The sequence below is a fragment of the Podarcis melisellensis genome (assembly GCF_964234715.1).
Source record: "Podarcis melisellensis genome assembly, chromosome: 2".
Classification (NCBI taxonomy): Eukaryota; Metazoa; Chordata; class Lepidosauria; order Squamata; family Lacertidae; genus Podarcis; species Podarcis melisellensis.
Window position 1 is genome coordinate 40955686 of NC_138529.1, and position 121896 is coordinate 41077581.

Here is a 121896-nt window from a genome sequence, read left to right on the forward strand (position 1 = left end):
ATCTATGGTTCACTTTATTAACCCACATTATTTCTGTTCCTGATGTGCCACACATTTCCACACTTCTTTCTATTATAGTAACTACACAGTGTGAAAACCTTTACATAAAGCACCTCAGTACAATTGATTCACATTATTACCAGCAATAACTATCAAAGCCTTAATATGGAATGGTGGAGATATATACTACAGTGCTTTGAACAAAAGATCAAGCAAAAATGACAGATACAGTGGTACCTCGGGTTAAGTACTTAATTTGTTCCGGAGGTCCATTCTTAACCTGAAACTCTTCTTAACCTGAAGCACCACTTTAGCTAATGGGGCCTCCTGCTGCTGCTGTGCCGCCGGAGCACGATTTCTGTTCTCATCCTGAAGCAAAGTTCTTAACCTGAGGTACTATTTCTGGGTTAGCGGAGTCTGTAACCTGAAGCGTATGTAACCCAAGGTACCACTGTACTAAAGTTTTAGTAAGAGACTAGCTGGCACCTGGTATACTGGCAACGAAAACACACAATCATAATGTCCAAAATTGCACTGAAGACAAACATCGTTTACCAAAAAAGAAGTTGATTCTAACTAGTAAAAACAACTACCCAACACGAAGCAAAACCACACTGTGGTTTAAATTGGGGGTGGAGGGGGAGGCTATGCTAAGTTACAGCAAAAAGACCAGCTGTTAATGAAAACTCAGCTTTTGCTTTATAACACCATGCCTAGAATAAAAGCAATACTGCAGTCACTGAGTACATTAAAAATGACCATTCATGTCAATAACTAGAATATTGCTACTTACGTTTTCTCATTGTCAGAATCTATATATGGGTCTCTTTCAGGGTCAGCAGGGAGCGGCAGCAAAGTCTTGCCTTTAATTTGTCCAACAACTACAAAAACACTACTTTTCAGATTGCAGATGTGGTGGACGATATCCTGTGACACCACATGGGGCCAGTTGGGATGGTTTTTCTGGTTCCCCAAGAGTGGCACCACTACCTAGAAGACAGATTAGGTTGAGAAAGAGAAAATTTCAGAGCCCCTGGTTTGCCAGGTTACATCAATCACAACAGGACTTAAAAGTTTTACTTGTAAGTTTTACAAGTCCCATATTAATTCCTGAATCCTTGAGAGACGGTTGCTCTGATGTTCCCTGAACTAAAGAAAAAGGGTCAATTTGGAGAGCCTAGAAATCACTTCAAACCTCTGAAGCTCAGATCATCACTGTGAGTCATTGTAAGGAAAGAGGTCTGGTGAACAAATAAGGCACTTATCCATAAAGAACAGGAAGCTAGGAGTCCATGTACTTTCATTTAATTTGTTTCCAGCATCTCTCACCTCTTTCCTTTATTCAAGGTCAATTTCTTTAAGGTAACAGGAGCTGTAACTATGTTTTTACAAATAACCTAACAAAACACACACAAAACGATGTTGAGAAGCAAGTATGTCATTCCTACAAAGGACTCCCAAGGCATGCTACCAACCTGTTGCAAATATAAAGGGATCAATTTTTTTATTTTAAAAATGGCTGAATTTTTCAGACTGCCATTTGTTTCTATCGTTCCAGTGGCAGAGCAACAAGCTCTTTGTACACTTACAAACATGAGAATCTGTCTTGCACCAAGTCAGACCACACTGGCACATCTATGCCCAGTTACTCAGACTAGTAGTAGTTCTCCAGGCCCAGGGAGAAGCTGTTCCCATTACCTGGTAGCAGAGATCATTTAACTGGAGGTTCTAGGGATCCATGCCTAGTTACGGCCTCTCCCTTTCACAAACAAATCTGGATGGGTGCCATGTCTTCATTTTGCATTTCCTCATTTTGTGGGTTTGGTTTTTACATTCTTGTTCCTCAGCAACTTTCTGAGTAAAAGTGGATCACCTCCTCTTAAGTGTAGGCTAGGTTTATTATTATTATTTCATTACTATTGTACTGTCAGTCGCCACATTGCTGCCATCAATAAAGGCAGCTCTTTCCAAAGGTAAACACACCATGTTTATCGATGGTGACCTGCGGTCTCCAGTTTTTCAATGCTGCACTGTTGTAATGTGATTGTTCTATTTTTATTTTTATTATGTTTATATTTTAATGTTTGCATAACTGGTTGGTATACTGTGTAAACTCCTAATTTAGTTACGTTGGTACTAAACAGTAGATAAATTTATAAATAATAATGAGGGGACTCCTCCCCTGAGTCCCCTCACAGGGCTAATATACAGAAACTAATTCAGATTCTTTTTACCTTCAACTCTTTATGTTTATATGCTTGCTTCTCTCTCTTCCCCACACAAGTAATGGTATAGTTCTCTCTATGAAGAATTTGTGAAGATGAACCCTATATTGCATGAGTTTCAAACATCTGTCCAAGCCCAGGAGCTGAAGTGCTTGGAGAACAGATGGCCAATGAGCTAACCTGGGAGCAGGAAGCTCAAATTATACTGGACCTGACAGCAAGGGACACTCCAATACTCACCAGGACTGGGATAGAAAAGGAACCAGGCGCTTTTTGGCTAGCTGCTCACCCACCTGGCACTCCCCCCTCCCTTTGCAAACCAATAATAAAAAGAGACTGATGAATGTTCATCACTCTGTTGAAAATTTTGATGAAAACGCTTATTACAAAAAGTTGAAGGCACCAGTAGCATAAACAAACAAAGCTACCTTAATAGCAAACCTGACCCCAGTCATCCAGGTAGCTCCAAAATGTCCACTTCCACAGGCAACAGCTCTCCATAGATTGTAGAATTGTACATTTGGACGGGATCTCAAGGGTCATCCAGTCCAATGCAAGGGTACAGGCTTGTTTCCCAGACAGGTTCTCTAAAACCCTGTTAACAGAGGGTGCTGGGGACCAAACCGGGGACCCTCCTGAGGGCCCTGAGTTATATAACCCGCTCCTGTTCAGAGGACCGCCCCTCTTCTTACTACATGCTGCTACCCTGTACTTTTTTCTGGGGGGGACGCATACCCCTAAACATTTTGTGAATCTCTGTACTTTTGTCCATTTACTCTATTTATTTTTTTCCCGATTTGAACTATAAAGCGTGTTCTCATTAAAAAGAGAGCATGTGTTGCGGTTGGGGCCAGCAAAAACATCCCTAGTTGCCAGCCAGGCTGTGGCAAGGGAATTGAATGGATTGGTGGCTGCCGTTACTAGGGTAAATTGCATGTTGCCAATTAAGGGGTGGGATCAGAGGTTATTTATACTGGGCCCACTGAGTGTTCCTTTCTCTTTCGCTGTGGACACCGGATCACCTGCCCGCCCTCCCTTGAAAGGGCTTCTGCTTGACCTTGCTATGCCTGTCATGGGGTCGTTCGCCTTGGTGCGGGGGCCTGGTAGGAATTTACCTTTTGGCTGATTAGTGTGTGCCAATTGGGTTTTGCCTACTACGTAGCAAATCGTCACAACTTGTAAGGTTGGTGGTTAGGCATTGGTTAAATTGGTTGGTGGAGGGGTATGGATTGGCTGTGCCTACCCCTCCAATGCTGCTGCGGAATGGGAATTCCGTTAAAGGAATTCTGGGGCTTACCATCCCCTTGTCCAAACCCCTGGAATCGGGTGCGGGCCGTGTAAGACCCCAAGGCGCAGGCAGGGAGGAACTGAAGGGTCTGTTTCGCAGCCCCAGTTGCCCTGCTTGTTCCTCCACACTGACTTACGCTGGAATCCGGGAGTCAGTGCTATCCCCCAAGGCGGGGGGGGGGGGGATAGCTAGTCATAACCAATGCCTAAGCAACCATTCACAATCTTGTATGATAATAAAGTTGTGGCCAAAATTATGCCAAAAACCTTAAACAAAAATTATGTGTGATGTGTAAGTTATTGGGGAAGGGATGTTTTGGGGACCTCAGCACGCAAAATGGTGGTTTTCTTGAATCAAAATGAGAGTACCCCTATTTTTAATTTCCCCCCCTAAGTTTAGCAGCTTCTTGGCAGGCCAAAAAAGCGGGGGGGGGGTCAGCAAGGGAAACTACTCACCTGCTGGACATACAACTAGTATGCAGCTGCTGCTACAGCTACCAGGTGGGGGGGGGAATGCCCACCCCCTTATGCCAGACCTCTGACCCGAATTCAGCCCTCCCCAGAGCGCCCGGCCCCTTCAAGCAGCCCTACCTCCTCCACGAGGGCTGCGAGGTGCTCCAGGGGCGCGGAGGACAGGTCCCCATAGAGGAGGTGCCCGGGAGCCGGCGGGGAGCGCAGCGGCCCGGGGGCGAGGCGCAGCAGGAAGACCCCCTTGGCAGAGCGACCGGTGCCGGGCGCCAGAGCCAGCCGGTCGGCCAGCGCCAACTGGCCCCCTGCGCCCGGGGTGACGAGCAGCAGCCGCTTGGCCGGGTCGCCGTCGAGGAAAGCGCGCAGGAGTGGGCGCGCTTCGGGGCTCCCCGCGCAACGCTCCCAGCGCTCGGGCTCCACGCGCAGGCTGCTGGCCACGCGCGCCCCCAGCAGCCGAGCCCGGGGGTCCGTCTCGGGGGCGCTCTCGAAGTCCGGCTCGGGCTCCTCGCCCCCCATGCTGGTCGCCGGCACTTCCACCCGCCACTGTTTGCGGGGCGGAGCCGCTGTTGCTTTGGGGACGGAGGACGCCGCTCCGCCGCCTCCTGAGAGGAGGAGCGAGGGGACTTGGCGCGCCGCCTCCTTGCGCTCCGCCCCCCTCTTCCACTTCTGATAAAAACACGGCGACGCGAGGGAAAGCGCGAATGGGTTACACCTGGCGACGGATTTAGTCTTTTGAGCCCCCTGGACTCGGTTCCGAAGCGTCCGCAGCCCAATGCGTGGTTGCGTTTTAGCCGTTTAATTTTGAGTGCATTTTAAGAACAGGCACCAAAGGCTTGCTCCGCCTTCTCGCTTCCTTTCCAAAGGGCTGCTATTAAGTAATATACACCACTCGCAAGCGATAATTTTGAGAATTAAAACCATGAAGTCTACTGAAAGCAACAAGTCTTTCTCTTTTTTAGAAAGGGAACTGCGTGTATGTGTGTTATGGACCCTATTTCACCTTCCTTCCTTCCTTCCTTCCTTCCTTCCTTCCTCTCTCTCAAAAAAAAGTAATTATAACACCCAACTGACATTTGAACAGCCTAAAGGACATCAGCTATAACCCACTGTTATGGCTACAGGAAGATATGGACCAGTGGGGAAAACTTAGCGTCACATACTTCTTCAAGTTCTACCAGCTTGGCTTGATGGAAATATCCTTGTTAAATGGCAAAAGATGTTGGATGATTTCATCAATGAGGGCAAAAGGTATACAGGTTCAATGGGTTGGAGGTTTAGGGTTTCCTAACTTCCAGTGCTATTACCATGCCTGCCAGTTTAACAAAATGATTCACATGATGAGAGGGGACCATGAAATTTACTGGCGCTCCATGGAAATTGGAACAGATTGGGAGTATTACAGAGCTCTCCCTTTCTTGAAAATAGCACCAGTGAAACGGAAAACTCTTCCCAATCCATTTTATGCAACCATCAAAAACAGGGGGGAAATGGTCTTCACACTGGATATCTTCTCAATCACTGCTACTGCCACTTTTGTTACTCTTCCTTTCAAGACAATAATGGTATATTTTAAAACTTGGGCAGCAAAAGTTCTTTATCAGCTGAAAAGACCTTTTAAATGATGGGAGTCCTGTTGACAAAGGAGCAAATAAAAGCCCAGCTTGGTGATGATCCTCTCATATAGTTTCATGAATTTCAAATTTGTTCTTTAGCTCAATTTGGCCTGAGACATTGAGCAATCTTGTTCATAAATTTTTGATTTTATTCTCTTAGCAGGCAGACTAGAAGTAGCAAGAACATTTCCTTCTCTGCTGGGTTGGTAGTGCAAAGTGTGGGATACTGCTCAAATAGAAATTCTGACTGATATGAGCAGGATCGGTAGAGTAACAAATAACTACACAACCTTTAGAAGGTGTCTGAAGGCAGCCCTGTATGTTTTAAATGTTTTATTATGTTTATATATATATGATGTTGGAAGTCACCCAGAGTGGCTGGGGAAAGCCAGTCAGGGTACAAATAATAAAATTATTATTATTATTATTATTATTATTATTATTATTAAGTTAAGGATGCTACCTGCTAACAAATGCATCCACTTACTGTGTATGCTCTTTGTGCCGGTATCTCAATTCATGTTTTCCTTTTATTGCTTTTGCTATGTCACCCATGTATTGTACCCATTAGGACAGACCCCCCCAAACTTTGCCCTCCAGATGTTTTTAGGACTACAACTCCCATCATCCCTAGCTAACAGAACCAGTGATCAGGGATGATGGGAATTGTAGTCCCAAAACATCTGGAGGGCCAAGTTTGGGGGGTGCCTGCATTATGATGTGGGTAGCATGTTGTAGCTTGTTACTGTATTTTGCTCAAGCACCTTTAGTAACAATTTAATGCTTAAAAAAAGGAGGAATATTGTTCAGATTGGAAAAATACAGTAAGGGAAGGTTGAGGGGCTGGGGAGGTAAAGTAAGGGAGGACATGGTAAAGGGTACAAAATTATGCACAGTGTGGAAGAGTGGACAGAAATAAGTTTCTCCCTAATAATCCTAGAACCAGGAATCATCCACTGAAGCTGCACGGTGGGAGATTCAGGACAGACAGAAGGAAGCAATTCTTCACACAATGCAGTTAAACTGAGGCCGTTGCACCTGCAAGATGTGGTGCTGACCACAAACAGATTTGTAAAGGGAATTAGACAAATTCATGGCAGATAAGCCTACAAATAGTTGCTATTTCCAGAATCAGAACCAGCATGTCTCTACATACCAGTTACAGGTGAACGTTGAGATTGCTATTGCTCTTATGTCATACTGTATGTGGATTTGGATGCTGGGCAATATGGGCTTTTGGTCTAACCCACCAGAGCTTTTCCTCTGACATGTTTACTCCAAAATGAATCAAAAAGGCAAGTTTGTAAGTTACAATAATTCTGCTTCCAAAACCTTGTCATCCAGTACAACATGCACACACACACAAACAAACACGGGTAATTAGTAAATATGATTTACTGGTTCCCTTAATTTAAAAAAATACAAGGAAGAATGACCTACAGCATCAATGCTGCAAATACCAAAGTGGTGGTGAGTTGTGCAAGATGTAACCTAGGTATCTTGTATTAATGCTGCAAGCATGCATAGCTACAACACATCACATCCTCTTCCACAGTAAGGTATTTCCCCACTAAAAATGATAAATATTTAGGAAGTCGCAAAATAAAGAGAATCACCCCTTATTCCAGAGGTCCTATCCCCATTTGTTAAAATATTCTGATTTCCCTTTGTCTAAATCAGTGGTTGCCAAACTCCCCTGCTTCCACAGACAACCTGAAAATTGCTGAGGGTCTTGGTGGACTACTTAGTGATTTTTCTGCCTGTTGTAGCAATTGTAACGTACTGTGCTAGACGATGCATGTTTTTTACTGCATTTTTAGAGACGCACCACAGATTACCTGAATGAAGCTCCATGGACCACAAGTTAGGAGCCCCGTCATTTGCTGCTATCTGCCTCAACGTTTATAGAAAAGGAAAAATAAAATATTTCTAGCAAACAATCAGACAAGCCATTAGATTAGATCTGCACACTGTAGCCAGGAAGCACATTTTGCCAGCTGTGCTAGTCATGTGTCCAGCAGGAATTGCACCTGTAGAAGCAGCACTGGTAATTTACCAGAGGTCAACCAAGTTTGGCTAAGCTCAAGTGTTCAGCTGCCTTCCAGAATCTTCTGTGCTGTGCATACCACATGTCATGCATAGGTCACTCTCCCTGTCAGAAAGGCACAAAGGCAGCTGTCTGCTGCTGTGCTCAGCTGAGAGTTTTTAGCTTTTTGTTTGGCGCTCCGTGAGAATCCTCAGTGTGTTCCAATTTCATTTTGGCTGGTGCCTTGTTCTCAACAACAGTCCGGGCCTCGGAAGCTTTAATTGCCTCTTGGAGAAGACGCAGCTCCCGCTTCTCCCTCCGCTCTTCCATCTCCCCAATCTCATCTGCGAACAAGGCTTTCAGCGGCAGGATCAGTTTTGGAATAGCAGCAAAATCGCCAAAACGCACCTGGTGGTGAAGGCAAATATTACAGCAGCAGGAATTATGCAGTACTATATCTCCCAGCCAATAATAAACCAGGAATAGCTAACCTGCGGCCCTCCAGCTGTTGTTGGACTACAACTCCCATCATCCTGGATTATTGGCCATGCTGGCTGGGGCAGATGGGAACTGGGAGTCCAACAAACATCTGGTGGGCTACAGATTTTCTGTCGCTGCTATAAACTACTGTACTAGAGGAGGTATGTGCATAGCATTCTCTTGGTTGTGGACAAAAATGAGTTCCTTTTCCCAACCTTCAACTCCCCTTGACCTGTGTAAAGGTAAAGGTGACCCCTGACTAGTCGTTACCGACTCTGGGGTTGCGGCGCTCATCTCGCTTTATTGGCTGAGGGAGCCGGCGTACAGCTTCCGGGTCATGTGGCCAGCATGACTAAGCCGCTTCTGGCGAACCAGAGCTGTGCACGGAAATGCCGTTTACCTTCCCGCTGGAGCGGTACCTATTTATCTACTTGCACTTTGACGTGCTTTCGAACTGCTAGGTTGGCAGGAGCTGGGACCGAGCAACGGGAGCTCACCCCGTCGCGGGGTTTCGAACCGCCAACCTTCTGATCGGCAAGTCCTAGGCTCTGTGGTCTAACCCACAACGCCACCTGCGGCCCGTTTGACCTGTGTAGGGCACACAAAAAGAAGGTTCAATGCAATCCAGCACTGCCACAGTGCTGGACTACTGCAGTCTCTGGAGCCCCAACATACTTTTCTAATATAAGTAAGTTGGGATCCCCAGCAAAAACCACCCAACAAAAGCTGACATATGACTGGGGAATGCTAGGAGCCAGCCCAATGTGGGTTTGATAAAGGAAGGTGAAACAATCATCTCTGATCCCACTTGCTCTTGTTCTGTATGGTCTGCCCTCTTTGCAGATGCTAAAAGCCTGATTTAGTAAACATTTTCAAGGGAGAGAAGAACTTCTCTCAAATTACCTGAAAACGTGGAGCTATCTTATACAGTGGTACCTCGGGTACTTAATTCGTTCCGGAGGTCCGTACTTAACCTGAAACTGTTCTTAATCTGAAGCACTACTTTAGCTAATGGGGCCTCCTGCTGCTGCCGCGCCGCTGGAGCACGATTTCTGTTCTCATCCTGAAGCAAAGTTCTTAACCTGAAGCACTATTTCTGGGTTAGTGGAGTCTGTAACCTGAAGCGTATGTAACCTGAAGCGTATGTAAATCGGGGTACCACTGTACCTCAAAGCTCAAGTTCTTCACTCACCTGCATGTGATCAAATGCAATTCCAACTTTCTCACTGAAATCCTCACTGAAGAGAGGGATTTTGGCATAGCGCTGGCTGAAGTGATTGAGCATGATGAAGTCTGCATTCATCTTCATCCCAACTCCAATTGCTTGGGAGGTAGTGCTATGGAAAGGAAGAACAGTAAAACAAAGGACTGTACAATATGAATTGCAAAAGGCTCCCCTCAGGTATCATAATAGCCAATACCCAGCATAAAATAAAATACTAGGAGGAGTGGAAAACATAACACTGCAGGAACAATATTTTATGAACCAAAGCTTCCTATGCAGTTTAATTATTTCAGTTGCTATTATATATAACAAGCAAGCAGAAACACCCATGTCAACATGAAATGAAATGAGTTTGGGTCTTAGTAGTCCATAGCTTCCCTCCTGAATTATGCTCTGGAACAGACTGTCATTTCATATTGTTTGGCTTCAATCTTTGGACATCCTGCCAAAATGCCAAAGCTAACTCAGCTAGAAATTGGGAAAGGCTGTAACTTTTCACTGCAATTGTTTACTTTCCCAGTAGAAAGCTATATTATTTCAAAGCACATAACCCTATCATTCACCCTTTTTAAAACATTTAAGATAAAAACAAGATAGGTCCAGACCTAAATAAAGCCTGATCCACAGAAGTGCTGAAGGCAGAAACAGCCAATTGGTATCTGCACCAATCTACACATTTCCCATTACTACTTCGATTCAAGAAAGTACTGCCTTTTCATTTCATTTATGCCACTCTAAGAAAATGCCAATACCACTCCCCCTTCCATCATTTACCTGTGCGTCTTTTCTATAGCTTCCTCTTCTAACCCATCTTCCAGTGTAGCTTCATGTATCAACAGAGAAGCATTTTTCCCTGTAAAAATGATTTGTCACATTTTAGGGGGAAGGGGGAGAAGGAAAATAGTTAAACAAAGAGAAATTTGGCTTTCCACACAGCATTCCCAACAATTATCAGATAATCTAGGACCACTGACAAAAAAACAAAACAAAAACCACTTACCCATTTCGACTAAAGCATCACATGGCATAGTGTCACCAGAATATACTATTTTCCACCCAGATTTGTGAACCATGGAACAAGCAAAGGCATTCTTACAGTGCCGGACCTCACATGTCTGAAACTGAAAAGCACAACATCCTGGTCACTGGGATTCTCCTGTAGGGGAAAGAGCTTGGTTCCCTCACTGGAGGTCAAGGTAAAGTAATCAATCACATTTACTTGTATGTACAAAGTAGCAGCCCCAATGCGGAAGTCACTACAAGGATTCAAATGCAATACAAGCATAGATACAACGATGTAAAAATCATCAAACCCACCCCTTCATTATGTTAGTTTAACACAGCTGTAAAGCATCATTTAGCAACACAAACCAATTAGCAGCTGACACCTTTTGACACGTGCAATTTGTCCACTTTGTTGCTACCCTAATTTTACAGCATCAGCTATTCAGTAGTGCTTAATCTGCAATTCTCTTTGAAGCTTCTACAGCATTATTTGTTGCATTCCCCATGCTGTCTTATCTTTAGTCCCTATTCAATCACGTAACTTGTGGCCTTGTTTCTTTCAAGCTGGCTGTTTCTAAGCGAAGACAATTTAGCTAAACAATTTAACTCTTGCGGTCTCTACACTCCCACAGGGGCTTCCTTTCTACCCCCATCCCACCTCAAACCTGCCTTACCTTTGCAAAGTCGTATATCTCCATAAGCAAGCTAATGAAAGCCTTTGCTTTAGGTTTAAATACATCACAATCTTCTATTAAGAACCGTGCAGGAATCAAGCTGCAAGGGGGGTGAAAGACGCAATATGATTATGGCCAAGATTTTTCCATCCACCCCACAATTATCAAAAGAATAAGAACAGCAGTACCACCTAGTGCGGTCAAGGGGCAGCAATTAACCTCAAGGGGCAGCAATTAACCTCCCCATCTGCCTTCATAATCCCCTATTTGCCACTTGCTCCCAGATTTTGTGAAGGTGGTGATGACTGAAATCAGATGATGGTCAGGGACAGGGGGGGTTCAATCTGGCTTTCTTCAGGGATCAACAGTGTGCACAATTATCTGATTGACAGATAGGCATTACTTTAGGCCTTCTCCACTCCTGTGCTACAGACAAAAATCACCCTGTGATGCACTGCAAACTCTGTGATCTCTGGAATATGTAATATATAGTTCTTATTGGCCAATACAAGAGAGAAACAGAGCAAGTGATAAGACTAAAAAAAAAAATCCAAGCTTTAAGGCCACTTGATAGTGGGGCAGAAATACCAAGGAAATCCCATCTCAATAAGCCTGCAAAGAGTTCATCATTTTCACCTTCATGGGTAAGAAAAGATGGGAAGCATGCATTAACATGGATTGAAGTAAATACATCTTAGCCTATAAGTGAGCATGAATTGCTAGACAATCTGGACCAGCAATAGATCCTTCAAAATGGACACAAGCATTTGCTATTAAAATAGCAACTACGACGGTCTTGAAGGTTTGGATGAAATTAGATACTTCAACCCAAACCTGACCGCTATCTAAAAACATTTCCCACTTTAAGAAAGCTTAAAAACAGACTCCTTTAGAGGCAGGACAGTGAGACATAGCAGAGGACAGCAAAAAAAGCAAAACAAAAAACACATTTCTGCAGCTGCACACCATGCATTGGGGTAAAGCATGGCAGCAGCTGCATCTGAGAATAGATGCAGTGCATCTGAGGGCCCTGCAGTGTTCTGTAGCAAAGCAAGACACCTGGTGTATCTACTCACTTGATGTGCCCCAAGATTTTTTGGCAATGGTCATGGTACTGGTGCAGCCATGTCATGATCAATGTGGGTGCAATCAGCAACAGCGGGCTGGAGGGCTGACCCAGGGTCATCTAAGGTAAGAGAGAAGCAAAGGTCGGAGATGTTGCAAGGCTAAGTAAATAGGAAGCATGCATCAGATCAGATACAAGGCAAGAACTGACTCTGTTATGTGTCAGTGCTGCCATCCTCACAAAGTTGAGCTCTAGCTTTAAGGCTGACATACTTACAAATGCCCGGTGTCTCTGCAACAATATATTCAATAAGCCCTAGGAGAGAGGAGAGAGGCCCATTGTAAGTAAGACATCTGGCTGTAACTTGTCCATAAGCAACCCTTAAAAAAACCTGGATTGAAGTACAGTGGTAACTCTACTTATGGACACAATGCATTACGGGGTGCTATTTGCACCCCAAAAAGGCCGTAAGTAGAGCGTCGCTTCTGCGTGTGACGCAATAGAGCGCTCCTGTGCATGCGGGAAGAGCGGTTATGCACGTGCAGTGAAACCAAGAAGTATACACTTCAGGGTTTGCTGCGTTCACAACCCGAAAATACGCAACATGGACCTAACGCAACTAGAGGTATGACTGTACTACACCAATCTATTTGCTTGGGGGGGGCTACTGCTTGAAAAATAAAAGGAATGTTGCTGTGTAATGTACTTCCAAATATGTGGAGACTGTGCACAGGAAAGACAAAGTAGCTTTGCCCAATGTTAAATATCAGGTAAGTTTTTTTAAAAATATAAATTAATAATAATAATAATAATAATAATAATAATAGATGTGCACTTACTACTGTAAATTGTTCTAACTTACTACACCTCAAGACAAGGATTTGCTTTAAAACATTTATTTTATGGAAAGAAAAAAGGTCCCTGTAGCATTTCAAAGATGCCAACAAACTGGGTTAGCTCTCAGCCACACAGTATCATCGTAACTTCATAATGGCTTGTCACCAAGAAAGAATTAGCTACACCAAGCCACCTTTTTTAAAGGTTGATAGAAAAAATGAAGGCACAGAGGAGGACATAGGGTAAAAACTACACACTTCCCCTGAGGACATTAACATATAGTGGGGAAAAAGAATGCTATAGTGCCCATCCCTATACAATACTCACTGTATGATGGTCAGCATGTATATGAGACACAAACACAGCTGCAATGTTACACAGGATTCGGTCAATTTCATCTCCATAATGACGGCAAAGCTGGCCAAATGTTCCTTCACCACAATCCAGAAGCAGAGACTGGGTAGGGCTAGCAAGAGAGTGAGTGCAGGTTTGTACCACATCTACTAGCATCAGGATATTGAGATATCTGTCCAGCATCCAAGGAAACAAAGGCCAGCAAAAGCTTCTGATGCTGACAGGATACAGCATCCCATGATACAACTTCAGGGATAAGGGCAAAGACAGTGGTTCCCAATTAGCTAAGTACTGCATGCCCCCTGCTTTTCAGAAGCCAAGCCATGGACCCCCTACTTCTGAAAATTTTGATATCTCTATGGTAGTTCTTCTTATGTGAACAGTGCCACAGACCCCCTGGGTGGGTTACATGGACCACATGGGAACCACTGAGCTAAGGTATCAAGTGAGGAGGTGTTGCTGCATGTTCTGGCGCCATCCGATTAATAGAAAAGCACAAAAGGCCTTTCTCCATTGTTGTGCCTAGGCTGCCCTTGGGACATCCATCTGGCCCACTCCTTCCTCATGGCTTTTCCATCATCAACTCAAGACTTTGTTTCAGCAGGCCTTTGGCTTGGCCAGGCCTGGCTTTATGCCTATCTCATGCGTCTGTCTTTGTTCCGTTTTCCCAGCTTCTCCTTTTTTTAGGTTTGTGATGGAAGCTGCTTGAGCATTTCAATTTGACACAGAAAGGCAGGGTTCTAAATTTTACTATATTAAAATAATTATATTATATTAAAAAAAATTACTTATAATAATTAAGTTAATTTTATTATATTAATTAAGTTTCACACGTGCAGCTTGCTCAAAATGCAACAAGAAGCATGTGCCACAGCAGGAAGATAAAAGAGGAGACTTAGAATAAGCAATTGCTCGTCACATACTAAGGAGCCATCTGCAAAAAGCATCATCACTTGAGTGAAAAGTCTGAGGTTAACTTCAGAAATGGGATTTGGTGGTAAGCCTATAGGGGTGATTGCTGGATACTGCTTGATGGCTACAATAGCTGGGAACAAGGTTAAAAAGCTTCTCTTTTTTTTTTTTAGCCCTCACCACTTGGCACTGAATGTTATTTATCAATGATTCCTTATAAGAGAACCTGCCCCCACAGGACACTCTCGTGTTTGTACCTACCTAAGGTTTATCAGTGTAGAGCTAACGTTTCGGATTTTCATTGGGACTGCAGAGCCTGTTCCTAAGAAAACAACTTCTGGGTAGGAGCCAGTGGTTCCTAGAAAAAGATAGAAAAGAACATGAATCCTGCAGACTCCTGTACTGTGACGGCTTACAATAATTTTATTATTTATACCCCACCCATCTGGCTGGGTTTCTACCTCTACTTTACCTGGAAAACAAAGCACAGCCCTCCAGAAGGAACAAGAAGTTAAACCCCAACAGTGTTAGAAGGACTGGATTCTGGCCGTTTTCAGGTCAAGTGAAATAACTTTCTAGTGAATAAATGGTGTGATTTTTAATATGTTTTTAAACTTTCCCATTAAGCTTTCTCTTTCAACTGGAAAACACAGCCCTAAAAACATAATGGCAACTGATATGCTGCATAGCAAATAGTGAGAAGTGGAGGTGTCCACTCTGCACCCCACTAGCAGATGTTCTCAAGGGATGTAAACATTAAAGAAAATCAAGGATGTAGGAATATTATGTCTAACATCCCTTCAAAGACAACGGCCAACTTTTCAGACATTGTCTTTAAATAGTTCTTATTCGTTGCTGCCTTTAGCCTCCAAAACACATCAGGAAAAAGAAGGTTGTATCACCCTCCCCCAAGCTCTCTCATTAGCCCTTTCCAAGCACAGGCAACCTATGCACCTGAGGAGGCTGGCAAGCTCTCTTTGCACTTCTGCACACAGTCCTGGAAGTGAGGGAGTTCCAAGGCTTCAGCTACAAACTCAGCAGGATTACAAGAAAGAACAGCCTCCCTGAAAAAACAGAAAGTGGAGCAGGGGCGGGGGAAAGAGAAAAATAACAGCCATTAATTTCCCAATCAAAGTACCCAATTACTTCTCCCAAGCATCCCGATTGCAATTTCCGTTCAGTAAAATTTACCAGCACCAAGAAAGCATTTTCATCTTCCACCTGCAAACCCCAGGTGCTCTGGACCAAATCCCTTGGAAGTCCACTCACCAGATGAGCATCAGCTTAAACCAAAGGAGCCTTTTGCAATCTGCCTACCCTTCAATGCTCCATGTATCCTTTGTCTCAACCAGCCTACCTCACAAAGCTTTATTCCCCATTGCTACTGAAACCACTGTCTGAGTTAACAAGTAGCACTGGGGGCAGAAATAGACATTAGACAACAGGGGGCTGCCACTTGTCTCTAACCTCCTTCCTCACACCAGGATTGTGTACTACAACTCCCATCAGCTTCTGTTGGTCATGCTGGCTGGGGCTGATGGGAATTGGAGACCACAACATCTGGCACCACATTGGCTACTCCCACTCTGGTTTAATATGTGACATTAGAGTATTAGACCAACACACCGTTCCACCCCTAGAAGTCAATGATTTGGGAAGGACAGGGTAACTCCCTGCACAATAGTGTTATGTCATGCACTGTGTCAAAACTTTTTTTTTACTGACTTTAATATTAAAATTAACTAGGCCTTATTTGGAATAGGGCAGAAAATTAAATGGAAAGGCAGTAGCTCCATGGCTCTCATAGTATCTATTTCTACAAAAGCGAAGAAAGGCAGGATTGTTATTTTGGTATTTAAATATTTAGGGAAGGGGGGAAACCACAGGATTATTTAAAAAAAACAACTAAGCAGTGTACATAAAATAATTACAGTGAGATCTCGGTTTATGAACAGTCCTGTTTACGAACTATTCAGTTTACGAACTCTGCAAAATTGGAAGTAGTGTTCCGGTTTGTGAACTTTACCTCAGTCTATGAACAGAAGCTATGAACAGTGGAAGGACACTGGTGGTGGGAGGCCTCATTAGGGAAAGCATGCCTCAGTTTAAGAACAGATTTGGTTTAAGAACAGACTTCAGGAAAGGATTAAGTTTGTAAACTGAGGTACCACTGTATCTGAAAGTAATTTTGAAGGCCTTATGTCCCTATCCAAGGACAAGTTATAAGGGCTCACCAACCTCTGCCATTCTGGTTTGGGCCTCAGCTGGTACTTGAGGAGGCACTCTCCGCGTGTGACAAGTACATCGAACGTGGCCTCTTCTTCCTGCTGGGCAGACAGGAAAATATAAAAAACTGTGCTACCAAAACAGTTGTGCAAAAGAAAGGCACTCCCCTTGTTTTCACACTCTGAAATCAAGCAGAAACTTCACCTTGCTGTTGTAGCAGGTAAGCAGCGGGAAGATCTCTGGGTGGATAAGGTTGAGCTGGGTCTGAATCTTGTGGCTGCGGAGTTGGTGCACCGAACGGCAATTCTCGTTGAGTATCAGGTGCTGAGTACTGGCTCCAAATCTGGTGGGATAAGAAAAAAACAAACACACGGCTCTAGCAGGTTTAAACTTGAGGTTACTATTAGAATTTGTAAATGAGGAGGGCCGTTTTGACTAGAATTGTGCCTTCTTCGTAGAGTCCCTCAATGTTCTGCACACTAACACAGTTCACATTACTTACAATGTATTCACCTTGTCAGGTCTTGCTCCTTACTGGGTTCCCAGTCTGAACACAAGTTTCCCTATGTTTAGCCCTGCTGGGATACTTGGCCTGTCTCTCAGGCTACAAGGACAGGGTTTGTTTATCTTGCCTCCCAGATAATTTTTAAATTTTATTTCCCTACAAGTTGTGTTACTGAATACACACAGAAGAACAGCACAAATCACATCAGCAAGAAAAAAAGCAAACTGGGGAAAGGAGTGCCTAAGAATATGACAGGCTTTCCTTGCAGACAGGAGTTGCAGCTAATTCACAGAATTTTTATCCAGGTAAGATTTGCAAGAGGAGTAGATTTAAGCAGGGAACCTTGAAAACTGATATACTGTAGAGACTTTAAAACTACGAGCGAAGTGGTCCCTTGGACTTAGAAGGCAGCTTATCTTCCACAATTTAAACCCAGTCATGTGTCAGCTGAGAGGAATGCAGCTGGCATGTGCACCAGCATCTAGGAGGTGGGGCTGCCCTATATGTTCAGTACCCATGGGAACATCTGAACAGGGCCTACAGACAGTATATAATTCCAGCCAACACACATACCTTTCTAGCCACTGCTTATAGCGGCTGTCCTTCAGAATAGGTTCTGGAGTTATATGAACGACTAAAGCCACAGGATTCTCCTGTTTTCCTTCTTGATACCTGCAAACAAAATGAACAGTTAAAAGCAATAGTTCTAGCATGTGGGGACACAGTTCACATGGAGCTCACGGAGCAGGGTGCGGAGGTGAAGCTCCAGGGAGGGAGGGATGGGCTCCCAAGGTAGATGATAACTTCTTATAAAGAGCAGACCTGCTGGATCAGGTAAAAGGATCCTCTAGTTCAGCATCCTGTCCTCACAGTGGACAAGCAGGTGCATCATCAGGTAAACACCGCTGGCCGTAGGCTCTTATGACAGGGTTTCTGGGAATGGCTAATCTAATGCCAATATGAAATTACCATCCCACTCTACAGACAACAGTATGCACATGACTGCACGCAATCATCTCCAAACACATCGGTGGGCCAGATGGCTGCGTAGCAGCCCAGAAGGCAGAATAACTTTAAAGCGTGCACACACAAAACTGGAAATTCAAGTAATTAAAGAGGCACCAATAGAAAGCATCAGCTGCAACATTTCTGCAACATTTCCTCTAGGATCAGCAACCTGGAGAGCAAAGTGAATACTTGACACAAGCCCAGTGGAAGCCTTTGACAAGCTTCTTCAAAGTGCATCAACTACTTCTGGTCAGACAGTAGAATACTTTCATACCACTTCAAAGATGGCCAAACACAGAACACTGAAGGAGCCATGGAAGCCACAGGCATCTGTGCGAAGTGCAGTAAGCCCTTAGTTGAAGAGCTATTATCGGCAGCCACAGTGTCAGAGCAGAAGAGCGTTGCTCACAGGGAAATATCATTCAGACACCTCAGAACAGTGTGCCTAGGCTCTTCTACTGTCACAAGTCCATCTGGGCAGGACCACTGGCTATCTAGAACAGCATTAGTGATTTCCTAGCAGTTCCATATTGCCAGTTCCCACAGAGCATTGGTTTCTAGCCAGTTGCCCACTAATTTGTTCATGTGCACTGCATCTTTCCGTCCTACACACAAAAATTACTTCTTGCTAGATCTCTTGCAAGTCACACATCAGCTCCAATATGTTGTTGGCAGGAAATGCCAACTGCACAGGAAGGCACCCCACCCCACATACTGAATATGAAGGTAGACATGCACATTCTTAACCATACCTTCGCAGTGTGTCGTTTTCACAGACTGCATCTATAAAACCTTCATGAGGACACTCCACTATTATGAAAACTGCTCCTGGGTCTGTAGGTGTGCAAATTTCTTCAGCCAAGATCTGGAACAATCACACATCTCAGTATACACTATTTAACATGTACGAACAACACAAAATTCAAGGACTATGTATTTGGTGTCCCAAGCTGACAATTTGAAAGCTACACCTAAAGAGTCAAGAGACTGGCATGAAGCAATTCTTGTCATCTATGCAAATACTTCACAGGAAGTATTGACTTCAGAAAGTCAGTCACTTGAATCCACCATGGTGAAAAGATCCAATGCTTCCCTCCACCTCTAGCCATTTCATGACATTTCTGACGTTATAAGAACAAATCAATACACCCATAACCAGTGTAGCTTCATGTGCTAATCAGAGATCACCAGCGATAAAAGACAGAATGTTTTAGGCTGTGCTCCCTTCAGCCAAACAAGAAGTACACAAGTTCAGTTACATCCAAAAGGCAGCGACTCACAACAAGAAGCAGGGTCAGACCACGCGGGTGAAAGAATTTGTCCTAAGAGCCATACCTCTCTGCCTTCAAATGTGATGTTCTCTCCATCTTTCACGGCTGCTATGATGGGAGCAATTGCTGCAGTGCCCCTAAAAATACATTATAAAAAGTTAGTCAACTTAATCAGAGGGATTAATATGTGAGGGGAAACTCACTAGAAGCCTTTCTGTACTTACACAGGTAAGCCAAGCTCCTTTGCTTTCATCACCAAGAAGTTCCCTTTCTTTGGATGGAGCTGAAGTTAAACAAAGCACATTTAGTCACAAGTTGTTATATCAGAAAACTCCCTTCAAGACATCTACCTACAAATTGATATTAAAATACAAGGGAATGAGAAAAAGAGACTTGTCTGACATGCCCCCAGGCAGAAACTGGAGGGGTGGAAAGTCTCATTTGGAATAAGGTCAACATCTGGAGTGAGGTGTATCAAAAAATACTGAATCCTCCAACAGGCAGCCAGCTTCATAAGAAAGCAACCTAAAGCTGTAATCCTAAAAAAACTTACTAGGGAGTAACACCACTGACCACAGTGGGACTTGCTTCCAAGCAGGCAGGCATAGACTTGTGCTGCATGTGTTTTAATAACCACAACTTTGAGGAATTTCACAGTCAAAATTATCCCTAGTCAATGTGAAACATTTCCAAGGAAGCCAATCAAATATATGTTGTGGGGGGGGGGGGGAGGAGTGTGTCTCGCACATGTATAATAAATCCTGGTGCAATACAATCGTAAGAATATCTATTAAGAACTGTGCTGAAGCCTGCAATCTTAAACATTCCTCAATTTTCCATAAGCAGGAAAAGTGAGAAAAGCAAATGACCACTTACTCAGATAGGCCCCCTCGTGATAGCAAAGCACCAGGCTAGTATTCAGCCTCAACTGTTCTCCATTTCTGAGCTGTTAAAGCTGTGACACAAAGTCTTTACCCAGGAAGTCCCAAGTTCCTGGGAAGCATCATTCTGTACAAAGGTGATGAACCTGCAATGCCACTTATGGTGCCCCCTCCCTTAAATCTTCCCCCATTTGAAATAAGTTCCTAATGTTCAGGAAGTGGGAATAAGTGCTTCTTGTGATGGCACACTGCTAGAGGAAGAAAAAGCACCTTTGCGCGGTAAACAGAGGGCTTTCTATCCCAATCTGACACCGAAATCAGAGGAGAGATTCCTCTCTTTCTACCTAGCGCTGGCATAGGGAGTAAAGACAGTGTGTGTGCTTGCAGATATGTGCACAAGAGACTGAAGGCATTAGTGGCGAGAGTGTTCTGTACATGCAAGTGTGGGCTATATATGTGTTCTATGTGCAGCCAGGTTTGCATCTGAGTGTGTGTGCTTAAGATACTTTGACCACACTGCTGGCATGTGGCCTTCAAAGGGTTAGCCAAACGTCAGTACCATGAAAGGTTAGCTACCCTTGCTGTACATAGAAGCCGATGTAAAATAGCCATTGAGGCACATTATTATTCAGGGCAATTCTTACCTTACAAACGAATGCAACGACAAGTGATGGGTCCCTCTGACCGATACGCCAGCTACCATCTTAAATGCAAAAACAGAAACTCTGTTTAAGATTCAAGTAGTTTGCACAACTTTAAAATAATGCACGTAAATTCTCTGCCAAAATTAACAAGCTAGCATGCCTTGACAATGGGCCATAGCTCAGTGGTAGAGCAACTGCTTTGCTTGCAGAAGGTCCCACGTTCAGAAGGTCCCCTGCATCTCCAAATAGAACTGGGGGAGACTCCCTATCTAAAGACCTGGAAAGCTGCTACCAGTCACGTGTAGACAGTAGCAAGGTAGATGGACCATTGGTCTGACTCAGTACTAGGCAGCGTTCTATGTTCTTATGACCCCATGATATTCAGCTGACATGGTCCCCAATACTGAAAAGCCCAGCTATCTACCTGCCCTTGGAGAACCCAAGGCCCAGTTGCTGCCCCAGGCTTTCCCATTTCTGTTGGAGGGGGCAGACACAACATCAATGTTGTCCACTCTGCTCCAGTCTGGTGCCAGGTTATGGACTACAACTCCCATCATCCCAGCCATTACAGCCAATGGTCAGAGATAATAGGACTTGTAGCCCAAAACATCTGGAGGACTTCAGAATGAAAAAGGTTGTTGTAGTGTAAAGCTCCCCAAGGATCCTTCCGGCTCAAAACAGGAATAATAAAATCAAATAAATAATTAAACTCCAGAGAGAAACACCTTAACCTAATTTAATATTAGTTATACGAGAAACAATATTTTGCTTTACCCTCTGCTACCATGCAGCTTAAACTTAGTGCTGGACTTAGTGCTCCTAATTTCCAGGCAGCCCTCCTTCAATATATCTGTATCTAACTGGTGGGTCTTGACACATTCTTGGAACCAATGAGTAGCAAGGCTTCCTCACCCATTTTCTCAGGGGATTCTTTACTCCTGCCACCCTGCACAGACTGCTGCTCCACAGAGGGAGATCCCCGTCCTGCCAGGCGCTTTTGTTCAGCCTCACCAGCTGGTGACTCAGGCCTTGGGTGTAGCCTTTGCTCAACTTCTGGCTTTTTGCCTGTTCCAGAAAATAAAATGGGGAGAGGGGTTAAATAAGTGCACATGCGCGCGTGCGCACACACACCCTTCTACCCTGGGGACACTATTTAAACTGGAAATAAGAACATATTCAACTGTTTTCATGTATCACTTTGAATGAGGAAAATTGGTACTCAGCTTGTTAGCTGCTGCAAAATATCATCAGCCAAAGTTCCCTGCTACCATCCAGAAATAGTCCCATTGATGCTCCCAAAGTATCTGGATTCTCACAACTACCCATTTGACAAGACACCACTTCAATGGGGATATTATAGGGGAAAGACAAAAGTAGACTACAGGACAGGAAGGCAAAGAATTAACTGCTAGAGGACATTTTTGTGGGTCAGTCTTACAATTAGGGAGAAAATACTATCTGTTAAGACATAATGGTGCAGTTTCAACTGACTGGTCCTCTTAGCAGTGCCTGCACAAGAACTTCTGCTACTGCAAAGGGGCTTCCCCCACCTTCCTCCCTTCAAAAAAGAACTGGCTCAGGGGTGCTGGGAGAACCCCCAGAACAGCACATGGGTGGAGGAGATACCTGCATTAGGCAAAAAGAAATGTTTGTGCTGTCAGAGCAATCTCCTTAGTGCTACACTGAAATCTCCTCAGCATTCTGTGTGGCCTGGGTAGATCTGTCTCAGTCATGTCTACCCTTTGCAAGGAAGTGTGGAGATGAGTGAAATAAATCATACAAAACTCCATATGATATGGAAGCTGTTAAGCAGCAGGAAAGGAAAGTTATAGAATGAAATGAAAAGGGCAAAGTAAAATCCCACATAACCCAAACCAGAGCCCCAAGGCTGTTCTCAGCTCATGTTCATTCCTCCTTTACTGTTAAAATTACGGCACTGTACTCACCTACCAGAGGAACCTGATAGACTGTCATTGTCTCATCCTGATATTCTGGATCAGAATGGGGCCGTACAGCTAGTAACAAAACAGACAAAATACTATTCAGTGTGATGATACTGTTAGTGCACATTCTTTCTACGAATAAGAGAACATAAGTAAGATTATTTCAAAGTTGGATAAAATATGCCCAAATCAAAATGCTATGGAACACAAATGCTATCCTCAGACTTCAGCTGGCTCCTTGCTAGATGCCTCTGAAAAAGATGGTGAGGTCAACAACATGAAGGAAGTTGCTGCAGGGGAATTCAGGATCAAAGACAACGGCAAAGATGCGGAGCAGGCTTCTGCTCTAGCTAGACAAGCCTTCCATCCAATCAGACAGCAGCTATTATGCACACACCCAAACCTGCAGTACCTACCTATGTCAATTCCTTTTAATGGACCAGAAAATACTTTGATTGCCTCCAAGTAGTTTTGCTGGAATATATAGGGGGGCGGGGTAGAAGGGAGTGAAGGGGAGGGAGGGGAGAGGAAGAGGAAGAGGAAGAGAGAGAGAGGGAGAGAGAGAGAGAGAGAGAATGTCAAAATTACAGCATTGCACAGGTTTTTTCTAGCAGGACAATAGCATGGATTACTCTTATGTTTCCTATTTAACCATATGCACCCCACACTGCACACACAGCTTTTAGCAGTTCAAGGAATGTAACTTATACAAGTGGAGAAGGGCAGATGGCAACAACTCAGACTAGAATCAACTTAGATCAAGTTACAGATGTTAAGAAGGAAGCCATATTTCCTGAAAGGAATAAGTTTTAAGTTCTCAAGTTTGCCCTCCTGACAGTACACACAGTACCACAAAAGCTTAAAGCTGCAATCCTATACAGATATATTTGGGGAAAAGTCACACTGAACACAGTGGAACGTACTTCTGAGTCAACATATACAGAATTGCACTATTATACAAGCTCAGGGCTTTTACAAACCTTGTTGTTCCCTGTCACAGAGCACAGCTCTCAGGTGGGATGTGTTTGAGCCCACCATCACCCCTGACAACCAGGTGACCGCAGGGGTGCATTAGTTCAAACAGTTTATCCAATAATACTGTAATGGCAATAAGGGATGATGAAGGGTCTCACAGGCAAGCACTGTAGGAACAGCATCACTCACCAGCTGTGGCGGCCCAGAAAGCACACACTTTGGAACCCCTGTTTCTTTTAAGGTAAGAATCATTCCTGGAAGAGAGAGCAAGAGCTAGTTTTCATGAAGAAACTGCAAAAGACCCTTGAATGTTTTAAAACCCAAATAATTCTTCCTACATCTACTACAGCACTAGATTACTAATTTACTTTTCAGAACTACTTGCAACCTAACCATCTATAACATCAGCATTATCCTTCTACTGAAGAGCTCAAAACAGCCAAATTAAAACACAGAATCTTTTACCTAGTTGAACTCACCTGACAAGCCACCAACATTTGCCCAGTTCATTCTGGTGATGAAGATATTGTCTAAGCGAGCCACTTTTAACCTGTTGCGAAGACAAGAATTAGAATAATTTGCCTGCTAGGATTCTGACCACCTGTGCAACCAACCTCAATCCCAATTATTATACTTACTTGTGTTCTTGCATAAGGCGCTGTACTCCTTCCCCACAATTAAAAAGATACCTGGAATGTAATATTTTAGTTTAAGGAATTTTCAGATTTATGAAAGCAACAACAAATCTAAAACACCCAGGACTGGCCCAAGAGGTGAAGTATGAGACAGCTCTCCATCCCCAGTTCACATACAGATTGGCAGCTGAATCTAACCATGGTGATGAGGCAGCAGATCAGTTTAGAGCAGGGTAGGCAACCTACGGCCAGGGGCCAGATGCGGCCCAATCGCCTTCTCAATCTGGCCCGCGGATGGTCCAGGAATCAGTGTGTTTTTACATGAGTAGAATGTATGCTTTTATTTAACATGCATCTCTGGGTTATTTGTAGGACATAGGAATTCGTTCATTTTTTTCCTCCAAAATATAGTCCGGCCCACCACATGGTCTGAGGGATGGTGGACCGGCCCACGGCTATAAAAGGTTGCTGACCCCTGGTTTAGGGGACCCAGGACAGGCTGCATGGTAGCAGGGGGAGCTCAGAGCAAACAAAACGGGGACTACTGCTCCCCCACAGCATGAGCTGTCACTGAACTCAGGCTAATGAAAGGGCCAGCCGTCAAGATGACCTGATTGCACCTTGTATCCAGCAAAGCCTCGTGAACTGGGTGCGTCTACCTCTGACACGCATCATATGCGGCAGACTGGAGGGGCGCTCCTGGGGGAGGGCTGCATGTGCCCTGGCCGTCTTGCCTGCTCCACCGCTATGCAACTGGGCATGGCCATGCCTGCCAGTCCTAATGCAGAGGGCGATGGGGAGAGGGGCCAGGTGTGCTGCCTGCACTAACAAGGCCGAGATCGGCAGGAAAGGAAACGTCATTTAAGGAGGAAGCTGCGCTGGAAAGAACAAGCGCGTTGGGCGAAGAGAAGCGTCGCTCCTCTTCCATGAACTAAAAACCGGGACGAAAGGAAGGAGGCGCTTTATTTAGGGGAGGCTCAAGGCCTCGCGACACCACTAACCGGTTATACTCGGAGAACACATAGAGCGCGGCTCCGGCATCCCGCGTCCCGGCCGCCGCCACTTGCAAGAAGACGGTCCTGGGCCCCGAGGGCTGGAAGGGCCCCGTGGCTCCCTGGCGCTTCTCTCGCGAGCGCAGGTGCCGCAGCGAGTCCTTCGGCGGGCGCTGGCGACGGAAGGCGCCGCCCCCGGACATGGCTCTGGCCGTCACCCGCAGGAGACCCCGCCACATCCAGCCACCGCGCTCCGCCGCTGCTCGGGAGACGCAACCAACTAACTGCTGGCTCCACTCCACTCCGCCGCCCAGCGCACGCTGCCCAGACTCCCCGCCCACTTGGCCGCTCGCCGGCCAATCCCGTCCTCGGCCCCCGCTCGCGAGCGTCGTTCTAACTCCCAGCAGCCAATGGCCAGAAAGAGAACCGCGCACCATGTGAGGCAGCCCGGCCAGTAGGAAACTAACTGTAACCCGATTTCCTCGTTTCATGTGACGGAGGCTTGGCCATAGAGACTTCGTATATCTTGGCAGACAAGAAACCATCGAGATGATTGGATTTTGCTCCTAGTCGCTGGCGCAACACCGCGATCCATATTGCGTTTCCGGTCTGCATTGTAACTATTTCCGCTCTAACTTCCGGGGTGCACATTGCATCCTGCGCGCATTGAGAATTATGGCCAATGGGGTGCTTGGTATATAGCAGGAAACTGTACCAGTCTAATCATTTTCTCTCCGTATGAGTGGGACATGTTCCACTTCACATAAGCAAGTTTTTTCTCCCTATTTTGTCTTCCATTTTACGAAGGAAAAAAATTTCCTCACAACTGGGAAATATTGAAGCTCTATTTCCTAATGTAAAAACCTGCTTCGTAAATAGTTGCATTTTGTTAGGGAAAAGTTGTGAAAACAATACAACCCCAATATAGCTAAACCCCTTGCTGGCGGGTTTGCAATATGAAAGGTGGTTACCATCCCATGTGGAACAGTTTATGTAAACAAATTTCGTTATTTATTGATTTCCAAACTCAGCATCCTCACCAGTACAAAAGATCTCTTTACAAACCCTATTAATGGGGATAACTCCCAATTTACATAGCAAGATACTGATAACTCATTTGGGAACAGCTACCCATTTAGTCATAGCTCAAAGTGGGAAGGACACTTGGGGGTGGATGGCATCCATCTGTATCAGGAGACAACAGTTGTGCATTTGCAGGTTAAAGTCAAACTGTTGGAAGGTTTATAGGGCCTCCTGTACCTGTAGAGATAGATACTGGAGATACATGTTTTGTTGCAGCTGGAGCAGATGAAGGCTATGGTTGGGCTGCTGCAGATGCTCTAGCACTTTTAATAACAGCACAGAAGCCCTGTTCAATTTAACAGACACTTCAAAATTCAATGGCATCTGCTTGTGATATATTTCAGTGGTACAGTCTAGTCCAGGTATAACCAATGTCCTACCCTTCAAATGCTTCACTACCTTCCCATCATCCCTAACAATTTGCTAAGCTGTTTGGCACTGATGGAGCAGAGTCAAATAACATCCAGAACACACCACATTAAACTACCCTGGTCTAGTCCCTTGAAAGCAGTCAAAGCAACTTACAACTCACTGCACTAACAGGTATGGATAATAAGCTACTGTCACTCATCTCCCAAATCAGAAAAGGAAAAAGACAGGTGGTGTGGGAGGAAAAGCCAAATTTGTCAAGATTATCAAAGAGAAATTCAGTGTTATTGTGTCGCACCTCTGCTTGTGGTTAACGCTTAGCTGGAATGAAATATTCAACGCAGCAATAGAGAAATTAAAATATTAATTTATTTGTCAGACAAATAAATGAGAGGCACAGTGGTATATGGTTACCAAGCTCTGGCCTGGCCTCCTGCCATTCTGGCCAGCACTTATATTCCCTTAATCCAGCCCCCTTTGCTCCTCCTGTGGCTGCCTCTGTCCAATCAGCCTGGTTGGAATTCCTATTGGCTGTTTGGTAGAACCAATCACAAAAGATACACCCACAAAAGATACACCCATTTCCTTGCCCTTATAAGGGAGACAAAGAGCTATATATATGACATATAAGTAATAATATATCTTACATGGAATCTTAATTACCAGCTCACCTCTTGCCCTATTGCCTTCTAAAACAAATGTTTAATCTTACATTTTTATGTTCAACAGATGTCAAGGATCTTGAGTTCACATCAACATTGAAAGATTTCCTTCATTTAAGGTTTCTAAACAAATGCCTGACAACTATATATCAAGAGTGCTTGGATGGCGTCTTCTGTCTGGCAGGGGGGCTAGGCTGGTGGCTGACTTAATTTCAGGATAAATACAACTCTTACAACCATATCAAATAAGAATCTAGCATTCCTTAAATCCTTTGCATAATTACATTTAAGCCAATATATTTAAGCTAATATATTTCATACATTATCATAGGTAGCCTCTTAAAAGAATAAAGCTTCTCAAAGTAAAAAGGAAGGAACTCAGTAAAAAACAGCTTTTAAAAGAAGCCTCTTTAGTTTACACCCCTCCTTTCACCCCCCTTTCCAGCCTAAAAATAAAGTAGAAAGAAGCTTCTTCTCCAGCCAAGCCAGTTGCCTTTCCCCAACATTTTATTGCCCTTTTTAACTCTCTCAGTTTAAGAAAGAAACAGCTTTAGAAGATTTCCTAAAAATGTTCTCCTTTTTCTGTCAGCTAAATGTTTTTTTTTTCATTTGCTCCTGGCCTTAGAGAATTCAGCTCAAGGTTTAACGTGAGGCCCATTGGTATCATTTTACTTATTTACCCATTCTTAATAGTGTTTTTTCAGCCTTGGGGCAGCATATGTAATTCTCCCTTTTTATGACTTTGAGAATTGTTTTTCTTCTATAAATCAATGGGGCCCTCTTGTCTTAGGAGAAAACCTCTTGCCAAGGTTTTTTCTGCCTGGCATGAAACATTTTGAAAATCTAAGCCCATTTAATTTAGGAACCTGATCAAGATATAAGCCAATATAAGTCTTGATTAAAAATGCAGTCTATATTCAGATGCCACATTCCCCCCTTTCAAGCTCAAGGACCTTCATCCCAAGTGTCCTTGATAGCTTGACCTTCATCATATTCCTGAGGTAAAGCTCTGTATAGGGCCATGATATGAGGTAGAGTTTCATTTGAAACCATCTTGCTAATTGTACTTCTAAAACATGAAATGATACATGGCATCATACATAAAACCATTACCACTACTGTCAAGAAAAACAAGCAAGACAATAGTATCCCTTTGAGTCCTGTGACATTAGGTAACCAATTGGTGAGCCATCCCATATCCCATCCTTCCCATGTTTGTACTGGGACATGTGCTATATTCTCCATCTTTGTAGCCAACACACGGATTGCCTCACCATTATCTGAAATGTTAAAGCAACAGGCATTCCCTGTCAAGTTCAAGACTCCACATAAGCCTCCCTGCCTGGCAAGTACATAATCCATTCCCATTTTCAGCTGCAAAATGGCGGCTCTACTTTCATCCAACTGTTGTGCAATAAGTCTCAAACTCTGGGCCGTTGCATTGGTTACAAGTTCCACTACTGCTTGCAATCGAATTATTCTATTTAGATTATAAATAGGATCCCGTGCCCCTTGTATGAGCTCACCAGGATTCCAGGAGGCAGGATCATAATAGGCTATAATGCGCTCTGGCGGCCAATCATCAGTACCGCTCCAACTTTGGGTACTTCCTCCTGCTATATGAGAAATATCAGCGTTTCTTCGTGTACGCTTGGCCGAACTAGTGGGCATAATCCACATTGGTGGTAATACCCAACCCAAGAAACAAGTCCCACTCCATTTGGAAGGGAGTTTCTTGTATGCCCATTCTCCACATATCCACCACAACCATCGGGTCTGAGGTTTTTGGTACGTGGAGTGCATAAGGCGAAATATCAAAAGGGGTAGAGAGTTCACAGTGCAGTATGTTAGATTGCCTTTTTCTGTCACAGTTATGTTCCACACCACTTTCCATGCATGAATAAAAGGAGGTGCACAGGGCAAGGTATTCCGAGTTCGATACGTAGTACCGTTTGCCCAGGTTTGACTATTCTTAATATAATCCCAAGTATAGTGACAATGAGAAGAGCCTATCATGGTAGGATCAGCTGCATCTGATGATTTATGCACACAGATTTCCCCTTGCACAGGTATAACTCGTATTGGTTTAGTTGAGTTCCATCCGGGGAAATTCTGTACTTCTGTTTGGTGTGGCATTTCGCTTACCATACCAATGGCACTTAATGGTATTGGTAATAAGGGCATACCTCCCTCTGAATCATCTGGCCCAAGAGAGCAAACAAGGCAATTAGTCCTATTTGCAACATTGGCTACCATCTCAGCTAAGCCTACCCACATATTGTGGTCATGGCGGAATCCATATTTAGCAAATTTGGTCAGATTCATGGACCCTTCCCCTTCCCAAGGGATCAGGATTAATAATGAAATCATGTTGATGTCTAGCATATGCATTCCTTCCACAAAAGATTACCTTATTGTGATAGCAAATAATTATTAGCCCCAATATAATTCCCCCAATGACAGAAATGGGGAACCACCAAGACCAAAACATATATCCCGAGGATCCCCAATGAGTAATATCACTTATAATTGTTCCACAAGGGGGCAGTCAATCGATTGTATAAGAGAATCTTCCCGTTCACAATCGCTGGTTTAGACGCTCCTCAAGCTTCAGGCGTGCGCAGGTCAGCCAGCTTCCAGGTTGTGGCTGCAGCAGGCCGGTCGTCAAATGTTGCCCGTGACCTAGCCCGTTTCCGGTAGGGCTAGATACAGGGGTTTTTGGAGAGAGTTAGTTTTAAAGGATTAGAGGGGTCACCTTTGCATGTCCAACTGCCTTCGGACTTCTTCAAACGAGAGTGATGAATCCAGGGGGTCACCTCAGCTACCTTCACCGCTGTTGGAGTAGAGAGCAAGACGGTGTAAGGTCCACGCCATTTAGGTGCAAGTGGATCGCGTTTCCACTCTTTCACCCATACGCTATCGCCAGCCTGGAACTGATGAATCGGCTCAGCAATGCTGCACGGCGTGCGTTCGAGGGCCCACCTGTTAAGAGAAACAAAAACACGGGAGAGAGATTGCACTTGTCCCTGTGTCACATGGTCTCCTATTTGTTTAAGGTCAGCTGGAATATCCTGAACAAAGGAGGGCGGTCTCCCATACAGGAGCTCAAAAGGTGACAACTTAAGTCTTTTTGTGGGTGCACACCGAACACGAAACAGTGTTATGGGTAACACATCTACCCATCCCAATCCCGTTTCCTGGGTTAATTTTGCCAATTGGGTTTTCAGAGTCCGATTCATTCTTTCAGTTTTCCCTGAACTCTGAGGCCTATATGCTGCATGCAGTCTCCATTTTACTTGTAGGACTCGACATACTTCTTGTACTACTTGATCAATGAACGCTGGCCCATTATCACTTCCAATGCATCTAGGTAATCCAAACCTCGGGATCAATTCAGTGAGGAGTCTCTTAGTTACCTCTCGTGCCTTTTCAGTTCGGGTGGGAAAAGCTTCAACCCATCCGGTAAGAGTATCTACAAACACAAGGAGATACTTGAATCCCTTAGAAGGGACCAGCTCTGTGAAGTCCACAATTAGGCTTTCCATGGGGACGTATCCCACATGCTGAATTCCAGGAGGTTGTACCGGTCCCTGCCTGGGATTGTTTTTAGCACAAAGAACACATTTCTGTGAAATGCAAGTTGCTAATTGTGATAGGTTAATAATATACAACTTCCGACTGAGACTCTCTCTGGTTGCAGTACCGCCAAGGTGAGTAGATTCATGATAATTTCTTACAATTGTGCCTGCTAGATGATGAGGTACATAAATCCTATTGTCCGGCAGGATCATCCAACCGTCCTTCACAACCGCTCCTTCCTGTTCAGCCCACTTCCTCTCTTCTGGGGTATAGTGAGGTTTAACTTCTTCTGGAACTACCTCTGGTATGAGGGCTGCTATAAATCCTCCCACAGGCTTTTGGGCTGCCTCTCGGGCTGCTTTGTCAGCAGCATGATTTCCTCTGGTTATTGGATCCCTTCCTCGTCCATGACCTTTGCAGTGCATTACAGCAATCTGTTCTGGAGCCCATACTGCTTCTAACAGGATTTCTACTTCAGGTCCATATTTCAAGGCCTTCCCGTGGGCTCCGATTAGACCTCTTTCTTTCCATAGAGCTCCATGTGCATGCAGGGTTAAGAAGGCATATTTAGAATCAGTATAGATGTTTGCCTTACATCCAGCTGCCAACTGCAGAGCTCTAGTTAAGCCTATAAGTTCAGCTTTTTGTGCTGAGGTGCCAGCAGGCAAAGCTTCAGCTTCCACAACTTCCTCATTGGTGACCACAGCATATCCTGCTCGTCTGGCACCTTCATGCAGGTAACTGCTACCATCCGTATAATATACAACATCTGGATTTTTCAATGGCTCATCTTTCAGATCAGGTCTACTGGAATAAACTTCATCCATTATTTGGAGACAATCATGTGATTCTTCATCATCTACCTCTGGTAGGGGCAGCAGAGTCGCTGGATTGAGCATATTCACTACTCGTAGATGAATCCTGGGATTTTCACACAATAGGCCTTGGTATCTAGCCATCCTTGGGTTCGTTAGCCAATAACTACCCTTATATTCCATGAGTGTCAGAACAGCATGAGGTACATTCACATACATCGTCTGGCCAAAGGTAAATTTATCAGCTTCTTTGACAAGGCTTGCAGTGGCCGCTACTGCCCTTAGGCATGGAGGCCATCCTTTTGCTACTGAGTCCAATTGTTTAGACAAATAAGCTACTGGACGGTTCCAACTTCCTAGTCTCTGGGTCAGGACTGCCGCTGCAATCCCATTCTGTTCATGTACATACAGCTGAAAGGGTTTTTCCGAATTAGGCAATCCAAGGGCTGGTGCCTCCATAAGTCGTTGTTTGATAACTAAAAAGGCTTGTTTCTGCTCAGGTCCCCATACGAATGGGTCCTTTTCTGCACCTCGAGTGCTTTCATGTAAGGGCTTGGCCAGACTGCTGAAATCAGGTATCCATAGTCTACAAAACCCTGCTGTTCCCAGGAATCCTCTAAGTTGTTTTCTTGTGGTAGGTTCCTTGATAAGGCAAATAGCTTCTTTCCTCTCTGGTCTCAATGCTCGTTGTTGGTGTGAGATGTCAAAGCCCAAATATTTGACCTTTTCTAAACATAACTGTGCCTTTTTCTGGGAAACTCGGTAGCCAGCTTCCCAGAGCAAGTGGAGCAGTTCCTCTGTCCCTTCTTTACAGGTATCAAAATCCTTTGCCGCTAATATAAGGTCATCTACATATTGCAGAACTACCTTTTCTCCCGGTATTGAGGGGTAACTTGTTAGATCCCTCGCCAAGGCAGTGCCAAATAAAGTTGGGGAATTTTTGAATCCTTGGGGCAATCTTGTCCAGGTTAGCTGGCCTTTTGTTCCTGTTAAAGGGTCTTCCCACTGGAAGGCAAATATAGGTTGGCTCTGTGGTGCCAGCCGGCAACAGAAGAATGCATCTTTCAAGTCCAATACAGTAAAAAATGTTGCTTCTGGTGGGATCAAACTCAGCAAGGTATATGGGTTTGGTACATTTGGGTGCAAGGTCTCGATAGCCTGGTTTACGAGCCTCAAGTCCTGCACTGGCCTGTATTCATCTGTCCCAGGTTTTCGAACAGGCAAAAGGGGTGTGTTCCATTCTGATTGGCAAGGCTTAAGCAGACCATATTTTAATAGGCGGTCCAAATGTTTCTGGATGCCCTCTGCTGCTCGCCGGGGTAAGGGATATTGCTTTACAGATACAGGGGTAGCCATAGGTTTTAGGGTTACTACAATTGGAGCTATATTCTTAGCCATTCCTGGTGGGCTATTTTCGGCCCATACTCCTGGTGGCACCTGTAGAGTTCGGAGGAGCTTGTTTAATTCTGTATCCAATGTGGGTTGGACTTGCAAGGCTGACATTAGGCGCCATGATTGTTCCTTAGGTACTGAGAGGGTAATTATTCCTGCTGCTTTTGATGGCAGTTTCATTTCTGGACCTCGAGGAGTGAAGGTGATTTGGGCCTGCAATTTGGACAGCATATCTCTGCCTAAGAGAGGTATTGGACACTCAGGTATATACAAAAACTGATGGGTTAAACGATGTCCCGCAATCTGGCATTCCAAAGGTTGGAGGAAAGACCTCTTAGCTGACTGTCCAGTGGCACTTTTAATGATTACACTTTTGGATGCCTTTTTCTGCAATAGTTCTGGGAGTACTGAGTATTCAGCCCCAGTATCAATCATAAAGTCTATTAAATGGCTCCCTAATTGAATCGTGACCGTGGGCTCCTGGAAGCCTAACTTTATGGAGTCCGGTCGTTCCTAGTCTTGGGTAAAATCCTCTTCTGCCAGTCCAATGAAATTGTCTCTACTCCGTCCCTGTCCTGGTCTCTGATATCTTCCATCTCGGATCATTCCCCGTCCCCGTCCCTGGTTTCTTGGGCCGGAGCCTGGGCCTGGGCCTGGGCCTGGGCGTACTTCTTCCAACCTCAAGGGTTCAGGACACTCCCGCTTCCAGTGACCCTCCTTCTTGCAATTTGCACATTGATTCCTTCCCAATGGTGGATTCCTTCCTCGCCCTCTCCCTCCATTTAAGGGGCGGTGGTCTTGCTTCACTGCTGTGGCTAGCATCACCATCTTTTCCTTCTGCCACTTCTTCTTCTCTTGTTTCTCAGCCTCATCTCTATTCCGATAAACTCGGCGTGCAATGGCCATAATTTGGCTCATCAGCATCCCTTCCCATCCTTCTGATTTCTGAATTTTCTTACGAATATCAGAAGCGCACTGGGCCACAAATGTAGCAGTAATCATTCTACTGTTTTCAGGGGCTTCAGGGTCAAAAGGTGTCCATATACGATAGGCTTCCTGCAGCCTCTCTAAAAAGTCTCCCGGACTCTCATTTGGTTTCTGTTCTACTTCTGAAACTTTAGACATATTAGTGGGCTTCTGACATGCCCTGCGGATACCTTGCACAAGCGTCTGGCGGTAGGTGGTAAGTCTGGTCAGGTGAATTGCATTGTTTGGATCCCAATTAGGATCTTCCAAGGGAAAGTTGTCTTGGAGATGACGGTCAATATTAAAAATATTTCCCACTCTGGCCTGCTCACGCAAATATATCTGTGCCTTTTCAATTATGTCTCTCCTTTCCTCAGTGGTGAAAAGAGTATTTAGGAGCTGGCGACAATCTGTCCAAGTAGGGCTATGAGTATTTACTATTGAAGTCACCAAGTCCATCATAGCCTGAGGTTTTTCTGCAAAAGATGGGGTGTGTGTTTTCCAATTCATCAGATCTGTAGTTGTGAATGGAATGTACTGCAGGGTCGAAGTTCGAGGTGGCCGTGGTCCGGGTTGCCCGTTAACCAGCGCAGGCTCCTCAAGTGCATCAAATACTCTTCTAAGAGGGGCTACTACGTGACCTTTCTCTTCACTTTGCTCTAGGGGCCTCAAATCATAAGGGATGGTATCTGTTCCAAGGCGTTCTTTTAGCAGCTTTATACGCCTGGCTGTATTGCTTGCTGACCGATTAAGGTCTCCCTGTAACTTCTGTAATATTTCTCTGGGACTTGGATGTACAGGGGTTTGGGGTGGGCAATCAGTTGTTCCACTAAAGGAGACTTTAGATGCAGGTCTATTAGGAGTCACAGGTGGAATAACCACTTCTGCTTGGGCTTTATTATAGGACTCCAATGCCTCCTGAAGATATTTATCATAATCTATCAAGGAATCAAGCTCTGTGACTCCACCCCCATTATTCATTCCACTTTCTTGCCTCGGGGTTACAACTGGTGGAGTGTTTGGATTAGGCTCCCTTCGATGTGGAGCATAGGGGGGAGGTGGAAGCACCTCTTCCTCTGGTCCCTCAAAAATGGGTTTAAGTTTATTTGGCAAGATTCCTTTCCTAGCTTCAGCTTTTACAGCCAATAATTTGCATCGTTGGACTTTGCATTCCCTTATCCATGGAGGATTTTTATTTAATGTGCTCAGCCAGGAATCTATATATGGAAATTGTTCTGGGCACCCTCCAGTTTCTTTGGCGATATCAGTCCAAAGTTTGCTTACTAAATTTATATCAAAGGTTCCCTGGGATGGCCATCCAGTACTTTGTTTTGGCCATTCTAGTTCACATAACGTTCTCAAGCGCTCTGGCGTCATTTTGACTCCATATGCCCCTGAGAAGGCTTTCTTAAAATTATTTAACATACACTCAAGAGGTGTATTTTCCCCCTTTGAACCCCCAACTCCCATTGTATGGCCCTGTGAAGTATCCACTCAGTCACTCACAGACACGCTTTGTGGGTTTCCTTGCCTAGTGAAGTCGCCTTACTAGGAACCGAAGTACTGCCCACTCCACACTCAGGTCAGCTACAGATTGCTCTGTACTTTCTCACACATACAATGCGCTGGATACTTCACCACACTCTACCTCCCAATTTTCCCTTTTCCTCCACCAGACCACCATCTGATGTACCCAACCACCTAGCGTACTCAGTTTCCCCTTACTGAGACGCAGAAGTTTGATCAAGACTTCTCTTCCTCCTAATTAATTGGAGGGCCAAAAATCCCTTTGTGCACTTACCCTTGGTTGGTTCCCTGTTTCCCCCGGTCCGTCGCCGCCAGTGAGCAGGGTATCAGACAGACGAGTCTTCTGCGTTCCCCCTGGAAAAATTTACCAGTGCGCGCTTTGGGTAAGCAGTTGTCCTCTCTCTTGTACCCTGCCCAGTAGGGCGAAGGGGCTGCGTTCCAGCAGACCACTTATCCGAGTCACGGCACCATAAAATGTCGCACCTCTGCTTGTGGTTAACGCTTAGCTGGAATGAAATATTCAACGCAGCAATAGAGAAATTAAAATATTAATTTATTTGTCAGACAAATAAATGAGAGGCACAGTGGTATATGGTTACCAAGCTCTGGCCTGGCCTCCTGCCATTCTGGCCAGCACTTATATTCCCTTAATCCAGCCCCCTTTGCTCCTCCTGTGGCTGCCTCTGTCCAATCAGCCTGGTTGGAATTCCTATTGGCTGTTTGGTAGAACCAATCACAAAAGATACACCCACAAAAGATACACCCATTTCCTTGCCCTTATAAGGGAGACAAAGAGCTATATATATGACATATAAGTAATAATATATCTTACATGGAATCTTAATTACCAGCTCACCTCTTGCCCTATTGCCTTCTAAAACAAATGTTTAATCTTACATTTTTATGTTCAACAGATGTCAAGGATCTTGAGTTCACATCAACATTGAAAGATTTCCTTCATTTAAGGTTTCTAAACAAATGCCTGACAACTATATATCAAGAGTGCTTGGATGGCGTCTTCTGTCTGGCAGGGGGGCTAGGCTGGTGGCTGACTTAATTTCAGGATAAATACAACTCTTACAACCATATCAAATAAGAATCTAGCATTCCTTAAATCCTTTGCATAATTACATTTAAGCCAATATATTTAAGCTAATATATTTCATACATTATCATAGGTAGCCTCTTAAAAGAATAAAGCTTCTCAAAGTAAAAAGGAAGGAACTCAGTAAAAAACAGCTTTTAAAAGAAGCCTCTTTAGTTTACACCCCTCCTTTCACCCCCCTTTCCAGCCTAAAAATAAAGTAGAAAGAAGCTTCTTCTCCAGCCAAGCCAGTTGCCTTTCCCCAACATTTTATTGCCCTTTTTAACTCTCTCAGTTTAAGAAAGAAACAGCTTTAGAAGATTTCCTAAAAATGTTCTCCTTTTTCTGTCAGCTAAATGTTTTTTTTTTCATTTGCTCCTGGCCTTAGAGAATTCAGCTCAAGGTTTAACGTGAGGCCCATTGGTATCATTTTACTTATTTACCCATTCTTAATAGTGTTTTTTCAGCCTTGGGGCAGCATATGTAATTCTCCCTTTTTATGACTTTGAGAATTGTTTTTCTTCTATAAATCAATGGGGCCCTCTTGTCTTAGGAGAAAACCTCTTGCCAAGGTTTTTTCTGCCTGGCATGAAACATTTTGAAAATCTAAGCCCATTTAATTTAGGAACCTGATCAAGATATAAGCCAATATAAGTCTTGATTAAAAATGCAGTCTATATTCAGATGCCACAATTGTTTTACTGTTATGTGACTGTGCCATCTTGGTTAACACTGTACAAGCAGAAACTGTTTTTCAGAATTTGCAGAACTTTTATATTCAATTGGTTCTTAATTGTTTCACAATACTTACAAGCAGAGGTGCTTGAAAGGTTTTGAAGGGAAGGTATCATTGTTTGTAATCTAGGCCACATTTAAAGAATCTTGACAGGTACAGGAAGCTTCTTCCAAGAAGACTTGGGTACAGAAAGCAGCAACAAAGTCCAGCAAATGGGTCAGGGGAAACTGAGTTTTTAAAGGACATAGCAGAAAGGAGCAAGAAACCTACAATGTGGCAATGAATTACTTTGTGGCTTAACAAGCCAATTGCAGAAACACTTATTAACTTTATTGATGAAACAATATAGTATGCATTGCATATTTGTGAAGGTTGATTCACAATGTTTACACGATGCAAATATTTGGAGGTCATAATATTTTGTGTTTACCATTGCAGATAGAAAAACAATAAATAAAAATCCAAAGAAAACTAATCAGTCCGGAAAATATTTTATTCAACACAACCCAGAAAGATTATGAATTACAGTCACGAACAATGCTTTGCTTTAAACCCAGAACAGCCACTGATACTATTACTAAAAGTAAAAGTAGCGCGCGCACACACAGCTGAAATTAATAAGTTTATATCTGATTGTTTTTAGTGTAAAACCAATTGAAAAATATCTGGAAACACTGTAGAGGAATGTTAAGTAAAAGCCAACAGAAAGAATTCAGTGTTTGACACGAGCATGCATTCTAGGAATCATGCCTCTCTCACCTGGTAATATTAGGCATAGTGTTTGTTCATAAGTATAATTCCATCCTAATCCCATTATTATTATTAGACATATCCCAGGGGCTCTGGATCCATTTGCAGAATTCACAAAATGCTGTAACTGAATAATTATGTAATGAGAGCAGGAAACTGACATGCATAATGGCCACAAGAGGGAACCTATTTTCCAAATGCAATGTTAAGGAACTTCCAGTAAGAATCCAGGTACATGTATTCAGCATGAGTACCAGGAATGAAACAGAAAGGAACTGTGATAATACCTGCAGTGAACGTGTACCAGTCCAAACCACCAAACAAGAAAAATACTAGAATAAAATAAAGTAACTTATGCATGCTACTTTTACATATGCCTCTTCCTCCACTTCCAATTTAACCCTGCATCACACAACCAACATGTGGGCAGCTGCCACCTGGACAGAGAATTAATGCTAGAAGTAAACTCTTTAATATCAGTTAGGCGTGGTAAGTCACTGTCAGGTTGGTGAAAAAAATTGAATAACGTAATACAGAGTTTTACTGCAATATTACTTTAAGGAGGATGTGATGCAACAGCATTTTGGTTAGAATTAGGGTTGCCATGTTTTTTTCTGGCTAAGTTCTTGTGCCTTAACAACTGTAGGACACGTAAAAGATCAACAAGCAAACTTTTCCCAGCAGGAAGATGCTGCACTGAGGAAAGACGCACCATCTTTCTGCCTATCATTTTACACTTAAATTATGAGAGCCCTGTTGGAAAAGGAGTTGGCAATCCTACACGAAAATGTGGTCCTAAAATGGAGAACAGCCTAAGTGTTATGAAGCCTTCCTCAAAGTTTGTTTCACATTCCCAAACCATTGGGTAAGGGGAAACACTTTAATGAGAATGTATTTTCACTGCATTACTATCTGCCAGAAGGCATTTCACTTCATTTTACCAATTGTCAGGAGCAGCATAGGAAACTCTTAAGGAATGACTTAAAAGGCAGAGAGTCTAGCAAGCTGCCATAAGAAACTAAGTTTGAGACAGCCATATATGCCTATAAATGCACAGCTAGTTCACCAGAGCCTGGAAACACATTATAAGTCAGCAGACTATTTAGGGAGGCAAGATCATGCTGGCTAGCAACGGACTCTAGCTGGAGGCTGATAGATGAAAGTTAATGGCATGGAAGCAGGTTACCATAAACTGTGGTCCATACAAACTGTTCAGTCCAATTGCTACAGATGTACTAAGACAAAGTTGCAATGCTAACAGGGGGGGGGGGGCGCAGCACCTAGACTGCAACCCTCTATCTCCCCACGTGGAATGAAGTCCCGAGAGACTCAATATATGCTTCCAAATCTATTTCCAATTGCAGTTCTATTTAGAACACGGCTGCTATATTCCTTTGGTATCTGTCACCAAAATACTAGGTTGAAAGCTAAGTAGGAGGACAAGAAAAATCTTTCCACTCACAAAGACTGTAAATCTTGCTTTGAATGTATATGTATGAACATAGCTAGCAAGTTGTTACCTGTTCTAATGCCCTGCTTGGATTTGTCCCTCTCTTTGGCATTAAAAATTTATTCCAAACTATTTGCACATCAGGAATTTTTCCCTAGATCTATGGAACCACCTCAAAACAAAACCTCTTTCGTGCAAATCAAAGGTTTGTTACCTCCTTGGGCAGCTCTCTGATAAACTGCAAGAACAGGACACCAAACCTAGGGCACAGGATGACTTGGTCTTTAGCTGTGGAAAGAGGGTGCAAGCTCGGGTTCTATTACAGCATATACACATTAGCACAGTTGAAACCCCATGGTGTGTGTATATAGTTTCCAAAACAGGGAAATAAAACCTACAGGTAGGAATTCAGTTGACCAAATTCCTCATTATATTGATAGATGAACCTCTGTACCCTCCGCCAAAATGATTCCAATGGTTCATATAGTGAAATAGCTGGTACAGCTTGAGCCGTTTATCAAAACCTGGTGCTTTGGGGATTTTGCTGTGGTAGGCAGAATAAAATGAACCACTGAAGCCACCAAACATCCCAGCAATTGCTAACTCATACTCAGAGTGACCATAGAAAGCTGCAGGGTCAAAGATAACTGGCCCAGAGTCATCTTCAGCTACATTTCCTCCCCACAGATCCCCATGTAGAAGAGCAGGAACTATTTCCATATCGCCAAACAAACTGGGCACCTTCAGCTGAAAAAGAAAGCAGGATTTAATTGTAAAGTTAATTGTAAGGGGGTGGGGCTTTAAAAAGTAGAAACATCAAATCCTGATAGAGAAAAAGAGACAAACCTAGAGTGTGGACAACCTAGGTATATAGGATTTAAATTAAAGTAACATGAACAGTAGGGGGCACATCACATCCAAAAATTAAGTACAGTGGTACCTTGGGTTAAGTACTTAATTTGTTCCGGAGGTCCGTTCTTAACCTGAAACTGTTCTTAACCTGAAGCACCACTTTAGCTAATGGGGCCTCCTGCTGCTGCTGCACCACCAGAGCCCGATTTCTCTTCTCATCTTGAAGCAAAGTTCTTAACCTGAAGCACTATTTCTGGGTTAGCGGAGTCTGTAACCTGAAGCGTATGTAACCTGAAGCGTATGTAACCCGAGGTACCACTGTAACAAGATTTTCCAGTTTTGTTAGCATTTAAACCAGATATCTGAGGTACTACTTTATCAAAAGGCTTAAAGAAGATTTTTAAGCCTTTTGTATTTAAATTTTTAAAAATTCTCAGACATTCCTTCTCGCATTATATAGCCACATATCACTGTTTATTTCAATGAATAGAATGCTTATTTTAGTCTTTAATTGTTTTTAAAATGTACTATTGTATATTCAAATAGCTCCTCCTCTCCCTTCAAATATTATTTGGTCTTTTTCACATGAGGGTTCTTTAATGCTGCTACGGTATTGTTCTTCCACAATTAGTAGAGATCTCAGAGAGATGTGGGTGAAAAGACTCTTTCCCACTAGTTTATTAGGTTCTGGGGAGAAGAGGATCATGACATTTGCACAGACAGTGTAGGTATTACAGAAACTCTACACAATGAGAACAACCCCACATATACGAATGTGACAATTCCCTCTATGGTCCCCATGGGACATCGTTACCTGGAGTTTTGCCCAAAGTTCTCTTGCTTCCCTGTCTCCAGAGTTCTTCTCAATCATGTCCATCTGAGGTTGAATTCGTTGCCTGGCAAAGAAAGTCACCCAATCCTGTTGCCAGTCATTCACCTAAACAAGCAAGTAGTCAAAAATTCAGCCAGTTTGCCTCTATGAGAAGATGCCTTGAAAAAGGTCCTCTGATGAAAAATGGAAATAAGACAAGCAATTCATAAACCAATTAAGCCATACCATTTTTATGGGGACTCATCTAGACCTACCGTATTTTTCGCCCTATAGGACGCACTTTTTCCCCTCCAAAAATGAAGGGGAAATCTGTGTGCATCCTATGGAGCGAATACAGGCTTTCGCTGAAGCTTGGAGAGCGAGAGGGGTCGGTGCGCACTGACCCCTCTCGCTCTCCAGGCTTCAGGAAGCTATCAGCAAGCCTGGGGAGCCCGCAGGAGTTCCCGCAGGGCTCCCTAGGCTGTGGACAGCAGCCTGCCGCCCGGCGCGCGAGGTACCCTGAAGCAGAGCGCCCCGTGCGCCGGGCAAAGATCCGCAGCGTGGGGAGCCCTGCGGGAGTTCCCGCGGGAATCCCCACGCTACGGATAGCAGCCTGCCGCCCGGTGCGCAAGATGCCCTGAAGCAGAGCGCCCCGCACGCTGGGCAGACATCAGCCAGCCCCACAAGCTCGGGGGACAGTGGGGAGGCGCAGCGCGCCATCCCGCTGTTCCCCGACCTGGTTTTGGGGGGAAAATAAAGGGGGGAAATTCCTTTATTTCCCCCCCCCAAAAAAATTAGGTGTGTCCTATGGGACGGAGCGTCCTATGGTACGAAAAATACGGTATTTACTTCTCTGGTGCTGAAACCGATTTAAATGGTTTGTAGATGAGACTTTCAGACTTTTACACACTTTACAAAAATATGAAATTGTACACTTTTATATATAAAAAGAAGACTCTTGCTGTGTTAATTAGCTATTAGCTACTGCTAACACAAACTCTTGACGCTGCATAAGGCACAGCAGTCGTTTTCAGGGGCATTCACTAGTGCAGCTGTAAACACCAACATCTGCTGTTGTGTTAGCTGAAAGGTGAAGATTGGTTACTAATACCAAAAGTTGTGACAGTAGCCCTGGAATCTTCATACCTAGTTACAGTTCTCTGAATTAATATTTAAAAGTCCTCCTATTCAAATATATTCAGCCTTTCCCAATTAAAGGAAAATTAGAAGTGAACAAAAAACTAAAAAAACATTTGTTTTTTAAAATTTTAAAATTTTTTAAAAACTTGTTTTTATTATTGCTTGTAAGCCGCTCTGAGCCCGGCCTTGGCTGGGGAGGGCGGGGTATAAATAAAATTATATTATTATTATTATTAAAAGATTTCCTCAGTGTGGAAGAGCCATTAGTCCAGATCATACCTGTGGAAGATAGCCACAACATGTAGCAGTGTGGAACCCAAATTTATCCACAAACTGGACCCCTGTTTGTTCTTCACCTTTACCTATTAAAACAGAGAGAAGTGGTGATTGTCTGTTCTGAACAGAATAACTTTCTAAAAATAGGAAACTTTATTATAAAAAGATAAAGGTACCCCTGCCCATTCGGGCCAGTCTTGCCAGACTCTAGGGTTGTGCGCTCATCTCACTCTATAGGCCGGGAGCCAGCGCTGTCCGCAGACACTTCCGGGTCACGTGGCCAGCGTGAAAAGCTGCATCTGGCGAGCCAGCGCAGCACACGGAACGCCGTTTACCTTCCCGCTGGTAAGCAGTCCCTATTTATCTACTTGCACCCGGAGGTGCTTTCGAACTGCTAGGTTGGCAGGCGCTGGGACCGAACAACGGGAGCGCACCCCGCCGCGGGGATTCGAACCGCCGACCATGTGATCGGCAAGTCCTAGGCGCTGAGGTTTTACCCACAGCACCACCCGCGCTTTAAAAACCTCCATTCTAAATAGAATTGCTTGTATTAATTATTATTACAGTGGTACCTTGGGTTAAGAACTTAATTCGTTCTGGAGGTCCGTTCTTAACCTGAAACTGTTCTTAACCTGAGGTACCACTTTAGCTAATGGGGCTTCCTGCTGCTGCCACACCGCTGCTGAGCGATTCTGTTCTCATCCTGAAGCAAAGTTCTTAACCCGAGGTACTATTTCTGGGTTAGTAGAGTCTGTAACCTGAAGCATCTGTAACCCAAGGTACCACTGTATTCTTCTTCTTCTTCTTCTTCTTCTTATTATTATTATTATTATTATTATTATTATTATTATTATTATTTAATTTATATACCACCCTATACCCGTAGGTCTCAGCTGCTACTAGCATGAGAACCATAAAGGTTGCTCCCCCAAATCTTAAAAACCTTAAAAACACATAGCTCTTACTAAGTTTCTCTGTTTTCAGTTTTCAGCTACAACAAATTAAGTAAGATTCTGAGAAGTATGCAGTTGATACTACTGGAGACAAAATCATGATCTGAATCAAGGGTGAGAAACCTCAAGCCTGGGGGCCAAATGCAGCTGCCCAGTGATTTTCCCCCAAGGGGTACTCAAGGGTATGCAGTACCAGCACCTATTTTTGTTGCTTAAAAGTGTGACACTTACTGTAACAACTTCATGGGGAACAATTTTCAGGGAGGGCTGACTTGCTCCAGCTTGTTGGCATTTTAATATCTCTTTATGCATGCAATGAAGAGTTTTTAGGGGTTCTGCTATAGAGTTAGAGCAAAACAGCTGGGGGCATTGGCAAGTCATGGACAGCTGGGTACCTTACCAACAGTGTTTGCATCTTTCTTCAACTTCTCCCCAAGTTTTTGATTGTGAAGATGAAGATCAGCCAACTGTGTTCCAAGTTTTTCTGCATGTCTAGTGGTGTAAAAAAGATACATTTACAAAGCAAACGAAACAGCATCTGGGAGGGCACATGTTTTATCCAACCCCAATTTAAGAGGTACCTATCTCTAAAGGACAGCAAGAAGGTTGTCACATCCAGCACCTCAACACATTCACTGCATGCATTCAAGACACTGTGATCCCTTATAACACTAAACCTCAGTGTTGCATGTGATGGAAGCCCAAATATCGGGTTGTTTACCATACAGTGGCCTATTAAGTTACCTTGGACTTTGGGCAAGTGACTATGAAAACTCCAGGTTTGGAGTTCTTGAAAGAAGAAATATGTGTTGCATCGATCAGCATAAACTTTTGACCTGTTGGAAACTCGGCCAACAATAGAGGAGGAATTTTGGTCCAGTGAGATGTCCCGTGATGACAAGCTGATCTGGAGGATTTAGGTGCAATTTGGCTTTGAGAGTGTGTCTTTGAAGTAATATAGGTTCTATATCCAAACTGATAAATTTCTAACCAAACTGATTTATTGCATCAACTCCGAGTTTCCATTCCAAAATAAAAGACTAAAAGACTGTCAAGCTGTTACCAGCAGTCCAACAGAATCGCCTACTGGGTAAGTTCCCAAGAAAATTATAATGGCACACTTTGACCGTAAATCTATGCATTCAAAGTATATAAGATCCTATACACAAGTAAATGCATGCATAATTAATTAATATATTAACATTGAAATCTCACCAAATTCTGTATATTAGAGAGCAAACACAGTAACTTGGAAAATGTTGTCTGTACCAAAGTTCATAAGGGAAGTTCAGTAAGATCAGGGTAATTTACCCTCCAATCCATAGCTGTCAACTTTTCCCTTTTCTTGCGAGGAATCCTATTCAGAATAAGGGAATTTCCCTTAAAAAAGGGGAAACGTTGACAGCTATGCTCCCATCTCAGACAAAGTTATAGCTTCATTATTTAGAGCAGAATGCAGCTCTCCAGGCTTTTCTGTTTGGCCCTATTTGGACTCTCCTGTCATGCACCGGGGCCTGCTCCACACTCTAATGTGCTTTTGCCTGGCTGCAAAGTCCTTGAACTATGATAAGGCCCCTTGTCCACCTGGAAAAATGGAGAGGTGAGAAATGGTCTGAGTTTTGCATGGCTAGCACATAGCCTACGCCACAAACCTGAACATCATATCCATGGTTCTACCCACTTTTGCTTCTGTCCCCGGTCACCACTGGCATTCAACCTCTGGAAGGTTGAGTACAATGGAATGCAGCCGTCAGGCTGAAGGAGATACCCCAACCCCAATTTAGAATACATGGCCGCATGCTGGTTGCAGCTCAGACTGAAGCAAAGCAATAATAAATTTAACATTTTTGAATGAACACTTGGGTCCTCTTTCTCCTCTTTATAAGTCTTCATAAAACACTTATGGGCCAAAATGTTATCCAGCTTTAGTTCCCATCACTGCAGAAATGAATAGTAAATATGATTAATTTGTATTAACTTGTTTTCTTCAAGGTGGTTTACATGATACTGATTTTCCTCCTCGAATATGCAAGTAAATCACAGCAAGAAATTGAGACAGAGATTACCTGTTCAAACCCCTCATATCCAAATGCTCCATCACAAACAGAGTACCACCAGCCGGGAGATCGATAACTTTTATAGGTTTTGGAACTTTCACAGTCTTTGTTTGCAGGATAGCTGTTAAACTTGCCATTTCTCCATCAAACATTCTCCTTGCCTGTCAGATAAAATAGCGGGTGGGGACCTCTGTAAACACTTTCACATACAAAACTTTCCAGCATATGTCAGATTTAAAAGAAAAATAATAATCTTAGGAGCCTGCATACACAGCACATTTGCCCCTTTCTGGTCACATCCGCCCTTTCAGCACTGAATCAGAGAACAATTCACAACATAGCAGATATTATGTAGCAAACTGCCAAGCCATGTCTGCTCATTCCTTCGTTAACACTAGCTATCAAAACCTCTGCCAATCATGCCTCGCAAGTGGACATTTTCTAACAGGAGAGTCGGCATAAAAAGAATGCCTAGCACAAATCCTGTTAGCTACGCAAGCTAGTTTCCTAGCGAAAACAAGGCACCCTGCATGCAATCATGGACATTCTCATTTGCTATTTCACACGTTTCGTGGTGTGGACATAACCACAGCTTTTAAAATGGGCTCCTAAGGCCCTGGCTCAGATTAAAGCCCTGCCAAGATGTCCTGTTAGACCAGGCATCCCCAAACCCGGCCCTCCAGATGATTTGGGACTACAACTCCCATCATCCCTAGCTAACAGGACCAGTGGTCAGGGATGATGGGAATTGTAGTCCCAAAACGTCTGGAGGGCCTAGTTTGGGAATGCCTGTGTTAGACACTTCCTCAAAAGTAAACCTCCACTTCGCTGCAGTGGCGGGGCCCACGAGATGGATGGCGAGAAAGCCCCTCTCCAGCTCAGACTTTAGCAAGTCCGCCTACGAACACACAGCCAGGGGCACCACAACTCTGGCTCGTCCGCAGGCTCTTTCTTTCTTTCTTTCGGCCGCGACACCATTGCTTTTAAACAGCTGCCTGCAGGGCAGGAGTAAGTAAACCATTGACACAGCCTCGTCGTCGCGTCACTGTGACGGGTTACCAGCTCGCTCTGTGCATTTGCGCCTATGTCAGGCCACTTTGCAAAAAAAAGCAAACAACATGGGAGTGCTATTCAGCAAAGGGGAGTAAACAGCAATCCGCCTTCTTGCAGCACGGCTTTTATTCGACCCTTTGCACTTCATTCCCCATCGCCCACACCCGCCTTCCCCACCGGGAATACTACCCGCCGGTGCTTTAACCTCCGGTTTTTTACCGCACCTCTGCGCGGGAGTTGCTTTTCACGAAGACGCGCCCGTGGTCGGTGTGGTAACTCTCGCCGTGGCTAATGCAGCCGCCCCCCGAGTGGCCCGTAGGCCGGAGCGCCTTAGTGCCCAGCTCGCGCCGCAGAGCCTCCTCCATCCCGCCGCAGAGCCCCGGGGAGAAAGAGGCCGGGCGCTAAGAGGCAGCTCGCCCCTCCCGCCGAACCGCAGGCCCCGCCCCCTCCGGAGGCCTCCGTGCTCTTCGCCGCCCTCTGAAATGGCGGGAGAGCGCGCCGCTTGGCAGGGCGGCGCCTGCGAAAGGGCGGGTCACTGCCTTTGAGGGAAACGGGAGCAGTGACCTTTCCTCCCCTTCTGGTTCACGCGTGTCGTGTGGGGAGACCGTATTTTAAAGGAGTGGCTTGGTTGCTATTTGAGGTCTGCGCTTATCTCCGCACTTGTGCTGGATGAATATGTAGAACTATAAAGCGCATGTGTATATATATATATATTATTTTAATTGGAAGGTCATATGTATGTGTGCCTCAGTCAAACCCACCGTTAAATGGACTCAGGGGTGCCATCTTGAATAAAATATTTGGGGAGGGGCAGGTAAGCCTCGCCCTGCATAATGGATCACAAGTGACAGCACATGCACACTAAATGCATAGCAATGGCCATCAGCGGATGTGGGGCTCAAATATTTTACTGGGGGGGGCAAGGGACCTTGGACTCTAGGAGTTGGTTTGGAGGAAAATGGAGTTGCAGGACAATTGGGAAATGGCCAAATTTGAACCAAAATGGTGATTCAGTACAGTTGCAAACTTGCACAGGTAGCCCTCCTAGATGCTGTTGTGTACCCATTGGCTTGCCAGTGAGTTAAGAGATGCTGTGCGGCCTGCCCTCTGCTAGTAGGGGGGTAATTGTCAAGCCTTAGGGCTGCTATATGTCAGGGATGTAGGGATATTGGGGGGGGGGATTTCTGGAAGGCGGCGGTTTGTCCTGGAGTGTCTAGGGGTGTCTGGATTTTTACTTCTTGAAATATGGCAACCCTATTAAGCCCAACATTCTAACTCCTCTGCCTTACACTTAAATACACACATACACACAACACTATTCATTGCTGTGTTGAGCTATTTGGAATACAGTCCAACCCTGTCTTTTTTCTACCCTAATGAGGATGTCTTTCTAGGACACAGTGACATTCCAGGGACATCCCTAGTGGTCAACTTTCTGTTTAATTAAGGTTTATTTCTGTAGAGCAGCTGGCTTCCTGGGCTGGAATTATTTGGTGAGTCATCAGTTAATACATACATACCAAAATAAAAAAGGACAGCAGCTGTGTACTGGCTGACAATATCTACCAGAAAAGAGAAGGTAATTGGTATGTGCTGCCTTTCATTTGCTAGGTTTAGATGTATAAATGGAAAATACCTCTTATCTTTTTCTGCTGGAAGCACCACTATAAGTGCATGTTCATGTCTCTGGGTAGGTTGAAGGTTAGTTCAGGAAGGATGCAAGCATTTTTACAATCCATCTCCCAAACTTGCTAGTTTCCTGTGCACAGAGAGCATTCAAACATAAAATCCCCCATCTCCTTTCTAAATTGTACAGTGACGTACCCTTTAGTAATGTATAAATAATTCTTCTGACCAATGAGATGTTAAAGATCAGTGAATCAGCTAGTTTCTGAGAAATGATAGTCTTGTGAAACGAAAAAGCACGACAATAGCCAAAAAACAATACTGTTTGTATTTTGTGGCTTCATGTTATTCTTATCTGCCTGGACATGGATCTTTCTTTCCAAGTCTTCTCCTCAGTCCCTCTCATGCCTGTTGACAGCACTATTTACCTTACTGATAAGGGACACGCCTAGCTTCATAGGTTACAGTGGTGCCCCGCAAGACGAATGCCTCGCAAGACGAAAAACCCGCAAGACGAAGAGACTTGCGGAACGAATTAATTTCGTCTTGCGAGGCACCACTGTATTTTTTCTTTTCCTTTGCTGTTAAAATTTGTCCCATTGCCAAGTCTTGCTGCTTCTCTTTTATAAATATGCCCATTCTCTTCGGTCCCCTCTAGCTCATGCTAAATTACTTCATGCCCTTACTATTGCCAGTTTCTCTTCTCTAGCCTTCCTCTTTCATTCTTCAATTCTTAGGTAAAGGTAAAGGGACCCCTGACCAGTAGATCCGGTCATGACCGACTCTGGGGTTGCGGTGCTCATCTTGCTTTATTGGCCGAGGGAGCCGGCGTACAGCTTCTGGGTCATGTGGCCAGCATGACTAAGCCGCCTCTGGTGAACCAGAGCAGCGCACAGAAACACCGTTTACCTTCCCGCCAGAGTGGTACCTATTTATCTACTTGCACTTTGATGTGCTTTCAAACTGGTAGGTTGGCAGGAGCAGGGACCGAGCAACGGGAGCTCACCCCGTCGCGGGGATTAGAGCTGCCGACCTTCTGATCAGCAAGTCCTAGGCTCTGTGGTTTAACCCACAGCGCTACCCGCATCGCCCTTCAATTCTTGTTGTTGTTGTTGTTGTTTAGTCGTTTAGTCGTGTCCGACTCTTCATGACCCCATGGACCAGAGAACGCCAGGCACCTCTGTCCTCCACTGCCTCCCGCAGTTTGGTCAAACTCATGCTGGTAACCTCGAAAACACTATCCAACCATCTCGTCCTCTGCCGTCCCCTTCTCCTTGTGCCCTCCATCTTTCCCAACATCAGGGTCTTCTCCAGGGAGTCTTCTCTTCTCATGAGGTGGCCAAAGTACTGGAGCCTCAGCTTCACAATCTGTCCTTCCAGTGAGCACTCAGGGTTGATTTCCTTCAGCATGGAGAGGTTTGATCTTCTTGCAGTCCATGGGACTCTCAAGAGTCTCCTCCAGCACCATAATTCAAAAGCATCAATTCTTCGGCGATCAGCCTTCTTTATGGTCCAGCTCTCACTTCCATACATCACTACTGGGAAAACCATAGCTTTAACTATACGAACCTTTGTTGGCAAGGTGATGTCTCTACTTCTCAAGATGCTGTCTAGGCCTGTCATTGCCCTTCTCCCAAGAAGCAGGCGTCTTTTAATTTCGTGGCTGCTGTCACCATCTGCAGTGATCATTGAGCCCAAGAAAGTAAAATCTCTCACTACCTCCATTTCTTCCCCTTCTATTTGCCAGGAGGTGATGGGACCAGTGGCCATGATCTTCGTTTTTTTGATGTTGAGCTTCAGACCATATTTTGCGCTCTCCTCTTTCACCCTCATTAAAAGGTTCTTTAATTCCTCCTCACTTTCTGCCATCAAGGTTGTGTCATCTGCATATCTGAGGTTGTGGATATTTCTTCCGGCAATCTTAATTCCGGCTAGGGATTCATCCAGCCCAGCCTTTCGCATGATAAATTCTGCATATAAGTTAAATAAGCAGGGAGACAAAATACAGCCTTGTCGTACTCCTTTCCCAAATTTGAACCAATCAGTTGTTCCATATCCAGTTCTAACTGTAGCTTCTTGTCCCACATAGAGATTTCTCAGGAGACAGATGAGGTGATCTGGCACTCCCATTTCTTTAAGAACTTGCCATAGTTTGCCTTCAATTCTTACCTCTATCCAAAATTCGACTTCCAAATGTATTCATCTCTATTGTATTAAACAGCCTCTTCAAAGTGCTTCTGACTTCTCATACTTATCTGCTATGTGCACCCTGTTCTTAACTTGAAAATCTACCCACCACTTTGACCACACAAAGCTCTTGACCCTGGCTTTTCCTTAAATCTCCACCTATGACCACTGCTTCTCCAACTCCACCAATCTAATCCAACCAAAGGCTCATGCTTCTTTCAGTTACATGCCCATTCTTCCTTGCTGCCCCCACAACATAGGGTGAATACATATGCCAGTTGTCCATTCCTTCTAATCTTTCTTAGATCTTATCTTCCATGTGGCCTTTGATTTATCCTTTTAATATACATTCCCAACTGCAACCCAGTTTTAAGTACATGCAACATTTGCCCACACATTTCTCTCTCTCAGTCCTCAGTTTCCATACTTTCTATTTTAGATTTAAGCACCTTGGAAGCAGGTTGTTACCTGTGTTATCCATGTATGTACTGTACAGCATGTGCACAATAACAGGGTACCAATAAATAACAACTGCTTCCTTTAAACTTTAAACTTCTGAGGTGTAAATCCACCCAACAATCCTGCCAGGGGAAGGGCATATGGTTTGCCATTGTTGGAGGCAGAATTTAAGTCATGGTTGATCTGATTCTACATTTGTCCTTATGAATGCCATTCTAGAATAGTTTGTTAGCAGAATCATATATTCTACTGCCTCTGAACCCTGCTCTGACATTTCGATCTGTACGCTGCAGTTCCATCAGTCGTCACCCTTATCCAGAGGCCACAATTTTCTCTGTTTTGTAAGCCCCAGTTCGACAAACGTGGGCTGGAGGCTGGACTCCAACCGGAGAGCGCTAAAGCGCGCTCACGCGTAACTGCACAGCAGCACATGCCTCATCCTCCGATGTGTAAACACAGCCGCGCAGAGCCCACCGCCCAGCGCCACAGTGACGGGCGTGAGCGCCAGCCAATAGCGTGGAAGAAATACCCCAGCAACTGAATTGTTGGTGCTTGAGGGGGCGGGTGCGCGCCCGCCAATGCCTTCGGAGAGGTGGCGTTCGGAAGCCCAGCCGTACCAATGGGGAAAAAGGAGTGTGGGGGCGGGGCCCTTTTCTTCCAATGGCAGCGGCGGAGGGCGTGGCCTCGGGAGCCGCGCCCCCATGGGCACAGGAGGGTAGGTGTTGGTTGGAGAGGCTGTCACAGGGTGTTGCGCTGGGAGCGAGGTCGGTCGGTGGGGAGGCAGCGGCGGCAGCAGCGCCTCTCGAGGGCTTCGAGCAGCGGCGAAGAGTTGCGGCGACGGCAGCCGAGAGGGTCCCCCGTTGCCTTCCTCGGCAAGCACAGATCCTGTTCCCTCTGTGGCCGTTCGGCGCACCCGCTCCTCGTCGGTCGTGACGGGCTCTCCCCTTCTTCTCTTTCGCTGCGACTGAGCGCGCCCAGCCAGGCAGGTTGGACGGGAGCGGCCGCCTTCGGTTTTCTTGGTCGTCGGCTGCGCGACCCCAGCTCCCCGCATGCCGGCCTCGTGGGTGCGTGGCCGCGGATGGCGCCGTTGAAAAGTCCTCCTCCGCTGTCACGGTTGTGCGGGGACCTTGCGGCACCCACTGCCTCTCGCCTCCCACTGCTGGCACCGTAAGGCGACCTCCTCCTCTTCCTCTTGGCGGCAACCCACCCGAACCTGCTGCGAGCTCCCCCCGCAATCTCGGCTGCTGCCCCCGGCGACGCGCTCCGCGGGGCGGCTTCTTCGAACATGCCTTTGCGCCTGTGCTGCTGCTCTCCGTCGCCGCCGCCGCCGCCGTCCGTGAAGCTCTCGGTGCCGCCACAGCTGGTCGTTGGGTGCCTCTCATGGGCGCTGGGAACTGACTCCCCGCAGGGACTTCTGTGAGGCCGAAGGGAGAGGAGGGAGAGCGGTGGCGAAAGAGGATGAACCACGTGGGCAGCCCTGTGAAAGCTTATGACTTCTTGCTGAAATTCCTGCTGGTGGGCGACAGCGACGTGGGCAAAGGAGAGATACTAGCCAGCCTGGAGGATGGAGCCACCGAGTCGCCTTACGGGTACAATATGGGTAAGCAGCAACGGGGTTGTACCTGCGGCCAAGCTCTAGGCCAGCCTCGGTTATTGGGCGACAGGTAGCTCTTTCTTACACCTGTAGACTGCACGGAGGAAGGTAGTGTTTGTGCAGGGCTGCCTTTCGCGATTACTGAGTCACCGCAGACACCTCCCACACCTTGGCAGTTATAGGGCAGGGCTTCCATGACAGGGCATCTGCCTTCCTAGCTGCCTTGAGCTCTCTGGTCGCCTTCTTTAGAAACTGAGCAATGGAAGGAAAGCCCACCGGCTACTAGCTGACGTGTTGTCATCATCTGCTTTTTGATTATGCTTCCCATGATCCACCTTTAGGTTATTGCAAATAATCAGGTTTCACACACCTCCCTTAACGTTAAAAGGTTGCCCATTCCTGTCAACTGAATTACAAGGTGTGAGCACAAATGCACTGTAAAATTTCCTCGTGAGTCAGTAAAGTTGATGTTGTCATGTAGATGTAATGGCCATGGTCAGACTAGATTGGTGAAACTAAGTGTTCTCTAGACCCAGCAGAGCTACAGGCAGAGGAAACCACAACCCAAAAAGAACCAAAGCACATACAAGGACACAGCCAAACAGTTTTATTTGGGACTCTTACAGTCATTTGATCCTAGTGCTAAAATGAACTGCTGCCTCCACTTTGTTTTCTTGAAATCATGACACATTCACACCAAAATAAAGGATGCACACTAAGTGGAGGATATTAACATTTTGCTGCACATATATCCTTGAAGAGGAACGGTGTAAGTTTGTATTTGGGGTTTGTGTTCTGTGCCAGGCCAGCAAGCTTGTGCTGTACAACTGCTTTGAGACGTTACAAAGAATACCTCTTGTTAAATAGAGACTGGAAAGGTTTGCTATACAGATCTTGTGCGTCTTTCAGTTTGCTTAGAGTGACCATTGGGAATGCTGAGTATTGGTGGAGATTTTCATTTTTTGAAAAATTAATCACTTTTGGAGTTCTTGCAGGTAGCTGCCTGCTGTTTTAAAAGTATAAACTATATGATCATATGCAGCAAAGTGGGGAACTTTTTTTAAAAAAGTTGAGGAGCACATTTCCTTAGGGAACAATGGTCTCAGGCTGCCTGCTTACTGGCAGTAGATACACTGTCAGAGGAAGAGGGGTGCAGTGGGTGCGATTCGCCCTGGGTGTCATTGGTGTGGGAGGTGGCATTGTCATGCCACCCCCCTGGGATGCTCGCCGTGGGCTGCACCCCCCTGGGACGCATGTGTGCTGCTCCGGGTGCCGGAGCAGCTAGCTCCGCCTGAGTGTATAGGTCTGAAGCCAAAAGTGGCTGGGGATACCCCATTCACACACATCCACTGTGAACCTCACTTTTAAACTCTACCTTACACCCCCCAACACACTCATTCATTCATTCTCACACTGCCCCCATGCATGTACAACTATGCACCTTCCTTTCTCAGCATCCAAAATGCTACCTCTACCTCCACTGGTAGCTCACATGGTTTCCGTGGTGGACACTGAGAAACATACTTTACTTTATCAACACCTGACAGGGAAATGGTCATGTGATCATTTCTTCCATCAGGAGCTTGTTTCTAGGGTAAAGACCAAGGAAAACAATGTACGTTACCCCAATGTAGCATATATCTTTCTTCTTGTAGCTACAAACGTGGTGGCTGGCTGGCCCATTTTTCTGTCTGAGGTGGAAGAACAAATGCTTCCAACTCACCCACTGCCAAGACAAGGTGTCTAGTATTCAAAGGTAGTCAATTTTTGCACATTAGGCAGAAAACCCCACAAGTGTCTCTCCCCTTCTCAGCAGTAAAAATACAGCAAATTAAATAACTTTCAATTTACTACCCTTTCATGACACTCCATAGCTGTCTAAGGCAGCTGTCTCTGCCTAATGGTAGAGCTGGCTCTCACAGGAGGTTAAGCATAGGCTCTGAATGGCATTACCCTAATAAACAGAGAGTGAACAATTCACCACATGTATCTTAATCAAGATCATGAATCTTTTTAGCCTGCTGATATGCAAAATATTTAGAACAGTGCAAGACATCTGGACATCCGCCTAAAAGTAGTAAAGGTGGATAAGGGTCTGAATTATGTTTTTTTAAAAAAGGAAAAGATGAGAATAAGTATAGCACAAGATTATAATAGCACTACCAAGTGTTTCTGAAGAACTGATATGGATAGGATGAGTATTTTTGGCATTAACACTGGAACATTTATTTATAGTTCATTCCTTCACTGAACCTGACAAATGAGAGGCTCAGACCATGTCAGATGCAGCTGAAAACCTGAACCTATGCATCTCTTTAATTTGATTTGATGCAAAGCAAAATAAAATATGATTCCACGTCAAAAATTTAATGAGTTCATTTTTGACGATGGCTGCACCATCGAATGGCAGACTTGTCACTGACTTCAGTAGCAGCAGGACTGCACCCATGCAGTCCAGTTCTAAGCATTATTCAAATGTAATTAATGGGACTAACTTCTTTGTAAATAAGCATGGAATTACATCATCATGGTATGTGAACACCATCCTGCCTCTTCCCAGGAGAGATGGGGACTCACTTTTTGGTCATTCTTCACAGCATATTCTTATTGTAGCTATTTGCAGATATTAAGCTAATAGTTTCAGTTCATGAGATTCTTGTGAGTAGATTCAGCCTGCCATTTGAAATTGAGTCCTTCCCATCAAGCTGATCTGCCAATTGGTACCAAATCTGCTGGTAGCTGAAAAGGTAGACATTTCAAGTTGCAAACTGCAATAGACTTTAGTTGTGATCAGTTCTAGCTTTCCTTATGTCTGTTGATAAATGGTAAAATGAACCCATAGAAATGAAGCACTAATCATTGACTCTGCTCAAGGAAAAAAGATGATACAACTTTGTGTGCACCATTTTGCTGATAATTTCAGTCTCCTTTCAAAGTGAAACCTTTTTTCATTTGCTTTATGCTTGAGGGGAAAATGCTGCCTGTGCCATTAAATAAAAATAATTATAACTACTTGGGGCAAAGCTGGTAATTATTTTCTGCATGCACCCATTCCTGTTGGGTGCCAGAAGCCTTGAGGCGTGGGGCAATGGTAGGGTCAGGGTGGAGATGTCCGAAGAAGAAAAAACACTTCAAGAAATGTGCTGTGTTTCTGTACAACAAGGACAGCAAATATGTACATCATACACCGCCCAGTAGAAAAGTTCATCTTAGTTATTTCTGTATCCAGAACAGTGTATTAGGGAGTAGAGAGTGTTCAAGAGACAAACTGATTCACAATGGCTCAGTTTGGATGCCATATTTGTAATGGTTTGGAGAGTCAGGAACATGCCACAAGTTCACTTACACCCTCTCCTTTCTCTGCTGAGCGCCTTCATCTGTTCCTGGTTTTCCTCATTAGAATTGATTGGTTTTGAAAAAAAATATATCTAAAGACTCTGCCTATGCTTTCCTAGGTACACACGTCTAGTTTTTTTTAAGGGAACAGTAGGTGCAACAGCTATTTTTCCTATTTATTATACAGACTATAGCACTAAATGCATTGGAAAATACTGTAATGTGAAGCAGTATCACGCAAAGGCTAAACTGTTGTCGGGGCACATGTCAGAAATGTCGTTGGTCTGTGGGTTAGAAACAAAACAAAATGGTCAGACATCACTTAGGCCCATAATGCTAAAACCTTTTCTTCCCTAATTACCACAGTTCCTTTGTAGATGACTTGCTTTTTTGAACCTAAGTTATGTGGTAATTTTTTGACCGTTATCGGGCCTAGTAAACACAGTGCATTGTCATCAAATGTTAGACTGCATTGGCAGGTTTTTCAGGTTTAACTGTTGAGTAATGTATGGGAGAGTTGAGAAGTAAAATACACTCCTCACAGAAAGCATATTCTCCTTTTGTGTGCAATGGGTTCACACAGGTCTTTTATAATTGGAAGACTGACAATGCAAACTGGTACATGTCTATTCAAAAGTAACTCCCATTTGGTTTATTTATTATAAATATTTTAATAAATATAATTATATTGTCTTCTGGCTTTTCATAAGGACCCTGTGCATTGATTAAAACAATATACCATCCATAAAATAATAAAGACTAAACTTAGAACTAAACTAAAAACTAGAAGCCATACGTTAAAATATGTGGGGAAGGGTGGAGAGACAAAACCAAACTGAAAGACATGGCAAAATAAACAAGGTTTTGTAGCCACACTGAAATGCAAATAGATAAGTCATGAATCAGGCAGGCATCCTAGTGCTGGGAGCTTTATAGGCAGTTACTACTACTTCAAATTGTGCTAAGAAACAAACTGGGAAAGAATGCAGAGTTCTTAAAGGGAAACCCTAGATGCAATCTAGGCTGCTCCGTTTTGCACCAACTGATGTTTGCATGGACGGAATGTAAACTACTGGAGAAATGTAAGAATCCACATCCATTGCTGTGTCTACTTTTACACCTGGTTCCACCCACCAATGGGGTGCAGCCCCCACAGGGGACCCATGAGGGAATGTGGTCTTCAGGCTGTGAAAGGCTCCCCTTCCTGCAATAGGACATGTTCGCACAACCTGTCAGCTTAGACAGGTATCCTTTACCGCACTGCGCAGAAAGCAGGATTCTATCCTACACCTTAAAAGCTACTTTATGATGATCAGAGAATCAGAGAATTGTGGAGTTGGAAGGGAACCCATGGGTCATCTACTCCATTCCCCTGCAATGCCAGAATCACAGCTATCATGGTATATAAAATTTGAATACGATAGAAATTATCCAAGGCAGTAATCCTGGCTGGGTCAAAGCAGGGTAAATGCTGTCTTTGCCTGGCAGCCATTATGAATTCCCACAAGGATTCTAAGATTTTAAGAGAAAGCACTGAGCATAGTAACATAGTAACGGAGGGAGCTGCCTTATACAGAGTCCATCTGTTTCAGTACTGTCCAAATTGACTGCCAGCGGCTGCAAAGGGAGGTGATTTCTGGAAACACATGTTCCCCTCATACAAGGGGTATAGAGCCTGATAACTAGTGATTTACTGTCACAGTAAAAGTGAGCTTCTTTCTGGCAGCTGAGCACAGGCATGGGCATGCTATTCTTAATTTTAAAAATGATTTTGCTAGTTACAGCACGAAGCAAACACCTACTTGCTCCTCATTTGTTGTGCTGCGTTGGGTGTTGCAATCTATTACAGATGCAAATTGTCTCATGCTAGGCATAATTGCCAAATGTGGCAGAATTTTGGAATAGGTGCAATGAATCATGCTTAAAACGAGATAATGACTAATAGCTTATGAGCTCAGGGGAGGAAGAGAATAAAACAACAGAATTTAGTCTGTAAAATCTGTGCACAATATTTGAAGAAAGCTCCATCCTCAAAGCATGTCTGTTAACATATTTCAGAGAATGGCACTTATATTACTGAAAGCCTCTGTGGTTGGTCTGTGGTAATTTTATACCTCAGTAACTCTTCTTTTTGAAATTAAAAGTTTTGTGTCTATTCAAAACAACTGTTGAAAAGTCCAGTTTTTCCTCCCCTTTCTGATGGCACTTAGAGTCATAGTTATCAAAAGTAAACTTACTTTGTAATTTTTTAGTTATGAAATTATTAACATATTCTCCTAGGCCATTGTACAGAAATACCGTATTTTTCGTCCTATAGGACGCACTTTTCCCCCTCCAAAAATGAAGGGGAAATGTGTGTGTGTGTCCTATGGGGCGAATGCAGGCTTTCGCTGAAGCCTGGAGAGCCCCAGCGCCAGCCCCACAAGCTCGGGGGACAGCGGGGAGGCGCAGCGCGCCATCCCGCTGTCTCCCGATATGGTCTAAAGGCTGGCAGCGGGGAGAAGCTGCCAGCCCCACAAGCTCCGGGGACAGCAGGAAGGCGCAGCGCACCTTCCCACTGTCCCCGGACCTGGTCTGAAGGCTGGCAGCGGGGAGAAGAGCGCTTCTCCCCGCTGCCGGCCCCACAAGCTCCGGGGACAGCGGGGAGGCGCAGCGCATCTTCCCGCTGTCCCTGGACCTGGTCTGGGAAATAAATTTCCCGGGGGAAATAATTTTTCTCCCTTTATTTCCCCCCAAAAAAACCAGGTGTGTCCTATGGGCCGGTGCGTCCTATGGGGCGAAAAATACGCTAAGTCCCTTTTTACAGGTTCAGAAGCTATGAAGAAACAAAAGGGAAGGGAAGTGGAGCTGCACTATCTGAAAGAAGGAAAGCATGAAAAGACTACAATAATGAACTTTAGAGTAAGGAAGAAACAAAAAAAAAAATCCAAATAGCACATCAAGACAAGTTTTAAAAACTGTTTCTTCATGAGACAAAGGGGCAGGTCAAAAAAGCAAAGGGAAAATAGTCCTAGACATAAGAAAGAAAGCATGGGGAAAAGAAATATAACCATATAGTAGAGATTTAATTAAAAATATCAGTGCTTTATTAACAGAGGGACCAAAGAGAAAAATGGAAAGCAACAGATAGAAAAAGGGGCAAAAACATGAACAGATGTAACCTTCATATCTATTCATATTCTTGCCCCTTTTTCTATCCGTATTCCTTCCTGTATTGCTTTATGTGAAGTTTAAACTTATTTTATTAACCTTTAAGAAGTTTAAACTTCATGAAGCCTGTGAAGGGAAATATATAGAGAGGTATAAAATGACTGAAGAATTAGGAAAGAAAGCAGAAAACAGAAAACATAAATAATATGTTTAAACTGAGAAACAGGAAGATCAGTGAACAAGACATTTTAGTAGTTAACACAAGGTAGGCTGTAGGTCTGAACAAGAATGTTAGCTGATATTAAGAACAAATTTAGAAATCTTATAGAAATAAAATTGGCAGAACGTAGATAGACATGTGAGCAGAAATAGAAAGAGATCAAAGATAACATCAAAACCCTTTAACTGTAGAAAAGACTGAAGGTTGGTGCCAATTGGAACTTTGGAAGAGAAGGCAAAGTATCTTTTGCATAGTGACATCCAGGCAGATACAGACAATTTGAAATAAAGTATTGGTAAAGGGGAGGACCAAACAATAGAGCTTGAACTCATTCGTATAACATTGGCATATTGCAAGCCACAAGAATAAATTGGATTGCTAAGAGAAAGCATATAAAGAGTGAAGAGAGGAGGGCTTAGAATAATAATTGAGGAAGACTTAAACGAAGCTATTATGGCACAGGAGTGAAAGCAGGAGTGGATGGTACTGTCCAGTACCAAAGAACTGTAAAAGAAGCAGATAATGATCACCTGTACCCAAAGCTGATGAAAGTACATACAGAGAATGCTGGTGTATTTCAGCATATAATACCACTTTAGATTTTCCACAAAGCAATTTCACTAGAATGTTTGAGTCAAAAACCAGCTGAAAAGGACCATAAAAAAATAGATGAAAGAAAACTGTCACATTTAGATAAGATTAAGAGGAGCAGTTAAGTCCCCCCTGATCTAAATCAATTTTAGTAAATATTGGGCCCTCACCACCACACACAATGTACCTCTTTTGTTTTCATCAGGCATTGTCTTATCTTGCTTTAAAAATGCTAGCTTCCCAAAGCTGGGGGGAGGGGGAATATATGTGGACATTTTTATGACTGTTGGAAACCAGCATATTCAAAGCAAGAAGAAACAATGCTTGAAGAAAGGTATAGGTAAGAGAAAAACAAATAAATATTTACTAAAATGGGAGAGGCAATTGGATCAAGAAGATAAGCAGTACATTGAAGTGAAGAAAAAATAGAAATAGCATCAAATGTTCGAAAATGAAGAATAAGACAGTGTCCACACTATACCTTTAAAGCACATTCCCCTCCCTCAAAGCATTCTGGGTACTGTAGTTTAACCTCCAAAGAGTTATAATTTACAGCAACCAATAATAAACTTCAGAACTCAGAATACTTAGAGGAAAAGAATGTGTGTATATAGTGTATACCGCCTAAAGAGATACAATAAAATTGAAGGAGTAAGAGGAATAATAGAACAGGAAGAAAAAGGAGGTGATGAAGAACAACCAACATAAATAACATTTCTGTTATTCATTCCTCATTACCTCTCTCTTCTTCTGACTGTAATATACCTCCCACTCCTTCCATTTTATTAAGTTACTTATTTGGTACTTAGATTTACTGAAATCATTTAGAGTTCTTTCCAGGGAACTAAAACTTTTAAGACAATGGTATTGGTGTACTTCTGATCATAGTCTAAACTGTTTGAAATCGCATCATAAAAGGCAAAACCCACAGCATTTCATAGTGCATGTGAATGATTAAACAATACTATCTTGCAGAGAAGCTGAAATTTAACGATGTTCTAATAGGGCATGCAGAACAACTATGTAGTACTTTGGTCAAGCTGGATAATGTCATTCCTTGCTAGTTCAGAATGCTGTTTTTCTAGCTGCTCTCCCTTCACATGTTGAATTCCCTTAACTGCTACAGGACAGCCCAGCCCTCGAAATATATTTAAGCTGGGCCAACATAATCAGGTTGTATGCACATATTTTAATACTGAAACCAACTTGTGTCCTATTGCTTTAGTAGAGATCCTATAACTTTTTTGATTTGCACAGAACTCATGTGAAACTGAGGTCCCACCCCTTTTGCAAATATAAATATTTATGCTGGAACAGGGAGGCTGAGGGCGTGGGCCAAGTGAGCAGAGAGGAAGGATCTGGCACTATGCGGAATTCTCTGGTCAGTTGCAAAGAACAGGCCAAGCAAGGAGAGGTGGCAAACATATTATCACAACAATCCCCATCTTCCCTCAGTCTTAGCAAGGCCTTTTGCATGTTTGTTTTTTAAAAAATGTCCCAGGGACTGATTCCTAGATGCCACCTTTTCATTTTCCTTTCTTCATTCCATTTCTTCATGCAACTAGTACCGTGAGATGTGACTGACAGCTCAAAGGACTAGGCTGCTAAACCCTACTAATTCGGAGTATGATACCAGAAATAAATGTTGTTCTTTTTTAACTTTGCATGCTACAAGCTTAATGTTTGTGTAATCATACACTTTAAATCTGATAGACATACATAGCTGTAGTAGAAACAGGTTATCAGAATTAAGAACTGCCCTCCATGGTTCCTCAAAATAATCAGATTGTGGTTGGACGCTTGGCAGAGTAAAATAAACTTGCCAAAACAATTACATTTAATTTCTTGACTTTTAATGATATTAACTGATATGTTTCCACACAGTTGGTTTTTGATGCTTAAGTGTAAGCCAAATAGTTTCAGTTAATAACCTGCATGTTTGCCTGATACCTGTAAAACTATTAGATTGTTATAAAACAAGGGATGGAGGATCTGTTACCATGGATATTGAAATAAAATCAGATATTACTTGATTAGCTTCTTAAACAGAGGCTGAAACAAACGCCAAAATTTCAAGTAGGGGAGGGCTACAATGATTACTTAGTATTGGAAAAAGATGCTGCAGTGCTTTTTAGTTTCCTCCCTAAATGCTACTCCTGCCAAAATGAAAAAAATGTGAATATGGAACTATTTGTCTGCCTTGAAGACAGCCACTATCATATTCCTTCCTACCCAAGCCCTGTAGCTCTCCGCGTCCAACAGAAAACATGGTAGTTTTAAGCAATGTGTTAATTTAATGTAGATAAATTAATGCAGATTAGCCCCTTGCGTAGGCACTGTTAATCCATACTAAGAGACTTAATTAAATGCAGCCTGTTTGGAGCAAGGTTAAATGTAAATGAGCAAACAACATTTTCTCTTTTTTTAAAGAGTATCTACCCAAGACCTTAGATACTTTTTGCAGAGGATTTGTGCCTGTTTGAAGAGATTTATCACACATAAATATCAGAATGTGATATGGAAAGAAAATGATATAAGCTATTACAATGTAAGAAGAAAAATGAAAGGCTTGGCTTTTGTATTTTATTGATTTTAATGATTTACAGTGGCAAAAATATACAAATCTGAAGTCTCTGGGGTCTTCATGAATTCATGATACCAGATTTTGTCCTTCAGCACTGGACAGGTAGTCTCTGGGGTCTTCATGAATTCATGATACCAGATTTTGTCCTTCAGCACTGGACAGGTAGTTTTAAAAATGTGATAGTCAAAGTACTATAAATTATAAACATTTTAACAAGCAGATAAATTAAAAGGTTACATTTTGAGTGACTGTGTATCAAAATCTATGGGTTTTAAATATGCAATTATTACCCCAGCCTGCCCCAAGAGTTTACTTAAGTGTCTCATATGAGCCCTTAATAATCCCTCTCTGTCCCCTGACCTTTGCAGGATGCAAAAAAGGGCCACTCTACTGCTATAGAAGCCCTATGTCTGAAATTCTGACTCAGTCGCTAAATAAGCATACAGACAGAATAAAAACGAGTAGTCATCTTGTTCAGAATCAGGGGAGAGAGAGGGAAAAAATTGCTACAGGGAAGAAGAAAAGTTGTTTCCTAAAATAAAGATTAAAAAACCCAAGAAGAAATAATAAGAAGAAATAAGGCGATACTGAAACAGCAGCATATTGTGTAGCTAGGGTACTGGTGGGTAGCCTGGTTCTATTTTGTTGTTGTTATTAAAAGAACTACATATGCATTCCTCATCTACAATTGCGAAACTGCTTTAATGATTGGAAGTGGGAGTCGACTGCTTAATCCAGAGATGTAATTGGCACAAGCCAATAGGCAGCTGAAGTATGCAACATTTTGGACAATTCTAATAAGCCCTAGAAATAATCAAGTGCAGTGCATAACATGTAATATTTCTGTCTCCTCTGAAAGGTTTTTTCACATATAGTTTGAAGCCTGTACAACGAACACTGCAAAAGCAGTCTGACTAAAGCCCTCGTGGATAATATTAGTAATAATAAAGTACACACGCTATACTACCCACCACCCATTGCGCTAAAAATCTGGTGCCCATTTAAAAAATGGGGTGGCGGTGGCGGCATGGCTGTCCCTAGCAACTTCTGCATGCAAAGTGGGTGCTTTTCCACTGGCCCTTCCCTATATATTGGACTTTTTTAAAAAAACAAAAATGGGTTGGTACTATTAAAGTGATTTAACATAGGCATTTCTCGCTTAGTCGCTTTCTAGAGTGAAAAAAATAGGCATGCTTTTAGTATTTTAAAATTCTGCCTTACCTCCTCCCACCCCCAGGTATTGATTACAAGACGACAACGATACTCCTGGATGGCCGTCGAATAAAGCTGCAGCTCTGGTAACTTTGCATTATGTTCTCTGTTTGGATTGTGCCATTGTGCTTTGAAAACAGTTCATAGTGGACGTAATACTGCTTGGATGCGATGTCATATTTACTGTAAAGTTGACTACAAATATTTAATTCTTTTAACAGTTAAGAACGGGTCATACTACCCACCAGCCTTTTGTACTAAAGAGCTATAGTTGAGGACAAGGGAGCAACTGTGAAATTAATGGGTTTCTCTGTATATGTGCAAGGAGCCTAAGTAATATTAAATGATTGGTGAATATATTATAGGAGTACATAATCACCCATGTAGATTCAGTGGATGATCCTGCTGAAATGCGTGATGTCCATGTGGTTTAGTGGTTAGAGTACTGGACTCGGACCTGGAAGACCAGGGTTCAAATTCCCACTTATCCATGACGCTCACTGGGTGATCTTGGACCAGTCTCTGTCTTTCAGCCTCACATACCTAACATACCTACCCTGGACTGTGTTTCCCCCTAAGGCAAAGGGTAGAATACTGATAAAGAGAGCAAAACAGAAAGACCAGATAAGAATTCAACAAGAACACTGTTATTCAGAATGGAAAGGTCTATGTATTTTTAACTGTATTTTACCTTCCACAGGGACACATCTGGGCAAGGCAGATTCTGCACCATATTTCGTTCCTATTCCAGAGGGGCCCAGGTAATCACAATTCTGCCATCTCTAAAATATGTCACTGTAAAGAATTAGCTAAAAAGAAAAGAGCTACAATAAGAGGTGGGGGAACTATACTTACTTATTGTACTACTTGCTTTCAAAAATTGTTATACAATTTGTTGCTGCTGAATAAAGGGAGCATCCTTTGAGTCACCAGAAATAAATTATTTTAGAGAAATGTTCAGATTTGTTAAGTCCTCAGTCTGCTCCTCTTTTTCCTGGTTAAATAAAGGAATGGTTACACAAAATTGTGTGATGTACTGTGTACCTTATCTATGTGTCAGGCTGATCTAATCTTCTTTATTCCCTCAGGGCGTGATATTGGTATATGATATTACAAATCGCTGGTCATTTGATGGCATTGATCGGTGGATAAAGGAAATAGATGAGGTAAGACACATCTCTGAATGTTTCATATAATGCCTAAGAAAATGATTGAACTACATGACGACTGAATGAGATGGCTAGAATGTGGGTGGCTGAAAACTCATGACAAATCCACTTGAAGGTAGCCTAAAACCCATTTGAAAGAGTTTGCAGTAGCAGGGAGCTTTCTTTTCTGCCATCAAAAGACTATGTCACCTTAGAGTTGCTGTGGGTGGCAAATGGATACCTAGCTGCATGTCTTGACTATCGAGGGAAGTAATTGACATCTTGCTGTGACATGTGAGACATTTTGCAGATAAAATCGCTTATATCCTGTTTGCCTTAAAGTCATTCCCTTTCTCAAACACTATATTTGGACTTGGATGACACCAACTCTTGTCCAGTTCCTGATCTTCTTCTTATAACATGCAGCAGGTGGCCTGTCAGATGATTCCAAGCATTCTTGGTGCTCATTCTACCTTGATCAATAGCAGTTTGACTTCTGGCTTGGTTTTCAAACTGGGACTGCTGTAGTTGCCTTGGTGAATGATTTTCATCTTCAGTTGGTTGTGGTAACTCTATCAGACACATTTGATATGATCGACCAGAAAGTTTATTCTTGAAACTTTTACATACCCATAATTCTATGGTGAAGGGTTGTTGTTGTTGTTTTAAAAAAATAAAAATTATGCAACTTATATTTGGCAAAGCAATACATTTTTTTACCACCTGCTGATTCTGTTTGTTTATTATATTTTCTTGTATTGGGTTTTCTTGATGGAATCCATCTATAGCACAGCACTATGGACAAAGGGAATTAAAGAGTTGTTGTTACTGTTGTTGTTAATAATCAGTATTTTGTTGAAGAAGAGGGTGAGAGACTTCTAAGCTAACATTTTTCTGTCTATCTTTACTTAGCATGCTCCTGGTGTACCCAAAATCCTTGTTGGCAACCGCCTGCATCTGGCCTTCAAACGACAAGTATCCACTGAGCAGGCACAGGCCTATGCTGAAAGATTAGGCATGACATTCTTTGAAGTAAGCCCACTCTGTAATTTCAACATCACAGAGTCCTTTACGGAACTTGCAAGGATTGTGTTAATGAGACATGGAATGGACCGGTTGTGGAGGCCAAACAAAGGTAAGTAACACAAAATAATTTGCTTCATTGCAGCGGCGTCTAACTCATGAGCCAGCTCTGGGCCAGCCAGCCACAGGAAGTGGTCCACTAGCCCCATGAAGCTTTTATCTCCTCATATCAATGTTGTGACGCTGAGCACAAGATGAGGAGCTAATCTTTAAAGAACAGGCAGAGAGAATTGAAAAGGAATAGGAAGACTTTTGCCCCACTCAAAGAGAGAGTGAGAGAGTGTTGTGTATGTGTTTGCGTGAGAGAATGCTGTGTGCTTGCAGATATGGTGAGTGTGGTGTATGTGTGTGTATGAGAGAGTGCTCTGTGTGTGTGCACATACAGCATAAATATACATTGGCCGTGCCGGGGAACTATGTTAAAAAACTAATGGTGGGGAGCAGTATGCAGGTTGTAGATTAGCCACCCTGAAGTAAACAGTATGACAACTGAGTGCCAAACTTGGAAGCACCCTTCCTCCTCACTCACTTCCCTTGTCTGCTTTGACCATGCTTAGCATTACATCTGTAATGCTGTAATGCTGTAACTGGACATGGTTAACATTTACAATTTCCAGAGAGTGAGTCATGCTAGTCTCTTGCAGCAAAAACAACAGAGTCTTGAACAAATTTATCACGGCAAAATCTTTCACTTCATCAGATGCACAAAGGAAACCAGTGTTTCATATTACCTCAGGTGTGATGGATATGTTGGAAAGGCTTATAAATTGGTATCTCTCCTTCTCTAAGGTGGAAAGGTGGAAGGAAGGAGAATTTCTACCCCTAAATAATTTGAATAAGTACCTGCAAGCTATACATGGGTTGTTAGAGAAAAGGAGGTGACTAAAGTGGATATTCAAGCACTGAAGTGCTGTTTACCTAAAATTTACTTCAGTGGGCCCCTGGAATTATGCTGCCATCTAGAGCTGGAGGTTGTAGTATTGCTTTAATTTAATTTAATGTAATTTAAATTTTATTTATTTATTTATTTGGCTGTTTTTCTTTTCAGAGGGAGGGTTATGTGTTGTTACAATTTTTGTATTTTCTTCTTCCCCATTTTCCCCTTGTTAAATCGTTGCAACATCACCTTTATTCATGGAGGCAAGCCATAGTTATGGGGATTCAAGGTAGAATTAGGAAGGAACTTCAGAAGCAGTGAAAAGAAACAGAAGCCGAGAGCTCTGAAAAATACAGTGAAGTCAAAGTTGTACACTTGTGTCACCTTGTGGTTATTTAGAATCATGTTATGACTAATCTTCATTCATGTTTTTGCTTCTTGTTTTAAGTCCTGAGTTTGCAAGATCTTTGTTGCCGCGCCATAGTTTCATGCACCCCAGTGCACCTTGTGGACAAACTTCCACTCCCTGTTGCCTTAAGAAGCCATCTCAAATCATTCTCTATGGCCAACGGACTTAATGCTCGGATGATGCACGGACGTTCCTACTCTCTCACTGCCAGCAACAACAACAAAAGAAATAGTCTGAAGAAAGCCAAAATTATCCGTCCACTCCAGAGCCCTCCGAAACACTGCACGAGAAATAGCTGTAAAATCTCCTAAGCCTCTGTTTGTAAAGGTTTGGGCCAGAGCCTTTAACGCAAGGACTCATAGTCAGGTCTGTTGTATGTATTGCATTACAGAAACAGAACAAAAAAAAATTCGCTATTTTAGAGTCATTTGTTTTAAATAATGCTGCTTCCAGATGTGTGATGCACTCTGTGCAAACAAAGGGATGTGAAACTTTGCTGTTGGGTTTTTTATATATCAATTTTTTGATGTGCATGAAGACTTTGTGTGTTTTATAAAGGGAATAATTTATCACACTACTCAGCTTTTGATGACACTAAATCTCAGAAGTGAGTTGTTTTAATTGCTCAAATATTGTTTAATCACTACATTTTATTCGCAGTTAAATAGGAATCAGTGTCAGTCTGTAGATGCAGGCAGTTTTTTAAACCACAATGTATTGTATACATTGTAAAAGCTACAAACAATTATTTGTGATGTTGCAGTAGAGCATCTGAAAATGGTTTTGTACTGTTTCCTAAGTGATACTGAAGCACTGCTTTGAGCTACCAGTGTGTAAATGCAATATACACAATATTTTCTCCCATCCATGTATAAAATATTTGATAAAAGTTTTGCTATGTTGTTTAGGGATTAACCTGTGGTTTATATGCTTATTTTTCTGGTAAATCTACATTTTTGTAATGGATATTCTAGTGATCAGTTATATTGCAAAAAAGCCAAAGACATCAGATGTATTTGCCACATAGCAGTAAGAAAAATGTGAATTGAAAAGCTGCTTTATCGGGGAAAGGACGCTATTTAAAAATAAAACACTTTTTAAAAGCTCTAAAAAGTGCTGGAGTGGTTTTTCCTAGTTAAATATTTTCCTGGTCTCCCAAGACTCTGTTGAGGTAATGACTTTCATTTATAATTTGTTCATGACTTGATTAAAGGGTCATCTCCTACCAGTTTTGTCTGTGAAGTCAGGAAGATGCTTACCGGTATATTGAACAGCTGCCCAGAATGGCTGGGGCAACCCAGTGAGATGGGTGGCGGCAAATAATAAACAACTTCTTCTTATTATTATTGGCTGATAGTTGGATTTAAGGAAACTGGGAGTATTTTTCTGTTTTCAACTTATTTTGTTTTAATATGGTTTTGCTTTTTATTTTTTATTGTACAGTTTGATTTGAACTGAAAACATTTCTGATGGTGTATTATTTCATTTTTTTACTCTGTTTTTCCTTTACTGGGCACAGTTCTCTTAAGAACAACTGCCCTCTGTTACCCCCTTGGCTGCCCCCACCATCTTCCAGGTGAACAACCAGAAGCCACGTGACACCATCAATAACACCTGTTGTTTCAGAGCTGCTACTGCAAGGGCAATATCATCTGCCTATGAATCTTATTTTATTATTGCAATCTACTATAGGAACATAAGATGCTGGACCAGACCAAAGGCCCACCTGTTCTCACAGTGACCAATGAGATGCCTCTGGGAAGTCCACAAGCAGGACATTAGCACAATAGCACTCTTCTCCACTTGTGCTCCTCAGCAATTAGTATTCAAAGGCATACCACCTTATGATACTGGAGGCAAAAAAGGCCATTACATTGATAGAAAAATTATGGAGAATAAGGCGAAGTTAACTCTTAAAGTCATCCAAGTTGGTGGCCATTGCTACATCATACAGTAGCTAATTCCACAGTAGCTAATTCCACCCTTTTTGTAAATTGAAAAGCCCCAAGTGAAGTAAGCTTTCTGCATAGAGGAGTTGTTCCAGCCCCTTGATCTTATTGGTTGCTCTTTTCTGCATCTTTTCCAGCTCTGCCCTCTCATCTTTGAGATGAGCAGAATTTCAAGTACAACACACAAGATTTACACTTTCACTGAGCTATCCGCCACAACCCCAAATATATTTCCTGCTCACTCACCACCAGTTCAGTGTATATGAGAAATTGGGGTGCTGTTGTTTTTTTGCTCTAATATACATCACTTTACACTTGCTTACACTGAATTACATTCACCATTTTAATGTCTATCCAGTCTGAAGAGATGGTCGAAAGTTCCTAACAATCCATTTTTTCGTTTTTACCAGCCTACACAGTTTGCTGTCATCAGCAAAGTTGTTGACCTCATTGCTCACCCCCCAGCTCAAGACTGAATGTCTTAATTGGTACCCCTAGGCAAAGGTACTCAGAGCTTTTCTTCTCTTGTCTTTTTAAATTAAAAAACCAAAACAAATCCAGCCTTTAGCCCTCCTAGAAAGTAAGTTATGAAGCAAAATAGGCAGGTACCCAGTTTCTGTGAAATGAGCCAACCTGGCTACTCCTGCCAGTCAGTATTTTTAGCCAATGAGTGAAGTCAAAGCTGTGATTGATAAGTGATTTGTTTGAAAACCAGCAATACGAATTCCTGGAGTCGGCAGGATCCGCTGTTTCTCCGTCTCATGTTTGAAAAGCAGTATTCAAAAATAAAATTATTGCCAAGCATAAGCAAAACACACTTGCCAAGCCAACACATCGCACCTCCATGTCACTTCATGTTCCTAATTGTGAAAGTGCTTGATGAAGAAGAAAGGGAGAAAATCGTTTCCTAAGCACAGTGAACCACAAATGAAACACCAGACAGAAATTGTACTGTATATGGTAGTACTGTGTGTATTCCAGTGTGTTATTGAAACCAGTAATGTCCTTTGATTATATATGCCTTATGAAAAATCTGCGGTCTGAGCACTTGAAGGTTTATTCCTCAGCACATTGTCTTAAGCACAGCAACATGTGAAGCATACTGTTATAGGTCTGTAGGTGCTAAATGCCCGGGTTTAATATATGTTGGAATATAATTAGAACTGGGATGTGAAAATGGCATGTCAGGCCCTTGTGTCTTAAAATGTGTATTAGGTTCTGCAGACACACTTCAAAGCTCCTGACATTAACATGTGAAAAGCTTAATGAAGGCAGACCCTGTGTGCTAAGTGGGTGCCAGCCATGGCTAACCCTGGAGAATCAGTTACAGATAGGTAGCCGTGTTGGTCTGCCATAGTCAAAACAAAACAAAATTCCTTCCAGTAGCACCTTAAAGACCAACTAAGTTAGTTCTTGGTATGAGCTTTCGTGTGCATGCACACTTCTTCAGAATCAACAAGTATAAAAGTTAATTAACAGGTAATTTCCTTGTGAGGTGAATGCCTGGGGACAAGCCATTTAGGCAACACAAAGGGGTGAAAAGGTAAGCCTCATTTGCAAATGTGTGGGCCTGGGCCGGATTTAAGGTTTGATGAGGCCCTAAGCTACTGAAGGTAATGGGGCCCTTTATATGTCCAGCTGTCCTTTGTCAACAACAAATTGTTGCTGTTTTTTGTTTCAGGTAGTACCTGTGTTGGTCTGATGCTGACAGAATAGATATATATATATATAAATGTCCAGTAGCACCTTAGAGGCCAACTACCAGTAAGTTAGCACAGGATATAAGCTTTTGTGTGCATGCACACTTCTTCAGACTTAACTGTCAGGTGTCCTTTACCTTTAAGGTGCAACTGGGCTGTTTTTTGTGTTGAATATATGCTTTACGGTAATTTATGGACCTAATAGGTATCTAAAGTCATTTGCACAGAACAAATACAGGTACCTCGGGTTACAAACACCTGCTAACCCAGAAGTAGTACCTCGGGTTAAGAACTTTACCTCAGGATGAGAACTGAAATTGTGCGGCGGCAGCGGGAGGCCCCATTAACTAAAGTGGTACCTCAGGTTAAGAACAGTTTCAGCTTAAGAACGGACACAAAATACTGTTGCTGTATGTAGGTGTTATTTTGTTTTTTTATCTTATATTTTGGAAATGTACATCCAGTTCCCCTCCCCTTTAATTTCCCCCCTCCAGAGAGTGGGGCCCTAAACTATAGTTTGTTTAGCTTATAAGGTACATAAATCCGGCACTGGTGGTGCCTCATTCCCGGAGGAAAGACTAGCTCTGGAATAAGAAGCACGTCTGCAACCCCTGGAATGGTGGTGACTTTAATTGGAGCTGCGTTGCCCCACGTCCAACGGGTCTTTTGCCTCCTCGTAACCCCATTTAGGATCCCTTACCTCTCTTGCAAGGGCAGCGAAGGCGACACGCGATGGAGACCGTGAGAGGCGCGAGAAGAGAGCGCAGTCCGTCGCCCACCTTTCCCGGTGGCGCCAGCCAGGTGAGAGTCGGGCTGCTGATCGTTAGCTTGGCACTCCGCCGGGCGGCCTGCCTTGAGCGACGCGCTCTGCGCTCGCAAAGAGGGGGACGGACGTAGCAGGCTGGGGAATGGAAAGAGCCAAGCCGAGAAAGGCGGCGGCGGCCGGCGCTCGACCATTCGGCTCTCCTCTGGTCGGCCTGGGAGGGCTCATTGGACGCGCTCGGTGCTCGGCGCGGCGCCTGTCTAGTCCGGAAGGAATCGTGGCGCTGCCGCCCCCTCAGGCCAGTGACCCTCCCCCGATGGTGTGAAGGACCCCCCCCCCCGTCCGCGGCTGCGGCCTTCCCCGGAGTCCGGCGCCATGAACCTGCTCCCAGCCAACCCGCACGGGAATGGGTTGCTGTTCGCCGGTTTCAACCAGGACCACGGTAAAGACCCTCGCGGGGCGCCGGGGGTGGAGGGTGGGAGTCAGGGGTCCGGCCGCGGGGGAGGCGTTCGGGCTTGGCGGGTTTCCTTTCCTCCCCCGTGTTCAGCGCCTATAATGGGGCGAGGTTGGGAGAGGCGAAAGTTGAGTTTCTCGCCCCCACCCAAATAATTCCAGGCCTTCCGAGAGGAGGGAGGCGCAGGTCTCGAACCCGCGGCCAGCCTAGACGGATGTCTGGGCACAAAAAAGTGCGGGCGGGGAGGAGGGCTTTACCTTCCCTTCTTGGGGCGAAGAGAGGGGGCTGCCCTCTCCGGGCTCAGACACATCTCCTCTTTCCCCCCAGCAGCTTGCCTTTGTCCCTTAAGTTTGTGTTGCTTGGCACTGTCTGTTAACGTTGATGGGTGCCGATAGTTCCCCCTTTGGCCTCGTCTCTCCCCTTTCCATTTTCCGGCCTCTGGTTAGCGCGCTTGGGTGTTTATGGGGCGCAGTCGGAGTCTGGTGTTTTGCAAAATGCGCGGGGAGGATCGGCCTCTGCCCAGAGACACCAAGACAGGGGAGGCAGTTGCTTCCATTCTCCTCCTTGCCTTCTCAGGCTTCCACGCGGAGCCTTGTTTTGTCCTAATACAACAGTGCTTGGCCCAGCCTAGATGCTTTACCCCTTGTACATTGCCTCATCCTGTTCTCCTTTAGTTTTTCTCTTTAAAACCCTGCATCTATTGAGCTCCTTGTTGGGCATGAGTGTCAGGCTTGCCCTCCTACTCAATGCCATTTCCACTGCAACTGATGCATAATTCAACAGTTCCCACAAGCAGATGCCAAAGCTGGACTTAGGGCTAAGATGTGTGTTTTGGCCCAGTTGTGCACTATTCTATTCCTCAGATTGCCTTGCTTGAATTCTCATCAAACTGCAGCTCTTTCAGAGGTAGCTGCTTTCTTGGGCATATAAATTTGCATGCAGAATTGAATGTCCTGAACAGTTTTATTGCTTTTAATCAAAGGGCACATAGCAGCAACATTATGACCTGCAGTATCTCTTCTGTGTCCCAGTCACAGTAAAGAAGCAAAATTTCTAGATACCCTAAATGACTGTGCCTCTGGTCATGGAACCAACTAGAAAGTAAGCAACCCTGAGGTTAATCTTGAGTAGCACCCAGGACCTGATGCAAGATGTAATTGTTGTCATGCCAGTTGGGAGCAGTGACCATAGCACTATTAAATTAAATGTGCTTTGATTTCAAAACAGGAAACTTCCCCAAATGGAGGAACTTGGTAAAAAGGAAGTTGAAAGGCAAAGTCAAGTGGGGTGGATCACTCCAAATTGCTGGGGACTTGTTTAAAAATGCAGTATTAGAAACTCAGCTGGCGTGTACACAAAAAGTATCATGAGGGCCAAGAGAATGCCAGTTTGGTAATGTGCAGAGACAAGCCGTTAGAGGCAAGAAGGCTTCCTTTAACAAAAGGAAGTCTTGTCCAAATGAAGAGAACCAAAAGGAACACAAAATGGAGTCTTCCAAGAATTGGTATTGGTATTTGTGCTTTATAACTTGTTCACAAATGATCAAGAGTTAGGAAGGGGTGAGCAGTGAAGTGCCCACATTTATTGATGATACTGAATTGTTAAGGGTCTTTAAAATGAAAACAGATTGTGAAGAGCTCCAAAAGGACTTTTCCAAACTGAATGAATGGTTGGTAAAATGGCAAATGCAACTCATTGTAAATGAATTGTTAGCACTGGGAATAATAATTTTACATATACGTTCATGGGCTTTGAACTAGTGGTGACTGACCAGGAATGAGACTTTGGGTAATAGTGGATGTCAGCGCAGTGTGCAGCAATTGTGAAAAAAGCCACATTCCATGCTAGGGGGGCATTAGAAAAGGAACTGAAAATAAAACTGCCAATGTCACAATGACATACAAATCTGTGGTACAACCACATTTGGAATATTGTGTAGTACAGTTCTGGTCAGCTCACCTCAAAAAAGGATATTGTAAAGTTGGGAAAGATTCAGAAAAGTGCAACCAAAATGATAAGGGGAATGGATCTTCAAGGGAAGGTTGCAGTGTTTGAGGCTTCTTAGTTTAGAGAAAAGGTGAATCAGAGGTGACATAGAAGTCTATAAAATTATGCATGGCATGGGGAGAATGGACAGAAAAGCCCCCCCCTCCGCTAGAACTGGTGGACCTCTAATGAAGCTGAATGTTGGAAGATTCAGAACTGATGAGAGAAAGTACTTCTTCACGCAGTACATCGTTAATATGTGGAACTCACTTCAAGAGGAGGCAGTGATCTCCACCAACTTTTGGATGGCTTTAAAAGAGGATTGGACAAATTCATGGAGGATAAGGCTATTGATGGCTACTAGCCATGATAACTGTTTCCCCAGTTGGAGGCAGTAATGTTTCTGAATACCAGTTACTGGAAAGCACTAGAGGGAAGAGTGCTTCTGAGCTCGGGTCCTGCTTTTGAGTTTTTCACAGGAATCTGGGTGGCTGCTGAAGTACAGGACGATGGACTTGATAGAGCATTGGCTTGATCCAGCAGGCAGTTCTTATGTTCTTACAATTATCCCTAATTAGTAGCAATGACAAATAGTTTGTCATTTTAATTTGTTAGGGAAGCTAGTTCAAATTGAGTGACTACACCAGTTATGTCCTTGCAAATTGAGGAGTGTCCTATGTTTATTGTGCTCCTGTTCGTTTCATAATTGTTTTTCTAAGAAAATCACACTTGTTTAGGTGCACATTTAACATTTCATGTGTTCCCCTAAAAATACAGTGTGTGAGGCACCCCAAATTGATGTGGCCCTTAGTGAATGAGTTAGGAAAAATAGTCATCCTAGCTAGTGTTCTTTTTTTTTTCTGCCAAGAAAATAGGGTATGACTCACTAGAGTAACACAAGTTAGGGATCAACTTCCTTGTAGTAAACCTCACCCTAGAAAAGCTTATGCTTTGCTGTTACAGATAGGTAGCCGTGTTGGTCTGCCATAGTCAAAACAAAACAAAAAATTCCTTCCAGTAGCACCTTAAAGACCAACTAAGTTAGTTCTTGGTATGAGCTTTCGTGTGCATGCACACTTCTTCAGATACACATGCTTTGCTGTTCTTTACCTTGAAAATATTTTATTGCAGTAATCTGAGTAGTCACTTCAGTGGAGTTTCATAGAATATGTAAGCTAGTAAAATGTTCATTCTATTTGCATCAGAAACTTTATATCATGTGGGTTGTATGGGCTACACCTACAGGATGCAGTTTCCTAGGGTGCTTGTTTATAGGCTAGTAGAGTTGTTGGAATTCCAGCTTTTATCTTGGCAACCAATTCAGATGTGCTGGTTTTGACTTATAAAGCCTTAAACAGCTCAGGACTGCAATACCTCAGGGACCACCTCTCCCCGCATGAAATTATTTGACTCCTTTGATCATCACCTGAGGCCCTTCTTTGGGTGCCTCCCCCACAAGAGGTCTGAAAGGTATCAACACAAGAACAGGCGTTTTATGTGGTGGCTCATAAATTCAAGGTTCATTCTAAACCATTATAGTGAATAAAGTTTTGAACTGGCTGAAAGGAAAAAGTATTTAGATTGATGTACTTGATTGTGCTTCTTGGTAAACAAATAAATGGGGAAAATAATATGCAGTTACTATAAATGCTGAAGTAGAAGAACAGAAGGGGGCGGGGAAAGGGAAGACACATTTTTCTCAATAACTGGCATCAACTACAAGAAATAGGAAATGTGTGGTTGACAGAGCTCTCAATTTAAGCCTGTTGTGGGCCAGCCAGTTCAAAAACAAATTACACTTGGCTGAATGAGGACTCCCTAATCCCTATAAACAGCTGCGCAGGTTTGATCCTAAATAGCCAAGAAAATACATCAGGTTCCAGGCATCTTTATAGCTTTTAGTGCCAATTGCTTTTCTAAAATGTTCACAAATCCATTCTACTGCCATGGACACAACTGAATCACTGTAATGCATTGGATCTGTACTTGCAGTTAGATTCCTGTATTGCCTGTTGTGACTAAGAGCATCTCTGGCAGGGAAGAGTCTTACCTGACCCTCTTAATGGGAGATGTCTGGGACTTCTGTACAAAGAGCATGTGCTACTACTGAGCTGTCTTTTTCCTGTTGATACAGAGCATATATACCTGACGTAGTAATCCTCTTCTTTTTTAGGGTGCTTTGCATGTGGGATGGAAAATGGATTTAGAGTGTTTAATGCAGATCCGCTCAAAGAGAAGGAGAAACAAGGTGAGATTCTTCCTCAATATACATAGTTGTTCTGCTGCGCCAGTTTTTTCATCTTAAACCACGTGCTGTGCAATTCTATACCCTCAAGTAACTGTGCATAGAACAGAGATTTCACTTGCCAGAATTTGAGTACAATTTTTTAAAACTTTGATCCAGTATAATATTACTGTGTCCATAATGTGTGGTCAGAAGAAGGCTCTGAGCAGGCTTTTCTGATGATGAAGCATTGTCTTGAAACGAGGCACTCCAGGAGTTAAAAGTAAAAGAGGACTGACATCAGCTGCATTTTAACTTGGAGTCTTTGGAGAGAATCCTCTTGATACACAAAGAAGTTACAGTATTAATAAACTTTTATTTGCCTTAAGTGTTTAATTAAAAATGTCCCTTTTCCTTCTCCAGAATTTCTAGAAGGAGGCGTTGGCCATGTTGAAATGTTGTTTCGCTGCAATTATTTAGCTTTGGTTGGTGGAGGAAAAAAACCCAAATACCCACCTAATAAAGGTAAAGTATTGAGCAGTAAGTAAGCAATAGCTTAGGGCTGAGTTCAGCAGTAAACATTTCCAAGCAGCTTTAATGTAACTGGTGTTCAAGCAGATTTTATCGAAAACCTCCTGGGTAGTTTAAAATTTGAATAAATGTGGACTTAGCTGTCACCCTTCTCGAGTTGTGCAATGAGGTATCATTCCTATTAATGCCAGGTGCTAGCTAGAGCAATCTGTGACCTATTGTTTCCCTGTATTCAGGATAATTTGTGTTTTTCCAGATGGTCAAAGGATAAACCGATTTTGATAAGCAGCCATGATACTGCACTCCCACATAAACAGGAATAAAAAGCTATTGGCAGTAGCAGGTGGGGAGGGTGAAGAAGAGGGTAGACTAAGCTTCAGAATGCCATCATATAAGACTTGTTTGGATGTAGCTGATGCTTCTATTTTTTCCTGCCCCAAACCAATTGTAACTGAATGCTAACTGTACAATGTCTAATTTTGAAGATCTGAACTTGGGGTATGGTTTTTGTTTTTGTTTTTTATGCCAAGTGAACCAGTGGAAACTGGGTAGTCTGGGATGCAGTAGTTCCTCATGTAGCTAGACTTCCAAAGTGGCATCTCTGGAAGCACTTTGTAAGATTGCAAGGTGTTACTTTAAGACTAATAAGGCCATTTCCATTTCTGCAGTGATGATCTGGGATGATCTGAAAAAGAAGACCGTTATTGAAATAGAATTTTCCACAGAAGTCAAAGCAGTTAAGCTGCGAAGAGATAGGTAAGTCTGGTCACACTCTGTTGTATGGAGAGCTCCTTCTGTTTTCCCCCCAGTTTGGAGTTGGACCAGTGTAGCTGGACATGATGCTAATTGGCCTGCCATTGCCTTCTCTTTCAGAATCGTGGTAGTTCTGGACTCTATGATTAAGGTTTTCACATTCACGCACAACCCTCACCAGTTGCACGTCTTCGAAACCTGCTACAATCCTAAAGGTAAGTGTTATTCACTACATAAAGTGTAAGAGGAACAAAGAAAGATCCTGTGCTGTTCTTCTTCTGTTTGCTATGATAACTGATGCTGTCTATTTTGCACACCCTAGGACTTAACTATATAAAAAAACTACTTGGACCTTTCTCATGCTTTGCAAGTGCTGTGATGCTGAGCCATAGCATCCTTGTCATCCCCATTAAGTGCAGTGGAAAACCATTAGTCCTCCATCTTCCCATAGTTTTCACGTTGGATTTGGAAAAAAGAAAAACATTGTTGGGCAATGCATTGTTGGAATATGGCATTTCAGGGCTAATTGTCAATTTTGGGTGGGAGTCAACGGTATGCTATGATTAACATTCCATCACTGCGGGCATTGCAGTTTGTCCGACAATACAGACATTGACACTCATGGCTATGTGGTAACATGAAGCTTCCTAGCTTGCTTTTTTGAGTGCTCCAAGTACTCTCAAAACTTATTTTCAGATGGAAGGTGGGGAGGACAGAGATGGTGGTAAAAATGCCTATTCCTCAATACTTTAAATTGTATTTCAGGTCTTTGTGTCCTGTGCCCAAACAGTAATAATTCCCTACTTGCATTCCCTGGAACACATACTGGACATGTGCAGATAGTGGACCTGGCAAATACAGAGAAACCTCCTGTAGATATACCAGCTCATGAAGGGGTCTTAAGTTGCATAGCTCTTAACCTACAGGGAACAAGAATTGCCACAGCATCAGAAAAAGTAAGTCAATAATTTTACTCCACAGTTGGCTAGAAAACAGCACAAGAGTCTTTAATGGTTTAGAATGAACCCTGAATTGTGTCATCTTGAGAGTCTGCGTGACATTTTAATAGGTGCATTGTATAGTCTTTAATTTACTGTTAAGCCTACTGGGAAGACTGTATCATCTAACATAGAAGTTGAATTTATGAAAGTCTTGGCTTTAAAGTTTATACAGAAAGTTGGTAACCTTTGTGGTTGTAGTGATTACATTTGAAAATACGCATGCTGTTATTGCAAATATTGGTCAAGAGATAAACTCTGCATTCTCTGGCAGCCTGTAACCTGCATTGCTTCAAATAGGTTCCCTGGCTATTCGTTCCTCACTCAAACCTTTCATCCTGCTGCCTCACTATTGCATGCCAGAATTTTCCAAAATATGTAACAAATGTGTTATATACTAGGTTCAGACTACTGTATACGGTATAAATCCAGTTCATGTAGACTTTCTCAATCTTCCTGTCAAAATACTGACTTTAGTGGCATTGATCTTGGATATATTCATGCAGATAAACCTGAGAGATTTCCAAATATGTGGGAAGGATAGCACCGGATAACAAAAATAATTCCATATGGGAAGGGCAAAGATGTGCAGCTACAATAGTGTAGGGTGGTGGAAAAAAGACAGAGCCATCATCTGCAAAGTGAACAGCTGTATCCTAATGTTGTGTTCTGGGAAGAACTTGTGTTGTTTTTGAAAGGCTCCCCTCACATCTTTAATGTGTGCTGTTGCTTTTCAAGGGGACCCTAATAAGAATATTTGATACATCATCTGGGCATTTAATCCAGGAACTGCGCAGAGGGTCTCAGGCTGCCAATATCTACTGGTAAGCTTTATTGTTTTGTTAATGTGTTGGGGGGATTGGAGGAATCATGCTTTGCCTTGATCATCAGCAAGATGAGGGAGTGGCCGTTGTACAAATGGGGGTTTCATGCTTTAAAACTACCCCCCCCCCCATTTTCCAGTTAAGAGACATGAACTTCCTGTGTGTGAATAATTTTCTTCCATCTGTGACCTACTAATCATACAGCTGATACTGTCAGCTGGCTTTTCACATTAGCCAGTTCAGTGTTATGTGTGGCACATCAGACAAATATAAACAGTCTGAGAGGTAGCAGTGTATGAGGTATACAATAAAGCATCAGTTCAAACATGTGAACTTTTCTATAGCTTTTAAAAGTTGGGGAAACAGGGATCCCTTAGTTCTATGTCCATAGGATCTTTGATGTCTGCACCTTTTTTCAAACTCAGAATGAAAACTCAGAATTAAAGTAGCATTCATCCTGCAACTGTGTTGGTTTATGGAGGAACTAAGATACTAATTAAGAAGTAATTATGCCTCACCAATATCTGTGCGCCCTTTTCATCAGCTACATGTATTATGGAGGAGTTAATGCTTTTTAAAGGTGTGAATATATTTCTCTCCCTCCCGTCTATGTGGTTTACTTCTGGGGTGAATGCTCTTTCACTTTCTACCACTTCAGTTCCTGATGCTGCTTCACTCTGCATCAATACCTCACTGGGTATGTTGTTGCAAGGTGGCATTGCTTTAGATAACCTCCCCAAAACCTACAGTTAGAAACTCTTGTTTTTAAGATACTTGGGAAAGAGGTTGGCTTATAGTGTTTGAAAAGTTGCAGTATATACACATAGGCATTTCTTTAAAAAGTAACTTATTCCATGACAGTGGTGATATAAGCAGACTTGTTTCTGACTTCTCCTTTAGCATTAACTTCAACCAAGATGCTTCTCTCATTTGTGTGTCAAGTGATCATGCCACAGTGCACATTTTTGCTGCGGAGGATCCTAAGAGGAACAAGCAGTCGAGGTAAGCAGCTGGGGCCAGTGTGATGATCTCTAGGCAAAAATGATTAGGTAACTTCATACAGGAAGAATGTATCAGTAGCTAAAATAAAGTAAATAATTTAAATAATCACTGACCTAGCCACTGTGATCCACACGACGGTCACCTCCAGACTGGATTATTGTAACTTGCTGTACATGGGACTACCCTTGAGACTGACCCAGAAACTTCAGCAGGTGCAGAATGCCGCGGCGAGACTCCTTACGGGGTCCTCGCTGCGGGATCACATTCACCCGGTGCTATACCAACTGCACTGGCTCCCGGTGGAGTACAGGATCAGGTTTAAGGTGCTGGTTTTAACCTTTAAAGCCCTATACGGCCTAGGACCCTCGTACCTACGGGACCGCCTCTCCTGGTATGTCCCACAGAGGACCTTACGGTCTTCAGACAAAAACACCTTGGAGGTCCTGGGCCATAGAGAGGTTAGGCTGGCATCAACCAGTGCCAGGGTTTTTTCGGCTGCAGCTACAATCTTGTGGAACGCTCTGTCACAAGAGACTAGGGTACTGCGGGACTTGACATCTTTCCGCAGGGCCTGCAAGACGGAGCTGTTCCACTAGGGCTTTGGCCAGGGCACAGCCTGACCCCCTCCTTTGGCAATCCTCACAGAACTCTAGCCCAATGGTTGCCATTAATCTGATTTGAACTAATTTTATAATGAAATGATTTTAGAATGTTGTATCATTTTACTGTTGTTAGCCGCTCTGAGCCAGGCTTTGGCTGGGGAGGGTGGAATATATATATTTTTAAAAATTATTATTATTAAAATAATTGTTAACCTTAATACGTGCTGCTAGGAGTCAGTTTGCTTCAGTGCCTGAACTACTGGGTTGAGATGATGCTGAAGAGAGCTTTCTTTCTTTTTCAGCTTAGCATCAGCCAGCTTCCTGCCCAAATACTTCAGTTCCAAATGGAGTTTTTCCAAATTTCAGGTTCCCTCAGGCTCTCCCTGCATCTGTGCCTTTGGAACAGAGCCGAATTCTGTCCTAGGTAAGAATCTCAAGTTTCACCAAAAATCAAACAAGGCCCCTCACTATGCATATCCCAAACATAGCCTATGAATTCAAGCAGCTGTGCTCACAAACAAGCCTCTTAGAGGAATCTACCTCTGTCCTTGATGGGAGTGTGATTTATATAAATGGGTTTTAACTCCAGATTAATGTCGTATGATTGCAGCCTAAGATTGAAAAAATGTTTAGATTGCAAGGAATGTTGAACACTCGAGATTGTTACTTGAGATCTCACAGAGGGCAGTTTAATGATTCATCAAGAACTATCTGGGGTGGGGCAAGCCAGGTGCTAGAACTGATTGGCATATATAGCGCAGGTCTTATAGAACATTTCTTAGCCTGCAGGTAATGTGGCGTCTCTTGCTGCTCTCACAAGCAAAAGCTGTGCAGTGAAACACAATGTGTAAGCAATTGACTTCAGTGGCCAAACTGAAAACAGTATCTTTCTCTTGCAGCGATCTGTGCAGATGGCAGCTACTACAAATTTTTATTCAATCAAAAAGGGGAATGCTCCAGGGATGTCTATGCTCAGTTCCTAGAAATGACTGATGACAAACTTTGACTGAATTGATGGAAATTTGTAGGTAGGGGGAAAGGATATCTGGAACCCCGTCCTGCTTATTTTCCCTTTCCTGAAGAGATGGCCTCTCACTACCTTCAGTCAACTGTGCTGCTCAAGATGGGACAGATGACTTTAAGAAGCCCAAACCAGTATGGACAGAGCAAGGCAGAGGACTACTACGTTAACTGTCAACAGCTGGTTTTAAATGTTAAGTTTTGGCTGCTGTTGTTCCTTCAATTTTCCCCCCTTTTTTTAAAAAAATGTTTCCATAGCCTGTGCCTATTGGGTTTCTCTCTGTAATTAAACTGTGAAGCTTAGTGCCTGCCACTCCGTAAGACTGAAGGGGCAGGAGATTACTAAGGTTTAAACAGTGAATGGGACATGTCAAAAGTACATACAGATTTGAGTTCTAGTACCGTGCTTAAGGGGGTGGCAGGAAATCTATACCAGCAGTTTCTGCCTTTGTAAAATGTCCTTTTCCTCCTATCTTCTAATACACAGAAAGGAATATTACAGCAAGTTGGCTCTTAGTTGCACTTGCTCTGACATAGATAGAATGCTCATGGTCCTTGTTTTCATGCTGTTATAAATAGATATTAACTTGTTTGTCATTTGTCAGAGGTGCCAAAAAAAAATCCATAGCAAACATCATTAAAGTACTGTTGGCCTAAATAACCATTCTGCAGGGCAGGAAGTGGCATAGGACAATGTTGAGATGTTGGGAAAGTGACAGCAAACAGCTTAGGTATTGGAAATAACCATTCCAGACACTTCAGTTCTTGATCCATTGGTATTTGCACTTAGGTTGTGCTGGGGAAGTTCTACAAGTACAAGATAATCTGTAATGGCCAAGAGGGTAGTATACTGAACAAGAAGGGGGAAAGTGTGACCCTCCAGATGTTACTGGACTTCACTGCCATCAGTGCTAGCCAGCATGGCCAAGGATGATGAGAGGTGTAGTCAAACAGCTGGAGGGCTGCAGCTTTCCCACCTTATAGCCTGTAAGAAATCCCTATCATACAGCAAGCTTATTATGTGTTCAGAACAAACTAAGCCGCTGTCTCTCTGAACACTAAGTAGTACATGAATCACAACACTATATTTTGGGAAATGAGGTATTTGGACACATTATTTGAAGTTACCAATATCATCCCCTTAAAAAACAACTTCAGTTATTAGCTCCCTTGATTTCATGCATACTTCAAAATTAATTGAAGTCTTGGTTCAAGTTGAAAAGTATTGGAATTTGTCATTTAACTAAAACCTATATTCAGATGTCAGTTTGCATGTTGCTTTTAAATGTGTATTTAATCATGGAAATTGTTTTGCACACCTTTTGTAATTTTCTTTAATTAAAGTGACTTAATTTGCTGTATTCATTTTATGGTAACAGAAGTTCTGTACAGCAGTACCTCTACTTAGGCACACCTCTGGTTACGTATCCTTCGGGATATGCACGTGGCAAACCCGGAAGTATTTTTCTGGGTTTTGCCGCATGCGCAGAACAGGCACCTCCAGTTGCGAAAACCTCGGGATCCGACCGGAGCTCCAGAATGGATCCCATCCACAACCGGATGTACCACTGTATATGGGTGCTAGTTCTGTCCTTTGTTTTATTTAAATTGCCTAATAGCTCAAGATCAATTAGGAGTAGGATGCATGTAATCTATGGCACTAATAGATTGTATCCAACAATGTTGCTGAGAAACCTGTTTGTTGAGTCTAGGTGGACAGTCTGTATAAGGTAGTTTTCTCTTTCCTACCTATGCCTCTGGCCAAATTCTTTGACACCAACTTCCAATTCTTATCATTACCTTTTGTTCTAGGGATACCCTTTTATTATATAGTTTTTAAACAGTAATGTTGTTTCTTTGCTGAAATCCATCACTGCCAGACCCTTTCCAAATCTCATAAAACTCAGGTAGAGAAGTAATGTTTGCAGAATTTTTCAAGGATAGGTATGCTGAAACAAAATAAACAGGAAGTTCAGTTCCATCACCCACAGGTTGAAGGTAACATTTTTTTGAAATCCCAGTAGTTATTAACACTAGTTTGTCAATTGTAACAGCATTTACTTCACACACATTTAAGGCTTAAAAAATGCTCAGTCTTCTGTATTTCATCTTCCATGACCCTCACTGTTATGCATATTGTCTATAAGCATGCCTACCTCTGCCAACCCTAGGATAATATATCTTCCAAAGTAGACTTGTTTGAAAGCTTATAATGTAATACACTTTCACTCCACCATCCTATGAATGTTCAGGAAAAGAAACTTAAGTGTGACATTTGTGTGCATGTATGTTTCATTTCTCACCAATGCCATATTCCCACTTGACAGATTAACCTTCTCCTGCCACTGTTAAAATGAGTTGAGAGGTCTCCTCCCACAGCACATGAAACAAGATTGGATGGACCTTCCTCTCCAGTATGGGCTTGTCTGACTGGTTTTGAAAGAAATGCCAATTAGACTACTTACACAAACACAAGTACAACCTAGAACAGCTATTAATAGTTAAATGCATATGCCATTTCTCTGCACCTGAGCCTTGGCCATGGAAAACACTAGCTAAAATCACAATAATTCATGCGTAAAGGAAAGTCAAATTCTGATGAAAAATAAGCACTGCTCAGTGCAGAAACAACTTTTAGCAACTGTAGTAATGGTAGTATAATCCAAACACTAGTAGGTACATCAGCTAACTGCAACATTGATATGGTAAGAGACTGTGGCATGCTGCTCAGAAATTACCCAGAGCTCCTTTTCTGTGCAACACCGTTGGGGAAATATATAAACCCAGATGTTGATATAACTAGCAGGCATTTGCTCATGTGACTCAAATTGCTCCGGGGGGTGGGAAGACTGATTTTGCATTAGCTATTTCATCCAGGCAATTGCCCACTTGGTCCAAGTGTCTTCGGAAACCTAAAATGGACTTGTATTAAATTTTCCTCTGCAAAAGACATCAGCATCAATCTCAAGTAGCAGTCACACAAGGAGACAGCTGCAATGTCAGAGAGCCATAATATACACTTCAATTAAATCCTAGTATTTTTTGTGCAATTACTTGTTTACAAAGGTGACTGAAGTAAAAGCTTCACGTATTACATATAATAAGGGAAAGTGAGTAAGACAAGCAAAGATAAGACACCATTGGCAGACAAGGTAGGAAAGAATTTCTGTATTTGGTAATACTTTGTTTATGTTATTACTTCCGATGCCTATCCTACTCATGCCCTCTGTTTCACTTGTCTGACCCCTGGCAATTGGCATTTTGACACTTTAAAGTTATATCTAAGCTTTCCCCAGTGCTCAAATAGCATAGCATTACTTAACCAAGTTTATGGAATGGAAATGCAAGCATTACTAGAGTACCCTGCCCATGGAAGAAGGGGTAGGTCAACAGCAGGTAAGTTTTAAGATTCTTATATTGAAGGCTATCATTCTATGCACCCTTACCTGGAACCATGGCATTTTGACAGATGTGCATAGGACGGCGATGTAAATTTTGTTCCAAGATTCTGTGTCCTACACTGACTATATTGGGTGCATAAGAAAACTTCCAAGTGTGAATAAATTTTGACTGACTTAAGAATTTCACCAGATTTTTTTATTCAAAAACTTGCAGCAGTTTGCCTAATACTCATGAAATAGTAGGTTTATAACCAAATGTTTTGCCAATAATTCAGTTTAATTATTTCTAAATTAAGTGACCACAGCACAAAAAGTAGAATGCTGCAGTTACATAAATTCTTTTGCTTTACCCAGCTTATAGTGGCTGTTATAAATCCAGCTAGTGTACAGCATTTTTTCATAATCTTTTAATATGTATTATCCAGATTGACACTGTGACAGCTCTACTGTGTGGGGTTAACATGATACTTGGTACAGATTTCTCATATTTGGTCTTCAGATAAACAGTTTTCAAAAACTGACTAAATATAAGCCATTCCAAGCCATTTCAGTCCATCATGAAAATACAGATTCTTCTCAAAATGAAAAAATATATATAAATAATGGTATTGCCAAAAAAGGGCAAATCAAAGGTTCAAGCCAGTCTTTACCTTTAACTCACCTTAATATGAAGGGACAAGACAGCATGTGAATGAAAGACAAAAAACAGTCTTAGCTTTTAGTTCAGTTCTGAAATGTAAGGTGGATTCTACAATCACAACTCTGAGAAGTATCCTTTAAAATGTTCAACTGCAGAACACACACTTTTAAAAAAACCACATTTATTATAGTATGGTAGCCACTGTTAGAAAACCTCAACAGCTACTCTTAATGCAGACCCCAGAAGGTCTGTGCAGGACATCAAAAGTTAAAGATAAACTCATCAGATTAATTTCTACTGGTGGGCGCTTATGCTGAAAAATATTGGATATACCTCTGACAAGTTTTTTTATCTCTTTTTAAAAGGACTTGTGATAAAGGATTTTCTCTTTTCTAAATGAAGAACAGTCTGCCATTTTAAACATACACAATATTAAGCGAGACTCTTGTTTTACTTTAGACTGGAAAAATAAGCCAGGGACAATCAAAGTCAACACAAAGTAACAAACAGCAAAAGGTAGCAAGAAAGAGAAACAGATAAGTGCAGCTCTGGTCAAATTCATCATAGCAGTTCTTTAACGTCAGTTAACGGCTCATTTACACTGTATTTCTAATCAGTAACATGCAAGCCCAAAGAAGCATTTGATCACTACACAAGGTAATAAAATCTGATTAAATTTTATCAGGCAACTGCTAAAATATGAAAATTTGCAGATGTAACAAAGTAGCTTTATCTGAACTTTAACAGGACAAAATTAAATCATTCCATTGGTTAAAAAACCCTACATTCAGTTTTACCAAACAAAATTTCACATGAAAAGTACTGTGTGATTCCAAAGTTTCTGGAGTAGAAATGGAGTGATTTGAAATGTCAAAGACCCCATTATTTTGAAAATAAAATGAAAGTACACATCAAAAATTTCTAATTCCACATGTGAACAACAAAATACTGCATATCTACCAACAACTGCATTGGGTAGGTCATTATGAAAGGCTAGCTGCCAAGATGTAGGAAATGGCTCCTTGCCTCTGTTCCCTTTGAGGAATATACAATCGTTTGAAATCCAGTCACATGAAGTACTTATCATGCTGTGATATACTGAGATACTCAATCCTTAAAGTAATCAATCCAATAGAGCTTTTTAAAGTTGCAGACTTCCAACTTTTGTATCTCTCCTTATCTATAAAGAGTCACTTCAGAACGGCAAGGAGGAGTGGGGGGAAAGGGGTCACAGCCTCTGGAACAAGATGTTGGACAGTTTGGTTTCGATTTTTAAATTAAGGAGTTCTAAGGCCACCTGTGTTTTTTTTCTCAGTGCTGAAAGTTGAAGTCACAGGGCCCCTTTCCCCACCATGTGAGAACATGTTCAATATTTTTAGGTGTTTCAATGTCTCCTTTTGGCACCACGGAGCATCATTCTAAAAAGAAATATTCCTCTTAAGTTCCTAGTTCTGGCTGCCTTGTTCACTCACTGCCACAGGTGGAGTTTCAACATTCACAGCTATGACTATGCTCTCTCCATCCTCCGTTTTGATACGTTTCAACTCTTGCTGATCAGACTGGTCTCCGTTCTGACGTTTTGTTGGAAGAGAAGCTGATGCAGATGCATGGGTTGCTAACATGTGTAGGGGACTTGCAGCAGCTGTAAAATAAACAAATGGAGAGACATTAAACGCAGGCAAGGCAAGAGGAAGCCCAATTCCACGAATGGCTTGAGTATTACATGAAAGCTTGATGCGGCACACATTTGAGAACAACCCTAGGATGTTCTTGCATGGGTGAAAATATCTGCAGTGGCTGACCTTATGGCTAAAGAGGAAGAAAAATATTATTGTGATAAACGGAACTTACTGCCAGAAAGTGTGAATAGGATAGCAGTCTATATTCTACTGGGAGCAGATGGTCCCAAAGGATTGTGAAATGACCAGGAAAAAAACATGATTAAATAACTATAATATATTGTAAAGAACTGCATTTTCAAGGTTCAGGGCAGCATGTGGGGGGAGAGAAATAAATAAAAGAATACCAAGATTGTATCTAAAGCTTAGATATCTAAAGCTTAATTACACCACAAATCAAACGAATGCTGGGGTAAAAAGAGTTACTTTAGGCATGCCCAAAGCCTTGAGCATAACTAGTGGTGGTTCCCACAGAAGAATTCCCTAACTTCCAACAGAAACATCCTTTTGATTTTAAAAGCAGACTGCTATCTGGGCTGGGGAGCTATTCCTCCAGAAATACAAATGCACAGCACAGTTACACAGTTCTTTGTATCATAGATCAGTTCCTAACTTAATGTGAAAGGGAAAGGATGTAGACTAAAAAAACAAACAAAAAACCCCTTAATTTTCCAAGGTAGTAGTTACCGCAAAATAAGCTAAAGAATTAAGCACAAATCTGTAAAAAAATTGAGAATCAAGAATCCACAGATACTGGACATCAATGTGACAAAAAAAATTTTGTGACACTAAAGACATCACTCCAAATACTTACCAGTGTTGGCCTGACCTTGAATTGCTGTGGTGATGGGTACTATATGTGTTCCATTCTGAGTTACAGTTTTTATTGGTAGCTGGTGTTGACCTAGAGGTGTCTGTTGCACTAGAGTAACCGTCTGTAAAGGTGCCGTCTGAGATGTCTGAATGATCCGACTAGCAGCTCCTATGGTTGTATGGCTAACGGCAGGTATAGGCTCCACTTTAACTGGGGGTGGGAATAAAAATAAAAATCTGTTAGAATCAAAGTTTGAAAGCACTGAATGATTCATGGTTAAAGCATCAAAATTAGCACTTCTTAAGAGAAATCAGTATTATGTAGTTGTTTTTTTCTACTTGCAACAAATACAAAACATACGTGGACTGTATTACTTCCAAGGGGAACTGGAACCAAATTCTCACCTTTCGTTTCATTGTAGTCTCCATTCTCTTGAGGTTCTCCCTTAGGTTGGGCCACCATTGCTGCCTGGGTGACCACGGCTTGTCCAGCTACAGTGAAAGTATTTGCTGGTGCTAATCCAGTCACATTTGTGACAGACACAGCTGGGATCTGATGAACAACATGAACTGTCTGTACTACAGGCTGCTGGGATGTTGATGTTGTCACAGGAGTTGCAACAGTGTATGTGACAGGTTTCATAGTTTGTGGTAGCTGCCTCTGTACAGTAATTAAAACGGGCTGGCTAGATAAGGGTGATCCTATCAAAAAAAGGCAAAGGGGGGAAATTAGTTAAATCACCCACTTTCCAAAAGTCTATGAACATATTGTTTACTTGAATTTTTAAAAAAGCCTACTCCTTCAACAGTTTCTTCAGCTATCCTAAGAGTAAATCCAGTTAGTTCAGTATTACTGACACTGTTTTCAGCAGTAAAAAAGTAAAAAAAAATAAAATCTTGTTGTGCCACAAGGAGAGGGTTGCAACTGCTGGCAACACCAATAGCTAACATAAGTACATTTCAAGTGTAAGTGTTGTAGATCCGTAGTTCAGTGGCTGAGCACATTTTGCAGGAGGTCACCAATGTAATCTCTGTGCTCCTATGAAACAATTTGGTTTGCTTTCCCCTTTGGAGACCTCCTAACACAGCGTTGGGGAAATCCAGAAGCTGCTGGACTCCCAACTTCCATCAACCCCACCCAGCACCATCAATTGTCATAATTTCAGCATGACAATTCCATTTCAACCCCAACTCACAAATCTTTAAAGTATTTGGAAAAGGGTGTTCTATTAGCCCTTCACAAAGCATAGAGTACTTATGTTTTTAATTTTCATTCATAATTTCTTTCTGCAAACAAACTTGGCTTTTGAAGTGAAGCCTACATTATACTTTCCATTAGTTTGGTACAGTTTTAATATGCATATTAAATACATGAACACTATATGAATATTTCACCTGGGGCACTCTGTGCAAATCGTGCTTCTTGTATTACTGCTAATTTTGGCTGGATAGTACCCGGCTCAGGTTCCATTGGGACAGGTGACCCTTCCCTTGACAGGCTCTCTGGGGTCTGCACACCACTCGAGTGAGCAGATAACACTCCAGAGTGATTAGGGGAAGCTGGGGCACTTCTGCAAATGAAGAACAAAAGCAGCCACTTTCAGATTGAGAATTGACAGCTACGATGAGTAGTCAGCCTCAAAAACCATTTAATACATATACTTTCCACAAGGAGGAGCTCTTTGACTGAGAAGTACTACCAATTCCTGACTTCACAGACTTTTGCAGAGGTAATTCAAAAGCAGACTATGGTTGCTATAGTAGCACAGAACAAGGAGTAGGATGTGGGGGGCATTGAAACAAATGTCAATAAAAATGAATGAGTTATTCCGCATGCCTCAGTTTAGAGGTTCAATGTGCTGAAGCCCCTGTGTGGGCACCAAAGCAAGACATTGGCAGGCACACGGGCACTCTAAACAATCAAAAGGTATGGAATTCCCTAACTCAAATACCTTGATCTTTGTTACTCTGCCATATACGTTCTCTTTGGGTTTCCCTACTTCTCTAACACACAGGATCTGCTTTAAATATTTTTAGATACATCATTTTTGAGACAATGCCTAAAGAATGAATGGAACTGTTAAAAATTTATATTTCTGTTATTTCCACCTTGGTTTAAGCAGCACCAGAGTATTCTCCCTATTAGGAAACTACTAACTGTTCATGTTCTATTCGGATATGCATGCCTAGCCACTATGAATTTTAGTTAAATGATGTTAACACAGGAAGCTCTTAAGAAAAACTTTCAAAATATGTGCTTAGGTTTCTGCCCCCTGCACCACCAATACAATCCCTGCAGAGCAAGAGAAGATTTTCGGGGAAGGGGGTGAAAGAAGTCCCATTGCACAAGCAGAATTCATTGGACAATTGGGGGATCGTGGCTGGGTGTCACCCATTTAAAATATTATATAATGTTTTATACACACCCAGATTTAAGCAGAGTGGGTTAGGTCCAAAAGGTAAATGGATACTTCTCCAAAAGGCTCAAGCCATGGGGCAAGCCAATGGTTTTAAAAAATGCAATCAAAAGCCATGTAGAGCTGCTTGCTAGCTAGCTAGCTACTACAGAAGAGTGAACAGATTGAAGGGAAAGAAGAGTGTGCCCTTGCTGGGCATTATCCCTGAGCAGCAACTGTGGAGCAAGAGGGCAGCTTGGCAGGTGTTATGTTAATAATGCAAACTGACAACATTCAATGTGTGAAAGTCGATTCTTGTGACACTACATTACCTGCACTGTGTGAATCTAGCCCTCCACAGCTATTGTTTTGTGGTAACTGAGAAATGCAATGCACTCAAAAGGGCTAAAACTGAGAAGGAACAACATTACTAGCCAGCCTAAACTTTGGAGGAGGAGGGATTTCAAGCCCCCAAAATAGCAACAGATCCTTCGTATGAAGCAAAACCCACCAAGTCTCCTCATGAAGAAATTTTAATGGCTCCTTAGTGCAGTCAATCACAACCAACACCCGTTCTCTATTTAGGAAAAGTCCTTTATAATTGTTATACATCTAGCTCTAACAACATTGCGATTGCTTAGGACTGCGGTTACCCTATGCCCAGCAGAACAAGTCACACTTAAGGTGAAGCCTCTGAAAGTGTATTTTTAAACCCCCAACTTTGATTCCTTACCTAGAAGAGAGAGGTCCCAGTGGGGTTCTAAAGCAAGGTACTCCTCTCGGCCGCCTTTTCCTAAAAGCCTGCTCTATTAATTTGCTTTCAGAGGCAGGGTCTATCCTCCAGAAGGAGCCTTTGCCTGGTTCTTCCTGGGAACGTGGTACTTTGATGAAATAACGATTCAGAGAGAGATTGTGACGAATTGAATTCTATGGAATATAAAAAATATATAGAAATCATCCATCTCCAGTATCAAGCAGGAATGTGGCCTAATGCAAAGGTTTCCGCTCCTTGTGAAACCAGTCACCACATACTCATTTGACAGCAGTCACCCTTTCATCATAACCAACTTTTTCAGCGGTGGAACTATCACTACATAGCCCCACATATTTATTAGATTTTCAGGTCTTGCAGTTTCTCCCTCTTTAACACACGGTTTTGCCTTTTCCTGGTGCTTCAACTGTATTTTTACCTTCTGTCACCTGAAATACTTCAATACAGCAGTTTTAAATTTTACATGCTGAAAATTCATTTGACATTCTGGTGGCCTTCCATGACTTGATCTTTCAAGCTCTTCACATTACACTCCTAGGATGTACTGAACAATGCCTTCTAGTTTCTTAATAACCAAAACATGAATTTTCCTTTTTAAAAGCTTGGAAATATTCAGGCAACATATGCTGTTCAGGCATGAACAAATACATGAGGATGGCCAAGGATTTTGGTAATAAAGAATTCTCCTCAAACTTCACTGTTTCTCTCCCATTCCATGTCCTCTTTTTTCCTCCTCCTTAAAAATTCCTGCCTCTTTTCCTCTCCCACCCCCTGTGTCTCTCCAATCTATACTGGAATATCCCAAGTTCTGCAACCTTACAATAGCTGCCAACAGACTACGTTATAAAAACAAAAGCACATGTTCAAGTTGGTTTTATTAGATGAAGAAGATAAGTAATCCAGTTTGGGGGTTTCTGGAAATAGCATTTGGAGAAGTTGGCACAGAATTTGTGACTCTTACTTAAACTGCTTTGAGGTTTTTTACAATCAAGCGATGAATAAATTTTATGAAATAAATGAATAAATAACATTCCACTACCAGACATTTAAGGATTTCTCACTTCTCAATTACACTTTTGAAAAACCCTCATCTCCCCCAAAATACATCCATTACTAACCTTTCTATGTGGAAAAGGATCATGGGAAAAGGGTTAGTTTTACTGAAAGAACCCGTGTACCATTTTAGGTTACTGAAACAGCTAATCATTTTCAAAGCTCTAAAAACCTATTTTGCAAAGTTAAACATATAACCAGGGCAGGAGGGGGGCTGTGAAGTCAGTGGCTGAAGTAAACTAAGTCTTTTTCTGTTTATTTTACTTAAAACAATACTAGTTATGTTTACCTGCCAGCCCTTGTCTGCTGTCCTGTAGTAAGGATAGTTTTTAGTTATGTGCGTATAAATTCCATTTAGTGTAAGTTGCTTATCAGGTGCCATCGTAATTGCTTGTACTATTAGTTGTGCATAGGAATAAGGTGGCTTTGAGTCATCCTATAAAAGAAGATGAAAATGAATACAGTAAAGATTTCTACAGCAGCTTATACATTCAGTAACGTAAGAAATACATCAGTTGTGTATTACAATAAAGCTTGAAAATATCAGACAATTCTGGAATAGATTTGCATTGGGAGATACTATGTGTTTGAGAGTTGGGACTGATGTTGATCACAAGTGGAACTTGACTCAACAGTGTGATACAAAAAAGGGTAATGTGAATATATGCTGCATTAATAGTTTCCATAGTTTCCAAGTCATGGAAAGTAATCATTCCATATTATTCTGCACTATTATTATTCAACCTCAAGTGGAACACCATATCCATATTAATCACAAAACTGGAAGATACCTTGGAAATCAACCCACACTTAACGTAGGATAAAACTACATTATAGCATAGCTGGCAGCTGACCATCAAGTCTCTGCTTAAAAACGTCCTGCAAATAAAAGCCCTCTTCAGACAGTTCTATTCCATGATCAGATAGTGCTCACCAGTAGAAAGTTTCTGCAATGTTTAGTTGCATTCTACTTCCCTGCAGTTTCCATCGATTGTTTGCAGTAGTGCCCTCTAGAGCAACAGAGAACAGGTCTGCTCCATCTTCTGCATGACAGTCCTTCAAATATTGAAAACTGCTATCTTCTCTTTTCTTGGCTAAACAGATCCAGCTCTTTCAAGCATTCCTCATAGGATGGTTTCCAGACATCAAAATTCCATTAGCGTGCACACACTCAAGCTTGTCAATACAGCACCCACAACTTTAAACTACATTACTATGGTGTACTGAGATGTTTTTAAAATATGAATGAATGAATGATCCAGTACAGAAGTGCTCAGAACAGTGACTTCCCATGATAATATAGACATATTGGAATGAGTTCAGAGGAAGGCAACAAATACAGCTGCTGCTTTGGAAAACAAGTCCTATTATTATAAAGAAAGGTTGAAAGAACTTGGCATGTTTAGACCGGAAAAGAGAGGGCTGAGGGGTAACAAGATAGCACTCATTCAAATACCTGAATGGCTGTCACACAGAAGAGGACAAAGACTTGCTCTCTATTGCTCCAAGTGGGCAGATCTAGGAGGGGTAGTGGGCTTTTCTTCACTGAAGGTCTCCAAGCAAAAGCTAGACAGCCATCTGTTGAGGATGTTCTAGCTCTGGATTTCTTGCATCAAGCAGAGAGTTGGACTACATTGCCTACAAGGACCCCTTCAACTCTGTGGTTGCATATTTGATGCCTTTTCGTTTTGAAACTAACTTTTATAGGCTTTAGCATTTTCAATATTCCAACACACAGAATGGATATAATTTGAAAGATATTTTAGAAAATCACTTGACAACAAAAAAGAAAATTGTGAAAGTATAATCTTCTAGCTTTATGATACTTTCTTAGCATTCCGTAGCATCTAAACTAAATACAGCACAGATATACAGGATACATGCTGTTTTCTATTTCAAACTACTAAACCACATATAGTTATTATTGCTACTTTTGCTTTTTCCAACCAATACATTTCCATTAGTGTAACACAGAACTCAAGAATCAATGGTATAATATTGATTCCAATCAAACTTACCTTTGGGCTATCTCCACCAGATGCTTCTTTGTCATTTTCTGACTGTGAATTGTCAGCCACTAGATGTAGGTCAGATGGTATTACACGGCCCATTTTGTACCCTGAAGAACCTGCACCACGAGGGCTAGATGGGCAGGAATTTGCAGCACTGTAGAATAGGAAGAGTATATCCATTACAGAGTATATCCACCCACTAATTAAAAATATCAAACACCCCTGGTTACAAAATAAATCATGCAATTAAGAACCTGCAATCATTTCCACAATAACCCTTATAAGTCTCTCAGCATTGTGAACTTTAGTAGTTATGGGGGAAGGAATCACTGGGATCACTTTCATAAAGATAACATTAACCACTATTTTATGAATGTGATGTTTCTCTAACGGAATTGAACTTACAAGTAAACATTTTTAGAAAACTGTTCTTCAGAGTCTAGTGCTTTACTTGTGTCTACAATAGTATATATGAAAATGGATGGACAAGCCTTAAACAAGGATGTGGTATCTCAAAATGTAGAACTACACAAGTAGGACAAGTACAGTTGCAGAAGAAACTGCTCAGTTGAAACTCATAGAGTACAAAATTCAATGTGGTGAGGCAAAGAGCCTTGACAAAGCCTGGGTAAAAAGATCACACTGTCAAATCCAGTTTCTCTTATAGGACATAGTGCTTGGAAAAAGAGATAGAGGCTAAATTTGCCAATTCACTGATGCCTTGATGAAAATACTCCATTGTAAACAGTGGTTACAGCACAAATCTGAATGCTCTTTTTGAGGGGAAAAGAGAGGGGTCACTCACCAATGAAGGCAGTAGTGAGTGACATATGGGAAGAAGCAGGCTTTACTTTCCTGTTACTATTAGATTAGGAAAATGTTAACATCTTGGCAGAAGTCTCACATGCTCTCAATATAGAGAAAACAATCCCTCTTAAGGTCAAGAAATGCTTGATTCTACCTAGTTTTCCAAAAAGTGTGGTGCTGCCCTCTAGCAAGCGTGAAGAGCAGCCAGCCTTCGTTTCAACTTCGAAGCTGCGAGGCCTTCAAGCAACATCTTCCAACAGCACATGGGAGGCTTGACAGGTTGAGGGAGGGAGGTAATTATTGTTTTAGCGGTAAAGTGGTCCAAATGCTGGTTTTTAATGCCACAGCTGCATCCTCCTGCATGGCTGCAAGACTATAAAGAGACAGAAGAGTCTCCAGGCTGTAATCTGGCAATCTTACTAGATGCCAGGATTGCTTGTTAAATATGGAAGTGGTTGCATATAGGTGCCAACTGTCACATATTAGTTTGGAATAGATATCTGTACACGTAGGCAGATCTCTCACATGTGTCCAGTGACTACAGTCAGATCAAATGAGGAACTACATTCAGGATGGTAACCTTAGGAATGCAAAGAATTGTTTTAGGTGCATTTCCCTGTCTTCAGTAGTTTAGATTTGAGGTAGCTGAGGACACACCAGTAATGCACACCAGTTACAAAATAAATGCTACAATGATCTAAATCCTCTTCAGGATATAGTGGGCTATGTTGAGAAGGGCAGTAAACCAATACAAAAGATTTCAAAAAAGGATGATATAAGTAAACATATAATTTGTTTATTCTTCACAATGAACAATACCAAAAACTTTGTTAGATCGGATAATACAACAGACACTAAAGATCAACCTGTGGAGAAAAGGGAACCAACTGACTCCTGAGCTACTGTTGTTCAGACGTCTGTTTTGCTGCATGCCCACAATAGTACTGGCTTATGGGCCTATTTCAGCATTTCAAACTATCGACTTTATTTGTGGAAGTTTTCAGAATGAACTTATTTTTAAAAAGCATTCAAAATGTTGACTATGTAGCTTCTAAAATGTACAACTGATAAACAAATCAGCTTTAGAAAAGCACCTGCATGACAAAGACATACCCACCCCTGAACAGGATCACTATCCAGACAACAGTCAGCTATTGCCAACCCAGCTATTAGGTGGAGAATAAGCCCACATAATGGCTCCATCTTCCATTTCAGCAAACACTATGGTGAGATCCAAACACACTATCTACATGTGTGAGTGGAAAGAGCTTCCTTTCATGTGCAGGGGGAAAGGCAGTATCTCCATTGACAACAGTCCCTCGTGAGATTCTGTTCCAAAGGATCTTCAGCCTTTGGATGGGATTTTCTGGGTGGAGGCTGAGACTTAATGGAGTGGAAAGCTTAAAAGTTCCTGTGTGCAAAAGGAGGAGGGATTCAAATAAATTTTGACCCTTGCCTACAGGTTCTCAATAGGGCCTCCACCCAATTAAAAAGAAATTAACAGCATGCAATTTTAAATTAATTAAATTTGTCTATGACAACAAATAGTTTTGAAGAGAACAAAAAGCCATTTGATGATGCATGTGCATGTCATAGCAGATAATGTCTTATAATATTAATACTTTTTATGTTAAACAAAGAAAATGAATGCTTTTTCTAAGATGGTGCCTGCCATGTGTAGGTGGTTGGTTTTTTTAAAGTACTTATATATAATTATTATTTTTACATGTGCTGCCCATTTAATAAGGACACATTTTAGTCAGCCAATTTAAACTTACCTTAGCCAATTTAGCTTAGTTTTAAATATATATCTTATCTGGTAATATAGTTGGAGTCAATAATTTATGCAGCTCCAATCAGTACTGTGAAGATATTGTAAGGAGGAATCTTAAAAGCCTGATTTACTCTTGATCTTTCATAATTAATGCATTTTGAGTCTTTAAACACAGACGTTTGGTATCACCATTGGGGGAAAAGTTCCATGAAAAATATTGGCATCTCTGGATCTTCCTTTTACCTTGTTCATATAAATGTGCAGGGTAACACACAGAAGTTCTAGTCAGTTCTCCCTTGAGAAAGATTATATGGTCACAATTGCTTCTCTTGAGATACGTTGTTTATGTTTTGTTCTGATAGGAAAGAATTTGCATGGACGAATGTCTGTTTTGATACCAAGAATCAACCAATGTGATTTTATGTGCCTCAGAAGCTGCTGGACATGCTTTATTTTGATAAAGCAACTGGAATAAAATGTGTAATGTATTATAATTTCCCAAAAATAACACATGCACAAAAAGCTAATTTAAAATAAAACTCCAGGGTGCCTGTAAGCAACCACACTGTGTGATTCTCATTTTAGCTACAGAACCTCACTGCCATTTCAGCTCCCCATGACCTCCAGGAGTAGCTTTTTCGGGGGCAGGGCAGTGATGAGAGATTGTGGTAAGAAGGGGAGTTGGGAACACACACAAAAGTCACAGCATGTGCACAGAATGTTGCATGGACAATTCTTTAGATTTCAGCATTTATAATGTAGTGCCTTTCCTAAATTGTTCTCAAAGCAGCCATGACTATTATTTTTAATGCTGTAAAGCTGAAAAGCCTTGTAATGTTTTCGAACTTATTTTGAATACTATTTTTAATGCTATAAAGTTGAAAAGTCCTCCCTCTCCTCCCTACAATCTGCTCTGGAGGGTTGGGAAGAAACCCAGAAAAGGTGTGCACATAAGCACATGGGGAAAGGAAAGGGAGGGGAAATTCTACTGCATAAACAGAGATGATCCTTTAAGGTCAATGACTTCATTGGATACAGCCCACATACGCTAGGCAACACAAAGACAACTGTAATAGATCTACAGAAGAATTTTGATTCATTACCTGTTATGTATACACTGCAGTCTGAGTTAAAATCAACCACACACATTTTTCACTGAACATACTACTACACACAAATCATGATTCCCAAGTCTCAGCTCAAGTCAGTTTTGCCACCTTTGTGGTGCAAAACCAACTTAAATATTCTTAAATGTACTCTGCACATTCTAGCTGCTTAAAATATTTTGCAAATGACATCCAAATTGCCTTTGCATCCTTGGTAAAATGATTTAGTTAAATTGCAATTAGAGATGCCTGCATACCCAACTTTTCTCCCCAAAAGAGATCAATTATTTGCAAGTGTTCCAAGTGAACGCTCAAAAAGGATCAAGACCATACAAGCAATCACTTTCAGCTCTTGCAAGGAACCAGAGTCCGCTGCCATCTCATCCCCTTCTACTACTTTAGGGTTTCAAAACCTACCCAGGGCAGGGATGTGGCAGACATTTTCCCACATCCCAACCCAACCTCCAACTGGAGAAGGCACTGAGGGTCAGGGACACTGAGAAATCCCACAGAACAAAAACAAGAAGGACATGCAAGCTGGAACTAATACTTTTCTTAATCTAATACTTTTTATTTTAGTATTTTCTTTTTGAAAGTGTTACCATAAAACACAGCATTGCATTGCATCCAACTAAGTCACTGCTTAAACAGAATGACACAGTGGAATTTCCCTTCCGTTCCTCACCCATATGCTTCCCCCTCATATCTCCAGAGTAGATTTGGGGGTACAGGGAAGACGGAGAAGTTCAGTTGTGTCGTTTGACTCATGCAGTTTGCTTAACTGAATTCATAGCGATTAAGATAGTCAACACAACAGAAACACCTGTTTGTGAGGTGTTGGCTGACCATTATATAAACAGAAACACCTTTGGCTCCCCCCCCCCATATTTGCATTTGCGATGTTAAGACTTTTCGTCTCAGCAATTTTTCATATCTTAGTCAACCATTCCCTACTAGAGAGAGAGAGCACTTATTGGAGGCAAAAAAAATAGCTGATATAAAAAATATCAGATGAGTTTCCCCACATTTTAATTAATTGAATTATCAATACAACTCAACAATATATGCATAAGCTTCAAACAAAATAAATAAAGATGGCTTATTAGAAAGATGGTCCATGTTGTTAAGTGACTTTGAGCATGCCCACCACCCATATAAAACCAGCTATTAGGTTACTACATAGCCAACATTTATCATGGTTCTTAAACTCAATCTAATGTTCCCAGGAATCCCAGCAGGTATGAATCATTGGTTCACAAAATGTTCCAAGTCTGACAATTTCTAAACACTCACATATTGAAAGCCAAACTAGACACAACAGCAGCAGACCTCTCCTTTTACATGCAGACTTCCCCCAATCATGTAGTTTAGGAGCAAAGGGGGCGTGTAAGTGGGAACTGCAGAACCTTCCATCCACATCCACCGTTAAAACTCCCTACTCTCAACCATTCAAATTGTTCTCTCAGCCAGGCTCTAGTAGCAGAAGCAAGCCTGGCTGGAAGAAAAAGCACTGGAGAGTAGTGGCTGCAGGAAGTTAAGTGATCCTGGAAGGTATTCAGCACCACTCACCAGAATGCCTCTCTTCCTCTTAAAATTGAACCATCAGTCAGGACCCACACTCTTGTTAGCGTCTTCCTAATCCATCAAACTAGCAGCACCAAAAGGAAAGGTGCTGGAGACTGGCCCAGGCCACAGTGGTTTAGATCTTGCACCCTTGAACGAGAAATACTTGGCTTGGATCCTCCAGAGCCTGAAACTCAAAAGCCTGAACCCACCCAAGGAAGTAACTCTCTTCATGACAGGAACCCGAATCACCATGTTGGCCCACCCATCACTACAGGCAGTTAGCCCAGAGAAAAGTGTTACGAGTGGAGAAGGAAGAATGCTGGGCTTCAAGCTAAGAGTCCTGCTGCTTTAAGGTCTTCTACACCTTAAGGAAAGGAAACTGCTTTGGAAGCTGATCTGCAGACATAAAAGGATTTAGTTCAATCCTAGCTTTTGTGGTTACCAGTAGTTTGCTCACTTGGAGCTTTCCATGGTACTGTCTTGCCCCATAGGCGTACTATCAAGTTAAGCAAAGGGCATCCTCTCTCACCTACTTTATATATAATTGAGGCAAACCCACAATGTCTGAAACCATCACCTCCAGTTTGGCCTTGAGCGATCCATAGTACTGTAAATTCAAGTAAGACCAGCACAATTAGGTGGCTGAAGAGAAGGTGCAAGTCTACAGTTTATTCCCAGGTCGAGCTGAGCAAGTTTTATTGCACAAATGAAAACTTCAAGTGATATATTCTTCATATTAAATTCTGTGGTCCTATATTAATTGTGCATGCAGTATCACAATGTCTAAATACCTGATGGTTCCTGTGGGAGAAGGGAGAGGGCTGATCAGGTGAGCCATGTTGTCTGGAATGTTTATTGTTAGGGGAGAGATCTGGGGTTGCACAGGTTTCACTGGGGACTGCGGGGACTCCTGTTTTTCTCTTTTTTCATTGGATAAAGCTGTAAATGTTATCTTGATGTTTGTGCTGGGAAACCTGAATGTACATCTGCAAAATAAAAACAAAATGCACTTATTAATTGGAAAAGTATAAATTTTTATTATTTGCATAATTTCATCAGTATTACTTTACCCTAATAAAATGTTAATTGTAAAGTGTTATTTCAGGTTACAAAATGAGCAATTACTATTTGCAGTTTTTAAAAAGTCTTAACACATAGAACTGAACACACATATAAAGACCAAAACTAGCATTCACAGAAATAGCATAGTATTATGAAAAGATAGGTTTGAATCAAAAGCCTTAGTCCTACACTGAACTAAAATTGGTTAGGAAATGATCCATACTTCATAAAAGGGCATACATTAAAAACCTCAAGAACTCTTTTTTTTTTCCTGGAGAAAATTTCAAAATGCAGTACATAGTGTCTTGGGGTGTGTATGTTATATTCTGGGTGGATGAGTAGTGTGTAAAACTGAAATCACGTCTAGTCAGAACAACCCCCTAGAACCACTTCTACATGAAAAATCTTACCTGCTAGCGCCAGTGTGAGATGTCACCTGAGATATCGCAAAAGCATCCATAGCCCACACAAGAGTTTCCCAGAGTCCAAGGTTGAGAAATTAAAAGCTTTTTCCACGCAGGAAAACTCAGCAAGCAAACAGCTTTTAAACTCTCCACCTCGCATGCATTTAATTTGTGTGATATTAGCTGGCCAGCTGCCAAGCGCATAGAACTGTGATTGTGCAAGTTAAATGTGTGCAAGTTGTGATCCTACAGTATGGCAGGATTACAACCAACTTGTTTGGCTGAGGTAACTCTGAAAACGAGGGGCTGCTTCAAACAGTTGAATGTCATGGAGGTGGAGGAAGAAATAACTGTATAGAAATACTGTATTCTTTATTCCTGATACATTTTGAAATCTGCTCTTTCATGGACATAGACCTAGTTTGTTAAAGCTATAATTAATCGTTATCCACATTAGTCAATAATATAAATACATACACATTCACACAATATAGCTTTCTTATCTGAATATTTCAAAGGATATCTCCAACATATATTACACAGTTACAAAGGTACAGAAATCAGAAACCAAAACAACCCAGTGATTGGAACACCTATGAAGGTAACAAATAATGAAAAGCATACCCCACCCCCACCCCAAATCTCCTTCTCATAGTACAGTGGTGCCCCGCAAGACGAACGCCTCGCAAGACGAAAAACCCGCTAGACGAAAGGGTTTTCCGTTTTGGAGGCGCTTCGCAAAACGAATTTCCCTATGGGGTTGCTTCACAAGACGAAAAAATCTTGCGTCCCCCGGCGTTTTTTTTTTGCTTTTTTTGCCCTTTTCCTAAGCCGCTAAGCCGCTTATCAGCTGTTCCGCTGATAAGCCGCTTAACAGCTGATCGCTGGAAGCCGCTTGACAGCTCTAGCACTAATCCGCTAAGCTGTCAATGGGCTTGCTTCGCAAGACGAAAAAACCGCTAGACGAAGAGAATCGCGGAACGGATTAATTTCGTCTTGCGAGGCACCACTGTACTAGAACTCTGGGTTACTCAGTGAATCAGGGTAGGTTCAAGATGGATGACAGTGCTTTTCACAGTGCTTAACTATGGCAAAAGTAATACTGTGTCGGGACACAGGTGGCGCTGTGGGTTAAACCACAGAGCCTAGGACTTGCTGATCAGAAGGTTGGTGGTTCGAATCCCTGTGACGGGGTGAGCTCCCGTTGCTTGGTCCCTGCTCCTGCCAACCTAGCAGTTTGAAAGCACGTCAAAGTGCAAGAAGATAAATAGGTACCGCTCCAGCGGGAAGGTAAACGGCGTTTCCGTGCGCTGCTCTGGTTCACCAGAAGCGGCTTAGTCATGCAGGCCACATGACCCGGAAGCTGTATGCCGGCTCCCTTGGCCAATAAAGCGAGATGAGCGCTGCAACCCCAGAGTCGGTCACGACTGGACCCAATGGTCAGGGGTCCCTTTACCTTTAATACTGTGTCAGATGGCTTTAAAAGGGAATTAAGACAAAGTAATGGAAGGGAAGTCTATTAAAAGATATTAGCTATATTTTCCTAGTGGTACAACAATAAAGCTGCTAGCACATTTGCAAAACCAGCAGGGTTGTGAATGGTTTCAAATGGGATGGGGGACCATTCATGCATTGCAGGGGGTTGGGCTAGATGACCCTCAGGGTCACTTCCAACTCTACAATTCTATGATTCTATGACAAGCAAACTGACTCAGGTTCAGAGGCACTATACCAGATGTTGAGGACAGGCAGCAGGGAAGGGTAGCCCTAACTGAAGCCCTAACTGTGAGCTTCCTAGAAACACCTGGCCTCTGGAAGCAGAATGCTGGACTAGATGGAGAGTTGGAGTGATCCAACAGAGTTCTTATTTAGACTGAAATTAAGATGGACAACCAACTCCTCCATAAAGTGGACCAAATTTCCTCCCTACACTATATGTATTTTTATAAGCACGACACCCCACAAGTTTAGCTTATACCAATTTTTCAATAAAAATACTTTCAGGCCAAGAGCAACTAACACCAATTGAAGCCACTTCTGGAAAACATACGTCACTTGCAATTACAAATCCTACCATACTTTGCAACATTAAACCATATAAAATTTAAACCTCCAAGGCTACCAAAGAAAAGAGCTCTAAAGAAACCAAACACAGCATCCTTGCACAGACTGAAAGGAACCCTGAAAGAAATCTGCCTGCAGGCAGTAGTTACTGTAGAAACCAAGCTCTTCATCGTTTTCCTCCAAGCAGAAGACACAAAAGAGCTGGAAAGCAGGGATCGATGGGAAGCAGCTTATAAAGCTGCTTGTCACATCAGCTGCAGGAAAACCAGACACTAATTCATTAAAACTACCCGTGTAATGCCTCTGGAATTTGAGGCTCCATCGTCTGCGAGTACAAAAGAAACTCTGCCTATGGAAACGCTGCACTTTTAAGTATTTGGCATCTTTCAACACAAAAGCTAAACACAGGCTGGTTGTGTGGTCTCTAAATTTCATCTTCAACCTTAAGAACATGAATGAATATAATTTGTCTGGAAGAAGACTGCATGTCTACACTTGCTTCAGATTTATAAATGGCTGTTTCAGCATCTTAAACAACTTATGCCACTTTGAAGTAATAGAACAGTTGCTTCAAAATCAAGCCAACTTTTCCCCTTTCAGTTTATTATTATTTCCTGCTGTTAAATTAATTAATAGTGTAAGCAGAAAAGGATTTTCTATTCTATTACCACTGTAAGTATCTATGTTTCCATGTGAGAAGGTCAACAAACAAAAAGCTGTGCCCTTCTATTAGACACTTATCCAACTTTTCATTCATATGCAAGCAGGTAGGTGTCTCTTTGGTGTAGTAACATTTAGGCCACATCACACCAATCAACAGCATACATTTCAAGCAGCCACTTCTAAGTTTTGACTAAATTTCTGGATAAACCCTTTTTTCTGTCAGAAAAGTTCTCATAATACCAAAAAGAAGACAACAAGCCAGATGTTTTCAGGAGTATGAAGGGTGCATATAACTTGGCATCTTCACCTGAACACAAAATTAAGGCTATATACTGAGATAATGTGGCTGTGTTTACTGTGATTTGGAGAGTACATTATTTATACCCCATCTTTTTTCCATGTATGACATACATACAAGGCATTCATTTTTCAAAAAGTCATCTAAGAGAAGACTTTTTTCCTTTTGGTATCTGTATTTTTTCTTTTAAAAAATAGTGATTAGCCACTATTTCTTGCCAAAGGCATCTCAAAGCAACTTACAACCAACCAACCAACCAACCAACCAACCAAAAACCCATATAGATACATTAAAATGAAGAAGAAAAAAAATACTATTATATACTACCCTAATTTTCAAGCAGTGAGAGATTCCAGGCAGGGGTTCCATGCACTTACCCAAGGTTTGGTTTCCTGGAAATAAGAGACAGCAGAGACTGCGGTGTCTTTAGGGTATTTGGTTTATTTACTCATATATAGAACCTGAACATAAGCTGGAGATGTGGTGTCTTTAGGGTATTTGGTTTATTTACTCATACATAGAACCTGAACATAAGCTGGAGAGGCTTACAGCATTAACGACTCTCCAAAATTTCTTGTTTTTCCCATAGTCACAGGCTTTATTTCTGCTAGAATCCAAGCCTGTGACTATGGGAAAAACAAGAAATTTTGGAGAGTCGTTAATGCTGTAAGCCTCTCCAGCTTATGTTCAGGTTCTATATATGAGTAAATAAACCAAATAAATAAATGTCTCTCTCCCAGCTTCTGCTGCTGCCAGGTTCTGCCTGTATTGGATGTAAATTGCTTTTATGTATCTGTTGGTGCTTTAAATTGTTTATATATATATAAGGTTTTAATTGCTTTTATTATAAAAGTTTTATACATGTAACTGTTCTGGTGTGTTTAATACAAGCAATTGCTCCATATGTTTTTACTGTATTGTAAATTGCTTTGGGGTGTGTCATGGGTAGTGTTCACAAATGAAATGAATAATAATTAAAAAATAATGAACACATCAGATTTCAAATAGTCTCCCATCCAGGCACCAACCAGATCCAGATCTGCTTAGTTTTGGATGCCTGCCTTGAGCGCCTTTCAATTAGTGATTGAAAGATCAGTCTTTTCCAGTCAGTATCACTTTCATATGTATTCAATCACAAATCCATTCTTTTTTTATTAAAAAAAAATGCACTAAAATGCATTGACGATATGCATTCTGTGTATATTTTTCTGAACCACAACTGCCCTGCAAAATATGGCAAAGTATGCAATGTTCTGATTCATGTATCAGTGCAAGAATGGCAAAATAGGCTGGTTCACTCTGAAATGCAGACCAAACATAATTCTCCCCATCCAACTTCCAATGCTTGTATAAAATGGGAACATAAGAAGCCAAGGACATAGGCTGGTAGGCTCATTTGTTCTAACTCTTGATGCTAATTCCATCTAGCCCAATGTTTTATTTAGACATGTTTACTGTAGTTTCTGAAGGGAACAATAAAATTAAAAATCTGAACTGTACTTCAAAATACTGTGATTCTATAATGTGACTATATTGTGCAAATCTTATGCAAGCCATTTTGAGAGCCTTTTCTTACTACAAAACGAGATATTTTAAATCAAACAAGCACACTGTTCAATTCATGGAATCATACATTTTATGCACTCTTACTTCTGAAGGAGGAGGAATCTATGAATGATGCAAGCTGCTGCAGTAGCCAACATAACAACAAAGCAGTGTTGTTTTCAGCAATATACAGCACAGGTTACGGCCTAATTAATCTGTAACCTTTTAGTTCCACAGTCTCCTAGACAAGCCCAGTCAGCATATGGTCCAACAAGATCAGCATATCACTTAAACTTAACAACCCATGAAGCAGTGCACCTAAGCATTCTTCAGATTAACCATTAAGAGCATCTACTTTTCAACAGTTTTCTAAGCACATCATTTTGGACATATTCCTACAGATTTGCTACCTTGACACACTATACTTAAAACTTGCCCCACTGAAATCTGATTAATGCCTGACAATAAGAGCAGATGAACCACTCATTTTCATAGCCTCTCAAGTCCTATGCCAGTGTCTCCCAAATCTTGAGGTTATGCCACCCTCGTGAGCTTATTCTGTATTCTATCCCCACCCCAAATCCAGCATTATTAAGTCTGTTCCACAGCTGGGTGTGCGGAGATCCTTGCATACAATCATGTACATGCAACTTGCTGGTGTTCACAAAAAGCTGTGGACTGCGGAACGAACTGATTACTAGCATTAGAAAAGATAGCAAGCCATATCTGATACTTCCTAAAACAGGAGCAGGCAATGTGGTGCCCTCCAAAAGTTTTGGACTCCAACTCCCATCAGCCACAGCTACATGGCACAAATGGTAAGAGATTATGACTACTGTAGTCTACAATATCTGGAAGGCACCACACTGGCTATCTCTGTCCTAAAACCATATACCATTAGAACAAAGCAGGTCATCAAAGCAGTCAGAGGGGAAGCAGCCATCCTCACAAATCCAGGGAGAATCCTCTAAAAGCTCTTCTAGCATTAATAATACTAATACTACTATTACTACTACTACTACTAATAATAATAATTTGTACCCTTCCCATCTGACTGGGTTGCCCCAACCACTCTGGGCGCCTTCCATCTAATATAAAAACACAATAAAACATCAAACATAAAAATCCATCCATGTATTGACACCTTTTCCAGGCCAAGCCCACATTGGAAGAATCACTGCTTTATGAGGCAGATAATATCAACCAAAGCACAAGAACCTGCTTCCTTCCCTGCCAGACCTCCACACCAGTAGGTGTGCTGCTAGTGTGGCGATGGCAAAATGCAGCTGACTGGAAGTGTGGCTGGCAAAGGATAAAGTCCTACCTTGCTGAAATGGCAGCTCTGTACCTCTAAAATGGTACAAAGACTTACATTCAGTACCTCAAACTGCTGTCTATACAAAGGATTGGTGTGCAAGAATCTAAGCACTTATCGTTAATGTTAACCAAGCATATACTACAGTCAATGAGCCAAGCTTTAGGCTGCCCCAGAAAAGGGGCTTGTATGTATCTAACTTATTTACTATCCAAGGTTTAACACAAGAATCCAAGTAGAGAATGTAAAATTACTTAGCAAAAAACAATCAAAATTTCAAGTAAACAGTGCTTACATTTATCTTAATGACAACTTGTTGAAACAAATGAGGAAATCAATTGTTATTTTTTAAAGAAAAAAATCAGTGACACCATCTATATTCTGTTAAGAAATACAGATGGACATCTTATGTAGGGTTCAGTTCCAAGAGATTATAGTTAAAATTAACCAAAATTTGTCTGGGTTCAGACAAAGCCTAATAAGCTAATAAAAGCAAACAACCAGGGACAGCACTATAAAAATCCAAACACAGTAGGTAAATAAACAAAATTAAAATGATATTTAAACTCTCAGGAAAACAAAAGGGCCTTTGCTCCAATTGAAGATAGGCACAAACTCAAGCTTCCCTGGAGGTGTGATTCATTAAACAGGGCACAAAAGTAACCCATTCTCCAGTTGCCACCTACTTTATCAGTGACAGCAGAACTACCCCAAAAAGGACCTTAATGATGACCTTAAGGCATGAGCATGCTCATATTGAATAAAGGTAAGCATCAGTACTTTGACTCATGTCCAGTAAGGACAGGGAACCAGATATATGTCTCAGCATCAACAAGGTTTCAGCCCCAACACCTGGTTTTCAGTTAGCACTCTCATAGCAGTATTTTGCTCTAACAGCAGTTTCTGAATTCTCTTCAAAGTCAATGCTATGTATAATGCATTGTGATAGTCTAACCAGGAGGTTGCCAGGCATAGTTAACTGAGCTAGATTCCCTCTGTACAGGAAGAATTCAAACTTGTGTAAGGCACTCTATTACAAAGCTGGATGGAGGACCACCTCCAGAACACAAACCTGCTCTTTCAGAAGAAGGGCCAGTTCACCCAGAACAGTTTCGACATCACTAAACTGGACAAATGAATCACCTACCAACAGCACCTCCATCTTCTCTAGACTGAGGACCATATTAGTTGTGATAGTTTCAGCCAACACAATGAATACCAGTAAAGCAATGAGGCTTCCCCCCACCCTCTGCAAGACCCCAAACCCAGCTCTTGGGGGTCAGGAGAACAACAAATGGGGGGGGGGGTTGTTCCACTTGGCAAACAACATTGAATTCCTCCGAGATTGTTTATTGACTCTCATTCAGTCTATAATCAAACCCAGATGCTGATCTGGTACTTAAATTGCCTTCCTTGAATCAGCTGAAAATGAAAGTAGTGCTGGGTTTCACTCACTTATTGATGGCACTTAATATATAAAACAGCATGTGGGACAAGATGGAACCCTGCAGGACCCTATAGCATAAATGCCCTTGAGTGAAGCACCACTTTCTAGAACTAGCTGTTCAGATAGGAATAGAAACACCATAACATTGTATCCCAAATTTCCAAACTGACAGTCTAAAAAAAGAAAATGATTTCTTTTTTTAAAACATATAACAGTTTTTCTGGAGGAAAGAAATGTGTGGCTTCATTGAACTCAGTGGGACTTTATTTCTGAATCAAGATGCTTAGGATCATGCTACATAGTTTCTTGGATTATTGAAACAAGCTTAAACAGACTTGCATTCCACAAAGCAAACTGCTCTTTGAATTTGCAAAATTCAGTAGGTGATCATCAGAATGTTGTTGCTTTTACACAACTGAAACTATAGATTTCAAGACATACAGAAACAAACATTTTAGGGAAAAGTCCTCAAAGTATGGTCTGAAGACATGTGAGGCCAGTACCTAGCTGAAGCTAAGGTCAGTGCCTGTATGGAAATTTGGTGATATATAAATGCAAATAGGGAAATAAAAATTGTGTCTACATTTTTGTTATAGTATTCACAGAGTTGATAGCAAGTGGCAATACCTACCTTTACCTTTATAGCATGCTATCTATAAATAGAAACCCAGGACTGCATAAGGAATGTTGAGATAAGATGCAGCTTCTCCTTTCAAAATCACCCCAAAACCAGAATCACTATTTTCTTCTTTGGAGGGAAACTACAATGACTACAAAAATAGCTTAATAATTATTATCTCTTCATTCACTATGCAGTCTGTGTGTCATCTACTGATTATTATGTGAATGTCAATGTCTACCCCTCCCATGCAATGCTGCAAGTCACTCCAAGACAGAGAGGCAAGCCCAGCAAAACTAAAGTCAACAGGTATATCCCCACCAATCTAAAGAGTAACTGGAGAGAAAAATTAATTTGATGGAAAGAGAAAAGAAGTATGCTGCCACTATATTATCACTCATGCTTGTTTACAACCTCTGTTTACAACACAAACACATCCATGAAAGTTTCTGCAAAACTAAGTTGCCAATGCTATTTATTGTATTTAACAGAAAATTTCTGCTCATGCTATGTGACATAGTGCAATAGGCAGAGCTATAGTGAAGGCTGCCATGATGTAACCTCTGCTATAATTTTCAGGATCCAGCTACAAGCATAATCAAAAATCAAAGTTCCTCCTTTTAGTAACACTTCCTGCTGCTGCTTTTGTTGCCCCAATTTTGTTTTATGACACGGATCCAGCATTAGTAGCCTCAGTCATTACCCACAATAAATTAAGTAAGGTGCAAAACATCTTAGCAAAACCTGAACCACTTTACAATCCATGCTCCCTTCATCATGACTTAGTTAACACTCTTATAGTGCAACCCTGTAACACTGGTTTCTTATTTATAATATTTTTTGAGCGGGTGGGACTCTGTTAGGCTACTGGGATACATTGGGTCCCTTCCATTACAATATTTACTATGTAATATTTCAACTAGGTATCTTTTGTTTTCGGTTTTATTTTCTTTCCTGTTAGAACTCAGGGCTTCACCAATGAATCTTTTTTGTTTCTCCTCCAGGGCTCTCTGATAGCACAATAAGAAATTTAAATTAATACTGTGGGGTCCCAATTTACCATACTGTATTTCTTTTAAAATTGGAGGCTCATAATATTTGTTTATAGCTAGAAGCTGAAAATGAGTCTTCTGGATCCCAATAACAGATTGATATATTGTATAAGAAAGAAAGTAAATAGAGGTTTAAACTATGCTGTGAATGAAAAACTAAATAGACCAAAAGGAAGGAAGACAGGGAGGCACCAGAACAGGAAACCAAAAGAAGAAAAGACCTCAAGGTGCACAATGATGCCCAATGCATTTTAAGTCAGAAGAGCTTTACCTCAGAACAACTAAAGCAGTTTCTTCTGAGAAACTGTTTAAAACTGTTTAAAAGAAACTTGTTCAGTTACCATTAGGAAAATACTCTTGAACTGAAATCCACTGGACTCAGATTGATTATAGCACACCCTTGAAGTCACATCTATTCTTCATATGCTTAGAATGTAAGTGGCATATGAAAGGGAACAGAAGTCAGTTATTGCAGTTTGTAGAATACATGCAATGGCAATGTATTAACCAGCAAGCATCTCCTATGAATTGTGCCAAATGTCAAATAGTAAAAGCATTGGGTTTTTTTACTATTTTGTAACTACATTTTTGTAGATGCACAGCAGAAGTAATTCCATGGGATTCATAGTCTGTTACAAGTTTTTGATCTTGTTTATAGCAGTTGAACACCAAGGCTGTTCTACACCTGTCTTGGGAACAAAACTGATGCCTAGTGTTTTAAACAGAGCATTCACTAATGGGTTTAGATCAGATCTCTTGCCTTCTGTAAGTGTCTAATGTTCAAGAGCAAGAGGCTATCACCAGCTGTTTCTGTTTTCAGCATGATAAAGGTTTCTGTTCTCCTGTATTAGAAACTTACTGACATACTACTCTTTGGGAATCCTACATTGTATTTGTTAAGAGTCAAGCTACACATTTATACTGGATATTTGTGATTGATTCTTCTTTTTTAACTGAAATGTAGTTGTAAGTTCAGTTTGTATAGAGTAGAATGTGTGTTCATTCGAAGGGGGTGTTTAAATCTTCCCTTCGTAATTTTCTCCTAATACCCCCTCCTAAATCTATCACTGCTGTTTATCCAACACGAGTTGGGGGCAAATTAGAAGCTCCCTGAAGCATCATTTCATTTTAAAAAACATTTAATAAATCAGACATGGATTTCCCATTTAACAGGTAGTTTGACCCCAAGACAAGTAGTAAATTGAACCTTTCTTCAATTTCTTAAGCAATCCCCCCTAGAGGTTCTATGACTTACTGTATCACAAGATTAGAATTCTCTGTTCATACTACCTATGTTGAACTAAAACAAATCTTATCTCAGAAGGAACCAAATTTTAAAAATCTGCCATAGTATAATAAGATTTATTAGTGATTCACTAGCAATTGTGCCTATTCCTTTTCTCAATGAATAGAATTTGAAAGCTAATAATTCATAAACCCACTCAGTTCAGTTTGTTTACATACAATATTGAACAGACATGCTAGTAAGGGCTAAATCAGAAATCGCCTACAGCAAAGAACTGGATTAAATGAAGCAGGGTAGAGACTCTTCATCTGAAAGAGGTACATCTTAAGCTAAGCAATTCTAAATATTATTGTCCTTGAAAGACTCCTTATTGTGAAAATATTATTGCTGTTTGTATTTACTGCTTAAGTGTATACGTTTGCATGTATTTAAAGTGATAACTACTCCTAAAGATAAGACACAACACATCACTGAGACTTCAAATAAATACCATCAAAACCAAGAAGCAATCATTGACATCATTCTTTTATTCCAGAAATGTGTGTTTATTCTGAAGACATGTACTGTATAAGCACACAATATTTTAGAGACTGAAACATGGAACACCAGTTTCTTATTTCTGCTAGAAAACTACACATAACAGTATATGTAGTCTGACTTGGACCACAGCTGTTGTAACCATCTGAAAATCCACTCCTAAGCACTGGGGAAGCCTCTGGAATAGTATTGCATCTGGACAGCAACAGGGAACTGACAAAAATTGAGGGGAAGCAGAAGTGCTGTCCGCCATGTTGCAACTTGAGATCCCAACCTCTATCTAATGTTAATTCTACAGCAGTCAATAGATATCAATCATTCATGTTTTTATTACTAATGCTCAAAGCAGTGATGGCCAACCTTTGGGGCTAGTGTGTCTAAAAGTCCAGTTCAAAGTATAAGAGAGTGCTACTCTAATACACACTAATGAATAGGTGCAGTCCTCCTGGACTCTAATATAATTTTGCTTCTAAACTACAGAGAAATTGTTGCAAAGAGGAAGCTGGCAGGAGTGCATACAGCATAATCACACTTGCAATCTTTCTGCTCCTGTCCAGGTGTGCAGATGTCTGCTACTTGAGCCACAGGTTGGCCACTTGAGCAATGAAGGATACAACTTTAAACAATTCATTTATAAATATAAAAGTGATCAATGTGTATGCCTATTAACTGCAAGGCCTCCACCTTAACTTTTGCTGTGCAGTCAACAACTACTTACCATACTTCTCAATACTTACACATTTTAGATATGTATATGGATTGAAAGAAGGCTTCCATCTTTCTATGTTTTAAAGTATAGTTTCAAAATCTAGAATGAAGAATCCCCAAGCTGTGTTTTCAAATATTATTATTTCTAAACTGACTTAACTGCTATGAAAAATTAATTTGAGCAAATTTTATAAATTATTTTAAGTGGCCAATACTGGGATTCTAAGGTATCCAAACAGGAGGGAGGGGAAACACCTGAATTTGCAATAGGGATTTGCCAGATTAGGGATTTGCCATTATACAAACTGCTTCCTCAAAACACAAACACTAAGCAAGACAAACGCCACCGCTTGTGTGTAAAACAACTAGTTACAGTCTGAATCAAAATTTTCCGTTTAAGATAAACAAAACCTGCTATGTAACCACGATAAGGATACATGTAACTCATAGCTGACTATCTCCATTATCAATTTCTGCTAGTATTCTGGCAGATGGAACAATTCCAGGCTACTCATTGGTAGCATACACATTTGAAAATAAGTATTTTTACTATAAAGAGTAAAAGCAACTGAGTTAGCCCAATATGCTAACCAATATGTCACAAAATAGATTTTTACTATACCTTCTTTAGGGTGTGAGACAACCATAATATTAATTAAGGTCAAATCTCTGAGTGTCAGACCACAAACTCCCAAGAAAAAAGGAGGATTGGTGGAACAACAAAAAATAAAAAAACCCAAATACTGTATGGACTGTAACACAGAAGGTTAATGTGAATTTTAGATACGTAACTTATATGAAAAATATACAAGCTAACTTAAAGCTCCCTAGTTCATAATAAATTTACAATGTGTCACTTTAAACTGAATCTCAAAGCAGGATTGCTTGTCTACAAAGAAACTTCAAGTGTGTAGTACACTAATGCTAAACATTGCTTTGCACTGTGCACAAGTTGCAAAATGAGCTGTATGACTAGAAGTAACGAGAATTAAAATCCATGAGTTATTTCTAAGTAAACATGGTAAGAAGCAAGCTACAAAACATAATCTGGAACTCTTGCACAGCTAAGCTATTCAAGCTCCATTTTCATAGTTTTTAAACCAATGATTATTAGATTTAAACAAGATCTATGTCATACAACTTTGTAAAAACCTTATTTCTTGGCAACAGATTTCAAGGTTTCTTTATATGCCTTCACATTATAAAAGGATTTGATTCTACAAGCTGAAACATGAGCTTAACTTTCCTACTGAAATGAAAATAAGTTTTGATCAAACCACCAATATTTGTAAGCACACTCTTTTTCAGCAACAAGATATAAAGACATTAAAAGCTGTTGAGCCTAAATGAAAGCTGGACTAACTACTCATAGCTAAACAGGCTTTTTCAAAGTCTAAGTAAACACCACTGATGAAACCCTGGCAAAGCTCCTAACTGACTTCAGTGGGGTGGAATTTCACTCCAGGTCCCTTGGTAAGCAGATCTCAAGATTACCTAAGCACTCATTCTGAAGTTAAACAAGATTAAGATCTCTTATTATTTACAATATTCTACAAGTCTGTCCAGTACCACATAAGAGACTTTCAATGTTTTATTGTTTTGCCTATTGCCCTCCATCCACTATGAGTAACAGAAAGATGCTAGAAAACTGCTTAAAAGTGATGAAAGGATCAAACAAGGAAATTGCACACTGGCTGAGCTGTTCAAGATTAACATAACTAATCACACACCAGGTTACTGGACCAGACCTTGATTTTAATTCTAAGTCCATCTACTTGAAATTTTGACTGAAATCACCAAGGCTTGTATCCAATTAAAGACATTTGGAATCAAGTTTATTGGGGTGGAAGGAGTTGTGAAAGAAAGATGAAAATCTCAAATAAACTATTGACAAAAAAGTAGCTGTAAATTCCACATAATTCCACATTGTAAGTTAATAACTAGTTATTTCACATAAATATAGGATTATCAGTGTGCTGCTTAAAACGGAATCAGTCTTAACATTTGCATATTCTTTCAAAAATTCTTTTGCAAATGGCATCTCAGTGTAGGTGATGTACTATGTTACACCATTCTCAGACACACCACAGGTTGGAATGCTGTGACATGTCCCTAACACAGCTAGCTACATCCTGAAATTAACATTTTAAACAGCATTTTTTTCCTTGATGGTGATTTAACCATTTAATGACTTTGAACTTTCCCAACTTTTTTGGGGGGGGTTGCTATTTGTGCATATAATGCACTGAAGGGAATAATGACAAAAATAACAGATGTGATCACAGAGCAGTCTTATTTCAAACCACGTGTTACCTGACTTCCTATATTCCTAGATTTGTAAGGTCTTCTGAAAACTATCACAATCCATTAAGCTACAAAATTAAATAAACCCATTAAGCTACAAAATCATCATAATGAGCAGACCAGGTTCACAAATGAAATGCTTAAGAGAATTTTCCTCACAAATGAATATTCAGATTCACAGTGACAAATCATCAGGTGTGGATTGGAGGAGAAAGTATCATTTCAAATTTTAAAATTAAAAGTTACATGCTCCCATCACTCAATATAAAACTGATTTTTCATTTACATTACACTATATTAAGTACATGAAGCACAACCATGGTTAAAAACAATGTATTTGTGCCTTCCTAACAGATTCCTTTCAGTTTCAACAAAATAACTCAACAAGGCAAAGCAGACTATTTGCTTTGCTTTTCTGTATCGTTGCCAACAGTATGAATGGAAGTCACAGTTGACAGAGGTCAAACAAGTCATTTAACTGTATTGACAATACAGCATTATACACAGAAACATAACTAAGCAATGGTAAAAAGTATTGAAGTGCCTAAAAAGGGCTGACTTAAAACAAGTGTTGTTGGGGCTTTTTTTATTTAGAAAATTGGTTAAGAAGCAGTATTATTTAAATACCTCCGAAAACTATTGTGCTTCAAAAAGGGTGTCCCATTAATATTTCCTAATCGATATCATTTCAAAGCAGCACATTTCTAAACCATACCACACTTTCTGAATTACGTATTATTATTTTTAAACCCCGGAGTGACATTTTAGCCACAAGGCTATTGTATCACGAGGCATTCTTGTTCAGAGCACGGAATGGAGGTCTGTAGTGCTTCGTTTTCCCCTTGGAAGACACGGAGCCTCCTGTAGCATCGGGGGAAATACAAATCGATAAGATGACAGATGTGCGTGGCTTGAAAGGAGGCTCTCGCCCCGATCAACGTTGCGGGCAAAAGGGGTTATTTGGTCGAGGACTGTGCAGCCTTTAAGACTTAAGCATCGAGCCAACACGAGTTACATCCAAATAAATACACCGCCCGGTGGGGGAGGGTGGGCTGGGGTATATATATATATATATATATATATATAAAAATCATCACGGCTCCAAAAAGCGCTAGGAAACCGGTCTAGCGACCACGCGCGATGCCCACGCCAGCCTGGCAGAAAAGAAACCGGGCTCAGGTGCTGCTGCTGCTCCTTCGCTGCAGACACCCTTCAAGCCTCCTTGCCCGGGTGCCGCGGCCAGAAAGAGCCGTAAGGCGTGGTGCCGTCCCTCCCTTTCCTCCGGAGCGCCTGGCGGAGAGGCCTGAACCCGCCTCTCTCACGCCCCCCTGACTGACACACCGGGAACGGGGAAAGGGGGGGGGGAGAGAGAGAGAGAGAGAGAGAGAGAAAAGAAAAGGAGGTCACAGTGGCGCCGGAGCGCGTGTTCCTTCCACCCGTCCACTTCGCAGGCACCGCCCGGTCGTCCCTCCCTCCGCTCCGCACTTACACTCGGGGCAGCTGCAGCGGCGGCGCCCCCCGGCGCTGGAACACCCCGTCCACGAACACGCCGTTCTTGCCGAGGCAGCGCAAATAGAAATCGCCCCCGCCGCCAGACGGTACAGGGGCGGCAGGGGTGGCGGCGGCGGCAGCACCATCGGGCTGGGGCCCGGTCCCATCGGCGGCGGCGGCGGCGGCGGGGCCGGCAGCGCTGTTGGCGGCGGCCTGGGCGGGCGGGGCCGTGAAAATCTCGAGGTGCCTCCTGGAGATGAAGCTGGAGTGGCCCATGCTCACGTCCACCGAGCCTTGCGAGGAGTTGCGGCCGATGGTCACCGAGCGCTTCTTCATGAGGTATTCGAACTCGCGGCCCTCCAGCCGGGCCACGGCCGCCGCCGCCGCTGCCGTCCCCGCCGCCATCTTGGCCGAGACAGCGCGCGGGACCGAAGGGGGGCCCCCCTCCGTCAAGTCCCCCCCCACCCTGCGCGCGCGCGTGCGCGCCCCCCGCCTCCCCCACACGCCGCCCGCCGGGCCGGCCCCAGACACCGACAGACACAAGCAGCGGAGTGCTACCGTGCAACGCACACTTTCACGCAGCCCCCCGCGTCCGCCGGACGGGCGGCCGGCTCGGCCAATGGGAGCGCTGCACGCCCATGGAGCTATTCCGCACATGCCAATCGCAACCGGCGCCGGGACCAAGCGCAAGGCAGCAAGGTAGATTGTGCCTCAGAACAGACAAGACAGCCAGGCAGGCGGTAGAAAAACGCGGAATGGATTATATATGGATATATGCACACTGTATATGTTTTAATTGCTTTGAGCGGGCGGTGGGGAATCAGATGCCTGTTATTCCCTGCTCCGGGAACTGCTGTCCAGAAAGAGTGAATAGTATCTTACGCTTGTAAACAGATATATAAATTCTAGAGGCAACTCATATCATCTTCAGCACTGTACATACATAAGCATGCAGATCTGAAATAAGCAAAGGAGGCAACTTTCACTGTTTTCTTACTCAAGGGGAAAAGTCCCATTCATATATATTTATATTTTTGTAGCATTCAACTTCATATACACTACCCTGACAAATGGGATGCCTACAGACAGTGTCATCTCCCCACCGCTGCCGCCACCACCCACTGATTATTATTATTATTGTGGAAAAGATAAGGGCAGCATTTGTGTGTCACCCTCAGCTCCATTACCATTCTGATAGTTCTCACTGGAGGCAAATAACCAAACAGATTACGGTATTTGTGTCTCATTCTACACCGACTACTTACAACATATTACCGTCAACCTACTAGAGATCAATTCTATTTCAGGCTAGCTGTAGTGGAACGCATGATTGTCATGCGAAAAGGTCTGAAGTTCAAGCTAATGTGACCCTAGAACGCGCCAGAGATCAGGCACCTATCCCAGGTCACTCACTGCCTGCTGTAGCCGGAGGAGAAACTTACAAGAGAGAGAGAGGTTTTGATAAGGGTCTTAATAACAGCAGATGCATGCAGGTGGAGATTGTCCTTGAGCTATGCTGATCCACTCCTAAACCTTTTGAATGTTAAAATTTAGGACTAGCACCTTGGTGGTGAGTTGTGTTCCTTATATACCTAACCACCACTTTAGTCTCAAACTTGTAATGTTCTACATACCATTAATACCGAAGTTTTAAATAATTTTCTCACTGATTCGAACACTTTCTCTCTGCAGGTTGCCCAAGTGTAGCACATTTTCTGTCAATATTTTATTCAGCAAATAAAAATGCCCTTTGAACTAAATTTTCTTCTAAAATTTTTATATTTTGTAATGGGTTGTTTTAAAGGTTGTTTTAATGATTTTTAGCTTAACGCTTAGTTTTTTATATGAACCCTAAACCAAAATACTGAGGGTTGTTGGGGTTTTTTTTTTTTTCAAAAATAAAAGAATCTATCTTCAAGAACATAGCTGTGCATTATAATAGCTCTCCAACCTGACTGGGTCTACAGAATGCATTAGTGGAACATTGGTAACACAATCCTAGCAATGCAATCATACACATGTTGACTCAGAAGTTAGTCTCAATGGGACATCCCCAGGCAAGCAAGTTTAATATTGCGACCTATTTCTACATAGGATTTGGATACATTATACCCTGTTGAATTCCAAAGGTCCTGGGCAGGAGATCTCATTCTGAGTATTTCCAGGGCAGCAGTGTGATGTTGCAATCCTAGGCACACTTCCTTAGAATTGAAATCAATTGAACTTACTGAATTCAGATTGCCTTTACTTGCAAGGCCAATTAAAAGGAATAGAGTTGAACCTTCCCTAAATATTAAAAACAATTCAAAGTCATATTACTGAATTCCCAACACCTATCTCCTTTAGTACAATGGAAAGTATGTTTAATTGTGGGTTTAGCTCAAACTAAAAAGAAAATTATACAGCTCTTGTGTATTCTAATACAATCATACCTCGGGTTACAGACGCTTCAGGTTGCGTTTTTTCGGGTTACGGACCCAAAGTGCCAAATAGCAACCCACGCGTGCGCGGACGTGCCACTGCGGGTTGCGAACGTGCATCCCACACGGATCACGTTTGCAAACAGAGTGTCCACTGTATACAGTACAAGCAAACATTCCTACTTCCCCGACCAAATAATTTTCCATCCCCAGGCACACTGTTCTGGGGGTTCTCCTGATCCTCTGCAGCTGATTTGGGGTGGAGCACATCAGGAAATAAAAATAAAATAAAAAGCCCTTTTGCATTAGCAGAACTCCTTGCACTGGCACCCACTAGTGCAACTGTTTTGTTAAATCAGAGTCTAGAGATGCTGTGACTCAGTTCACCTGATTTTAGAATTTCATCAAGGTGTCTGAAGTGTCCCATGATTTCTGCAAACTGAACTGGAGCTCATAAAGTGCTCTCGCTCAATCCCAAAGACCAGTTTGAAATATTCTGAATAATGCTAGTATTCCAAAAAAGCCATTCAGATTTTAAAAGCCTCACAAAACAATCTGCTTTGGCGCTGTCATTGCACAATTATAAGTTAGTTGTTGTATGAGCTAAGGATTGTATTTGCAGGATTTAGGTTGCAGTGAGTGCTGGGATATTACATTATATTAGATAAGCTCACACCTAGGGAGAAACCTACCTGCTCTGTTTTTATGTTCTAAGAAAGGAGGAACCACAACTTAAAGTATTTGTATGTGCAAGAGATTAGTCTCAAATATGTTTTAAAATGGGGCTCTTTATCAAACATGGGCCATGTTTGCCAATAATGGGATTCAAAGGGCTTTATCCTGATTTGTTTCCACAAAGTTTGCATGGAGGCTACTAGTGTCTGGTCTTAGAATCATAGAATCATAGAGTTGGAAGAGACCACAAGGGCCATCAAGTCCAACCCCCTGCCAAGCAGGAAACACCATCAGAGCACTCCTGACATATGGTTGTCAAGCCTCTGCTTAAAGACCTCCAAAGAAGGAGACTCCACCACACTCCTTGGCAGCAGATTCCATTGTCGAACAGCTCTTACTGTCAGGAAGTTCTTCCTAATGTTTAGGTAGAATCTTCTTTCTTTATTGGACATTCCTTTTAATTTGTTTGCAAGACAGATATATAACGCAGCAATCTGATTTGCTTGTGAGGTACTTAATCATCTTCTCTGTAATCATTCATTCATCCATCCCACACTTTATGGTGCTTTCCCAACTGCAAAAAAGCATCTCTCTGTATTTTTTTAAGTTTATTTGTTGCAGTAGGGTGACAAAGCACATTGGATTAAATTGCACAAGCCTAATTTTCTGGTGTAGGCTTATATCCTTCCCACAAAATAGTGACAGTCTGGAGATACCAAAATATTATGAGGGACAGGAGCAGGAAAATAGAGCATATGAGACTTCATACTAAGTCAAACTACTTCTCTACCTAGTGCAATAAGGACTGGCAGCAGTCCTTCAGAGTCTTGGGCAAAGGCATTCCAGTCACCTTCACTACATGATCCTTTAACTGGAAATGCCCGTGATGCAGCACAGGGTTTTCTGCATGCAAAAGCCTGCCCTCTGCCACAGAGTTGTGATCCTTGACCAACCCAGACTGTGATCATTTGGTATGTCTCTATATAAACTGTAGAATCTCTTATTGATTCACATAATGTACAACCAGTTTATTAATAAAATACATTACAGATTGTTATACGTATGTTCTCTGTCACATCCTTCGTTTCACAGTTATCTTTGTTGGGCAAATTCCAGTCCAGTAGTCTGAAAAAATCCTTGCCTGTTATTTTGTCCAACACAAATGTCTGCAGTTGGTTTACAAACCATGCTACCCACAATGCTCTGGGCGTCAAGCTGCTTATGGAGGTTGTAACACGCCGTGCAATAATCTCCGATTAACTAAATTATATAGTCTTGGCGCCCTGAATAATATACACAAGTAAGCTACTTCGCTTTCAGGAAGCTCCCTCCATTGCTTCCTGTTCAATCTGCACTTTACACAGCCCCCTTCTGGGAGGAATTAACAAACCTCGATGCTGCAGCAAGACATGTGCTTTTGAGATGACATCATCCTCAGTGTCTGGGCAGTGACCTAGGCAGAGTGTGTTTGTAAATACAGAAAAGGGCCGTGGGGGTGGGGCAGGCAGAACAATTGGTACTGGAACATAGGGCTGTTAAATCAATGAAATGCCATTTCAGGGACTAGATTAGGCCATTTTGAGTTGACAAATGTTTCAAAGGCAAGACTTTGCATGACACAACTGAGCCAAGGGCAGGTTAAGGAACAGCCTCGACTTGAAATCCAGGCAATTTAAAATAATTGTTGAAGTCGTTTCATGTGCCGCCCCTATTATTAATATGGAAATTGCTGTATGTGCTCTACTATGCAAACGTTTCTTAAAAAAATTAAATACAACCGTGTCTCATTTTTTGCTTCTAATACATATGTGAAGAATAACGATTGATACACATCACCACAGTGACCTCAGGAATATCCTTATTTGTTCTGAAATAAACACAACCACCAGCACAATATGAAAACCCAGTTTACATAGCAGTTGTATTCAGTGAATGCTG

The 121896-nt window shown here is 42.1% G+C and overlaps 7 protein-coding genes across 11 annotated transcripts in view; 2 read left to right on the plus strand and 5 right to left on the minus strand.

The window, feature by feature from the left end:
- DNAH9 (dynein axonemal heavy chain 9) overlaps positions 1-4496 on the minus strand; it is a gene marked incomplete at its 5' end in the record, with an annotated part of 180545 nt that extends 176049 nt beyond the window's left edge. The window contains 2 exons of the mRNA XM_081894902.1: positions 794-990; positions 4104-4496. Coding sequence (XP_081751028.1) covers positions 794-990; positions 4104-4496 — 590 coding nt within the window. The remainder of the gene's footprint in view (positions 1-793; positions 991-4103) is intronic.
- Positions 4497-6970: 2474 nt separating this feature from the next.
- On the minus strand, positions 6971-25758 carry ELAC2 (elaC ribonuclease Z 2). Of its 2 annotated transcripts, none has more exons than XM_081897208.1 (24): positions 25262-25758; positions 24264-24314; positions 24105-24175; positions 23815-23879; positions 23067-23124; positions 22654-22722; positions 21620-21772; positions 20708-20766; positions 19407-19465; positions 19247-19319; positions 18664-18776; positions 17477-17575; positions 16603-16741; positions 16411-16496; positions 15127-15236; positions 14434-14530; positions 13234-13372; positions 12346-12384; positions 12080-12189; positions 11004-11103; positions 10325-10445; positions 10099-10177; positions 9292-9436; positions 6971-8027 (listed from the first exon to the last, which is right to left on the minus strand). In XM_081897208.1, the coding sequence occupies exons 1-24, from the start codon at positions 25741-25743 to the stop codon at positions 7785-7787; spliced, it is 2760 nt and encodes a 919-aa protein (XP_081753334.1). In that variant the 5' UTR covers positions 25744-25758; the 3' UTR covers positions 6971-7784. The 2 variants fall into 2 exon arrangements, with proteins under 2 accessions (XP_081753334.1, XP_081753333.1); XM_081897207.1 differs by having other exon boundaries at positions 16411-16499.
- Positions 25759-37943: 12185 nt separating this feature from the next.
- LOC309360748 (ketosamine-3-kinase-like) lies at positions 37944-71762 on the minus strand. Of its 3 annotated transcripts, none has more exons than XM_081895578.1 (6): positions 71633-71762; positions 45764-45915; positions 44098-44189; positions 42748-42830; positions 41332-41454; positions 37944-40412 (listed from the first exon to the last, which is right to left on the minus strand). In XM_081895578.1, exons 2-6 carry the CDS (start codon positions 45904-45906, stop codon positions 40074-40076), a joined length of 780 nt encoding a protein of 259 aa, XP_081751704.1. In that variant the 5' UTR covers positions 45907-45915; positions 71633-71762; the 3' UTR covers positions 37944-40073. The 3 variants fall into 3 exon arrangements, with proteins under 3 accessions (XP_081751704.1, XP_081751702.1, XP_081751703.1); XM_081895576.1 differs by lacking the exon at positions 71633-71762 and adding an exon at positions 47032-47292; XM_081895577.1 differs by lacking the exon at positions 71633-71762 and adding an exon at positions 47145-47268.
- On the minus strand, positions 49008-71889 carry LOC309361636 (uncharacterized protein; the record flags this gene model as incomplete). The annotated part of the gene is made up of 5 exons (XM_081896696.1): positions 49008-49157; positions 50590-52627; positions 54149-54262; positions 67481-67598; positions 71633-71889. 4 exons carry the CDS (start codon positions 71887-71889, stop codon positions 51818-51820), a joined length of 1299 nt encoding a protein of 432 aa, XP_081752822.1. The 3' UTR covers positions 49008-49157; positions 50590-51817.
- RAB40B (RAB40B, member RAS oncogene family) lies at positions 52010-68396 on the plus strand. Its single transcript, XM_081895677.1, has 6 exons — positions 52010-52679; positions 63792-63852; positions 64467-64527; positions 64855-64932; positions 65827-66049; positions 67323-68396. The coding sequence occupies exons 1-6, from the start codon at positions 52538-52540 to the stop codon at positions 67592-67594; spliced, it is 837 nt and encodes a 278-aa protein (XP_081751803.1). The 5' UTR covers positions 52010-52537; the 3' UTR covers positions 67595-68396.
- A 24-nt stretch (positions 71890-71913) lies between the features above and the next one.
- Positions 71914-83450, plus strand: WDR45B (WD repeat domain 45B). The gene is made up of 10 exons (XM_081895535.1): positions 71914-72137; positions 76309-76383; positions 76783-76884; positions 77559-77646; positions 77764-77858; positions 78409-78599; positions 79380-79465; positions 80366-80467; positions 81372-81493; positions 81969-83450. The coding sequence occupies exons 1-10, from the start codon at positions 72071-72073 to the stop codon at positions 82073-82075; spliced, it is 1035 nt and encodes a 344-aa protein (XP_081751661.1). The 5' UTR covers positions 71914-72070; the 3' UTR covers positions 82076-83450.
- Positions 83451-86294: 2844 nt separating this feature from the next.
- FOXK2 (forkhead box K2) lies at positions 86295-117294 on the minus strand. Of its 2 annotated transcripts, none has more exons than XM_081895138.1 (9): positions 116862-117294; positions 100900-101094; positions 94862-95009; positions 93133-93279; positions 91752-91945; positions 90018-90193; positions 89028-89324; positions 88639-88833; positions 86295-87772 (listed from the first exon to the last, which is right to left on the minus strand). In XM_081895138.1, the coding sequence occupies exons 1-9, from the start codon at positions 117266-117268 to the stop codon at positions 87576-87578; spliced, it is 1956 nt and encodes a 651-aa protein (XP_081751264.1). In that variant the 5' UTR covers positions 117269-117294; the 3' UTR covers positions 86295-87575. The 2 variants fall into 2 exon arrangements, with proteins under 2 accessions (XP_081751264.1, XP_081751263.1); XM_081895137.1 differs by having other exon boundaries at positions 88624-88833; positions 116862-117292.
- Between the last annotated feature and the right edge of the window lie 4602 nt (positions 117295-121896).

Coding starts and splice junctions, on each gene's coding strand:
- FOXK2 (XM_081895137.1), bottom strand. CDS start 117,268: ATGGCGGCGGGGACGGCAGCGGCGGCGGCGGCCGTGGCCCGGCTGGAG. Junction 95,010..100,899: donor TCTCCCACAGGAACCATCAG/GTATTTAGACAT, acceptor CCTATTCTACAG/TGCTGCAAATTCCTGCCCAT. Junction 89,325..90,017: donor ATTTGCACAGAGTGCCCCAG/GTGAAATATTCA, acceptor TTTTTTTGATAG/GATCACCCTTATCTAGCCAG.
- ELAC2 (XM_081897207.1), bottom strand. CDS start 25,743: ATGAAACGAGGAAATCGGGTTACAGTTAGTTTCCTACTGGCCGGGCTG. Junction 18,777..19,246: donor TCACATTTGAAGGCAGAGAG/GTATGGCTCTTA, acceptor TGATTGTTCCAG/ATCTTGGCTGAAGAAATTTG. Junction 13,373..14,433: donor TCTACACTGATAAACCTTAG/GTAGGTACAAAC, acceptor CTCTCTTGCTAG/CCCTACCCAGTCTCTGCTTC.
- RAB40B (XM_081895677.1), top strand. CDS start 52,538: ATGAACCACGTGGGCAGCCCTGTGAAAGCTTATGACTTCTTGCTGAAA. Junction 52,680..63,791: donor GCCTTACGGGTACAATATGG/GTAAGCAGCAAC, acceptor TCCCACCCCCAG/GTATTGATTACAAGACGACA. Junction 66,050..67,322: donor GTTGTGGAGGCCAAACAAAG/GTAAGTAACACA, acceptor TCTTGTTTTAAG/TCCTGAGTTTGCAAGATCTT.
- LOC309360748 (XM_081895576.1), bottom strand. CDS start 47,172: ATGGAGGAGGCTCTGCGGCGCGAGCTGGGCACTAAGGCGCTCCGGCCT. Junction 41,455..42,747: donor GTTGTGGCTATCTTCCACAG/GTATGATCTGGA, acceptor TTGCTTGTTTAG/GTGAATGACTGGCAACAGGA. Junction 40,413..41,331: donor AACTTTGGGCAAAACTCCAG/GTAACGATGTCC, acceptor TTTCTTTTTCAG/CTGAAGGTGCCCAGTTTGTT.
- WDR45B (XM_081895535.1), top strand. CDS start 72,071: ATGAACCTGCTCCCAGCCAACCCGCACGGGAATGGGTTGCTGTTCGCC. Junction 78,600..79,379: donor TTGCCACAGCATCAGAAAAA/GTAAGTCAATAA, acceptor TTGCTTTTCAAG/GGGACCCTAATAAGAATATT. Junction 81,494..81,968: donor AGAGCCGAATTCTGTCCTAG/GTAAGAATCTCA, acceptor TTTCTCTTGCAG/CGATCTGTGCAGATGGCAGC.